Source organism: Juglans microcarpa x Juglans regia, chromosome 3S (assembly GCF_004785595.1).
Source record: "Juglans microcarpa x Juglans regia isolate MS1-56 chromosome 3S, Jm3101_v1.0, whole genome shotgun sequence".
NCBI lineage: Eukaryota > Viridiplantae > Streptophyta > Magnoliopsida > Fagales > Juglandaceae > Juglans > Juglans microcarpa x Juglans regia.
Genome location: NC_054599.1, coordinates 1,141,220 through 1,285,398, shown reverse-complemented (window position 1 = coordinate 1,285,398; position 144,179 = coordinate 1,141,220). Strand labels below are relative to the sequence as shown.

General features: G+C 36.6%; 9 protein-coding genes and 1 long non-coding RNA gene across 12 annotated transcripts in view; 4 read left to right on the top strand and 6 right to left on the bottom strand.

Moving 5' to 3' along the window:
• LOC121257827 (cyclic nucleotide-gated ion channel 1-like) overlaps positions 1-26,562 on the bottom strand; it is a 102,738-nt gene extending 76,176 nt beyond the window's left edge. Inside the window, exons 1-8 of the mRNA XM_041159077.1 lie at positions 26,215-26,562; positions 25,884-25,953; positions 24,660-24,946; positions 24,155-24,203; positions 5,897-5,949; positions 4,474-4,734; positions 4,083-4,376; positions 3,691-3,986 (exon numbers count right to left, since the gene is read on the bottom strand). Coding sequence (XP_041015011.1) covers positions 3,691-3,986; positions 4,083-4,376; positions 4,474-4,734; positions 5,897-5,949; positions 24,155-24,203; positions 24,660-24,946; positions 25,884-25,953; positions 26,215-26,562 — 1,658 coding nt within the window. The remainder of the gene's footprint in view (positions 1-3,690; positions 3,987-4,082; positions 4,377-4,473; positions 4,735-5,896; positions 5,950-24,154; positions 24,204-24,659; positions 24,947-25,883; positions 25,954-26,214) is intronic.
• Positions 26,563-40,519: 13,957 nt separating this feature from the next.
• Positions 40,520-50,187, bottom strand: LOC121257594 (cyclic nucleotide-gated ion channel 1-like). The gene is made up of 8 exons (XM_041158669.1): positions 49,915-50,187; positions 49,106-49,243; positions 47,786-48,353; positions 47,083-47,295; positions 45,645-45,925; positions 44,188-44,299; positions 43,305-43,541; positions 40,520-41,402 (listed from the first exon to the last, which is right to left on the bottom strand). Exons 2-8 carry the CDS (start codon positions 49,132-49,134, stop codon positions 40,704-40,706), a joined length of 2,139 nt encoding a protein of 712 aa, XP_041014603.1. The 5' UTR covers positions 49,135-49,243; positions 49,915-50,187; the 3' UTR covers positions 40,520-40,703.
• Positions 50,188-52,432: 2,245 nt separating this feature from the next.
• Positions 52,433-53,237, bottom strand: LOC121258475. The gene is made up of 3 exons (XR_005939412.1): positions 53,076-53,237; positions 52,815-52,985; positions 52,433-52,719 (listed from the first exon to the last, which is right to left on the bottom strand). It is a non-coding gene; the product is annotated as an uncharacterized LOC121258475 (long non-coding RNA).
• Positions 53,238-68,202: 14,965 nt separating this feature from the next.
• Positions 68,203-68,883, top strand: LOC121257825 (secreted RxLR effector protein 161-like). Its single transcript, XM_041159074.1, has one exon. It carries the CDS (start codon positions 68,203-68,205, stop codon positions 68,881-68,883), a length of 681 nt encoding a protein of 226 aa, XP_041015008.1.
• Positions 68,884-74,505: 5,622 nt separating this feature from the next.
• Positions 74,506-79,981, bottom strand: LOC121257718 (nucleolar GTP-binding protein 1-like). Its single transcript, XM_041158894.1, has 4 exons — positions 79,794-79,981; positions 78,009-78,092; positions 75,317-77,371; positions 74,506-74,880 (listed from the first exon to the last, which is right to left on the bottom strand). The coding sequence occupies exon 3, from the start codon at positions 77,349-77,351 to the stop codon at positions 75,327-75,329; it is 2,025 nt and encodes a 674-aa protein (XP_041014828.1). The 5' UTR covers positions 77,352-77,371; positions 78,009-78,092; positions 79,794-79,981; the 3' UTR covers positions 74,506-74,880; positions 75,317-75,326.
• A 12,834-nt stretch (positions 79,982-92,815) lies between these two features.
• LOC121258255 (bidirectional sugar transporter SWEET3-like) lies at positions 92,816-94,665 on the top strand. The gene is made up of 6 exons (XM_041159708.1): positions 92,816-92,953; positions 93,057-93,093; positions 93,225-93,447; positions 93,709-93,870; positions 94,092-94,211; positions 94,287-94,665. Exons 1-6 carry the CDS (start codon positions 92,917-92,919, stop codon positions 94,455-94,457), a joined length of 750 nt encoding a protein of 249 aa, XP_041015642.1. The 5' UTR covers positions 92,816-92,916; the 3' UTR covers positions 94,458-94,665.
• A 1,468-nt stretch (positions 94,666-96,133) lies between these two features.
• On the bottom strand, positions 96,134-98,381 carry LOC121258254 (pentatricopeptide repeat-containing protein At2g13600-like). The gene has a single exon (XM_041159707.1). The coding sequence runs from the start codon at positions 98,364-98,366 to the stop codon at positions 96,135-96,137; it is 2,232 nt and encodes a 743-aa protein (XP_041015641.1). The 5' UTR covers positions 98,367-98,381; the 3' UTR covers position 96,134.
• Positions 98,382-99,657: 1,276 nt separating this feature from the next.
• Positions 99,658-107,255, top strand: LOC121257826 (polypyrimidine tract-binding protein homolog 2-like). 2 transcript variants are annotated; one of them, XM_041159075.1, is made up of 11 exons: positions 99,658-99,813; positions 100,668-100,912; positions 101,488-101,697; positions 102,906-102,968; positions 103,055-103,128; positions 103,480-103,575; positions 103,902-103,959; positions 104,298-104,402; positions 104,715-104,796; positions 105,940-106,052; positions 106,695-107,255. In XM_041159075.1, the coding sequence occupies exons 2-11, from the start codon at positions 100,727-100,729 to the stop codon at positions 107,046-107,048; spliced, it is 1,341 nt and encodes a 446-aa protein (XP_041015009.1). In that variant the 5' UTR covers positions 99,658-99,813; positions 100,668-100,726; the 3' UTR covers positions 107,049-107,255. The 2 variants fall into 2 exon arrangements, with proteins under 2 accessions (XP_041015009.1, XP_041015010.1); XM_041159076.1 differs by lacking the exon at positions 99,658-99,813 and adding an exon at positions 101,327-101,384 and having other exon boundaries at positions 100,777-100,912.
• A 2,056-nt stretch (positions 107,256-109,311) lies between these two features.
• LOC121257152 (ATP-dependent zinc metalloprotease FTSH 11, chloroplastic/mitochondrial-like) lies at positions 109,312-134,616 on the top strand. The gene is made up of 18 exons (XM_041158055.1): positions 109,312-109,742; positions 109,773-110,227; positions 112,052-112,205; positions 120,327-120,419; positions 120,604-120,689; positions 120,836-120,959; positions 121,474-121,583; positions 122,017-122,089; positions 123,529-123,590; positions 124,517-124,574; positions 130,285-130,410; positions 130,483-130,563; positions 131,268-131,397; positions 131,531-131,679; positions 132,286-132,567; positions 132,865-132,954; positions 133,045-133,098; positions 134,075-134,616. The coding sequence occupies exons 1-18, from the start codon at positions 109,497-109,499 to the stop codon at positions 134,219-134,221; spliced, it is 2,520 nt and encodes an 839-aa protein (XP_041013989.1). The 5' UTR covers positions 109,312-109,496; the 3' UTR covers positions 134,222-134,616.
• Positions 134,617-135,591: 975 nt separating this feature from the next.
• Positions 135,592-138,409, bottom strand: LOC121257151 (abscisic acid receptor PYL3-like). Of its 2 annotated transcripts, XM_041158054.1 has the most exons (4): positions 138,163-138,399; positions 137,964-138,066; positions 136,651-136,866; positions 135,592-136,241 (listed from the first exon to the last, which is right to left on the bottom strand). In XM_041158054.1, the coding sequence occupies exons 1-4, from the start codon at positions 138,174-138,176 to the stop codon at positions 136,023-136,025; spliced, it is 552 nt and encodes a 183-aa protein (XP_041013988.1). In that variant the 5' UTR covers positions 138,177-138,399; the 3' UTR covers positions 135,592-136,022. The 2 variants fall into 2 exon arrangements, with proteins under 2 accessions (XP_041013988.1, XP_041013987.1); XM_041158053.1 differs by having other exon boundaries at positions 137,964-138,409.
• Between the last annotated feature and the right edge of the window lie 5,770 nt (positions 138,410-144,179).

The following is a 144,179-nucleotide window of genomic DNA, read 5'->3' as shown; positions in this document are numbered from 1 at the left end:
AGGGACAAGCTGAGAATGAGAGATCTCGGAGAGATAATTTATTTGTTCTTCTGTTTATAATTAAGTAGCTTACAAAAATAAAATTCATGAATTGTTGAGCCTTCTGGATTACATTGGTTGTTATGGCCCTTATGATCCGCCCGACCTGATCATTCGCACATTTGAGATGCGGCTGCTGATTTATTTGCTTCTATTCATTGAAGCTGTACTTAATTCTAATTAGGTTGCATGCAAAGAACTCAAAACATCGTATAAAAAATATAATAAGTGTATACCATTTCTCGAAATGATAAATATAACTTGCACCCTTAGACCATCAGAGATTTTGTGTTTTGAGCCAAAAATTAAAACTACCAAAACTAACATATCGATCGCACCATGATAATCAAGATCCGACCATCAACATTCATCATGTGCTATATAACTCTTTTTCATCTATGTTAACAATTATATTATAGTTGGATAATGGTTCAAAGTATAAAAATAAAACATCCACAACATAATACAAGCCCTCTTAAACAAACTATTGAAAACAAGCGACTAGCAATTTAATTAATGACTTAAAGAAAGTGACTGCATTAATATTAATCCACAACATAATACAAGCCCTCTTAAATAAACTATATGTTTTCTTTCGATAAATAACAAGAGCATCTGCTAAAACTAGATTAACTATTAAAAGATACTGTTATCTAAATTATTTGGGGAGATGCCGGCGGCAATACTGGCCTTAGCGAATTGCATAGCAGACTTGGTATCCTTATTCAAGTACCTTCTTGTTTAGGATGAATGGTGTGGTAGCGCCACGCTGCTTGGATGGATGAAGCTGCAAAATGTTTCAGCTGTTCCGAGTCAAACTGTGTGTTTTTAAACTTGCTAAATTTCCACCAGCATTGAGACATCATATCTTTGAGGTCTCCAGCCATAAGACAAAAGGCTTCAACTTTTGTATGACATTTGAGAGTCCTTGTTGATAAGGGAGGGTTGGATTGTCTGGGAGATTCCACCCATTCTACAAGTTGAACATGTTCTCTAAAGAGGTCACATATGATCTCAAGACACTTAGTTTGATCGCCATGATTACTTGTACACGTACACACAATTCCTTTGACTACGAAAATCATTGCATTTAGTGGTTTTCTCTCTCGAACAATGAAGCTATTCTGATTGTACTGCACTTGCTTGAGATACTTATAGGTGATCTCAGACAACAACTCATTACTTTCGTTTTCAAATATTGGCACCTGCATGTTCACAAACAATTGACAAGATTAATTAATGAGATAATGTATACCAACTTCTACGAGATGGACATCGGTGCATGCATAGTACTCTTTTCAAATGAATCAAATCAAACATGAGGTCAATGCTAAAATAGATTTCATGCAAAATTGAGCAACCCTACTTATCATGTGGTACGCTTAACTAGGGGATGTTTATAAGTAGTTTTCATCTAATTACATCTCATCTCATTTCCTTTTCAAACATCACTCAAATACAAATAATAATTTCAAACTAATCATTACAACTTTTTCAAACTTTCAAACAAAAAATAAAAAATAATATTGAACTTTTTCAAATCATAAAACAAAAATAATATTCTTATAATAATATTTTAACTTTATAATATTTTTTATTCAACTTTTTCTCTCTTATTTCCCAAAACATTAATCAAACTATCTCTATATTATTCACAAACTATCTTACTACTATTTAGAAAATCTTCATCTCATCTCACTCCCCAAACATCTCCTAAGTGTTTTATAGGTCAACTACTTCAAATGAAAAATCAATTAAAGTATTTCATAAAAATAGTTGGCCTCGTTTGGTTACACATATGAGATGAGAAATCTGTGAATGATAATAAGACAATTTGTGAATAGTAGTAAAATATGATTCAAGTTAAGATTTTTATGAGAGTTTGAGAAAGGAGAGAAAAAAAAGTTGAAAAAGAAAATTATAAAGTTAAAAGAGGGTTAGAATATAATTTTTTAATATAATTTTTGTTTTAGGATTTGAAAAAGTTGAATTAGTTTTTGTGTTTTGTTTGAAAATTTAAGAAATTTGTAATGATTAGGTAATGATTAGATGAAAAAATTGAAAATTTAAAATTTAAAATTAAAAAATATTTGTATTTAAATGGTGTTTGAATATTATGATGAGTTACAATAAAGTTGTAACTAATGAAACGGCCCCTACCTTTTTTACGAAAAAATAACTGAAATTCTCACTTGAATGATTTGTTTGGTCAAGCATAAAAAGACGGGGGGATCGAAACTTACTTTCCTTAGCAGGGGCAAGCAGAGATGGAGCTTAATCAATGTTCCAAGTGGTGTGGGAAGATGAGGGAGTGGATTCTCTGTATCAATATGTTTCTTTTGATCTTCCAGTATTGGTCTCACATGGCTCATGATTTCGTGTTTTAACTCGTCAGGGAGCCCAATTGTGCTTGCCCAACCCTCGATGCTACGTAATTTATTAGTCTGTATGATTTTCGACCACTTAGACGTGATCTCCTCCAACTCGTTAGATGCCTCCCACTGCATGTACACCTGTCACATCACATAAGTTAAGTTGATCAGTTTCTAATTTAAGTAAATTACATCTAAAGTTATAAAGTCCATCATAAAATATTCTTTTAATTAATAATAACCAAGGGTAGAGGTTTTATTGCTTGCTAAAATGATTATAAAATTCAAATCAAATCTAAAAGTTTAATTTTTATGTGACATTTTTTAAATGAGTTTCCAATCTAATTTGAAGGAAGATTCTATTTATTTAAGTACAAGATTTTCCTCAAATAAATTAGGTTGGAGAGAATCCCCCAACCTAAGTACTATATACACAGAAACAAATTATATAACAAATTAAAATATATATATATATATATATATCATATATAGAAACCATCCTGCATGCCCAACACGTACTTTGTCAAAAAACTAATTGTCCAAACAGGTACCTAAGAAGATATGATGATATATGGGAATCTAATCATTTAATTTAGACCTTCACATGATGTGAGCAGACTACTTTAATAAGTAGGGCTAAGATATAGATAAATATTATTCAATTAAATGAGAGTGATATTTGAAGTAAGGATTCACATTAAATATCAAGACCTCTAATCAGCTAGTAGTTAAATCACCACCGTCTCAAAAAAATGTTTGAGCTGATGATAACCTGATACCAATAGATAGGTGAAGATAATTAAAATTCTAACATATTCATATACACACATATATAGTAATGGAAATAATTAATAAACACCAACCTGCAGATTTCCGATGAAGTATAAAAACAGAAGCAAGCCAAAGATCGAAATAAGAACTGTAAAGCAGTTTTCCCAGTAATCAGGACTTGTTTGAAGGTTTTGACCAAGTGAACTGCAAGATTTGGACGTCCATGTTTGAGTAGTTAGTAATATCAAAACCATTGATATATATTATAATATATATGCTCAAAATAAACAAGGAAAATCTAAAGAAATCTAATAAATAATCTCTAAAAAATAAATTGATTTTCACGCGAGTTTTTTTTTTTTTTTTCTTTTGCATATACTTTCATCCAAATTAATAATAACTTTTTTTATCTTAGTACTGTTAATAATGAAAAATAATAGTTATGAAATTCTCAAAAAAAAAAAAAGAAAAGAAAAGAAAAAGAAAGAAAGAAACATGCAGTACGAACCTCAAATTTCGCAGTCCCCACCAGAAACAGAACATGGCCTTTTGCGGAAAATCCATGGACGCCAGTATACCAGATTGACGGGCTTCTTGGAATATTCCAAAATCAAAGCTGAGAGTTGTATTTGTATTTTTTTCTAAAGAGCAATAATCATTTAAAATCGTGTGATTTCCAAAACCAGCATGACAGTTGAAAGAAGTCTCGCTACATCCAATATCTGTCTGATGCCGTTCACAGGCCACGTGCCAGCACGTGGTCTCTCGTTCGATGGAGTAGAAGTACCAAAAAGCACCCAGCACCTGAAGATCAAAGATATATACCACTAATATTTCAGTAATTAATTATAAATTAGTAGAGATAATAATAAATGATGAAATATTATTAAACATACGTACATGACTGGCAACGAGATACAGAAAGAGATTGAATCCAGCTTTCATCACTATAAAACCTTTGGGTGGGATGACATGATACTTATTGCTTTCTGCATTCACGACGTTAACCCGAGTAGTTGCAGTTGGTGGGATACTTTTAGGTAGGATGATAGTCTGGTTGACTATTTTCCACAATCTGTAGATTCGGAAAATTCTTGGCACATATTGCAAAAGAACAACTGCATTTAGGAATTTCCTGCCGTGCCGGAATCTCAAACCTTTGATCATTTCAGAAAATATAATTGGCACTAGAACCTGTTGTTCATAAATATAATTGGAGGAGATCAATGGAATAATGTTTTTGTTACGATCCTGCATTCTTAAGAATATAATAATGTTTTTGTGATAATACCTGAGGGACTGGAAGAATGCTGAGAATGTTAATTACGTAGTCTGACCTCGAGTAACAGTCATCGACACTGCTCGCTATTGACCGAGCAACCAAATCCCCTAAAGCAACCAAATCCAGGAACGATCGCACACAAATAGCAATGATTTCCAAAGTCTTATCTATAGTAATGCATTTGGTAGACTCGTTGATGACAGGAAGATAAAAGAACAAAGGGTCCACTGCTACTGCAACTACACACACCACTAAAAACGCCACATCCCAATGTCAGTACTGGAACCTCAACCACCACGGCATTTCTGAAATAATTTTCATCAAACGTTGATTGACCTGCCCAACTGCCAATTTTATTATTTTCTTTTGTTCTGGACCAATACCATCATCATCCTTGGGACCTTGCCTCTCAACATCCTCGTCCCTGATCAGCACAACATACGTGTATATATATATATAGTGACCAAAAAACATTAGAGAAAGTCTATTTTGCCGCCTCAAGTTGACCGCTCAATTTGACCGTCGGTCAAATTTTTTTTTTTTTAACTTAGTGCTTTAAAAAAAAAAAATCACTGGACGGTATGCCCAGCAGTAAGAGTAGGGCGGTATAATAGCCCCACTCAAAACATTAATAGAGATAATAATTATATATATATATGAGAAATGCACTTTTGCCAGACGGAAACATGAAATTTGCGTTTGCTACTTGCATGGGCAGGGGAACTAATAACCAGGCAGAACTTTGGGCTCGGGTTTACGTATATGTCGTAAGTACTTGGGTTTCAATAACATTATTTTGAAGCTCGAAGTGTAGCTTATGGTATTTGGAGGAATTTTGGAAGGAAATTAGTGGCATTTTACCATGGCTGAATTTTCGGATTCAACACATTTCCTGGCTAGGATGGATAGTAGTAGCTACAATGAAGATTGGTTTCCACAAGAGGACATTCCATTTTTGCCTGAGGACATCCTTCGTACTGATCGTAGTGGCATGCCTTATTTACGCAAGTCCAAGAAATTTGGTTGAGCTTTTGGAGCAATGTCGACTATTGAGTGTGGTTTTTACACAGTTTTGTGTGCAATTTCTTTGGTTTATGTTGCACTGATTTTATTATTTCTACATTGTTTTTTTTTTTTTTTTTTTGCAGCTTCAGTCTTGTATAAGATATTTCTCCGTCACAAGTGTGAGCTTTCAATAAGATGGAGAGGGGGTCACTTTTGAACATGTGACCATCGACTCTTTTATTAAAAAAAAAAAAAAGTGTTATACATCATCATTTTAACTATTATTACATCATTTCCGATGTGTTACTAAATCATGAAAAGAAATTATTTACTAACTTTTGTTATTTTTCTTTTATTTAATATCACGTCAAAAGATAATAATAAGATAAATAACATTTTTAAGATTGAAGATGAAGAAGAAGCTCACCTTACTCGCCCGCTTCCTCGAGAATTCCAACGTCGAATCATAACTACTAAAGCCTACAAAAGTCCCAAATTATACAACAAGGTCTCCAAATTCTTTCAACTCCCCGAACTTCGATCACTAGTATCCAGAAATTTCGGATTTGGGGCACTTCTATATAGAAAATGGAAAACATATGAACGCTGTCATGTACGTATAGAGAAATCCATGGTAATAGCCAGACATGCATGCATAATTGTTTGGTAAATAATAAGAAAAAAAAAAAAATCAACATCCAACAATGCGGATTTATGGAGTAGAAAATGAACCTGCGCTTAAAGTTGGAGCGAGCGAGGAAACAAGCTAGACGAGGATTTAGATTAAAGCACGAATAAGTGACGGAAAGTAGTGCCTTAGATGCTGCATCTTAGGAGTGAGCTGCTAGCAAGTAGTGAACAATGGTCATATATATATATATATATATATATATATGTCGTTATCTTCTGAGAAATATATAGATAATATTGAGTGAAGCATTGGCATTAGTCTATCCGGCCCCGTACTCGAAGTCTTTCTTTAGCATATATATAAAGTTGTTCGTAACAACCCATAAAAACTAATTAATTACTCCCAAGTCCACTGAGCCAGCTAAACGTACTGTTAATTAATGTAACATAGGACAAATGAAAATGATTGAAAAATGCAATTTGCAAATTTATTAGGCCCCGTTTGGACGAGTTACTGTAAATGATATGCTAATTTACTAAACCTTCAAGAAAGAATATACAGATCATGATCAACCGAGTAAAATTTTTGCAAACTTGACCAATAAGTGAGATTCCATGTGACATAGGTTCAGCGCGATCAGTATGTAATTGTTTCTTTAAGATACGAATCTTTTTTAAGATAGGAATCTTTTTGAACAAATCATGTTTACGTACGTAATAGTGTGACCTACGAGTACGATTACGACTCTACGAGATCCGTTCGATCATGAGCTGAGTTCCATTCATGCGATGACCAAGTCGTCCACACAAAAAACATGTTAAATATTGAAACGTGTTTAACAAAATTATCTTTTTTTTTTTCTTAATATTTCTAAACTTATTGTTTTGCACGTAGGCTTCAAATCTCGGATTCGGAACGAGTAAAGGTCGATTCATGACAATTTTGAATCAGTTATTTCAATATTGATAAAAATTATTAAAAATTATATATAATATAATTCAAGTATTTAATATAATTGTTAGGGTGAACACAAAATACAGTGAAATATTTTCTACCCTACCTTTTCTTTTTCTCTTCTTTCTCTCCACACCACACACGAGGCACAACCTTCTTATAAGACAAAAACGTTATCATTCAAAAATTACTAAAATGTCACTCAAGAAGCCACATGGGTTTCCCTCACAAGAGGGATCCACCCAAGACATCTCTCCCTCCCAACTATGTGAGGGTTTCCATCATACCTGTTTCTCCTCTACATACTTCAAGTTTTAGCATAGGCTATATTTCTGTCATCCTATTTGACCCACTTTCATTAGTATGTATTTTCTCAATCTGTAATAACTTCATCTCTAATGCATCACGAATACAGTGATACCTCACATCAATATGTTTGGGTCTTGAATGAAAGGTTGAGCTCTTACTGAGATGGATAGCACTCTAACTATCACAAGTAAAGAATATAATTCTCTTGTTTCTGACCAAGTTCTTCTAAGCACTTCTTCATCCATAACAACTCCTTACTAGCTTCAATGATTGCAATATACTCAGCCTCTGTAGTAGACAAACCAACACATTTCTACAGTCAGGATTGCCATTACATAGCTCCCCCCGAATAAGTAATCAAGTACCCCGAAGTAGACATTTTGGAATCAATGTCACCAGCCATACCTGAATCTATAAACCCATCAAGCATAATCTTACTATTTCCAAAGCACAAACACACGTTGGTTCTCTCCCATATAAAAGCAAAATATACTCAACAGAAGAAAATCAAGAAGGCTGACGTCCTTTAGTAGATCTTCTTAAATAATTTTCCGTAGGCAGTTCTAAAAAAGTTTCTCTGCTTATTGCTCTGGTCTTATATCATGAATTTCAAGTTCACTACTTTCAATAGTATCAACTTGCTCCTCCAATACATCTCCCTCATATAAATCACACATCACAAAAGAAGGAAAAATTGAATCCATATCAACAAATTTTTCATTGAAAGTCTGACTTTTTACTCTGATTCACGCCTTCAATAGTTAGGTCTTCAAAGAAAATAATATCTCTCTACTTCTCTAAATCTTCTTCTTAATCAGATCCAACAATCTGTAATCAATTTCTTCATGCACATAACCCCAAAAGATGCACTTCTTGGATTTGCTATCAAGCTTGAACCTCTCATCTTCATGAACACGAACAAAATCTCTACAGGCGAAAATCCTCAAATGCTAAAGAGAAATATATTTCCTTGTCCAAACCCTTTAGGGAATCATCCAAAGGAACTAAAAGGGAAAGGTTGACCAAGTCAACTCCTGTCCTTATTGCCTCACCCCAAAAGAAATTAGACAATCTTGTATGAGATAGAATATATCTAATTCTTTCACAAATTGTTATCTTCATTCTCTCTGCTACACCATTATGGTGTGGGGTCTTATGAACTGTTTTCTCAAGCTTGACGACATGGCTTCTATAATACTCTTTAGATGGTCCTCTCTACTTATCATCGTTATCTAACCAAACGCATTGTAAATCTCTTCCAGTTTTCCTTTCAAATTTCACATGTAAGACCTTGAACACATTTAGCACTTGGTCTTTAGTAATTTTCAGTAAAAAAGCACACACTTTTCTGGAGTGATCATCAATCAAAGTAACATAATAAAGTACACTACCAAGACTTTTGGCATTGATTGTTTAAACATTTGTAACAAGTCAAGAATACCACCCTTTTTATATGGAGAAAAATTTTGGAAAGAAATTCTTCATTGCTTTTCCTTAAGACAATAAGTACAGGCCATTAGTTGCATACCTTTGATGATGGATGGAAACTACTTCTTTGCAAGAATTTGAAGTCCCTTCTCACTAATGTGACCAAGTCTCTTATGACATAGGTTAGCGGAGATTTCGTTCTTAGCAGCAATAACATCTCCATTGATCAACATTGCATCTGTCTTGTAGAGAGTGTTGATCTTCTTTCCCTTAGCTAGAATAAGAGAACCCTTACTAAGTTTCTACTTTCCTTTTTGAAGGTGATTACGGTAGCGTTTATCATCTAATTTTTCAATTGAAATCAAATTACAACGCATATTAGGAACATGTCTTTGAGAAGAAATTTGCACCCAATGCTGGTTTCCAATTGTACATCTGTTATGCCCACATTTGACACTTCGCATACTTTCCCATCCTAACCTAACCAAAGTTACCACTAGAATAGGAAAAGCATGAGGTATTATGAAAAGCAGTTATTACCCAATTACCCATAAAGAACATGAGCATATTAATCTCAGTGTCGGGTAATATGAAAAGAAGTTGAAATCTTAGGATGAGAATCATCGTAAACAATGAACACATCTGTATTAGATCCAACTGCTATAGTTTCATTTTCTTCTTTCCGCTTTTCATCTCTTTCTTTCAACTAATCATTTTAAACTTTTTGCACTTTCAACATATGTCCAAGCTTACCACAATAAAAATATTTTATCCATTTTCTTGAAGTGGACCTACCTCTTAACCTGTCACGATTGTTATCAGCATGGATTTTTCTTCTTTTACTCCCTCGTTTTTCTATAACAAGTACCTCTAAATTAGAAGAAATATCATGGTCATTTGTTCTTGCCCTTTGATTAAACATGTTGTCTTTCACCATACTCATAGTCATCACACTATAGGGAGCTGAATTATTGAGAGACACAACCAAAGTTTCCCAACTATATGGTAAGGAACTCAATAAAATTAAAGCTTGAACTTCATTATCCAAGAAAAGTTTCATGGTAGACAATTCATTCAACACTTCATAAAAATTATTCTGATGTTTTGCAACACTTTGTCCATCCATGTGCTTTAAATTCATTAGTCTTCTTATCATAAAGACTCTATTTTATGCAGTCTTTCGCTCATAAAAACTTTCTGATTTCATCCAAAAGCTATAAGCATTTATTTCTTTGCCTACATGATCAAAGACACTTTGAATAACCCATTGCCTGATATGACTAGCAACTTTCTTATTCAATTTCTTCCATTCATCCCAGGTAAATCATCCATTTAATCCATACAGATAATTAGCAAAATAATCAACCAAGCTCTAGTATCACTTTGTTAAGGTGAACATAGAAAACACTGTGGAATATTTTTTACCTTTTTTTTCTTTTTCTTTTCTCTCTCTTCCTCTTTCTCTCCACACCACACACATGGGACAACCTTCTTAAGACAAAAACCTAATAATTCAAAAATTACTAAAATACGATTCAAGTGGTTGCCAATTGGGTTTCCCCCACAAGGAGGAACCCACCCAATAAATATCATGTATAAAAGAGTATAAAGTATAAATTCATTAACTAGTTTCAATAAAAAATATTATATAAATCTAAATAGTTTTAATAAACATGTTATTTTGTATTTAACTTCAATTGTTGACATTATTTTGCCTCATGCAAAGAACATAAAGACCATTAAGTTATAAGCATGTGGGAAATGTAGTATTTTATGCATAACCACAAATGTAATGAAAAATACTAATTTATATTCGAACTTTTTTGTTCAACTAAAGAAAATAAAGAACTATATGTTTTATCTTTTAATTTTTCTGCAATTGTTATTGAATACAATAATAAAAAAGTTAATATATGTTTAGTTCTCTCATATTTATATATATATATAAATAAAACCTCAGTTGTTAAATAACTTAAAAATAAATACAGTTTTGAATCAGATGAATTGGCTCAAATCAATCTAAAATCGGTTAGAATCGATCTGGAACACCCTAAATCGGTCAGTTGAAGCAGTTCAATAAGTGATTCAAATAGTTTATTAAAATTGAGTCGGTTTTTATTCGATTCAATTTGTGTTGACCTGAATCAAATCGTTTATTTGAGTCTTGATTTTGTTCGTTGATTGGGCTTAACACTTTTTCAATCATGAAAATATTTTGACATATTCCGGTTAACAAATTTGACAAAAATGCCCATTTCCCTTTGCTTCCTTCATTTGGAATAAAGTCATACCTAAGAAAATCTCCATCTTTGCTTGGAAACTTTGGCATAATGGTATCGCTCTTGATCATTAGATGCAAAAGTGTGGGATTTTCGTCCATTCTAAATGCAATTATTGTTGTGGTGGCTCCACGGAAAATGCCAATTATCTTGTTTTCTGATTGTATGTGCTCTTAGTAATGCAATTTGGCTTTATTTCTCTTTTCTCTTCGTTCTCATTCCCACTACTTCTATTAGTTAGAAAAATTGAGCAAGTCATTCGTATTGGTACCTTTTTCGGGACTTTGACCAATTACATTTAATTGTTACGTTAATTCCAGCTCTTATTTTTTGGAAACTTTGGCTTGCTCGTTTCGAGGACATTCAGCCTAACTCCATTGCCATATTCATAAGATTAGAGTCTGGTTGAGAAATCTTGGGCTTGTTTGAGAAGTGAGATTATCTCATCTCATCTCATCTCATCTCATCATAAAAATTTTCATAATTTCCTTCTCAAATATCATTCTAACACAAATATTTTCAATCTTAAATCTTCAATTTTTTCATCTAATCATTACCTAATCATTACAGATTTTCCAAACTTCCAAACAAAACATAAAAAACAATGTCACTTTTTGAAATTTTGAAACAAAAATAATATTAATAAATTATATTCCAATAATATTTTATTTTTATAGAATTCCACAATCCAATATAACTCAAACCATACCACTTTTCCACAATATAACTCAAACAATACCACTTTTTCAATAAGCTCGGTAATCATCTTAGTGTTATTGAGCTTATTGTTGAATCTGACTCTCTCCTTACTGTTAATTGGCTTACTAATAATTCTCAATCACTTGATATTATTCTGAGATTTGGGTTAACTTTCTTCAATTTAAAATGTTTTGATCTCCTTTTAGTATTCACCATATTGACAAAGAAGGCCGTAATGCTTCGGCAAACATCTTTTTGGTTCTATGGGTAACACAGTTAGTTTTTCCTCCCTTTCTAAATTACTTCAAGACATGGTTCGTCTGTTTTCTATGGATCCTGTAGGTATTCCTTCCTTTTGGCATTAAACTTTTAGTTTCGTCTGATTATACTAGTTTTTTCTAGGTATATATATATATATATATATATATATATATATATATATGTATATATATGTATATATATTATATCTATTATAGGTGTCAGGTTTTGAGATTTTTGTAACGCCCTGCTCCTCTTTGTATACGGTATTTCTCACGAAGTGTTTTTAAATAAGTTTATGATTTTTTTATATCAATGGCCCTAGCATGACCCTTAATTAAAAGGTCTGATCGTCTAATGAGTTTTTAAAAAATCATTCGCTTCAATCTTCAAATGCAAACATCACGGGCAGAAAACACAGCACAAACCATTCTTCCTGGAGTTGGTAGCAAACATATATAATTAGGTGCCGTTTAGATAATGAATTGAGATGATAATTGAATATTAAATAAAATATTATTAAAATAATATTATTTTTAATATTATTATTATTTTAATATTTAAAAAACTTGAATTATTTATTATATTTTATGTGAAAATTTAAAAGAATAATAATAATAAGATGAGATTAAATAATTTCACTATCCAAACAGGCTGGCATCAAATACTAGCTAGTGGAAATAATGATTCATTTCATGTCTCACATTTTACACTTAATTGTTTTCGTTTATTTTAATGAGTATTACTTATATTGAGTTATTTGAAATTTACCGTTCAAATAGTTATCTTGATGTGACACCACTTTTGGTTTATTAAAAAGAAAACTAAAAATTATATTTGAGATAAAAAATCGTCCGAAAACATAAAAAGGATGAAAACTAAATTAGCTCTGAACTTCCCTCTCTATCACTTTTGTATTGTTGTTTTTTTATTTATTTTATTTTTTTAATAAATCATGTGACACTGTATGGTAATGTTACATCAAGAGAGTCATAAGTTGTAGCATGATTCTAATTTAAAATGACACGCAGCACCAAAGGGTCCTAAACATACATGGAGCACCGTGACTTTCAAATTTTGAGACAACCCAGCGAACCCCGATCATAGACCTTTACCCATTTTTACTCCCAAGTCAACTAACCCAGCTGAACGTGTTACTGTAACATAGGGAAGATATAACTTACCCACTTTCCCAGCAAATAAAAAATATTAAAAAATGCAATTTGCTAATTTACTAAACCTAGTAATAAAAGATTATACTAAAATATTAAATGTTAATTTCTTGACCAAGGAGTACAGGAGATTATAGCATTATCTATGAACTTTCGTTTTAAGCAAATAAATTATGAAGTTACACATAGGGGTGAATTAACTGTACATGATGATTAGAGTACATTTAGGGCGTTATGAGGGTCTTTTCAAATGTATAAGCATGGAAAACTCAATTTTTGTAGGACGCCCCTCTCTCTAGACCAAAACGCTATACCTTCTCTTTACACTTTCACTACAGATCCGGCTAGAGGGGGTGGTAGCTTCGGAGACCATTGACTAGCACACGCCCCTCCATTGTGTTGCCCAACCAGCATCTACAAGACCACCAAATGCAGCGCCAAACGAAGCGGCAAGTTGCTTGCTTGAGTGGTTTAAAGTTTTGGGAGACTTTCGGCAAGTGGTTCTCACGTGCCACCAGGAAGCCCTCTGCCGATGCCACGAGCGGCTCTTCTGGGGTTTGTGAGTCTGGGACTTCCAAGATCGACCGTTGATTTTTCTCCTAGAATGGCGCATGTACTGCACTCACCACAACAACCTCTTGGAGCACTATTTTTCTAGTTTTTGCAGTGGTTTCCCATTATATTTTATTTCATGTGTCTTTACTTTTTAGAAAAATAAAAATCCAAAACATTGTGCCTTCAGACCTTCATCCGAATGGAGTGGTCCCCCCTTCCGCTTAGGCGGTGCTTATGGTGGAGTTGGTACACCCTACTCCGCTTAGTCAGGGTATGGGATTTTGTCGCCCGATTACTATTAACTCTGTCATGGATAAAATTGTGCAAGACAAATCTTTTAGACTTAGGTCTTTAGAGATCTGTAGTCTGGACTAAACCATGTCAGTCATGGAAGTGTGTTGCGAAGCTATTAACGTTTGTAACTGACTTGTTTTTAAGTCAAATTTGTATGTCCTTTATTATGAATAGAATGTTGTCTGTTATTATAAAAAAATTATTATAAAAAAAAAGCATAGAAAACTCAGTGTGCTTGGAGATGATGAGATACGTCCTATCCACGGAGAATATATGAATCATTTTCACCAAATCATGTGCATGTAATAGTTTTACCTAGCTAGGAGACTACGATTACAAGGAACATTTTGATCTAAGTTCCAATATTCATCAGATGACAAAGTCATCGACATGAAAATTTTGTTAATTGTTAAATATTGAAACAATACTCCTTGGATTTAACTTTAGAAAAATCTTATTGTCAAGCCGGTACATAGAGTGCACCTATCAAATGTTTATATGTTACAATGTGTTGCACCCAGTAGCGTTAGATATGGCTATTTCACTCTGGAATCCTTTAAAAAGAATCTATATATTCGAAGTCCGTTGATTGTACTTCGTCAACCCAAGGGTTACCATTCCAATTTAAGCACTTCAGAGTGCAAAGAGGAGTTCCACCAAAATATTCCACATCCTAGCATTGGGGTTGTGACAAAACTATTTCTTTTTATGCACAATCCGAAATCATGTGACATGCAACCATGTAACTTTCATGCAACAATGTCATGTATTTATGCCATATACCAAGAGTGCATCATGTGTATAGCTTGAAAGAATTAGAACATGCTGAAACATATATTTGTATATCACGTATGAAAGCTCATGAACAAGCATATACCATTTCTCTAAACTCCAAACAAGTCATTTGAACCAATAATTTAAAAAGCAACATTTGAGCATAGCTTGCACATATACAATACGAATTGTTCACATCGTGTTTTGCACACTTTTGGGCCAAGCTCCGACAATTCAGGTATTCGAAAACAAGCCCTGCACAAAAAAAAATATATATATATATTGCGGCTTTGAGAGGGCAGCCTTGGGGCCAAGTAACCTTCGATGCCTAAGTTCGTAAATATTCTTGAAGTGTAGTAAATAAATAAGAGAGGCTAGGAATTAGAGAGAGTATTCTCATACTTGGGATTAGCTATTTATACTAAAAGTCTGAAGTGTAAATCATGCGTGTTTTCATGAAGTATGGGTTCTCTGTACTGTTTCTTTTGTCAGAGGCTTTAAATGCGACGTGGCTCTGTAACGGTGTCATTAATGTGGCGTGTTTGACCAGGTGGCGAAGCCACTAATGCGGCGTAGTTCTCCAACCTTTTCCTCTTAGTCTGTCTTGCTCCCGGTTCGTCCATGCCTTCTCTGTCAGAAGATCAATGGTTCTTCGTGTATCACGCCAGCTGTGTGGGCGGGCACTCGAGAATTAGACACTACCCGAGGGGTTCCAGATTGATGAGTCTCATCCCATGCAGCACCATCCCTCCTACACGCCATGCACAAAGGATTCACCTAGTCAGCCGAGTTTGTGGCTTTCTATCTTGGGCTGGGCTTGATAGGGCCCTTTGGGCCTTGAGGGAAAATCCCCTTACACAAATCATAGTATGTAACAAGTAGCAATTCTATAATCTAGTTTGAACAACCAAAATGTAGAGTTTACCCATAAACATAAATAAATTATCCAAGAATAAGTTAGGGACTAACTTACAAACCTTCAAAAGTATTTTCCGACAATCAAGCAAGTTGAAAGTGTATGTTTCAATCATTAGACTATTGAAAGCAACAATACTTCAAACCAAACATGCACTTCGTGTTTTAGGGTTTGGGCTTTCTAACCCTAATCGGTTCTAAGGTTTCTTTTATCACCTCGTGGCCCTTGCCTTGCCTTAAGCCTTATAGACTTATGCCTTGAGGAAACCGTAGGCCGAATGGTATTAGCATTCCCCTTATTTGGTAGAAACCATACTGGTTCGGCGATAGTTGGTCCTTGTAACCCTAATGGCCATTTGTGTACCTTGGTTGAAAAGAGCATACTTGTGTGTGTATAACAACCCGATGGTCGAAATTTTCTTGAAGATGTGTAAGGATTTCTAACTTATGGTTTACTAGAAGGAAAACCTTCATGGAAATCCTAGTGGTGGCCGAATGTGACCTAACTCTACATGGGTTCCTTCATTTCCATTTTGTCATTGATGATTCTGGTTCCTTGAGAAGAAAAACCCAAGACAACTCATACTCAATAAGATTAAGCATGGTTGCCTCATCATGGTCGAACCAAGTACTCCATTAATCCCATGAGACTCACAACAAAGCCATAGCACACATCCCTCAACTCTCTTAAGCAAATCTCTTCAACCCAAAAACCCTTGCAAGTGCATGTGTGTTCATGAGAAGAGAATGAGATAGAAGCTTGAAGATTCTCACTGTGCAAACCTCCCCAACGTGGTGTCTTCAATTTCCCTCCTATTCTTGTGCGAAGAGAGTGTTTGGATGAAAGGAAAATAGTGTTTGGTTTTCTTCTAGAGTGGACGAGATAGAGAGGAGAAGAGGGAATGAACTCTAAAAATTAAACAAATGACCTTTGATATTCCTTTAAAGTGTGAAAAGGGCGCCGACCATTAATGCCCTCTATTTATACTCTTTGTTCTACACTTATTCTCTCTCCCATCATTACCTATTTTTGGAAAAATGAAAGGTCTTCAAAAGTTCCTTGCATGGGCACCAAGTGGTCCTTTCTTCTTGCTCTAGCTGAAAACACTTTTCCCTTTCCCCTTCCCCTTCATCATAGTGCTTCTTGGGAACTTAAGGGACCCTCCTTGCATGGTACACATGTGGCGTGACCAATGGTGGACCTACGTTGTATTAAGGGGGGGCCAAAAGTTTTTGAAAACATAAAATGCCCCTACATTTTATACATAATTCTACAAATATAGAAAATGACCTCCCAAAACAAATTATAATCTCCATATGTTGTCTAATTTTTTTTTAAATTTTCAATATACCTATAAATATCTCTCTCCAATTTTTTTATAGTCCCAAAATTTTGTTTAATTTCTATATCTTATCTATTTTCAAGAATGTGGTTTTTCCAAAACTAAAATTAAAACTAATTTTAGGAAAAATAATAAACTTATTAATATCGATCCCAAAGTTTTTTGTTGTAGAATATTGGGTTTCTTAATATGGAATCCAAAGTGAAAATACAAGAAAAATTATTTAAGGTCGATGATCTATATAAAAAATAGTTTGCAGTTATGTTTTCATGATTTTTCAATCTCTTTTTAATTTACATAAGAGAAATGATGTTTGAAGTCTTAGAATATGTATGCTTCGCCCACTCCCTTCAAAAAAATTAGATAAATCTAGGACCCACATGAAAATAATTATTTTTTAATGGTGGACCCCATTTTTTTTTCAAAGAGAGTGCATATATAGAGCTTGCACACCCTAAGACTATATCTAGCATTACTCTTTACACAGTAGAAAAGTTGGCCCCCCTCGACACAATTGCTGGTTCCACCACTGGGGTGACCGAACTTCCAGACCTTCGCCCATCCATTTTTGTGACCCGACCCAATATTTCTAAATTTGAAATATTGATAATTTTTATTACGCCTAAATTATACTTAATAGGCCATATTGGATAAGCTCACAAGCTATAAATTATTGAGATTAATTAAGAGTTTTAATTCGGCTCTATAATTAGGTTAAATCCCATTAAATATTTATTGAACAAATTAGACTTCTTTTAGAATTTGAAGATCGGCCATTAGAAATTTATTTTAATTTAAAATCATCACTGATTGACATCCCTTACACAGTCTCAGCCACTACCAATTCTACATTAAATGAACTACTAGATCATATTTTTAAATTCAAAATCTCTTCTAGAATGATCGCGACTGAGTCCAACTCAAACTCGAACTCACCGGCACCCTCTCCCAAATCTCTCTATAAATATCTTCCCTTTTGTGTGTTATTTAGAAAAACCATAAACCTCCGTAAGTGCAGCGGTTGAACCCAAGATACCCAGTCCTGCATCTCACATGTCCCATGTTCACCACACCAATAGCCGACTGTCTCATTCCTCTAACAACATCCCTCATGTTTTTTCTCTCTTTCTAGTTCACGTGATCGATTTCATACCAAAAATATTGGATTAACGTTGTAAGGTAAGTAGTTTGATCATAAATTAGGATTAGCATAGGTTAGCTACTTATACATATCATTATTAAAACCAGTTCTTTGGAAGCCAATGTTTACGTACCACGCATGTCATGATATTTGCAAGCACGTCATTCATCATGTTTCATTTTGCAGATTATAGTTATGTATGTATTATGTATCTCACGTTGCATAAGACACGTAAGCTTTTATAAGATCAAGTGTAAGATAAGTTCAAAACAGTTAATCAGATGGTCATTTAGATGCATGGTACAAATGCGATTATGGGTGGATGTGCAACCCACAGAGTTAAACGTGGTCCACCATAGTATATATTTAGGGTGGGCAGCGGGACCCCACACCCCACTGCCCCACCCCCATTCACCCTGCCCCCACATGGTGGGGCAGGCATCCCTGCCCCGCATCTAGCCCTCTAGGGGGGCGAGAGGTGGGTAGGGCCCAACCCCGCCCTCATTTCCGCTACCCTGCACCTTTTTTTTAAAAGAAAAAATATAAATAGATAAATATTTATTATTTGTATTGTATAAATATAGTAATATGTATTAAGTAGGACTTTTACTTAATACTTTATGTAAGTTGTAGTTTAGTAGGGTGATGCTTTTATATATTGCCTTGACAATACAAGTAGTCTCACACTTAAGCAGCATGAGACTCTTGTATTACACTACAACTTACACAAGATATGTACAAGCAAATTTAAAAACTATATAATTTTTAAATTATAGTCATATTTACAAATTTAAATTTATAATTTGAGTCCCCAAATGTGCTTTTGATCATTGTTAGACCTATGAATATTTTTTGAACCTAGTGTAATGTAGTCTATTATTGAAGTGGGCATGGCGGATTGGGAGTCCATCCTGCACCCAGGCATGCGGGGCAGATGGTGGGAAGAGGGCTATCCCGCACCGTATGATGCAAGTAGCACCCCTAGTATATACTATTAGCGGCTCCCCTTATGGGTTCGGTGCATAACTTTGTACATAGAGTTAAGTGTTTGGACCAGTATGATAAGATAAGTCAAATAAGCCAAGATAAGTCATACATGTCATAAGCATATTTATGAATGATCATGATTTTAAGTTCTCAGCATGGAATATTTTATGAAAAACCTTATGGAGATAGAACTATAGGACAGGACTTGGTCAAGGGAGACGTGACAATGGCCTAAATAATGTACAGAGATTTAAGTTATGATTTTTATAGCTCGAATTTTGAGAAATTTTAATAAATGCTTCCGCACACTCTCTTTTATGATATCAATACTTTTAATAAAGAATAATTGTATTATAAGGAATCTTTGTACATGGAGTTTCCTTTAGAAGAAAAAATAAATATATTTTTAGCGCAGGTTCAATAGTAGCACTCTGGTCCCGAAAATTTTTAAAAATGACTTTATTTTTAACCATGGAGAGTGGGGTGTTACAATTTTGTATCTAGATACAATGAACCTAAGGGAAAGGCAACGCATGGTTGCCAAATGGCATGAGGTGGGCATGTGGCTCTTGCCATACCCAAAATCCCTGGTCTTCTATCAAAGATTCTTCTAGATGCCATCATGAGTGGCATGTAGCTCTTCCAAAACCGATCTTGTAACGCCCCGTGTCTAGATGGGCCAGAGAGTTACTACCTGTCGCCTAAAATCATCTTTCACAATACAAATAGGATATTCCAAAAGACTCCATAAACAAAACCTCATCTATTTTCAAAGACTCCATAAATATAAATTCATCTAATTTCACCAAATATACATATGTATGCCTTTATAAATCATCAAAATAATAATCTAACAAATAATTCGACAACTTCTTAAGACTTAATAACAGTGTCAACATCCTAATAAACCAAATCAATAGAACAAATCAATCGACTGAATAATAGTCTTTAGTAATCTCAGTACTTATTCCCTACACTCAACAATCTTGCCCCGCTTCCTATTCTCGATCCTCAGCTAAAACGTTCAATTCATCTGAAAAATATTGTGGAGATAAGAAAGTGAATTATCAACAATTTAGTAAGCAGAGAACATATACTAATATATAAACATAAGCATTTATAGAGTTTAGAATGCAGAACAAAAACATATTATCAAAATATCAGAGTAACTGTTCAAGCCTGTGGTTAACCATATTCAAATTCAAAAACAAAATCATTTGGCATAATATAACTGAGTATCATCATCATATCATATCAAAGCATCATCATCATATCATATCAAAGAATCATCATCATATCATATCATATCATATCAAAGCATCATCATTATATCATATCATATTAAAGCATTATCATCATATCATATCATATCAGAGCGTCATATCATAATAGAGGTCATGTGTTAACCCCCGTGTTAAGGTTGTGCATGTATGCGGTTAACCAAGCAAAACCTATCATTGTCCGTCACCCAAGGTGATATACTCAGAACAGATACCACTATTATATCTTGTGGCGGGGTCAGAGGCCACTAATATGGTTAACCACTATTATATCTTGTGGCAGGGCCTTCTGTCCAAGTGGCACCTTTTACTTATTCCCAAGCCCTAAATTCCTATTGGGCAAAAAATAACTAAGTGTTGGGCTTCTCCTTGGCTTGGGCGCCTATTGCACCAACCCAACGTAGTATAAGTCAATCTCACACTCTTATCCTTCTCAAACCATTGGGATTAAATCCATCTAGATCAAAAATGAAAAATAAAAATAAGGATCTAGCTTAGACCGAGTTGTCACATTTGCCTCTCACCACAACAACGAGTATGCCTCCCACCGTAGCAGAGCAATTGAGATCTGCCTCCCACCACAGCAGCATGATCGAGAATTGCCTCCCACCACAACAACGCAGTTGAGTACGCCTCCCGCCACAGTAAAACGGTCGAGATCTACCTCCTGCCACAATAGCGCAGTTGAGCAGCGCGGTCTAGTATGCCTGCTGCAAAACCAATGCATCGAGAACCTCTCTTACCGAGTCTAGTCCCACTCGAGCACACGGGTTGCCCCTCAATATAGTCGAGCATCTCCTACAGCAATGCCCAATGCTCTTGCACTCGCGCTTGGTGATCAACGGGTGATGACACTCCCTTGAGTACTCGCCCACAAATTCGGGTGACCTCAAACTTGTAATCTGCGATCAATTGATTATGACACTCCCTTGAGTGCATCACTACTCACCCACAAAGCCAAGTTCCCTCACACACGCACTTGCCGATCAACGATTGATGAAACCCCTTGAGTGCCTCACTCCTCGCCCACAAAGTTGGGTGCCCTCGTACTTGGTGATCAACGGTGATGCCGCTCCCTCGAGTGCATCACCCATTGCCCATAGCGCGGTCGAGCTCATTTCTCACCTAACTTAAAAGCTTTGTGCCCTTGCACTCGTGTTTGGAAGTCAAAGGATGATGATACTCCCTTGAGTGCATCACTCCTCACCCATTAGTATGGTTGAGCTCATCTACTGGCTAACTTAAAAGTCGAGTGCCCTCGCACTCACACTTGTCGATCAAAGGATGATCCCATTGAGCCACTCCCTTGAATACCTCACTCCTCGCCCATTAATACGATCAAGCTCATCTCCCGCGTCCCATAAAACTCGAGTTTTCTTACATTTGCACTTGGCCATCAACGCCAGCACGACCGAGCATCTTCTCTAATAAATGTTGAGTGTTGACACTCGTGTCACAACTATCTCATGTAGGTTGCCTTTGGAAATGAGTTGACGGGTTCAACAACTGTCTAAAATGGACCCAGAGAGACAATGGGCTCCCTAACCATCTAAGTGTAGGTTGTGATGAGCACACCCTAACTTCCAAACAACAAATTGCCACAATGGGCAAAAAATCCACTAGCATTGACAAATACAAAAAAGTTAATAAATAGGAAAATGCGTGCACTTTGTTCACGATAAACAGTCACTTGTGACCCTCTAAACACTCGATATCATGATAACATTCACGCAAGGCCTTCTTGTTGAATGAATCAACCTTAAGAATTGTTGGTATCTGTTGGGTATAAACTAAACAACCAAGAATCAAGCCATGTGATAAGGCCAAGTAGAGATAAGGCAATTAAGTTGATTCAATCACGTAAAAGGAAATGATTTCACAAGGCAAATATGTCTCAATTACTCCAAGGAAGGAAACCTCTATAAAGGGAGAGAATCTCCTCAGATTTAAGAAGACTACATTATGCACAGAGACTCAAAAAAAATATTCTCTCTTCAGGATGATAACATTTTCTTCAACATCCAAAATTTCTAAAATCCTCCAGTGTATTAGAGAAAGGTGAGGCAATAAGAGACTGTACAACCACTCAACATAATGGATTTTACCTTCAAACGATCCTTGGATGTAGGTTTTTATGTTGAACCACATAAATCTTTTTGTCTCTCTCTCTTTATTTATATTTTATGTATTTATTTACTGTTTATTCTTATGGATGAATGTTCGAGTGCTGGTTCGACATCCAAACCACCATCTAGGACTTTTAACTACATCATCGTCACCCAAATCACCTCTGTGGGCGGGTGATGACTCTTTTCTCATGTTCTAGCTTGTTTTGCAAATTTATGTTGTAACAGATTAGATAAAAATGTTGAATATTTGAAATTGAAAATTGTTTTGCTTTTGAGTGATGTTTGGGAATGAAATTATGAGAAATTTTGATATGAGACTCAACTCATTTTCCAAGCACGGTCAACTATTTTCGGCAAATAATATTTTTGTTAAATATTTTGGTCAACTATTTTTGGTGATATTACCGCGTAACAGGGATACTATTTCCAGCTAATATCTCATTATTTACGGCAAAACAAATCGTAAAAAATAATTTATTATTTGCGACTATTTTTTATTTTCGCTGCCAAATATATAGCATTTAAGACAGAACTAAAGCGATGACAAGAAAAAGTCGCAGAAAATATATATTTTGGCGAGTTTACCAAAAAAAATTAGTATTCTTGTAGTGCTATTGGTAATTGAGAGTGAGCATGCAGTGTTTTGAGGGTGCGAGTCTATGTTTACAACTGTGTATATATATATATATATATAATTAATTGGATAATGGTGCAAAGTATAAAAATGCATTTCCAATAATTTGAGGGTGCGAATCTACTTTTTCCTTTCTCAAATTCATGATAATGTGCAGCAATATAATTAGCGATTTTATTTATTATTATGCAAATATATATTTATGGTTTCCTACTCTTTTAACAACTCAATATTAAGATCAAGCGACTAGCAAGTTAATTAACTACTTAAAAGAATGAGTACAGTATTTAATCCACAATATAATACAAGCCGGCCTATTGAACAAACTATATATTGTATGTCTTTCAACAAAGAGCATTAATAGCATCTGATAACACTAGATTAATTGTTAAGTGGTATATATTGTTATCTAAACTTGGGGAGCTGTCGATGGTGGCGACATTAGCCAACTACATGGGCAGAATTGGTAATCTCATTCTAGTACTTAATGAGGATGCAGGATGGCATTGCGGCGCCGTGCTGCTTGGATGGATGAAGCTGCAAAATGTTTCAATTGTTCCGAGTTAGAATGGGTGATGTGGCTGAACTTACTAAATCTTCACCAGTATTGAGACATCATATCCTTAAGTTCGCCAACCATAAGACAAAAAGCTTCTACTTTTGTATGACATTTAAGAGTCGTTGTTGATAAGGGAAGGTCGGATAGTTCGGGGGTTTCCAACACCCACTCTACAAGATTTCTTCCGAATATGTCACCTTTCTTAAGACAATCAGTTTTACCGTCATGATTACTTGTATACGTCCACACAATTCATTTCACCACGAAGATCATCGCATCCCGTGGTTCTCCCTCTCAAACAATGTAGCTGTTTTGATTGTACTGCACTTGCTTGAGAAACTTACAAGTGATCTCATACAACAATTCTTCACTTTCATTTTCAAATATTGGCACCTGCATGTTCACAAACAATCGACAAGATTAATTAACAATAAGCATGATATATACCAACTTCTACGAGATGGACATTAGTGCATCATGTACCTTTTCGAAGCAAACAGGTCAATGCAAAAACAGACCATGCAAAATCTAGTAACCATACTTATCATCTTTGATTGATGTGACACATTTTTAAGTAGATTATTTAAATGAAAAACCATTTAAAATATGACAACAGTAATTGGTGTGATTGAGGATCATGAATAATGTCAAATAAATGTCGTTATAAAAATGGCATTTCTCTAAATGTAAGTCTTAACTAAATAACTAAACCACTATATCGATCTATCATCTTACTAATTACTATGCATTTGATTAATTTTGAAGATCTTTTTACGGGAAAATAATTGAGATTTTCACTTGAATGATTTTTTTGGTTAAGCATAAAATGGCGGAGGGATCGAAACTCACTGTCCTTAGCAGGGGCAAGCAGAGATGCTGCTTAATCAATCTTCCAAGTGGTGTGGGAAGATGAGGGAATGGATTCTCTGTATCAATATCTTTCTTTTGATCTTCGAGTATTAATGGTGTCACATAGCTCTTGATTATGTGTTTTAACTGGTAAGAGAGTCCGATTGTGCTTATCCAAGACTCGATGCCACGTAATTTAGTTCTAATGATCTTTGCCTTATCCTCCTCATCCATATCTGTCAAGCAGTAACGCTTATATGTCTCCAACTTGAGCTTAGAATTAGACACTACAAGAAATTTGATTTTTAGGGACGAAATTTGTTAGGGACGAAATTCATTTTTGGAAACATTTCATCTTCAAAAATGCCTGAGCTACTAAATTCATTCGAACTGAAAAATATCCATTCGAACAAGATATTTTGTGACGAACAAAATCGTCTCTAGAAAAGAAAATTGTTGGAACGGAACAAAATAGATTCAAACATGGAATTAATGTCCTTTCGAACAATATATAATCTGTTTGAATAATAATATTGGCTGGAAATTAATTTATTTTTCCCAGAAAAAGTTAATAACTGTTCGAACTTAAATTTTCTTGTTCGAACGGACATTTTTCAATTAATTTTTTTATTAGTATGGATTTATGCATATATTTTTTGTATTAAAGTAATAAATATTTTTTTCCATTATTTTGTTATAATTTTCAAACTATAAAAATGTGTATCTATTATATATTATGATTTGCGGTGAGTTAAAATATTTATAAATTCATAAATTAATTTTATGTAATTAACTTCAAAATTTTATAGTGATTTCTTTTATGTTAAATTTATATAAATATAACTTTAAAAATAGTATCATTTTTTATATTATCATGAACGGTAAGTAAAATAAAAAAAAATAAACAAAGTAGTAAACATGAAAAATAAAAACCATACATTAATTACATCTCAAATATATAATGTTCAATACAACATAAAAAAGTAAAATAATAACTAAAACGATCATTGGGTCCTTAGTAGATGAACATCTTCTTACAACATTTTAATAGATCATTCTAGATTTCTAAGCTTCTCCATGATGGGCTGAATGAACTCCACAAACAGAGCTCGTACCTGATCCAAAGTAGTCCCAAGAGGCTGTCTCTCAACCACGGTAGCACTACTAGAAGCTGGATCTGTGGGAGGATCACTAGGCTATTCTGGTACAGTCTTCCGCAAGTACCTCTTGCTCTTGTTGAATGTGATGTTGTTAAGGGGCCACATCTGTGGCGACCTCCGCTCAGTGGCCGACACTATAACCCCCAATTGGAGTAGGAGATTAGATATCAGCAGTACAAATGGTAGACTACCTTCACTGAAAAAGCGTGACTCCGATCGAATGCGGAGGAATAAATACAATGCCAGATCAATGGGATCCCCCCGTGCTATCCGCAGCAAAAATATGGCTCGATCAATCCCGACATCAGTCTTTTTTTTTTTTTTGGATCGATGTTACAGCCAACAATCAAATTAAGCATTCTGAAAAATGCTATACAATTGGCCTGTCGGATTACCTTGCTCCCATCATATGGAGGAGCCAATAGGTCTCGCACAAGCTGACGCATCTGACCGTCTGTGAGACCATCATCAGGTAGATTCTCATCCTCACTACCATCCGAACTAGTATCCGAGTCTACATTCGGGGCTAACGTGGAGGATGCGGCCGGTGAGTCGGAATCATATGGTGCAGCCGCTGATCCCCGTGTAGCCACTGCATGATATGCGTCGGCCACGCGCGGGATGTTAAGGAAGTTAGCAATAATGCTAGGAGAGAAATTAATACTCACTCCCCGGACCGATAGGGTGTAGGACAAAGCATCAGCGCTAAGTTCTCCCATGGCACAGTAGAACTCAACGACCATCTCTGGATATGCAATCCCCCACTGCTCACAAATCGGTATCCATCTTCGCTCGGTGAAGATGGACTGTATGCTCCGTCCCTCCCATGAAACATCAGAGAAGTCAGACAAAATGTAGCCACAAATCGGTATATATATTATGGCTGGCAGAGAGTGAATAATTATGTGAAAAGGTACATGAATCTTATTTAGTTGCAAAACCTCGATTTTTTACATGTAGCAGCCCATCATTCTATGATTGTTATGAAAGTGTGAATGGATAGAATCAGAGATTTGCTGTTTTAGCAACTAGTTTTCTTGTAAAGGCAGCAATAAACATAGAGAGATCATCATCTGATATGTGTCACATTGGAGATCATCATCAACCTTAAAACTTCATTTGCCTGCTAGCTAGCTACGAGATTCATATTAATTCTTATTTCCAGGTAGATAATCATGTGCATTATTATATTCTTTCCTACTCCAATAATTATAAGTCTTGATGCTGATCAGGCAGTACTGCTACTACTTTATATACTTTCACTTTGATTGCCTAGGAAACCGAGAAAGGATAGAGATTATATCAACTTTTCTAAAAATAATCTATATATCATGACGTTATTTAGTTTGGGATCAAACAATTTCCTAAAACTGATCTTTTTAATACCACTGGAATGCTCACCTTTATCATTTTCTGATCAATGTGAATTACTAGCTAGTTTGTTAGCGTAGGCCTGATCAATTGGCAGTTTGCAGGAAATAGCTAGACACAAATAAGTAATTTTCTGAAGAAGTGCCTCCAAGTTTCTTTGGGATCCATGCCATCTGAATTTTCTATTGGCCGTATCATATGATAAGCAGGTTCATAACCCAATTTTGGGCCTAATTCATATTCTAGAGTGTGTTCCTCAACTAATTAACATCTTAGATAGAAAGATGACAGTCTCTTGCACCACCGGTAGCCTATTTCAATGGCACTAATTATGCCTACTAAAGTAAGACCCAATGATTTAGTCAATTCTAGTTTCAATGGAAACCGAGGAAAAATTTTCGGAACACAGAATTGTGAGGAAATGTCTTAGATCCTTTCCTCAGTATTTCAAAAATAAAGATGAAATATAGAGACAAAGAAAAGCATAGACCTTGAGTACTGGAATTGATCATTTACCTAGAGTGAAATGACTGTAATGATCATTCCAGCTCATTTGATGATAATGTAAATCTCATCACCTTTACTTTCTCTATAGTGAATAAGTGTGAGGCTAATTATGATGATATGCCTGAAATAACAAAAATTTGTCACAAGATAATTAATTAAGAATCTTATATGATTTTTCTATGATTATTCAGGAATGTGAATATTCCGAGTGTAAAACTTTGACATGATCATAAAATTATGTTGATGTTCTAAAATTATGTTGATGTTCTTGAGAATTGCACAAGCCCTAGAAAGTGAAATTGAGAAATCCAGTTCACAACTGAGGTTTCCGCCGCCCCACCCCCCCCCCCCCCCCCCAACCCAAAAGTGGATTTGAAGATTTTGATCATATTTAAATGAAGGGACTTGGGTGTACTAAGGAAATCCTACTTGTCACAACATTTCAGCCTCACCCAACAACCATTTGTTTTCAATATCAGATTCTATGTACAATTCGATGGGGACGTGTCTAGACTAATAGCTTTCGGATTGCGCCCATATATTACAAGGAAGTATTTGTCGATATTTTGGTATAAATGCGAGATTGATTGTTTTTACCACCACCAATAAAGAGCTTTCATCCTTGCCTTAATTGTTTTTGCTGTGTTTGAATCACTATTTACCTCTTTCAATTGGTCGTGCTTATAACCCTATTTCATAGACGACTTTAACAGCGTCGCCCTCGTCATGAAGGTTAACAGTATTTTCGATCTGTTTTGTGACTAGATGGACAAAAGTTGGATGCACCTGATAGATAGAGTTACGTCAAAGGAGTACGCTGAAGGGGTTGAACAGTTCCTCATAGTAGCTCGAGCGCACGCAATAGGAACTGACCGCATCTGTTGTCCTTGTCGACGTGCTATAATAATATCTTCCTCCCTATATCGGAGGTGGAAACACACTTGTACCTAAATGGAATTAATCCAAATTACAACCCCTGGATATTTCATGGGGAAGACGAGATTCTGGATGTTAGTGATGACAATCAGCTAGCGTCACCTACTGATGATGACGAATATATTGATGACATGGAATAGATGTTAGATGACATTCGGGACGGCACGTTCATGGGTGAGTTGGACGATCTCGCCAAACCAAGAGTTCACCCGCCTATAGGTGAGGCAACCCCTTCCTCCTCATTTGACAAACTATTAGATGATGCACGGCGTCCACTTTACCAGGGGTGTAAACAGTATTCAAAGCTCTCATTCATTGTGAATTTGCTTCACATTAAAGCCATTGGGGGTTGGTCGATTAAGTCATTCGATCTTCTCCTGAACTAGTTGAGGTCTGGATTTCCTAACGCTGATTTCCCGCATTCTTACGAAGCGGCATAGTCACTGGAGCAGGGTTTAGGCTTCAAATATCACAAAATACATGCTTGTCCTAACGATTGCGTATTATTTTGGAAGGACAATGCAGACCTGAATGAGTGTCCAAAATGCAAGGCCCCTCGGTGGCTGCCAAATACACATAGAAACCGTTTAATCCCTCAGAAGGTGTTATGTCATTTTCCTTTGAAGCCAAGGTTGCAACAACTATATATGTCAGCTAAGATGTCAGCTAATATGAGATGGCATAAAGAGCATAGAAACAATGATGGTGGTATTATGAGGCATCTAGTCGATTCACAAGTTTGGACTACTTTTGACAATGATCATAGTTGGTTTGCAAGAGATGCTCGCAATATCAGGCTTAGTTTAGCGAGTGATGGTTTCAATCCTTTCAACAACCTTGCAAAACCGTATAGTATCTGGCCCGTAATCCTCGTGCCGTATAATTTGCCTCCGTGGTTATGCATGAAAAACTAATTCTTCATCACGTCTCTCATTATTCCTGGTCCAAAATCACCTGGAAATGAGATTAATGTATACTTGCAGCCCTTGGTAGATGAATTGAATGAGCTTTGGGAGAATGGGGTGCATACATATGATGCGTACAAGAAGGAAACTTTCAGATTGCATGCGTCTTTAATGTGGACAATAAACGACTTCCCCGCATATGGGAACCTCTTGGGTTGGTCAACTAAAGGGAAATTGGCTTGTCCTTCATGCATTGCTGATACAGATGCTATGTGATTGACCTATGGCCATAATCATTGCTACATGAGACATCGTCGATTCTTACCCTCAAACCACGTATGGCGGAAGAAAAAATCTTATTTCAACGGAAAGGATGATCACTGCATGCCGCCAATCCATTTATCTGGATCGGATATTGTCCTTCAACTCAGTCTTCTTGGGGACGTGGAATTTGGCAAAGGTCGGAAGAAGAGAAAACGTAGTCTTCAAGAGTTGAACTGGACCAAGAGAAGCATTTTCTACAACTTACCGTATTGGTCCTCACTTGAGCTTCGGCATAACCTGAACGTAATGCATATTGAAAAGAATATTTGTGACAACATACTCAGCACCCTAATGAACATTCTTGGAAAAATTAAAGATAATATTAACTCTCGTCTTGACCTTGCAAATTTGGGTATAAGAAAAGAACTTTATTTGATGCAACAAAGTGACCGGTGTGCAATGCCACATGCATGTTTTACACTAAATGGCGATGAGAGGAAAATATTTTGTGAGTGGCTGGCGGATGTGAAGTTCCCAGATGGGTTCGCTGCAAATATTTCAAGATGTGTTTCTGTTCGTGATTGCAAAATTTCTAGGATGAAAAGTCATGACTGTCATGTTTTCTTGCAGAGACTACTCCCTATTGCAGTCGGGGGGTGTTTGCGGAATGATGTTGCTTTGCCTCTGATAGAGCTTAGTCAGTTCTTCAAAGAGATTTGTGCACGAACTCTAAGTGGGGAGAGTTTGGCAAAGCTCGAAAGTGATATCGTCCTGATTTTATGCAAGTTGGAGATGATATTTTCCCTTAAATTCTTCGATGTGATGATCTACCTAGCTTTCCATTTGCCCCGTGAGGCGTTACTTGCTGGACCAGTTCAATATAGGTGGATGTACCCGTTTGAACGGTTTCTTGGAAGATTCAAGCGGTATGTTAAAAATAAAGCTCGCCCAGAGTGATCAATAGCGGAAGCATACATTCATGTTGAATGCTTAACATTTTACTCGATGTATCTCGACGATATTGAGATAAGATTCAATCGACCGGAACGCAACATTGATGGCTTGGAGGATGATAGGATAGATGGATTTGGCATTTTCACACAGAAGGTCCGTCCCCTAGGTGTGGCATCACCTATACAACATGATCCAAGACTATTTACAGAAGCCTGTTGGTATGTGCTTAACAGCTACACCAAGATTGCTGCCTACATAGAGTACGCATCTTTTACTAAATGAAATGACAGTGTTGCATTACTAAATGAAACATTGCGTTTCAACCATCACACAACCAACCCATCGCTTCCCCTCACCCCATCCTTCTCTCATAAAGCATACCCAGAGGACGCCATCCCCATCGTCGTCCCCTCGCCCCATCGCCCTGTTGTCGTCGCCCTCTCTTCAACCCATCGCCCCGTCGCCATCGTCCCCTTCCTTAGAAAAGAGTAAATCCCTTCCTCCCCCTCCCATCACCCCATCTCAGAACCAACCCATCGCATCCCCTTACCCCATCCTTCTCTCAGAAAGCATACCTAGAGGACGCCATCCCCATCGCCAACCCCTCACCACGTCGCATGCTACACCGTCGTCCCCTTCATCATAAAAGAGTAAATCCCTTCCTCCCCCTCCCCCTTGCCCCATCTTCATTGTCGTCCTCTTCCTCAAGAAACCAATTTGCCCTAGACATTTTTTCAGTTTTATTCGTATAACTGCAAGGTATAGCTGCAAGGTGGGACTGAAAGGTATATCCCTAAACATTTTTTTTCATATTTTTCATAGTTTCCTTCGGGGTTGGTTCTGGAAAATTTGTGTTTGGTAAATGTCAATTTGTGAGGATGTTTTCAATACTTACGGTTTGAGTTATCTGGTTTGAATACATTTGTTTGGTTTGATAAATCTTGTTTGAATACATTTAGCCAGTTTGATAAATCTGGGTTCGATATGGTAATTCAAGTGTATGTATTTGAATACATTTGTGAATTGCACCATTTGTGAACATCACTAGTTTTGGGTTGCTTCAAACCAAATTTGTGAATTGCACCATTTATTGACATCACTAGCTACTAAGAGTTTGCTATCAACATGATTTGTCTTATCCATATGGAACTCATTTGTGAATCAGTTATCAACATCATGTTATTATTGATGATTGTGTGCAATCTACTTGTTTGTAAAAACATGTGAATGGGTTCCATATGGTGCACTCTACGAATTGTTTCATATGGTTCCATTTGGTGCACTCTACGAATTGCAAATGGTGTCCATAATTTGATTATTGCTTCTATTGCAAGTGGCGTCCATAATCTGAAAACAATCACACACTCTACTTTATATATGGCATTAGAAGCATCCCAACAGTCATAATCTTCAAGAATGGTGAGAAATCCCAACAGTCATAATCTTCAAGAATGGTGAGAAAAAAGATGCAGTTATAGGTGCTGTTCCCAAATCCACATTGACTCTTAGCTTCCAACAGTCATAATCTGCCTTGTAGTATTTATTTCTTTGCTTCTTAGCTTCTAATCTCTCAAATATGCTTGTTTGAAATGGCTATTTTAGAGTTCTTTATGTACAAGTCACTGTTGACTCGTGTTTGCTTATGTACAAGTCATTGCATGCATTACTTCAATATTATCCGATGTAGGTATGACACAGTTCAAGCATAACACAATGCTAAAAATTGTTGCTGGTTTTGATATGCAATGTCTTCATCTTTTTGGTTGATCGTTCTTCGAATCAACCTCCAAAATGTTTATGCAGAGAGATGGCACGTCTAAAATTCTCGAACACCCCAAGAAATCCAAGGCGACCATTTTATTCCTGTCCATTTTAGAATAGAGAGGTAAACAATAATTAGTCTTGTTTGTGCAACCTTTTTTCAGACATTGAACTTGGCATTGTAATTTCTCCAAATGATTTATACAAGTTGTTTGTGCAGGGAAGGCCATATTGTGAGTACTTTTTATGGGCAGATATTGAAGTAGAAAATGAAAGAGAAGTTGTCTGCGAAAGAGAACATCGCCTCCAAAAGAAAAAGGAAGAACTCCAAAAGTGAGAGGAAGAACTCCAAAAGTGGGAAGAAGAACTCCAAAAATCAGAGGATGGCGTCCAAAATGATCGGGATGAGCTTCTAACGAAAGATATTAACCATGCACGCATGCAACCCTGCGTGTATTGGGGACTTGCAATTCTAATATTTTGTTGTTGGATAGGATCAAGAACTGTGGAAATGTGTATCAAACTGTGTAATGTTATTAAGTAGGTTGTAATAGATTGGTTTGCCACCTTTATCAATATTGTACAAGGGACAAACCCAGCAGTTGCATATGAAACTCTTAGAATCTATGATATCCTTCGTTATATTGTAACTGTTTGCTGTTATGCTTTCAAACAATTTGGATTGCTATATTTTTAATACTAAAATTATCAATGATAGCAAACTCAATATGATGAAAATTATAATGACCAATCTAATCTTGACCAATCTCATTACAAAACAGAGTTACACAGCTAATAAGAGTTTGAAGTTGTGAACATAGTCAACAAAAGTTGTGAACATAGTCAACAGAAGTTTGAAGTTACACATCTACAACATCTTTAAATCTCATTAAATAGTCAAAATGCAACAGTCTACAATGTCTTCTGCAGCAGTCTACAATGTCGTCCATCAATCATCAACAAGGCCATGATATTCAAAGTTCACCTACAAGTAGTTTGAAATATTTTGTTCAAAATCACGAAACTATTTGGCATTACTTGTTCAAAAGAATATAAACAGATAGATGCAAAATGGAATATTATTTAATATAGACTTGACAGACAACGCTTTGTTGTGTACCAAGCAGTGGCGATACAATGCTTTGTGGTGTACTTTGCAACATTACTGAATTTGTGGGATTTAATACATCTTTCGTACATGATGTATCCTACACATAAAAAATAACTTTAGGCATAAATTCATTAACATTATATCAAAATCACATTATTTAAATCTTCTCACATTTTTTCTTTGTAGCTTGCCACCACCCTTTTTGTTTTTGGTTTGTAGCTTCTCTATTGTAGGTTGTCTCCTCTTTGATGGGGGCCTCCCTTTGCCTCTGACAACACAAGGACTCAGCACCTTCTTCGAACTTCCAGTTTCAGCATCTATGGAAGTATGAGTGCTTGCAATTGTAGCCTACGACTTTGATTTAGTGTAAATCGAATTCATTGCCTTGAGCTTATGTGTCATGTCTAGGGAATTATCTTCGCTTTCACATGCTTTTGTAGCTACTTCGTAACATAATTTTATCAAACTAGAGTACCGACTAGCAGCTGGTTTACCACTCAAGTCATCGTAACTGCTTCGAATGAGAGCATATCAACGTGTAATGTCCTTCATCCACCTCTCCATAATGTACTTTTCCGGCAACACTCGGACATTCCTTGCGGCAAAAATGGAAAGAATGTGCCTACACATAATTTCTCTTATCTCAAATAGTCCACACATGCACTTCGCCTCACACTCATCTTCACTGAAGTACTTATACAAAGTTGACTTTTTGATGCCATCTTCAACTTCCCTTCTGTTTTTATGATGACACAGTAGGAGTATATAATCTCCATTACTTCTGACTGCACTTCCTTAAATTTAGATATCGTGTACACTTTTTGAAATTTTTTCTCCACGGGTAAATGAGATATACAAGGGACTATGCAATTGAATGAGTGGAAATCTGCTGCCATCTCATTCTCTACTTTCTTCCTCAGTGCATTGTTGAATTGATCGATGAATTCTTTCAACGTAGTCCTTGAATGTACATATCCATCAAAAAAGGCATCATGCTCTCACTCCTCTGAGTTGTGCTCATCCTAGCCCAAAATGTATCTTTCAGGTATACAAGAACCTAGAACATTCGCTCACTATAGAGACTCTGAAGCAATGCATTTTCATGCAAATTGTAAGTGTCAATAAACACCTCCCAAGACTTCTCAAACTCGTCAGAAGTCTGAGAATCATAAATACATCTCTACAATGCAGTTTTCAAACCACACTTAAATTCAGCATGTGAGCCCAACTTCGCTGGCAATTTTCTCATTATGTGTCACAAACAGTATATATGCCAAGTGTTTGGAAAGACTATTTCAATAGCATTTTTCATTGCCCTGTCTTGATCAGTGATTATAGCTTTTGGTGAGCTCCCATCCATACATTTCAACCAAGTGTCAAATAACCAAACAAATGTTTCAGTATTTTCACTTGATATCAAGCCTGCTCCCAAAAGTATTGATTGTCCATGGTGGTTAACACCAACAAACGGAGCAAATGGCATGCCATATCCATTTGTTAGGTATGTTGTATCGAATGTCACAACATCCCCCAAATACCCATATGCCGCTCTGCTGCGTGCATCGGCCCAAAAGACATTTTTTAATCAACCATCGTCATCCAAATCTATCGATGAGTAAAACCCATCATTCTTATACAGCATCCTTTAAAAATAACCACGAAGTGCATCAGCACCACCTTTGCCAAGTCTAAAGTGTCGAGCCTTGTCAATATAATTCCTTGCATCTTTCTCAATAAATGGAAGTTTCTCAAAGTCACCAGCCTCGACAACCAATGAGTTAAAACTTTTAGCCATACATATGCCTGCCTTGTCATTTATATCTAATTGCCTCTTCACGGAATCATCAATTGCGCGATTACATCTAAAAAATCTTGCATTTTGTGGACTTAACCCATGGTTGTGTGCATTATAGACAGTAGTTATGCGTAAGACGCCATCAACTAAAATTGCATTAATCTTCGCCTTACAATCAGTTTTCGTTGTCGAGCGGGGTTTAGAAAGATTGGTAATACGTTTCCTTGCCTTACCACCACGAGCACAATCAAGTAGTTACATATCTAACACTGCCATCATCTTCCCTTTTACTTGTTTGGGTCATTATGCCGAATTCAGTCCGTCTCCCATATTGTTTGTAGTAGTAAATTAGTTCTTGCTCAGTTTTAAAAAACATCCCTGGCATTGGCTCTAACACCCCATCATCATCATTTTCCGGCGTTGGCTCTGAAACCCTATTATCATCATTTCCCAGTATTGGCTCTAAAACCACATCATCATCATTCCTCAACACTACGCCATGATCATCAGTCACTTCCTCATCATCTCTAACATTTAGGATACTACTTTCTAAAAAAAAACAGCGGTCACCTAGTAGTAGATGTGCTTTCTTTCCCTTAGTCCATCAAGAACAATCTTAATATATTTAAGCACGACATGAAAGTTAAAAATAAATAAATAAATACTCAGAATATATTTATGTAAACCAATTTACAAATTAAAAGATAAAAAATTGTACCAAGTGCCTTTTTTTTCTTATGACACAGTTAGTTTTCTCACTAACCATACAGGATATAATCTCACTAACCAAAATATTTTAGCACAGAGCACAACATTTGAAAATACTTTTAAGCAAAACACGATTTTACTCCTACCCACTAGTTTTGTCTACTGAAATAACTATTATTTATAGATAAGACAAACTCTAATATTTAATATACTGAAATTCATGTGTTAATATATTGAAATTCAAGTGTTAATAGACTTTTAAGCAGAACACGATTCTACCAACCACCAAAGAAAGAAAAGAGTTGATGCAAAAAGAAGACGTTGTCATCTTTATACTATTCCTTCAGATATTGTGCCAGAGCTAGGGGCGATTACCAGACAAATACAAACAACCAAAAATGGGAAAGAAAACAAACCTTGAGTAGTTGGGTTGTTCCGTCGATGGTGGAGGTGGTTTTTCTATCGATGTTAGAGGAGATTGGGTTGTGGTGGTCGATGGTGGTGGAGATTTGGTCGGAGGCATGACAGAGGCGTATTGCAGAAATCCATTCAAATGTTTTCGCTTGTTTTTCTTTAAGTTGAAATGGGGATAATCTAGTCATTTTACAACTTGGGACTGCAATACAATCCTCTAACGAGGACTGTATATAGCACCACCCGTTTCCAGACATACAATTCGTTGCTCCAAGTCCCGGATATGCACATCCGTCTTCCCAAAGACATTTTTATTCCAGTCCCTCAAATTACCTTTGATGCTTTTTAACTTCTGTGCTAACTAAAAAAAACCCATATCTCCCACTTCCTCCTCCCAAACCTTCTATATACGATTCATGTTCTACCCACATTTGTTGGAACTTGAATAAAGGAAAACCATAAAGCTGAGATTTAACTAACTTTATCACCATAGGAGCATGATCAAAAGTAGTTCTTGGCAAATATTTCAAATGAACATCTGACCAGGTAACCAATGCTTGAGAATTAACCAAAGAAAAATCCAGCCTCACCCAACTTCGTGCCTAACCCCCTTGACCATTACACCACGTACTACCTGAAAATGGCAAATCTAAAAAAACCATAGGAATCAATACAAGTGTTAAACTCTTGCATAGTTGTCGCAGATCTTGGATGACCACCTCTACGCTCATTATTCGTTCTAATAATATTAAAGTCCCCCGCCATAGCCCAAATTGCTTGATTCAGAACCACATTATTCAACTCCTCCCATAAACTTCTACGTTCCCCTTGTGTACAACGTGCATTCACAAAAGAAATAAAAATATCCATGCCATTCACCAATAAGCAAACCGTGATTTGTTGAGATCCTTTTGACACCATCCTAACATGCCATCCATGATCCCAAACCACCCATAATTTCCCTCCTTGGTCCTCATTAGTCACACCATCAGCCAAGTGCAAACTATTTATCAGAAAAATCATGTTTTGTTGTGATTGAAATGGCTCAGCTATCCTTAAACTACAAGGCTTAAATTCTTTAACTAAATTTCTCAACCTTTTTTTTTAAAGTTCCCAACCCCCTAATATTCCAAAACATCAAAGACTGCATCATATATTCATTCAAGTAGGCTTGCTTGGAGCCCTGGTGGAGCTTCTCAACTTGATACCCAAATCTTTTTCCTTTTGCTTCTTTTTCTTTTCTTCATTTTCAAAATCATAAACCTTCTCTTTGTTAATATTTTCCATAACCTCTGCCACCTCCCCATTTGAAAAATTTCCCACATCAATAGCAACCACATATTTAACTCCCTCGTGTCTCCTTTGGTTATCACTGATCTTCTCTGCCTAAATACCATTATCCATTTTCTTAGACATACCATTTTTCACAAATTCTACAACTTCACGTACCACTTCATTTTCTAGTAGTTATTACGGAGAAGCTGTAATAAATTCATTTTCTTTATCTTCTACCAATCCCACGTCAACTCGATCCTCGTCAATAGCAGCATCTTTTTCCTCTGTCAACACATCATTTACTATTATCTCAACATGATCCTTCACCGTACCATCCACGAAAACAGGAGGATCTATATGCTGGAAACTAGACTCAAGTACCTTTTCCTCCATTCCCATCGTAACCATATCAGACGACACCAACGCACCCTCCAATATCTCTCCTTCTATTGGTTCATCAACGGGATTTATATTATCAACAATTGTAGGATCCTCCCCTTGTTTGTTTAAATTGCCATCACCATTATTTTTACGCGCCCATGTTTTCTCCAGCCTACCAGCATTTTTACTATGTTCTTCATCCATCATTTTTTTTCCTCTCACCCTTGCATATTTTTATATTATGCCCTTACACCTTACATCGCTTACAATAAGCCGGAACAGTTACATACACAACTTATTGAAACCAACTATTTTGATTCTAAGGGATCCCAATCCAGAAACCAAGGATCGGATCTGTAAATGCATCCATTTCAACACAAACTCTGGCGCTTTCGGTTCTAGTAGCACACCTGGTACTATTATCCCGACGTAAAAACTTTCCCAATGGGCTAACAATATTATGAAGAAACGCCTCATGATAATAATTCGGCAGCAATCCAAGAAGGAATACCCAGACCGGCACAAGGGATGGTTCATTGTCTTCACAGAAATCAATCATCCAATGGAAGACCTTATAAGGAACACCATCAACATCATAAGACTCACGAGCAAAGGCCTTCATGAAATCCTCTTCATTAGCAAATCAGCAAATCGAACAAAAGCATTCTTAGGTTTCCGCATTGAAGAAACAACAGGCATATTGGCAAGACCCCAACGGTTTCTAATGAAAGATCTGATGACATTAAGAGAAGGTCTTTGCTGAAGGAACTTCATCACCAAAGAAAACTTAAATGGTTGAGCCGATAACATAATCTCTTCCTTAGAAAAAACCACACACAAATCACCATCTACCACCTTCGAAACACGCCAGAGAATCACCACCTCCGGCAAAGGCTGTGGTGATTGCGCGACCATGTCCACGAACGTTCGACCATGAACCACCAATGCCATAGACCCACCCAGGGCCCCGACGGTGACCATGCAAACCCTAGGGCCTAATAACAACCCTAATCACCAAAAAACCAATTCTACTATGCGAGTACCTATATTTTTCAATTTCAAATATTTAACTTTTTTATCTAATCATTACTTAATCATTACAATTTTCTCAACCTTTCAAACAAAACACAAAAAACAATACAACTTTTTCAAATTTTTAAACAAAAATAATATTCAAACAATTTTTTTACTTTATAACATTTTTACTCAACTTTTTGTCTTTCATTTCCCAAAATCCAATAAAATATCTTAACTCAAACTATTTCACTATTACTCACAATATTCTGATATATTCTAAGTGTCTAAACGAGCCCTAAGAGAAATTTGATCCGAGATACTTACAGGGCTATCAAGTAACATATCTGATTTTGGAGCTAGAAGGGATCCCTCAGAATCCGTAGGAATCAAATTTCCATCGGTCTCCTTAGCGGCCGGAATTCCCTCCTGCATTAAAGCAACAACATCTGGTCTTGGCTCACTTTCCTTTAAAGGATCGTGATCTTATTGAGGAATCACAATATGGAATGAAGATTGTAACGGCAATTCTTTCGTTGTAAGTGAATTATTAGTCTGCTCCGCTGAGGTCCCAGGATTGTTTGAAAATTCAAAATTCTCCTTAAGTACCGGGCTTTCCTCATAATGCTCCATTGATGGTTCCTAGAATGCCTCGTTGCCTTTCCCATCTCCACTTTGATTCTACTCGCCGGAGTTCCTCTGCCCCAATCATACTATGGGGTCTGTACCTCTCCACCATATTGTGATCTGGACTCATTTCCATTAGAATTTTTGGCACGATCATTTATTTTACACCTGGTGACTAGCATAGACCTCTTAGACTGCGTTTGGATGTTAAGTTGAGCTCAGTTCTTTATAAATAGTAGTGAGTTGAGTAAGAGAGAGTTATGTAGAGCTTATCTAAACTAAGTTTAAAGTGTGTTTGGATGTTAAGATAAATTTAATACTTTTTATGGGAAGTTGAAAAAGGTTAGTCCCACATATAAAGATGTGTTAAGTTGAAAAAGATTGTGAGTGCTTCGTCTAAGGAGGTCTTGAGTTAAGATAAGTTTAGTAATTTGAGAGTTGGGTGTTTAGATATTAGACTCAGCTTAAAATTAGACTAAGTTCAACTTAGTTCAACTAAGTCTTAAACCAAACGCAACCTTACCTTTTCTTTTAGTAATTATTCGTAAATTTGGTTACATTCGCTAAAAAGGTTTTGTCAAAGGCTCAATATCTTTGCTAGTCATATTTTACGTACTTCAAAACTTGAGAATCTATGTGCTTTAACAACTTTCAGAATGGCAGGAAAAAACAGGAAGTAAAAATTCAATATATAACTTAGAAATATACATTATACACAGGCCTCATAGCCAATGAATTATGAATGTTTTTTCTACCATAATGTGATTCCACTACTCTCTCTGTAGAAAAAAGAACAAATTATCTCATTTTCACACTTAATACAACAAAACAAAGCATATAAATTCGCCAGGGATAGTGTACCTATTGTTCTTCAGAAGCAAAATCAGGCTCCGTTGGTTTCTGAAGTAAAATAGGTGGAATTCTATCTGCCACCCTTGCCTTGCGTGTACCATCTCGCCGTAACAAACGAAGTGCATTAGCAGCAAACCGCGAGGCATAAATGGTGGCACCTAAACTTGGCGAGCTCCCTCCAGCCTTGGCCAATGCATCTTGTAATCTATCCTCCTCTGCCTGAAGAGACTCTTCAAGCTTCTTCTTATTATAGCGGCGCCAGGCTGCCTGGATGAAACAAGCGGCCCAAGTCCTCCATTGCTGAGAATAAAGCCTGAAAGTATGGCGAAGTTGCTTGCTATGGAGCCGCCGGAACTGAGAGGCTACAAACTTCAAATCATCAGCTTTTAGAGCAAAGGCTTCGACTTCTGTAAGGGCCTGGACAGTTCTTGTTGAGATGGGTAGGTTGGATGAAGAGTGAGGATCCAGAGCCCAAGTAAGAAGTTCTTCTCCACAGAAGTCACCGGCCTTAAGATATTCAGAGTTGAAGAAGCCAGTTCTTCCACCATTGGTAGTCATTGTCAATAGCTTGCCTCGCATGATGAAGAGCATCTCATCAACTGGGTCTCCCTCCCGGACAATGTAGCTTTTCTTTGTGTACAAAACTGGCTTAAGACGGTCACACATTGCATCCAACAGCTGTTCATCCATCTTTTCAAACATTGGTACCTGAAATACATTCCAAAAATAAAAAATAAGAATAATCAATCGTAAATCTAGTAATTACTGAGGGTACTGTAGAGGAATTCAACTTTAAAAAGATGTACACAACTACTTATGAAAAAAAAAAAAAAGGTGCAGACAACTTTTTTTTTTCTTTTTTTTTTTTTTTATAGGAAATAGACATCATTTCATTTCATACGGAAGTTAAATCTGTGACTCAAGTTACAAGCCAAACTCACTCCTATTGTAAGCTTCCCCGTACACAAATATCTTTGCGATGGGCATTGTCTGAATTTTAAAAAACTCTCAAAAAAGAGTGTCAATCTCTGTATAAAACAGGGGTAAAACCAACTCGCATCCACACTCCATCCTCCAATGGAGGAAAAGTAAACACCACACCCATCCTCCAAACCAGAGGAAGGAGGAACCAACACTGCTATGGACATAAGTCCAATAGCCTATTTCACTTTATTTTTCCTACAAACAAAAAACCAACGAACAAACACCAACAAAAAACACACCGACATAAAGTTGGAAATACAGAAAATGGAAACAACAATCAAACACCAAACAACATTAAAGGGAAAACACTGGTGGCGCATGAATGACAAGTGCCACTCAGGGAAGGAGCCAATTGGTCGGTCAAGACGGTGCCAGAGTCACTGGGCCCAGAGCTGCTGCACATGGCATCAACAGAAAGTGATTCGCAGTGGCTCGAGTGCGCTACACGTTCGCTTTAAACCGCGCGTCGGTGCAACGTGCCACTCTGAATAGCACCCAACGACAATGAAAAGGATTGGACTTATGCTCACCTCCTTGACGACAAGTGTGCGGTTGCAATTAGATTTAACTAGTTGTGTGTACCCATGCGATGCGTGGCTGATTATAGAGTAACTACTAATTTTAATAAATTAAATATAAAGGAAAGAAGACAGATTTATATAGGAAAAGTGAAATTTTCTAAGAACCTTAAAATTGCAAATTGAATAAATTTATTGCCATGACCTTTCAAATTTCTTTAAACAGAAAGTACCAAATTTATGGATATTCAATAATAAAATTATGGAAAATTATAAAAAAAATAAAATTAATTATAAATGTTGAGGTGACTCAGTAAAAGCAAGTCTTTAGGAGACTAGCTTTACACGGGCTGCAGACTTGTTTTGAAAATTATACAGGCAATAGATATTGTCCATGATGTAATATCTACACAAATGACACACATCAAAATTAATCTAATGATATCTATAAGCATTGTAAACTATCGATGCATTTAGTCAGTCAATCTACTTCCTAACTCAGGATAAAGCTTATAAACAGGGAACTCAAGTATTGAACCAATTCACACCAATGGAAATAACAGTAAAGACTATTTCCAAGCAGACTAGCCATGAATGCAACCAAGAAAAAAAAAACACGTTTTATATGTCTAAAATAATAAAGAGTCTGTTTTGAATTGCTTCAGAAATATCTTTGATACAGACTGCAGACGATCTCACTTCTTGGTAAGGAATATTAATCATATTTGACGCTTCAATTTGGGTATAAATCATGATGGATTGCCTTTCTTCCTATCCAATATCGATAGACACAACCCTACTTTTAGGAAGTACCCATTTAAAAGCAGAAAGTACATCCAATAATGTTTCTAATTTTTCGCTTACTATTGTCTTGAAAAAAAAACTCCGAAAGTTAACATATAACAAGCAAAACAAAAACTCCAAAAACTATCAATATAAGATTCAACTCTTAGGATGCATTCATTGCAGCTAGATGCTCATGCCAGCTTTCGTGCGAATTAGATAAGAATAAAGAGGAATGGAAATATAGTTAAAATAAACAACAATACCATTCTTACTACCAGTGACATGATATACAAAAAAGTAATAGAGAGGTAAAGAAACTTACTCTCATGAGCAGTGCCAAGCAGAGATGGCGCTTTATGTCCCTTCTAAGGTCTTTCGGAAGATTACTCAGCAAATTCTCTTCATTAACACCTCTAGTTTCTTGCCATTTGTATTGTTCATACCTCCTAATCCGTTCTCTCAGCCCCTCAGGGAGCAAACGGTGTGACATCCACTGTTCTGCATCTCGCCTCTTGACTCTCATCTCCTCCAATCTCGTAGTCGTGGATTGCAAGTATGTCTATTTCAAAAAAGTTGATTCATCATAACCTAGAATATATGGGCCACATACAAGTGAACCTCTGAGTTTCCATAACATGTAATTTAGCTCAAACAACCTAAACACGCATTTGGTCTCATGTTAAACAAGTCCATAAATGAGCTCTCATTGGACTTTTGTTTCATGGTGTCATCTAATGAATCCAAAGGGCTCCCTTCGAATTAATTAAAAGCATAACAATGAGTAGGACTGTATCAATAACGACGAGGATGAATAGTATTCATCAACCATCATAATGCCAGCAACGGCAAAAAGGAATTCTGAGCCTCTCTTTTATTTCTGTTTAATTTTTTAGGGGGCAGAGGGAGGGGGATAGAATCTGCAAAGTACAAAACACCAATCATGGGAAAATTCAAAAGCATTTCTAGGATCGGCCTGAATCACACCATATGCAGCTTGTATAGAAGCTGTACATTCTGGCATATCAAAAATGTATTAACTGCAGAAAATACAAGCATTGAACTTTGAGGCAGAAGTCCTTCAGAAGTATACAGATGACGAGTGGTCCATGCATTGAGCATTCAACTTAAATTTCTGTAGCTGATCATTACCCTCACAAACATAAATGCATGACCAAGAGCTGTTAAATAAAATTTTTAGTACCAACCTGCATATTCCCGATCAGAAATGAAAACAATACCAAGCCTGAAATAGAAATGAAAACTGCAAAGAAGATTTCCCAGACATTGGTACTTGTTGAAAGATTTTGACCAAGAGAACTGCAAAACAAGAAGGAAGCATAAATTGCCAGACAAAAAATTCATAAAGTCAGTGCTCAACATGGAACACACTAAGGATATGCATATCATAATGAATTATGAGAGGATAAAGCCCACACGGAATATAATAAAATGCACCTGCCACAATCCAAATGTGGTTTTATCACTTTGACTGGTACATTTATTAAATTTCATTCAACCAAAACATTGTACAGTTCTACTGATATAAAGCTTAACATGGGGCTTAACATGGGACTGGTACATGGGGCTGAACATGCAAGAAAGAGGAAAGAAAATTCAACAGGCCTCATTAACACCTGAACCTAACGATTATAAGAGAAGCATAAAGCACATAAATTATCAAACAAGGGAACAAAGAGAAAAAAAAATAAAAAAATAGAAAGTATTTAACCATTAGACAATAATTTCAAATGTGAATTAACTGCAAGTAAAAGAAGCAAGGATAATCATCAAACAATAATTTTACAAGTGAACTGCAAGTGCACAACATAGAACACCTTAAAAAATACACATACTGTAACACAGTCCACATGAAATGCAATAAATGCACCAGCCAACATGATCAGATGAGCGGCTGAAATTCAAGAAAGGGGAACCAAGATTCAACAGGCTACATTTACACCTAAAAACCTAATAAGCATAACAGTAATGTTCACACCACAAACAAGGTTCAATATTTCATCATCAATTATCATCCCAATCAGATCCCATATCCTCATCCTCCCCTTCTCTTACAAAGACACATTCAACCCACCCTTCCTTTACCCATATAAATGATAGTCAACCCAAATACACCTTAATCCCATCTGAGTGTTCGGTCATTTATCCTAACAAATTAGGTTCACTCATTTTTTCCACTCAATACTATCTAAGACCATATATGATACTAACCATATAATTTATTCTTCTGCCCACATTAATTTTTGGCCCCCTCTTTCGGGGAGGGGGGGTAGATGACCACCAAGAAGTCCCTTCCCATCCAATCAATTAGATAAAATGTGATCAAATAAACCAGTTAAGTGATCAACAATATATGTCATTCAGAGTAAAAGAACAAGAAAGGACTACAAAAAGGGTTATCACAATCCAAGCAAGTATACAAGAACTTAATGGGCAATGTAGCAGAGGTCATGGCAATTTATTGTCACAGTCAATTTACTTGATGCTCTCTGCATACATATAACAAATGGCAAAATGAAAACTCTGTTCCATTAGCATAGAAAAGCATGCGATGTCATGGAAACATACGCGCACACAAACAACGTCATACCATTATTGCCAACTAGATAGCATAAAAGAAATAATGATCTCCATTTAAGCACACCTCAGATTTCGTAGGCCCCACCAAAAACAGTAAAACAACTTCTGTGGAAAATCAGTCGACTCGACGACACCAGATTGAAGAGCATCAAGGAATATTCCAAAATTAAAGAGTGTTGTATTTGGTGTCCGTACTGGACAAGAATTATTAAGAAAAATGTCCATGTATGACCTATCATCACAAAGCAAGGAGCTATTGAAGCATGTAATATTTTTCCCACAGGCTTGCTGCCAGCATGTAGCTTCTCTTTCTATGGAGAACAAGTACCAAAAGGCTCCAAACACCTAAAACAAGAGCAAACACTTATATCAGAAATATATGCAGAAGAGAGTAATTGCACTTCAATTTACAATATAATTTTAGCATGAAGAATGCCAAAAAAATGGTCTGTTCTTATACTGTATTTTGCAAGCTCAATGGTGGTGAGATCTTGAAAGGAAAAAGCCACAGATTGAGTTTCTCATACTGGCATATGCAGTCAGTATATGAACTTAAAAGAGTCCAAATTGAAGCTTTTTCAAGCAGCATTATTATTTAACCTTCTCTAAATGCTACATAGGCCACTATTCCCTAAAACAACACCCATTTCCAATCCACCATTGCAACAGTTGGAAAAGGTATTCACCATGATTTAAGTCATGACTATTCATAAACAATATTAAATAATACCTTTTATAAGTTCCTTTATTCTTAATTCACTTTCTTTGGTAGACATGCTTACATGCATATAAATAAGGTTCAGTATAAAAAAGGCTCACAAACCAATTGTACTTGGGCTATGCCTTTTATTTTTATCACTAAAATTTCCACTTACCTAAACAAAACACTTGAAAGAAACCACTTATTTATGTCTCTTAAAAACATAAAGGTTCATACATGTTATCAACTTCAAGCCAGCAGGAATTGAAGATTCACGTACAAAATAGGATGACAAACAACTCAATCTTTTATAGCTTGATGAATGTATCACCACTCTTAGATAAAACCCAATATAGGACTGCTTATAGAAAAAGAAGTATTTAATGAAAACCCAATATATTTACACGTTCCTTCTGATAACAAATGTAATCTCACCTGAATGCATTTGACACTCCACTCCTTAATATATTGTTTCATTTAATTCCAACATAACATTTGTACAATTTAAAAGGTATACACTTGATAAAAGTAGGCACCATAACTCTCAAAGGTCCAAAGCCAAACACCATATCTCTGTCTAAAGAAATTATTTGAGTACAGCTACATGTGAAGTTCCATAAGCAATATTAAGAGGCAAAAGGAGCAAACATGGATATAGGACAGGTTCACAAAGATGGTAAGCCTATAGAGTATATAACCAAGGTCAAGTGAATTTTTACAAAGCACATATATTTTTAAAAATTAAAATGTATATTTATCCTAAATACTAATAAAAAATCTGAAACCATTTAACCAATCTTACATGGCTGGCAAGCATGTAAAGAAAGAGATTGAATACAGCTCCAGCCCAAGCAGTTTGTGTGAGTATGCCAGAAGTCCTTGTAACTTCTTTGTACAATGGATAGATTCGAAGAAACCTTGGCAGATATTGGAAAAAAACAACAAATTTTAACAAATTCTTTGTGTTCAACGATCTTGAGCCAGCCATTTTCGGGATGATAACTAAAATGACCACCTGAGCATATTAAAGCAAGTTAGAAGTCATCAGGTAATATCAGAGAACTTTTAAAAATAACTCGTCACAGGATTAACCACATGATATATCTAATTTGGGAAGTTATAGGAAACCTTCAACTTGCTACTACGCATGCTCAAACTCAAATGCAGGAGGTCAACATGCACAAGGCACTAATTGTTACAAAGATTTCGTCTAACAAAAAGTGCACGTGGGAGGACAACAAGAAAATTTAGAAATGGTCAGCAAGTGAAGTGAAACTGCAATAAATATCCAAAGAGGACCAGGCTAGAGGACACAATGACCCAACTTTCCGTAGCAGGGTAAATATTTATACTTTTGCACACAGCGATACTAGCTCCTCATCCTACATTACTAATTAAGGAATCTACGACAGAATAAAGGTGTAGTCTAGAATATCATCCCCAAGCCAGTCAACCTCATAAATACCCCAAAAAGGATATTTTTGGCTGTAAAGACTTCCCCTTACCTGTGGGAGTGGAAGGACTGCAAGAATGTCGATTAGAAAGTACGATGACAGATACCTCGTTGCTATTGCCCAAGCGTCTTCAACTAAAACACCTCTCCCAAACACACGAGAAGAGGGAGCAATAAAACCGGTACGGAATTGAAAAATAATGTGAATCACATAAAATATATCTGTGAAAGAACGTAAAACAATAGCTATAGTCTCCATCTTATCGTCCAAATCAAGGCACTTCTTGTGATCATTAATCACAGGGACATAAAAGAATAAGGGATCCATTGAAACTGCAATCACACATAAGAGTACAAATATCTTATTCCACTTCTGAAGGAATAGACCCTGAGGATCAAGAATGTTCTTCTTTAAACCAGACCCTTTAGCTACAGCATTACTAAATGAATAGGATTTTGATGATTTTATAATCCCGTTTATCCTCTCCAAACTAAATTCAAAACCTCTTTGAATTTTTTCTGAAACCAAGTTAACTGCCATTCTGATTCTTCCTGGATGCATTCCATACTTTTCAGGATAGTCCCCCTCGGTACTTTTCTGTGACTTCCAATCCTGAAACCTGAACCAAACATAGTAAACAACATAAAAACCACTTTTATGAGTCTAAGTCCAATTTGAGTGGAACATGAAAAGAGAACGAAAGAAACGAATATCAAAGTTGACAATGACGATACAAAAGAATGGTAATTTTTTTGAATTGTCAAAGAATTGTTAAGATGTGCTTTTTTGGCTTTTGGGGGGGGGGGGGGGGGGGGGTGTGTTGTGAAAACATGTACGTAGAATGAGAATTCCATTTAATAAAAAGTTTTTCAGACGTGATTTGTATAGGGGTTTGTAAAATTGGGCAGGTACAATTGAAAAGTTGTTTGAACGAAATTATCGTGAGAAATTATTTTTGGGTTTTAGTGAAAGTTCTTCAGGTTCTTGTGTTGTTCTTCTTTCACAAGAGCTTATTGATATGATATGATTAGGAAAAAAAAAAGTTGCTGATAAATAAAAATAAAATGGTGTTTAAAGATGATTGGATTGAAGTTGAATTTTTTTTAAAACATTCTGAGAACTTTTAGAAACAAAACATACCCAAAGCATCATCTCATAAAAAGCAAGATGCCAACTGTAAGATCAATAACTTTATAGTGGTGATGGAGCGTGTTGTATTGTGGCAGTGGTAGCATTGATTGTGGCAGTTTTCAAGTAGCACTGCCAGATTTTAATTTATTTGCATCTAAAATCATAGAAGTACGTACTTGCAAAAACTGAAGCGTCTGATTACCAATCATTGGAAATTAGAATATGCACCGTTAAACTAACCTCAAATACTTCTCATGTTGGTAGTTCATGATTATAACTTATTAACAACACGATTTTCCAGATGAAGAGTTGAGCCCAGAAAAGTTGATCAGCCCAAGGAACTTCTTCATGCACCACGAAAACTCGCAATGCCAAAACCTGATAGGTACAAGTTTCAAATTAGAAAATTTGCATTTCATCGACTTTATGCACATCCTCCCCAAGTTGTGCCGTATAAGAATTGATAGTTCAAGGCACCAAATGTTCGCAAAATTACTTAAGCACCGTAATTTACAATAAATAATCAAAAAGTCGAAGGATGATAAGAACAAAATTGGTGGTCAGAGTGACAGCCCGGTGCACCACCAAAGATTCCAAATTTGCAGTTATTTCCACTAATAACCATACCAAAAATACAATAAAAAAGCAATACACCACTACTCTAATGTCCAGACCAATTACCATAAATCTATTAACTTGACGATTATCTATACATAATGAGGAATATGGTACTTGAAACAGCGAACTTTTTAATTCAACTTTTGGAAACAAAAATTAGCCAAAAAAATCGAATCCTACATTTACGGAGTTTAAAACTTTAAATTTCAAACCGTTTTAACGAAATTCAAGAGATTACCTCCAAATATACAAAAAGACTAAACACAAAGAGAACGAAAGTAGAACAGAGACGCAAAAACCAAACTGGAACCGAACGGCATGAAAATAGAATCGAATAGTGATAAAGTTGAAGGACAAACACTTGGGAGGTTCTGGACTGGCAAAAGAAAACGATGAAACCGAAATAATAAAACAAGACAAAATAAACGCACCGAACAAGGAGACTAAAGAGCGACTAGACAACCAGTACGGTACAGGCTAGAGAACTCCATGGGCGATCAGTGCAAGAAGGAAGATTTTTCTACTTCGTCAAAGAGAGAGAGAAGGTTCGCGGAAATTGGCGAGTCAGAAACGGGGGCTTATATGCCTGTTAGCGAATAAATTAGATTGATCAAAATTTCAGAACTCTGGTGACATGGTCCATGGAGAGAGAGAGAGAGAGAGAGAGAGGTGTCAAAATGTCAAAATCTTTCGAACGAATAATGCAACTTCTCCCCGATGATGGTCGGATATGGATCCCGACAAATTTTTATTATTATTATTTAATAATTAAAAAATTATTTTTAACAATATTATAAATTTTATTTAAAAAAATAATATTTAAGAATATAAAAATATGTATGAAATAAATAAAAGACATGTAAAGGCTTCGTTTGTTTTCAAAATAATATCATCTCATTTAATCTAATCTAATTATTACAATTTTCTCAATTTTTAATATAAAATAAAATAAACAATTCAATTTTTTAAATCTCAAAATAAAAATAATATTAAAAAATATATTCTAACAATACTTTATTTAACTTTTTAACTTTAATCTCAACTTACCTCATTTTAACAATTTATCGATTACACCCTCAATTCGTATAGCACGGCTCTTTCAAAGGAATAATGCTACTTCTCTTGATGATAGGTCTAACGAAAAAAGATTATTTATTTAATAATTAAAGAAGTATTTTTTTATAATATTTTGAAAAAGAAATATTCAAGAATATACAAAAAAAAATAAAAAATACTTAACCTTCTCGGGACAATTTGTCGAGCTACACCAAGACTCATTTCAAATTTCACCAACACGTTAATCTAAATTTGAATTTTTCTTTCTATTTAGAAAAAGAAATTGTACCTTGGTCAAATAACACGTTAATGAGCTGAGAATCAATCTTTTATATGAGTTTTTTTTTTTATCGTTATAATGATTTGGAAGATTTTTAAAAAATAATAATGATATGGACAGAATTATTTTGTAATTTTTTTTTATTGTTGTAATGATTGAAAGATGGAAGATTTTCAAAAATAATAATGATGTGGATAGAATTATTTTGTAATTTGTTTTACAACCCACTATTTAAGATAGTGATATTAGGTTTCTGAAAAAAAAAAAAAAAAAAAAAAAAAAAAACACTTGCAGAACAGTAGAAGCATCAAAACACACCCATTTGAAAACTATTTGATTAAATCAATGAAAATTATTTGTTTTCTCTCAGATTTTAGGTTTTTTTAAGAAACAGTAAAATTTATATATTATTTAATTCGGTCAAGTTTAATTATCGATTATCATTTGTTTTTTACTCCGTGATTTTCCGTACGTGATTTCTAGGAAAGATAGTCAATCGTTTGTACTGTAGTGCAGAGTATCAAAAGTGCTCCTTGACTTCTATTTGTGGCATGGGTGTACTTCCTCATTCTTTCCAAACATAACAGTATATTGGGTATGTTAAAAAAATTAGTACAACACTTACCGAAAAAATATTCCGAATTCACTTTCTGAACAGCATATTTTCTATTTTTTTATTTTTTTTATATATTTTTTTAATCATCATAAATATTTTTAAAAAAATAAAAAAATCTATAATATTATTAAAAAATACTTCCTTAATCACTAAAAAAAACTCTTATTCGGGACACTTTTTATGTCCCAAATTTGGAAGGTTTAACATTTCTCTAAAAAAAAATAATGTCATAAATAGATATTTTTCTATATATTTAATTAGAATATTATCCTATCCTAAACAAGAATCGTGCCCATTAATTCAGAACACAAGTGAAGCCACCAAACCTGATCTCTTTTTTTTTCTATTTTTGAAAGGGACAGAAATGGGTTCCTCACACTTTCTGTTCACTGCCTACCTACTACCACGTGAGAAAATTGATGAATGGTAGATGAATTTGAAGGTGACGTCTGTATATATATATATATATATTAAGTAAAAATAACGTACAATGCACGTTTACTTAATTTATATTTAATTATTTTTTGTTAAAAATTAATTTTTCTTTGATAAGAATGTAATGTTTTTGGTTAATTAAATAACGATGTAATATTTATATAATTTATAAATAATTACACACTGTGATAAATTATAAAAGAAGAACATTAGTAGAATGTATAACATGATTTTATAAAAAAACAATATCGCTCATAGTTTTATGAAAGTTGTTTAGGATAATTTTAATTCTAAGATGACGATTCAGCATTTTTCTCATCTTGCATTACCTCACATCAGTAAGCTTTCTCTTTTCTCTCTCTCTAACATTCACATCTCTCCCTCTCTAAATCACCGGAAATAAGATTTTGCTGCATTTAGAGATCGCCGCAAATGCTCCGGATTTAAGAAATTATTTCCAGCGAATACAATTCGCTGGAAAAGGTCCCTTAAAAAATAAAAAAAAAATAAAAATACAGTAAACAGGATATTTGAAAAATCTAATACTTGTATATGTATAAAATCAACAACATGCCTCAAGATATAAAGAATAAAATATTTTTTTAGTTGTGCAGAATACACTAAATAAAGTAATAAATATTATTAATCTAAAATAAATACTTTATATGATTCCATCACCTTCCAAATAGATTAATTCTAAATCAACTTGAGCACAAGCTTTATTATCATGTCTCATCTCCGATCCCTCTCTATGTATATGTCACTAAGAATATAAATCAACTTTAGCACAAGCTTTATTATTACTTGAAACCAATCCATGCGATTAGCTTTAGCATTTTCTGGAAAGAACTGCAAGCATATTATCAATATTAGAAGGCAATATAATAACCACACTGTAAGCATGAGAATTAAGCCAAGGAAACTATGGTGGCAACAAAAATTACATTATGTTGTAAGCATGAGAAACTAAGGCAGAATGATGAAGTCCAAGAGGGAGTGCCAACGAGATCCTTGGATTGAATAAAATATGTGGACTGTGGCCTAGCAGCGTTGATTGGATCAAAATAAATGTTTTTGAGAAGGGATGGAAGACTGAAAATCTGAGTTTGATATATCTGGCACATCATGAGTTTGGAAGACTCAAAATAAGTAACTCTCTTTAGATTCAAAGTCAAATAGTTTACTTTCCTCTCAGTTTCATTTACCTGGGTTTCCAAGGTTGCATTTTCCTTATTTTGCATTCACCATCACATGCATAAGCCTTGCCAACCTACTCCACATCTAAAGTCCCTTCTTTTCTGAAATTATAGAGACCTACCATATGAAAGTCCCTTAAATTTACAACGTGGCTTCATTATGCATAAGATGTAAGAGTTCTATTTGAACTCTATGTCTCACTCACTCATATCTGATAGAGTTTTAAATAATTATTAGAGTTATAATGGGATTTAAACTCCTAAGAGATAAGATTAACTTTTATCTCTAATTATAGTCTGACTCAAAAACTTAGATTTCATGATGGCCAGAAATCTATAAATAGGACTGAGGGGTTAAAGGGTTCTCACCTACAACATTAGAGTGCCTCTAGCCATCGAGAGACACTAGTGAGGCCAAGTTGCTAGGGTGATCCTTCTCTCATAGCCAGATTCATTTCTTCATCAAACAGATGGAGAAAGGTACGTCTTTCACTATTATTGTTTATTATTGTGGATCATACAAAATCCAAGATCCATTTATTAATGTTCATGTTAAAATATCTAACATGTGGTATCAGAGCTTTAGGTTGATAGATTTTTTATGATCTCAATAAAATATATAGTGAATATGTGTTTTCGTATATTATGTTTTATCATATTGCGAAAAATTAAAAATATTAGTTTTACGATCTGGAAGAGAAGTTTTATGATGATGTTGATTCCATGTTATACGAAATTACGATGCACTAATAACCATTAATGTATTTTGGTTTTGGTGTGCCATAATTTGTATATGTCTTTGTTGAGTGTATTTCATCTATTGTATACGTTGCTGCGTTTGAGGAACCACCGTATATGGTGGAACCACTGCGAGTGGTGGCCGTGTCACTACACGCTGCTGTGCAAGGAGCTAGACGGGACGGCACAATGGGACTGTGAAGTCTCGAATGGGTGCCGTTCCTGCTTAAAAAAAAAAAAAAAAAAAAAAAAAAAAAAAAAAAAAAAAAAAAAAAAAAAAAAACCAACCCCCGAGGGAGGATGGCGCCGCGAGGAGGCTGAGAACCTCCTCGCCGGCATCTCTATAACGGCGGCAGAGGGCTCTCAAGCACATTGCCCGCGGTGGTTTTGTGGAGAGATTCAGTAAACAAAAAAAAAAAGGAAACTGTAAGTGGAGGTGGACCTCGACGGTGGGAGGATGTGGCGAAGCCATGATGTCTCTTTCTCGCCGGCGACGTCCACCGTTACGGGATTGTAACACCCCGTATTTTAGTGTATTTTTATTGAAGTAATATTTTTATTTTATTCAAAAATTATTCTCTTGTTTTAAAATTATTGGATTTTAATTGGATTATTTTTAGGATTTTTTAATTGGTGAAAATTAATTTTTTATGTTCTTTCTTAATATTTATTTATTGTTGTGCATTTAAATTGTTTTTCATATTTAATTAATTACTGTGGGATTTAATTATTTCAATTTGAATTTACCATTACGTTTAAATTATTTTATTTAACTTGTGGTTTTAAAATTATCTCCGTTGGATCATTTTTGTGACTCAAGTTATGAGGATTGGACCTCATTTCTTTTCCCTCCATTTTTCTTCCTCTCCTTTTCTTTTCTTTTCTTTCTTTTCTTTTTTTCCTCTTCCTTATTTCTCCCCTCCCCCGTGCGCGCGGACCCAGCTCCCTCTCTCTCCCTCTCTCTCCCCGTGCGTCCGTCACCTTCACCCAGACCGCCGCCGTCGCGCCGCCGTGCACAACACCGCCCGGCCGACCAGCTCCCCCTCCCTCCGGCGACCTCACCCCCCAAATCTCAGCCCCTACCTCGCCGCCGGTAGCCCGCACGCACCCCACAAAGCTGCGGGCCACTTTCACGCCAGCGCCGCCGTGAGCCAGCGGTGGCCTTCACCGCCCACCCCATTGTGTTCCCTTGTCGCCGGCGACCTCACCCCACCAACCTCACCTCCATACGCGCTGCCGTTAACCACCAGTAGCCCTTCAAAGCCGCGGCCACCATTCGTTCCAGCACCGCCGTCGCACCACCATTGGCCACTATCTTCCTACCACATCATCCTCGACCTCTTAGCAACCCATTGGACCCAACCCCAGCTCCGATCCGCCACCGGTGAAGCTCCACCATCTACATTTCCGATTTGGGCATTTTGATCTTCTACCGCCCATTTCGCCGCCACCCACGGCAAACCACCACCACCACTAGCTTCACCGACCTCCCTAGGCCCTATCCTATCAATCTTGGGTCTTCGTTTGCCTCCGTTTGAAAGTTGGTATTGTGACCCATGGCCACAGTGTATTTTACACTGTCGTGTTACTTAAACGTCGCATTTTTCAACTTCCTGATCCTCGGAAAATTATTATATAGCATTGTAAGTATTTCTCCAAAGAACTTTCGTAATTTAAATGTATTTTTGCACTAACTCATTTCACTGTATTTTTTGGCATGCCGGACTGAGTCCGAGGAGTTCGGGGGTCGGATGGATTTGTGATTGGAGTTGTTTGGTTGGATTTGATTGGATTGGTAATTGTTGGTTTGGATATTGTGTTGGTACATGTGCATTTCATTATTTCATGCATGATCATGTTTGTAAAAGAAAACTGGGTTTTCGTGTATTGCATTCATGTTCATGTGTTTATGAAAACTGGGTTTTCATGTGAGAATGGATTTTTGGTGCGTGTGTATCACGACCCCAAGCCGAGATGGGGCATTAACTCGGTGGAGCTCCTCTGGTTACTCGGGAGCGGAATATACTGAGTAACGTCCCCTGGATTGTCACTGGGCGATAATGGGATCGGACGAGATGGTCTCGTGCCGACTCCGTGGTCCTTCTGCTAGCGGGGACTAGAGGATGTCTGGCCACGTACGCGCTGGGCGCGGAACTGGGCATCGCTCATTGCGTAGTGTGGGTGCTTGGCCATGTACGCGCTGGGCGCGGAACTGAGCACCGCTACGAAGCCAGGACGTGCTGATGGTCCATAGGGGAGACCATGGTGCATATGGAAATAATGCATGGTGCATTTGGAATTAATGCACTATTTTCTGGGAAAATAGTGCGAGTTGGTTTTTGGATAAATCATTTTCTGGGAAAATGTTTTATGGATATTTTGGGCCAAAATGGGATTTTGGCGTGTGTTGGAAAATTATCATTTTCGGAGAAAATGATGTTTTGTGGAAAAATGCATATTTTTCATGTGCATGCATGTTAGTTACATTTAATGCATTTATATTACGTTGTTGTTTTGGGTTATACTTACCTGCGATACCATTTTGTGGTAACGCAGATTTTGATGCAGATGAGGAGGAGGAGGGTGAGCCTGAGGAGACGGCTTCGCCTGAGGAGTGATCTGAGATCACTCATTTGTTTATCTGGAACTATTGTAAATTATTTTATGGATGACTGTATAACTGCTATTTAAATCTTTACTAATGTTTTATTGTAAATAAATTCTGGTACTTAGTTTACTATCTGCTGCGTTATTTTATTTGTACACTGTTGCATGTACACACACACTGGCACTTCGTTGGGATGTGTGACCGTGTTGTCACCATCCTGGTGTCTCAATCCCTGTGTATTTATATAAGGGGGATTGGGGGCGCCACAGGTGGTATCAGAGCAGTTCGGCTCTGGGTAAAATCACATGTCCCTTAGGATAGTACCAGAAAATTATTTTTATTATTATTTTAAAATAATAATTTTTTTTTTTTGTTTAAGTGGTGTAAGTTAAGTTATTTATTTTATATTATGAGTTTATTGCTATGTCATTTTATGTTAATTGATGTTATTTGAATTATTTTATTTATCGCTTTAATTATTGTTTATTTTTGGTTGAGTATAATTTATCTGGATTTAAGCGGGGTTGGAGAATGTTCTATGACAGGATTATGGTGAGACCAAGAAGGCAAGCTGAGGTGCCTGAAGATGAGTTACCTAGAGGTGATGGAAATTATGCTATGGCAAGAGCATTAAATAGAATGACAGAATTTCTTCAACAGAATTTCCGACCGCCGCAGGGAGATTCAAGTAGAGGAGTCCAAGTGGGGTGTCCCTATGAGCGCTTCCTAACGCATAGGACCCCTGCCTTCACTGGGGAGGAGGATCCAATGCGAGCTAGGAGGTGAATTCAAGATTTGGAAAGAACATTTGAAGTTTGTGGATGCACGGAGGCTCAGATGGTATTATATGAAAGTTATATGCTGCAAGGTGAAGCGGCAAATTGGTGGGAGACCAAGCGGACATTATTAGAAATGGAGTTGGGTTCCTTGGCTGCTGTGTCTTGGCAGCGTTTCAAGAAAGCGTTTGATGACCGGTTCTTTCCTGCTTCAGTGAGAAGGCAAAAGGCTCGGAGTTCAATAATTTGGTCCAAGGTGGCATGACTGTTGAGCAATATGCAAGAAAATTTATGGAGCTTGGACGGTTCGCTCCTCACCTCATTACTACGGAGGAGTTGCGGGTCGAGCACTTCCAGGAGGGTTTGCGCCATGAGGTACGTAAACAAGTGGCCTGCCTTCGGATTAAGGACTTTCAAGAGTTAGTGGATTTAGCCAGCATTGCAGAACGGGAAAATAGTTTTGGAGCAAGTTCCCCTCCAGGTCAGAAGAGGCGGAGTTACGTTGGTGAAGGGAGTAGTTCTGGGTCGCCTCATAAGTTCGTGCAAAGGACTAGTGCCCATCCGCAGACGACCACCGGTGTTCGTGCTGGAGGTCGAGCTCCAGTTTGTAACAGGTGCAATAGAGCCCATGAGGGTAACTGCGGCCAGAGAGGAATTCAGTGTTTCAGATGTGGCCAGCCGGGTCACTTTGCTCGGGAGTGTCCTGGTCAAGTTCAAGGAGGGCAAGGAGCGCGAGGAGGTCGACGAGGTGGAAGGGGCAACCAGAGACAGTTGGTACAAGCTCCGGTTTATGCAGTGACCCCTGGTGATGTGGATTATGGAGGTCAGAGACCCACGATGCTGGGGTTATTACTGGTATGCATTTAATTATTTTAATTTGATTTAATGTTTGATATGGTTGGATTATTTGGAATTGTCTAGTGGATGTGTTTGCTTCAGGTAGAGTTCGCCTATATGATTTCTATGCATGTACTTTGTTTGATTCCGGGGCGTCTCGATCTTTTGTGTCTGCCACTTTTGCACGGATGTGTAATCTGGTCACGGAGCCTTTATCGCAATCTCTAGTAGTGGCACTTCCAAATGGTGAGATGGTGTGGTGCTCTAAAGTTGCTTTAGGCTATCCTTTGAATTTTGGAAGGAGGACACTGGATGCAGATTTGATTGTATTCAAGTTGCTGGGATTTGATATAATTTTGGGAATGGATTGGCTATATCGATATTCAGCAAATATTGATTGTAGAAGTCGGGTAATTGGTTTTCAACTTTCGGATGATGATTATTTGGAATTCGCGGGAAGTAAGTTGAAGGCAAAACCAACAATTATATCAGCAATTCAAGCTAGGAGAGATATAGCTTGTGGAGCAGATGCTTTTTTTGTCCAAGTCGTGTCTACGCCATCTGAGAAGAAGTCGTTAGTAGATATTCCAGTTGTGGGCGAGTTTCCTGATGTGTTTGTAGATGATTTGCCCGGATTGCCTCCCGTTCGCGATATGGAATTTGTTATTGATTTGGAACCTGGTGCGGCTCCTGTGCATAAAGCACCTTATCGCATGGCACCGGCTGAATTAAAAGAGTTGAAGACTCAATTGCAAGAACTAGTCGACAAGGGATTTATTCAGCCTAGTACTTCACCGTGGGGAGCGCCCGTGTTGTTTGTCAAGAAGAAAGATGGTACTCTCAGAATGTGTATAGATTATCGGGAGCTTAACAAAGTGACTATTAAGAACAAATATCCTCTACCGAGAATTGATGATTTGTTTGACCAACTTCAGGGAGCGGCTATCTTTTCGAAGATTGACTTGAGGTCAGGGTACTATCAGTTGAGAATAAGAGATAAGGACGTGCCCAAGACTGCTTTCAGGACGAGGTATGGGCATTATGAATTTAAGGAGATGTCTTTTGGGTTAGCTAATGCCCCTGCTGCTTTTATGGATTTGATGAATAGGGTGTTTCGGCCTTTCTTGGATTCTTTTGTGGTGGTGTTTCTCGACGACATTTTGATTTATTCTCGAGATTTGGAAGAGCATGCTTGTCACCTTCGTCTGGCACTTGGGAAATTAAGAGAGCATCAATTGTACGCTAAGTTGAGCAAGTGTGAATTCTGGTTAGAAGAAGTTAAGTTTCTTGGACATGTGATTTCTCAAGAAGGGGTGGCTGTAGATCCTAGTAAAGTAGAAGCTGTTTTGTCGTGGCCTCGCCCTTCGACAGTTCGTGAGATACGAAGTTTCTTAGGACTTGCCGGTTACTATCGAAGATTTGTGGAAGGTTTTTCTCGACTATCAGGACCTCCCACTGCCTTGACTAGGAAGAATACTGAGTTTGTATGGTCTGACAAATGTGAGAGAAGTTTTCAAGAGTTGAAGAGAAGATTGACAACGGCACCTATTTTGGCACTTCCGGAGCCACACAAGCCATTTGTGATTTTTAGTGATGCATCCAAATTCGGGTTGGGATGCGTTCTTATGCAAGAGGGACGGGTTGTTGCTTATGCATCTCGTCAGCTGAAGATTCATGAAAGGAATTATCCCACGCATGATTTGGAATTGGCGGCAATAGTTTTTGCGCTTAAGATTTGGCGGCATTATCTGTATGGCGAAGCCTGTGAAGTTTATACGGATCACAAGAGCTTGAAGCATCTATTTACTCAAAAGAATCTAAACATGAGGCAGAGACGGTGGTTAGAGCTAATTAGCGACTATCAGTGTGAAATCAAGTATCATCCAGGAAAGGCAAATTTAGTCGCTGATGCCTTGAGTAGGAAGTCACAACAAGTGGATGAAGTGGAATCATCAGATGTGGACTCTCTCCTTTGTGGAATGAGGAGACTTCTTATCGAGAGTTCACAGCAAGAAGAATTATTATCTTTAGTCTTGGATGTCCGAGTAGTGGATTTTGAAGAATTAAAGACTCTTTAAAGAAGGGACCCTAATTTGTTGGCTATCAGGAAAAGAGTCAGAAAGTCTAGAGGACCCTTGCATTACAGCTTGGATAAGGATGGCATTCTTCGGTTTCGGGATCGTAGAGTGATTCCCCGAGATTCTGAATTTAAAGAGCGGATTTTAGCAGAAGCTCATGCAGCTCCTTATTCGGTTCATCCAGGAAGCACGAAGATGTATAGAGATTTAAAGAAGAATTTCTGGTGGGAAGGGATGAAGTTGGACATCGCTTTGTTTATTGAGAAATGTGACACATGCCGACAGGTGAAGGCTGAGCATCAGAGACCTGCTGGTAGACTCCAACCTCTCCCTATTCCGGAGTGGAAGTGGGATGATATTTCTATGGATTTTGTGGTAGGGTTGCCGAGGACTCCTAGTGGGAAGAACTCCATTTGGGTGATTGTGGATCGGTTGACCAAGAGTGCCCATTTCTTGCCTGTTAATAATACTGACTCGTTGGGTAAGTTGACTCGGTTATATGTCAAGGAGATAGTGCGTTTGCATGGAATACCCAAGAGTATCGTGTCAGATCGGGACTCGCGATTCACGTCCCATTTCTGGAAGAGTTTGCAGGCAGCATTAGGCACTAAATTGAAGTTTAGTTCGGCGTATCACCCCCAAACGGACGGCCAATCAGAGCATACTATTCAGACTCTGGAGGATATGTTGCGGTCTTGTGTCCTGGAATTCCAAGGAAGTTGGGAGAATCACTTACCGCTTATTGAGTTCTCTTATAATAACAGTTTTCATTCCTCCATTCAGATGGCCCCGTATGAAGCTTTATATAGACGGAAGTGCAGATCGCCTTTATGTTGGGATGAAGTTGGCAAGAACAAATTGCTTGGGCCTGAGATAATTCAAGAAATGAAGGATCAAGTTCAGTTTATCAAGAAGAAGATGGCTGAAGCGCAAAGTCGCCAGAAAAGTTACGCAGATACAAGAAGAAGAGACTTATCCTTTGAAGAAGGAGATTGGGTTTATCTTAAAGTCTCTCCTACGAAAAGCGTTAAGTGTTTTGGTAAGAAAGGAAAGCTTAGTCCAAGAAATGTTGGCCCTTTTCAGATCGTAGAGAAGGTTGGGCTTGTTGCTTATAGAGTTGCCTTGCCAGATTATTTTGGGGATGTTTATGATGTGTTTCATGTGTCCTCATTGAAGAAGAGTTTTGGACAGCAAGAGCCACGTTTTGTGGATCCCGAACACATTCAACTGCGGCCCAACCTTACTTATGAAGTTGCCCCAACACAGATCGTGGATTGGAAAGAGCAAGAGTTAAGGTCCAAGGTAATACCTATGGTGAAAGTGTCATGGGGTGATCCGTTGGCTCAAGATTTCTCTTGGGAGAGAGAAGCCGACATGAGGGAGCAATATCCGTACTTGTTTGATTGATTTTGGCGATATGTTCTAAGCATTCTCTTGGTTGAATCTTGATCCTGTCTTGGTTTAATATTTGACCTTGCCAATTTCGTGGACGAAATTTTTTTTAAGGGGGAGGATGTAACACCCCGTATTTTAGTATATTTTTATTGAAGTAATATTTTTATTTTATTCAAAAATTATTCTCTTGTTTTAAAATTATTGGATTTTAATTGGATTATTTTTAGGATTTTTTAATTGGTGAAAATTAATTTTTTATGTGCTTTCTTAATATTTATTTATTGTTGTGCATTTAAATTGTTTTTCATATTTAATTAATTACTGTGGGATTTAATTATTTCAATTTGAATTTACCATTACGTTTAAATTATTTTATTTAACTTGTGGTTTTAAAATCATCCCCGTTGGATCATTTTTGTGACCCAAGTTATGAGTATTAGACCTCATTTCTTTTCCCTCCATTTTTCTTCCTCTCCTTTTCTTTTCTTTTCTTTCTTTTCTTTTTTTCTTCTTCCTTATTTCTCCCTCCCCCGTGTGCGCGGACCTAGCTCCCACTCTCTCCCTCTCTCTCCCCCTGCGTCCGTCACCTTCACCCAGACCGCCGCCGTCGCACCGCCGTACGCGACAGCGCCCGGCCGACCAGCTCCCCCTCCCTCCGGCAACCTCACCCCCCAAATCTCAGCCCCTACCTCGCCGCCGGTAGCCCGCACGCACCCCACGAAGCCGCGGGCCACTTTCACGCCAGCGCCGCCGTGAGCCAGCGGTGGCCTTCACCGCCCACCCCATTGTGTTCCCCTGCCGCCGACGACCTCACCCCACCAACCTCACCTCCATCCGCGCCGCCGTTAACCACCAGTAGCCCTTCAAAGCCGCGGCCACCATTCGTTCCAGCGCCGCCGTCACACCACCATTGGCCACCATCTTCCTACCACATCATCCTCGACCTCTTAGCAACCCATTGGACCCAACCCCAGCTCCGATCCGCCACCGGTGAAACTCCACCATCTACATTTTCGATTTAGGCATTTTGGTCTTCTACCGCCCATTTCGCCGCCACCCACGGCAAACCACCACCACCACTAGCTTCACCGACCTCCCTAGGCCCTACCCTATCAATCTTGGGTCTTCGTTTGCCTCCGTTTGAAAGTTGGTATTGTGACCCATGGCCACAGTGTATTTTACACTGTGGTGTTGCTCAAACGTCGCATTTTTCAACTTCGTGATCCTCAGAAAATTATTCTATAGCATTGTAAGTATTTCTCCAAAGAACTTTCGTAATTTAAATGTATTTTTGCACTAACTCATTTCACTGTATTTTTTGGCATGCCGGACTGAGTCCGAAGAGTTCGGGAGTCGGATGGATTTGTGATTGGAGTTGTTTGGTTGGATTTGATTGGATTGGTAATTGTTGGTTTGGATATTGTGTTGGTACATGTGCATTTCATTATTTCATGCATGATCATGTTTGTAAAAGAAAACTGGGTTTTCGTGTATTGCATTCATGTTCATGTGTTTATGAAAACTGGGTTTTCATGTGAGAATGGATTTTTGGTGCTTGTGTATCACGACCGCAAGCCGAGATGGGGCATTAACTCGGTGGAGCTCCTCTGGTTACTCGGGAGGGGAATATACTGAGTAACGTCCCCTAAATTGTCGCCGGGCGACAATGGGATCGGACGAGATGGTCTCGTGCCGACTCCGTGGTCCTTCTGCTGGCGGGGACTAGAGGATGTCTGGCCACGTACGCGCTGGGCGGGAACTGGGCATCGCTCGTTGCGTAGTGTGAGTGCTTGGCCATGTACGCGCTGGGCGCGGAACTGAGCACCGCTACGAAGCCAGGACGTGCGGATGGTCCATAGGGGAGGTCATGGTGCATATGAAAATAATGCATGGTGCATTTGGAATTAATGCACTATTTTCTGGGAAAATAGTGCGAGTTGGTTTTTGGGTAAATCATTTTCTGGGAAAATGTTTTACGGATATTTTGGGCCAAAATGGAATTTTGGCGTGTGTTGCAAAATTATCATTTTCGGGGAAAATGATGTTTTGTGAAAAAATGCATATTTTTCATGTGCATGCATGTTAGTTGCATTTAATGCATTTTATATTACGTTGTTGTTTTGGGTTATACTTACATGCGATACCATTTTGGGGTAACGCAGATTTTGATGCAGATGAGGAGGAGGAGGGCGAGCTTGAGGAGACGGCTCCACCTGAGGAGTGATCTGGGATCACTCGTTTGTTTATCTAGAACTATTGTAAATTATTTTATGGATGACTGTATAACTGCTATTTAAATCTTTACTGATGTTTGATTGTAAATAAATTCTGGTACTTAGTTGACTATCCGCTGCGTTATTTTATTTGTACACTGTTGCATGTACACACACACTGGCACTTCGTTGGGATGTGTGACCGTGTTGTCACCATCCTGGTGTCTCAATCCCTGTGTATTTATATAAGGGGGATTGGGGGCGCCACAGGTAGGGATGAAGCTGGTCTGTGTGTGCTGCGGCGCCATCACAGAAGAAAGGAAAAGTCATGGCACTGTGGGCGGGAGAGAAGAAGAACCCGTAGGGTTTCTTCTTAATGTGATACAGGTCTGGGCCGTGGGCCTTGGCCCAGCCCGAGAGTTTTTCTTATGTTTTTGTAAAGGGCCTTGGCCCAACCCGAGAGAAAGGCCCGTCTTAAAAAAAAAAAAAAAAAAAAAAAAAAAAAAAAAAAAAAAAAAAAAAAAAAAAATTCTAGAATTTATTTTCTGTTATTTTATACATGTTATTATTGTTAAAGACATGTATTAATATTTATTAACATGTTATTATTATATACATGTATTAATTAGATTTTATGCATATTATTAAATACATGTATGAATTGTTTATTTTGGCTATTATTATGCCATGCATATTTTATCCAATATAGGACAAATGATTTACTTCAAAAATTAAGAAAATATTGGTTGCCCAAAGGTATAAGATTTTCTTAATTTTTATGATAAATCATTAAACCTATAGTAAGGTGGATATGTTGGAGTGAACAATTTGTGTATCAAGATCTACTCCCAAAGGAGGGTCTTGATGACACTTCTAGTTCATCCATCAAAAGTAAAGATTGGAGGGAACACTTTGTATATCAGAGTTTACTCCCAAAGGAGAATTCTGATGATACAACTAGTTCATCCACAGAATTTAATACTGGTGAGAACACTTTGTGTATTAAGATCTACTCCCAAAGGAGGGTCTTGATGATACTATTAGTTTATCCATAATTGTTTAAATTCTGATTATTATTTATAAGTGTCTAACTCAAAGCATTATGTGATAAAAATTTCTTGCAGTAAGCGTATCTACATCACTACACTCACAAACTTCATTTGTTCCTGTTTTGACTGGCTCTAATTTTTCTGAATGGGTTGAGCGAGTTAGGTTCACCTTGGGAGTCCTTGACTTGGACTCATCACTTACGAGTCCAAAACCACCACCCATCACTGAGAATAGTGATAGAGATCAGAGAGAGTCATATAAACAATGGGAGAGATCAAATAGGCTGAGTTTGATGTTCATGAAAATGACCATAGTTGAAAATATAAAAAAAATTCACTCCCTAGTGCTGAGGAAGCCCAAATTTTTTTGAAAAATGCTGAGAAGAGATTTAGGTCCGCAGATAAATCTTTAGCCGGAACACTTATGGCTAGACTTACCACCATGAAATATGATGGTGCTAAAGGAATGCGAGAGCATATCCTTGAAATGACCAATATTGCCGCTAGATTACAAACCCTTGGAATGAAAGTTGAGGAGTCCTTCATTGTTCAGTTTATTCTGAACTCATTGCCACCTCAGTATGGTCCATTCCAGATGCATTATAATTCTATTAAAGACAAATGGAATGTGAATGAGTTGGCAAGTATGGTAGTTCAGGAAGAAGCGAGACTGAAACAACAAGATCATTACTCTGTTAATTTCGTGACCAAAGAAGCCGGAAAGAAAAAGCACCAGTATGGAAAGATGAAACGAATTGGACCATCGAAAGGAAAGCAGCCTGAGAAAGTTAATCAGGTTCAACATAACAGTAGCAAATGCTACTTTTGTGGGAAGCATGGACACATGAAAGCTGAGTGTCCGAAACGTAAGGCTTGGTTTGAAAAGAAAGGTAAGTCACTTGCCTTTGTATGTTTTGAATCAAACCTTGTAAATGTTCTCACTAACTCTTGGTGGTTAGATTCAGGTGCTAATGTTCATGTTTCTATAACCATGCAGGGATACCTTACAAGCCAAACACCAAGCCCCAGTGAACGATTTATCTTTATGGGAAACGATAATAAGGCTGAAGTTTTAGCCATAGGAACTTTTCGTTTGGTTTTAAGTACCGGTCAATATTTAGACCTTCATAACACAGTATATGTGCCTTCTGTGAGGCGTAATTTGATTTCCTTATCCAGACTAGATACTGATGGTTATTCTTTTTCGTTCCATAATGGTAGTTTCAATTTATTTCGAAATGATTTATCTATTGGTTCTGGGTTTCTTTCCGATGGTCTTTATCGACTTTGCCTCGATAATACATTTATTAAAAATACCTATACTCAGTACCATGAAACATGTATTGGAACTAAAAGAAACATTATGAATGAAAATTCTTATGACTTGTGGCATAAAAGATTGGGGCATATCTCCAAAGAACGGTTACAAAGATTAGTAAAAGAAGGGATACTTCCGCATCTTGATTTTACTAATCTTGAAGTGTGTGTGGATTGCATTAAAGGAAAGCAAACCAAACATACTAAGAAAGGTGCCACAAGAAGTAAAGGGCTTCTTGAAATAATTCACACTGATATATGTGGACCATTCTCCACTGAATGTTTTGGTGGAGAAAAATATTTTATCACCTTTATTGATGATTTTTCACGGTTTGGATATATCTACCTACTACATGAGAAATCTCAAGCTGTTTCAGTACTTGAGGGATTTCTCATGGAGGTGGAAAGGCAGTTAGATAAAAAAGTGAAAATCATCAGGTCGGATCGAGGTGGAGAATATTATGGAAAGTATGATGAATCGGACCGTAACCCTGGCCCATTTGCCAAACTTCTTGAACAGCGTGGCATTGTTGCACAATATACGATGCCCGGGACGCCACAGCAGAACGGTGTTGCTGAAAGGCGTAATCGGACCTTATTAGATATGGTCAGAAGTATGGTAAGCAATACTACCTTACCCAAATCACTATGGGGTGAAGCTATTAAGACGGCAATGTATATCTTAAACCGAGTTCCTAGTAAGTCAGTTCCAAAAACTCCTTTCGAGCTATGGACTGGTAGGACACCAAGTTTAAGGCACATGCATGTTTGGGGTTGCCCAGCCGAAGCGAGACTTTACAATCCACATGAAAGGAAATTGGATCCTAGAACTGTAAGCGGGTACTTTATTGGGTACCCAAAGAGATCCAAAAGGTATAGGTTTTACTGTCCTAATCACAGTCCGAGAATAGTGGAAATAGGAAATGCTAAATTCATTGAATTTGGTGAGATCAGTGGGAGAATTGAACCCAGAGATGTGATAATTGAGGAAGTACGGATAGATGTCCCTATACCTACATCCTCAAAAAGGATAATAGTTCCTCTAATTGATCATCACGATGATACATTGGAACATGTAAATGATTATCCATCTCAGAATGATAATATCACTGACAAACCAAGTTCAGAGTCACTAGAACAGGTTGTCTTACGCAGGTCTCAGAGAGATCGAAGACCTGCTATTTCAACAAACTATGTAGTGTATCTCCAGGAATCTGAATTTGACATTGGGACAAGTAAAGATCCACTAACATTTTCACAAGCTATACACGGAAATGATTCTAGTAAATGGGTTGATGCCATGAAAGAAGAATTGAAATCCATTGATCAAAATCAAGTCTGGGATCTCGTTAAATTGCCTGAATGGAGTAAAAGAGTCGGGTGTAAATGGGTCTTTAAGACCAAACGTGACTCAAAAGGCAATATTGAACGATATAAGGCCAGACTTGTTGCCAAGGGTTTCACTCAGAAAGAAGGCATTGATTACAAAGAGACCTTTTCTCCAGTATCTAAAAAGGACTCTTTCAGGATCATTATGGCATTGGTGGCTCATTATGATTTAGAGTTACACCAGATGGATGTGAAAATAGTATTTTTAAATGGAAGTTTGGATGAAGAGGTCTACATGGAGCAGCCAGAAGGCTACTCAGAAAAGGGCAAAAATCACCTAGTATGTAAGCTTAAGAAATCAATATACGGGCTTAAGCAAGCTTCCTGACAATGGTACTTAAAGTTCAATGATACCATTACTGCCTTTGGATTTAAAGAAAACATTGTTGATCGATGTATATACCTAAAGGTCAGTGGGAGTAAGTTCATAATTTTGATTCTGTATGTTGATGATATCTTGTTAGCTAGCAGTGATCTTGGCTTACTTTATGAAACCAAGGGTTTTCTCTCTAAGAACTTTGAAATGAAAAATATGGGTGAGGCATCTTTTGTGATCGGAATCGAAATTTTTTGAAATCGAAAACAAGGACTGTTGGGATTGTCTCAGAAAAGTTACATAGAAAGAGTTCTTGAGAGATTTGGCATGGAAAGTTGTTCATCACTGGACACTCCAATATCAAAAGGTGATAAGTTTAGCCTATCTTAGTGTCCTAAAAATGAGTGGGAGCGCAAAGAGATGGCAAAAATCCCCTATGCATCAGTCGTGGGGAGCTTGATATATGCACAGATTTGCACGAGGCCAGATATTAGTTTTGCAGTTGGCATGCTTGGGCGCTACCAAAGTAACCCAGGGATGTCTCATTGGAAAGCAGCAAAGAGGGTATTGCGATATTTGCAAGGAACTAAGGACTACCAGCTTACCTTCAGAAGAACTGACATTTTAGAGGTAACTGGATACTCAAACTCTGATTTTGCTGGTTGCTCTGATAGCAGGAAATCCACTTCAGGTTATGTTTTCCTGCTGGCTGGTGGAGCGATCTCATGGAGAAGTATGAAGCAAACCATCACTGCTTCATCTACAATGGAGGTTGAGTTTGTGGCATGCTTTGAGGCCACAGTACATGGTTTATGGCTGAGGAACTTTATTTTAGGGCTTGGAGTTATCGACTCTATAGCCAGGCCGCTGAGAATTTATTGTGATAATTCCTCTGCAGTATTTTTTTCCAAGAACGATAGGTATTCTAAAGGTGCCAAGCACATGGAGCTCAAATACCTAAGCGTTAAGGAGGAAGTACAGAAACAAACAGTGTCCATAGAACATATTAGTACTATGCTTATGATAGCAGACCCATTAACAAAGGGTCTAGTAGCAAAGCTATTTAAGGAACATGTTGATAGAATGGGTCTTATGATATGAACATGTTAACGAGCTTGTAAATGTTTTGAATTCTATTTTGACACTTAACGATATCTGTTATGGTTATTTTGTTTCTGTTTTCTTGTCTTTCCACTTCATATGTACATTAAATGATGTGGATGGATGATGACAAGATAATGTCAACAATAGACATGAATTGAAACCCAAGGCATTATAGCATTAGCCTTAATTATCCCAATCAAAGATCATGTTAAATTAAGTTACTGATGTTGTGGTACATGGAAGGGAATTTGTTGATTATATAACAGAGGACCGCCATGACTCGCATTAGTATCTAGTTTGACATTGATATTACGGAACTCTTGAAATGTAAATTAAGCTATGAAAAATTTCAGGAAATGAATTTGCGCAATATGGTTAATTTCCTATAATAAACTCATGAATGGAAAATATCATTTATGGGCGTATGGGCCAAGTGGGAGAATGTAAGAGTTCTATTTGAACTCTATGTCCCACTCACTCATATCTGATAGAGTTTTAAATAATTGTTAGAGTTATAATGGGATTTAAACTCCTAAGAGATAAGATTAACTCTTATCTCTAATTATAGTCTGACTCAAAAACTTAGATTTCATGATAGCCAGAAATCTATAAATAGGACTGAGGGGTTAAAGGGTTCTCACCTACAACATTAGAGTGCCTCTAGCCATCGAGAGACACTAGTGAGGCCAAGTTGCTAGGGTGATCCTTCTCTCATAGCCAGATTCATTTCTTCATCAAACAGATGGAGAAAGGTACGTCTTTCACTATTATTGTTTATTATTGTGGGTCATACAAAATCCAAGACCCATTTATTAATGTTCATGTTAAAATATCTAACATAAGAATGATGATTTCCAAAACTGTAGTCAACAATGCGTTCGTATGTAGTGACAAATAAATGGCATCCACACATGGATCGTACTACTTCATGTCTACATTTGGACGACAAAAAAAAAAAAACTTTCAATATAGAAAACAAAGAATTTATATGATCTAGATGAGTCTTTCATAAATTCAACGGGCCTAGAGAAACAAGACTAATTTATGACACGCCAAAGGTGCTGAAATAAAATTCAACAACGACCTAAATCACCAATTTAAGAATTCCCAAACTATAGTTCTGTTAACAGCCAGATAATTTCAGCACCTCTTGTAGAAAATTCGCAAAACTAAGAAGAAGTGCCCAATATGACTCTTCTAAAGCCCTGCAGATAAGCAATCAGATGAATAAATCAACTTAAATAAGTTTCGAACGCGCCAAACCTTGAAACTGTAAAAAAGGCAAATAAAGAGAAACAATTCTGTCAAAACCTTAAACACAGAGTACAACAAGAGCATATATTTTTTTCAATGACCAAAAACACAGGGAAAAACAAAAGAAATACTCATATATGAAAATTCTCATTTTGTTTCCCAAGAAAAAAAAGGCCCGAAAGAGGCTAAAATTGAACATGTTACTTTTTTTTTTTTTTTTTTTTTTGCCTCTTAGAAACAAGCTACCAAACTCCATTGGGTCAAACAGTTGCAATAGGCTCCTTTGCACGAGGAACATTATCTTTAATGGTCCCAAACCTTAAGATTCCAATCTCTCCAAACTTCCATTTCTTAAAAGTGCGCACACTTGGTCGGTGATCAAAGAGAGTGTAAGAAACAGAGTCCCTGAATAAACATCGAATGAAAAAAGGCTCTAAAAAATGGTATGCAAATGAGTGAAGAGAGTGACCTCCGAATGATGTAGATAGTGTCTGAAAATGGAAGCGTTCCAAAAAAGCCTCGCCATAGACTGTTCAGACACCCAAAACAATTAACTTCTTCGAAATCCACAGAACGGACGAAATGAAAGAGACATAAACTGAAATCACTACACTCCGTCGAACAGGGGCAAAAATTGGCGCCCCTGAAAACCAAAATATCAGTAAATCCTAGATTCAGATGTCAAAAAAATAAAGTAAATAAAGCTTTAAATGATTAAAAAAATCAAAGAAATTAAACCCAAAACTTCTAAAATGCAAAACCATCTAGACAAACCCAAATGCACGAAACACAGGTCCAGTAGAAACTACGAAAATCCAAACCCAAAACACGATCAAATCCCGCTTAATATTCACCGTGAGCTTCTTCAAACGTAGTGCAGTGCCGACCGCCTTTGATTTATTAGCATCCACGACAGCTCCACCTAAATCCACCACCAACCCCAAAACAAAAAATAAAAGAGAAGATGAGGGATTGCAGATACGATTCACGAAGACGAAGAGAAAAAGAGAAGATGAAGAGACAAAGAAGGAAAGGATTTTGGTTTTTGGAGAGTTGTTTGTGTCGGTTTGTATTTCATTACTGATTTATTCATGTACACTGTTTTCGATTTAAAGTTGTTGTAACGAAGGCTTAACAAATTATTGCAAACGGAGGCTTAACGGAAAGTTAATGCAAATAAGGAAATTCCGTTAAAACAACAAAATTTCGTTAAAATAAGAAAATTCTGTTTCTCTTTATATATATATAAAGAGACTATATATATACACACGCAACATTTCTTTTTGTCCATGCAGTTCAAGGTAAATGCATTGCATTCATTAGTTTTGCTTGATATGTCAGATGCAGATATCAGTAGCTATAGGATCAATTAAAACGAAGATATCCATCACTGGCAACTTGTATTGCATGGTTCCTTGAGAGGTACTAGCATTTATTATTGATGGCAAATTATAAAACATCCCTTATGCAAAAGTTTTGTCTAGAGATGAATTCGGTCCGATCTGGTCGGCCCATAAAGTGTTTTTAGAACTGGATCGAAAGTTTCGGTCCATCACTTCCCCACCTAAGACCAAATTCATCCCTAGACACATGTGCCCAAAGAAGCCAATAAAATATCACATGAGCTTGCTAAGATTGTATTAGATAGAGACTTGATATTTTAGATACCGAGGAATTAGATCCCTGAATGTATTCATTCCCTTCTCTAAGGGTTATTACTCAATAAAGCAACCTTCCCTTTAAAAAAAGTGTAAGTAATAGAATATATTTAAAGAAATGTATTAGATATCTACATATATCTTATGATTTATGATATATTATTAATTAATATTATATATTATTTAACATTTTATATAGTCAATGATAATAAATTATATGAAAATTATATAACTAACTTATACAACTACTATATAAAATAATATATTATATATATAAAAAAATCAATCTCTCTCAATTGACATGAAGCAAGAACAATATATTGTTGAATGTACAAATAATTGGGAAAGAAAGCAATCTCTTAAATAATATTCCTAATTTTCAATTAGGTTTCATCATCAATCTTAGTTGAAAACTTAACTAGACATGTTTATGAAAATAAATTCTAAAATCTAAATGTAAATAAATTTCAATGCAATATTAAAAAGAAACTAAAAAGAAATAAAAATTACAGTGTTCTCAAAACATAACATATGTTCCGCTTGTTCCAGCTATGTTTATTTGTTTCCTTTGCACTTTAGCCTTTCATCCAGCCTTTCCTTTCACTTTTTCTTCTCTTTTTTTTCTTTTTCTTTTTTGCCCCCATCTTACGTCAATGATTGTTTTTTTTCATTTATGTAAGAAAAATAAATATTTCAAAACTAATAAAAATATAAGAATTAACGTTACATAATTATGATAATACTTCGTTTAAAATAGTAAAGAGTATTAGCAGTGATCTAGCTGAAGTTTGGCCAAATTTTGATTACGAAATTCACTTTTATAAATTTAGCTAGCCACTTGTCAACAACACAAAATAATAAACTCTCCAAATCTATCATTATTAGATTAAAATATTAATTTTTCCATTTTGATATTTTCGGAGAATGTGGGAAGACAAAAACCAAATAACATCTACGGGGTTGTGTACAAGAAGGTTGTTAAAATGCAGGCCTTTTGGGATGGGATTATTTATTAATTATTCAAATAAAACACAAGGAAGGTATCGGGCATCTTGGGTGCTACAGAGATCAGGTTTTCATAAGCTAAGCAAAAGCATTGCTTCAGCAAGATCGTCCTCCATCTGTGCAAGCATAAACAAGTGAAATTAAAGTAACAAAGTTATCAATATGTAAAAACACCACACACACACACACACAAAATGAAAAATTTCAAGTTGCATGGTGCTTGCATAAACACAATCATCACCAAAGTAAAGAACATAAATAGGTATGCTAGAATACACGTGTATTTTATATGAGAGATATGCCAACCCAAAATGACATACCCACACAAATTCCATATGTAATCGGTTAGTTCCAAAGTAGATATTTGAGTAAAATAAAATGACCAAAAAACACATAAAAGGTCTAAAACTGGTAGAATTAATGAAAAATCAAAACATGTTTCCAATAAGACGTTTCATCAAATACAAAGAATGCCGAATATGAAATCAAACATAAAAAGGGTGAATATTTACTACAAAGATCGATATTCCACAACAAATCAATAATACCCAATCAATAACTTAAGAAAAGTCGACAATTTTTTATAAACGGAAATTGAAAGAGATGATTTTTTTCAAAGAGAAGGAATGAAAGGGTTGAGAGAGAGCCGAAGGCAGAAAAGTAGAGAGAGGTTACCGGAAGGCGTTTGGCGGCGACGGTGGGATTCCTAAACAATGGTTGCATCCACTGATGGCTGCTCTGGATTGTATGGGAGATGTCGAAGAGGTTGGTGTCTCTTCCATTTCTCTTTCTAGAATTTTCATGTGCTTTGTCGCACGATGAATACAATTGAGAAGGAATATTTTATGGCTAATATATGATTTTGCCAACAACTTGGGCTAACCAGATTTAGCCAGTGAGTTTAATATTGCTTAAAAATGTTGTACATTTATTGAGTCTGTAGAAGGTTTTTAAGCAACTTAGGTATAGTTTAGCCAAAATTTGACTTTGACAAGGCCACTACTTATGCTCTAATCTGCCATTATTAGTTACATTGCCATGATTTGTCATGACATGCACACATTGAGATCGTCAATTGTGCTACATTGTTGGACTCGTCCGAATAATATAATGATATAACCTTCTTTGGCTTGATCATATCTGCATGCAGATATTCAAGGTTGTTTAATCAAGAGTTACGAAGCAACCAAGAATAATCAGAAGCAACCAATAATGTTTACGAATGGCATCCTAATAAAGCATTACGTCGCAAGGTTGATATGTACAAGAGCTGAGATCTTGGACATGGCAGAGGTTTCCATTGGAGAGGTGCCAAGGAAGCAATTAAAGAAGTCCACTTTGGGAGCTTTGACTTGCCAGGTTCCTTGTTGGTGGTCAATCAAACTATATGGAGAAAAAACAAGCACAATACCTCTACATTTTTGGGATATGCTAAAATGTAGCAAACGCTGCATATGTATATTAAAAAAAGCATATGACATGACATAATCTCTCTCACCACATATCTTTCTTATGTATGGTGGGCCATTTTCATCATCGCTTTATATTGTTTCACTTTCTGGTTGTAATAATCTTTTTACAATCTGGGATGCATTGCAGGTGTTAAGACACATCAAATATCCCTATTAAATGGGATCACTGATTTGTTTCGCAGAAGTCCCAGAAAGGTAATAAATGAAAATGTAATGCGAATTGGATCGAATAGTAAAAAAATAAAAAATCATTTAAGCAAACTTTCTCATTGAAAATTGAATTCGCATGATATAACAATCACTGAAACAACCCATTTCAAGTCGGGGACTACGTTATAACTTAAAACCTCTCTCAAACTCAAAATTCCCTTAACAAGCATTCCACAAAAACAATGAAATTAAGAAGACTGGTCATAGACAATAGAGTTATGACTTCAAACAGCAATCAAGCTCAAAATTCCCTTGGCACACGTTCTAACAATGAAAAGAACACTACTCCCATGGTGCAATCTACAGCCAAGCACCAGATTGATAGAACAAAAGCTCTCTTTCAACAGCAAGCCAAGATTCAGAACAATCTCTCCACAAAGCATAAACTGTGTTCCCTGCGAGAAAATGCATATTGTTCACTGAAGAATTACATTGTGAAGATAAACCAACCTAAAAGCAATATAGACCAGAAACAGCAGAAGATTCAAAAAGTAGATTCTCAAACATGCAATAATTAAGCATCAAGTCAACTTTTAGATAACTAACTTACCTGGAAATCTCTCTCTCTCTCTCTCTCTCATACACACACACAAATCGGACCTAAGACATAGTTGGAGACTAATAGCAATTTCATCCATTCCATATAGATACAGGCATCCACGAAAACCATGAGCATTCAACATACAGAGCATATTTTAATTATAAAATAAAGAAAATAGATTAGATCAATAAAAGATGCAACATTAAAATCTAGATATGAGCAATAAAATAAAAACATTTTAAAAAAATATATAAATTAAAAACAAAAGGGCAATGCATGTGGTATATTACCTCAAGTAAATCAGCGTCGTTGGGTTTTTCCAATAGAGCGCTTTCCTGAAAACAAATGTTTTGGTTTCAAAGTAGGGATTACTCTGTCTGCCTCACCACGACGAGCATCCTTGTTCCTCTTCTTGGCAGATTTCTTGGCAAGTTTTACTGCCTTAACCTTTTGAGAAGAGTCCTTGAAGCCCTCTCCAGGAACAATTTCACCGGGTGGCCGTGATTTCGACCTAGACCGGGATAGAGACCTAAGCCGCTGCTTTTTGTTAGGTGTGTCAACATCCATATCCATAATATCACCACCATCATTAGCTCCTCTTTCAGCTGGCCTCTCCCTCTTCCGACCCCTTGACCTACTACGGGCTCGGTTAATGGCCAAAGCTGGATCCAGCCCCAAGGCAGATAGCTGCCTTCCCATTCTCCCTGTTGTGAACTGCCTGTCCTTGTCAAATTTTCTTGGTACAATTGGCCGGCTCTCTGCAGTGCTCTTCTTGACCCTATGCTGTTGAATGAGTAGGCTTTTCTTTTTCCGGATCTCAGCCAATGCTTGTTGCTCTTCTGGAGTTAATTCCTTGCCATCCATCTCAAAATCATCATCAGCCTCCTCAGCCTGCCGAAGCCCTTCTTCTTGTTCCAGCTCTTCTAGCCTTTGTAATATATCCGGATCAATGAAGTCATATACATTGTGCCCATCAATAATTTCAGGCATTACATCTTCTTTCCATTCATCGTTGGCTAACATATAATTCTTCTTCAAACTAGCAGAGTATACACCTGCACCACCATTCTCATCCTCCAAATCCCTTTCAGTTTTCCTCTTTTCCTTCTCAGCTGCTTGCTTAGCTTTAGCTTCCAACACTGCTTGCGGAATACAATGTGGCCTTTCCTTCTGGTCCCGCGGCTTTGGTATTGCAACATGAAAACGATTTAAGCATTCATTTATCTTTTTGGATTTCATCTTCAATTCCACCCTCTGATCCAATAACCTTTCACAAGCAGCATTTTTTACAGATATTACCCCATCTTCGGTCAAAGTGCTCATGGTCAAAAGCACCCCCTGGTCACTAGTAGCCTCACCTCCCTGACCAATCAGAGTCTTCATAGCTTCAGCTTTCATCTCCATGACCAACTTCATGTCTTCCTCAGATATCCCTTCCAGTGGTTGCAAGTCGGTCTTGTTGCAGACAATAATCAACGGTTTGTTCATAAATAGAGACTTAATGCTGTGGAAAAGAGCAGCCTGTTGCGCAATGCTATACCCACAAGACCCTGAGATATCTAAGAAGAACAACACAGCAGCACGCAGATGCGCCAGAGCCGTGATGCTGCACATCTCAATAATGTTGCGATCTTCGAAAGGACGGTCCAAAATTCCTGGTGTATCAATGACTTGGTACCGTAGGTATTTGTAGTCTGTATGACCGACAAAGAGCGACTTAGTTGTGAATGCATAGGGCTGGACATCTACATCAGCCCTAGTGATCTTGTTAATGAATGAACTCTTGCCAACATTGGGGTACCCACAAATCAAGACCGTTCGAGTATTCGGGTCGATTGAAGGTAGCCTCGCCATGTGTTGTCTAATCTGTTCCAAGTACGCCAAACTAGGAGCAATCCTCTTTATCACAGTACACATGCGGCCAAGAGCAGCAACCTTCAGACACTTGCATCGGTACAGTGAGTCACCATACTTCAACAATTTTACGTAGTCTTTAGCAATCTTACCAATAAGGTTCCTTGCAGTATTGATTTGACCCAGGGCAAGCTTGTAGTGATCTTTGTTGTAGAGAACGTGAAGAAGGTCCCCATAAAAGGGGTGGATATCATCCAGTCGAGGAAACTCATCAATGATTGCAGAGAGCTTCTCATGAAAGTTCTGTTGGGTATACTTTACTTTGCGCATGTAAAACTGACGGAGACGGGAAATAGCATACCCCTTGTGGACAACAGTAGGTGTTTGTCTTTGGGTGCGAGACAGAATAATGTCAATAAAGTCCTTTCCATTTGGTACTACAGTAATCTTCTTAAAGTTATACTGCACCATCTTGGAAGTTCAATTTCAACCTGTAACAGAAGTGGTAAAGTTAATTAAAGGTCACTTAAATCAATACAAAACTGCTTCACCACACCCTTTATTTTAATACAGAAAAAAAAAAGATGTTCTCTCTTCTATGTCAATAAAATAAGCCACTGTATTCTTTACCAAAACAAACCATATAAAAAGGGGGGTCACTAGCTTATCACAGCTATAAAGCTATATTATTGGACTGCCTTTATGATGTATGAGCCTTGCATCAGTAGGCTCTTTCTGAAAGCTTGTCTCAAGTGACACATGAAGATTATAAAATGTTCAAGTTGTTATGCGATCTCATAAGTCATGCCTGAACATGCGCACAAAAAAAAAAAGGAACGAGCATGCTTTCAGTTTTCAGTGTCAAGGGAAACCCTGCAAAAATTTCATACCACCAGGGCACCCTTCACCGCCATTCTAACCTACAAGTTATATGTATTTTAACGATTCTGAAGGTAGCTTGCTCCCAAAAGTTGGTATCACTTAAATTTTACAAGCATCCAGATATTGGAAACGTAAAACCTAATTTTTTTCTTCTATCCCTAAAAGAACCTAGGCTACACCCTAATGGATGGAAATTGTAATTATCATATCCAAAGAAGCTGCAGAAAACTGGGTTACGGTAATTACACCTTAAGTGCAACGTCAGAGAAATCTGAATGCTCTTTGCTTTCAAGCCACTGGGAGAAGTGTTGATAGAATTACTTTGAGGTCCTGCAAGCCATCACAAAAGTAAACCAGCGCCAAATGAATTATATTTGTCCAATATTTTCAAATATAGGATATCAACAATTTCAGTACCATAAAAGAAATTGTAACATATATTATAATAAGAGCTTATGAAGACACCAAAAAATAAACCAAGTATATGTAAATACAACATTTTCTAAATTCTCACAATGATTAGCTGTTAGCCGAAAGAAAAATGAGATCCAAATTTTCCCTGCTGAGCTAAAGAATTCAATATCATCTCAACATTTGCTATGCTGTTAACCGTCTGCATAAAACGTGACATGGCATAAATTTGATGATAATACACCTAATATGATGATAATACAACACTAATAGCAGCAACTACAAGAAATTATAAAGGATTACACAATATATGAATTTATTATCAATTAAAGAGAAAATAAAGCATCAGTCCACCAATACAGCTTCAGTCCTTTACCCCCTGTTTGGTTACCAAGAAAACTAAGCAATAATAAATAAAGGCTCCTCTTAACCATAGCCACTTCACTTATGCTATGGTTAAGCTTGGTATCTTATTCTTACATTGTGCATGTCACTGCACAACTCACCAACTTCTACATCTTCAAGGTCACTTACAGTACTATTCCTTCCCCCCCCCCCCCCCCCAACACACACACACACACTTCATCGATCATCTCATGCTTCTAAGGATACCATTGCAGGTCAATTAAAAAAAACAAAAATAACTGGAAGATATATGGCGCGAAATATATAACACAAAAGATATACTTGAAGGCTTCATTTAAAGAAACAGAGCAGGTTTATCAACGGCTATTGAAAAAAAAATACATGACACACTACAACCCAATAAGTTGAAAATAGCAAAGTAAAGTGGAAAGGAATGAGAAAAAATTCATGTTCAAGGCCCATCTATTTTAAGTCTGGGTTTGCTAATGCTAACAATGCTGTGTGAATACAAACTTCCATACCCACCTCGAATACACCTAGTAGAATTGCCTCACAACATCTGCTAATATATTCCTTGGAACCTATATATTATGGCAATCAATTTTTCGTTTCCAAACAATGCATATTATGGCAATCACACATCATTATAATACACGACCTACTTATAAAAAATATACATATATAATAAACGACCTGACCACCATTGTTAAGTTCTCCTAGAAATGAAGTAAAACTTAATAACGACTATGTTTCTCAGAATTATATCACTCAACATATTTATCATATAAATTTTATGCACACTTTTAAGGATAAATTCAATATTCCTAGCAAAAAGGCAATGAACATTATGTTGGTCCATTGCCTTTTGCTGTAAGTTTTCTATAATAATATGCCTTTTGCTGTAAGCTTGGCCCTTTTAAAAAAGTGTTCAATCTACCCTATCTCTCTCGCCCTTTCTCTGTATCTGAGGATCTTTTTTCTTAGTTGTCCCACAGCTTGAAAGCTCTCGTCCATCACAAAAAGCATCTACCTTTGATTTGATTGGCTAAAGGTTGCGTTTGCTTACCTCCAATCATCTTCTAATTTTTAACCACCAAAAATTTCAAACACGAAATCTCAACCATATGTAAAATCAAACTCCAAATCTCAACCCGCCACAAGAAAGACGAAATCTCAACCCATATGTAAACCATTAAAGACGAAATCGAGAGAGGGAGAGTGAGAGAAATGGACGGAGAGAGGGATAGAGCTTACCAGACAGCGGCGGCGCTACGGTGGGGCAGAGACTCAGCGGCTAGACAAAGTGAGCGGGACGAGTATGAGGCGGCGACGGACAGAGAGAGTGAGCAGGACGAGGGTGAGGGAGAGACAGAGGCGGGAGAAGAGGCGGCAGCAAACTCCCAGAGCGAGAGAGTATCGGGTAGGGGAAGATAGAAGGGGGTGAAGAAAAAAGGGAGTGAAGAGTATATCACTTTGCCGTTTGGATACAAGTGTTTTATCCGCTCCTTGTAATTTTTCTAAATTTTTATAGGTAATCAGCCCCACCCCAAAAATATTGGATTAAAGCTACGAGGTAAGTGATCATATCCTTACACATATATATGATAAACGACATATCTTTTATAAAAGTATTATGTATGTATGCCTCCATTAAAAGTCTCTTTTATATACCCAAATCATAATTAATTTATAAATGCCATGATTTATGCATAAGTTTCACGTTAGTTGCATAATACATGCATCAAGATATTTTATGAAAAGTCATGTATGATTTTATGTGAAGATAAATACATTGAAATATTTATAAGAAATCATGATTTTATGTGAAGAAATATGTATCACGTCATTTTATGAAAGAATGTAATTTCATTTAAAATCTATGATATGAAAATTGTATAAGTATGATTATGATAAAATATGAATGATAACATATGTAATAGCCTATGTTATGATATGAAGATGGTACCATATGTTATGTGTACATTGACAAGTTGTACATGTTGGTAGTGCACCTAGTGTGTCTTCCTTATGTATGGATTCCACAACCCGCGGCTATGGGGGGAATCAAAATCTAATTAGATTCACTAACCCTAATAGTGGGTACCGACCTATGACAAGCGAAAGACAAGTTAATGCATTTCATGTATAGATCGCCATGTTTATGTTATTTACCTATGTATCTATGAGTATGCATTTTTTCAAAAAACCTTATGTTTGTTATGTTTAATGTATGATTTGTTGCTTATTGAGCATTCAACTCATTTTTGTATGCTTTTATATCTTAAGCACCCCAGGTGATGATCTTTATGAGGAGAATGGGACTGCACGACTAGACTTGACCCAGGAAGTCGTGGCAGAGGCCTAGATAGTTTATGTCATGCTCAATTTTACGATTTTTAGTTTAATAAGTTATTTTGATAAGCACATGAGACTTTATTGATTTTAAATAAGTGTCGCCACATACTCTCTTTTGAATTTTAAGTATTTAATGAAGATTGTCTTATTTATTTATAGAATCTTTTGTACCTAGCGCTTCGTTAAGAAGAAAAATTATTAAGTCAAGTTTAGTAGCACACCAATTCCCTAAGATTTCTAAAATAATGACTTTATTGAGAACATGGTATTACAGTTGATATCAAAGCCAAGTCAAAAGATTTTGTAGACTTTTCAAAATAAAAGAGATCGAGTGGAAGGGATCAAGTGGTGGAATAGCATGAGACAGGACGACGTGAGAGTTATAGAGAGAGATGGAGATAGAGAGAGAGAGAGTGTGTGTGTGTGTGACAGAGAGAGATGGAGGAGAGAGTCATTGTCGTCTCCTTCACTAGGTCTCCATTGTAGTAAGATTTTTCTCTCTCACTTTTCTCTCTTTTAGTCTGTTTCTCCGCTCTCGATTTCGCCCTATTCTCTCTCTCTCTCTCAATTTCATCATAGTATATGGGGGATCTTGACCCGAGTGTGGCAGAGAGCAATCTCTTGATTAGGGTTCGTCACCTTTCCCAATAACACCGCATCAATCTCTACTAGAAAGCTCGGCGCAAACCTCTAGGATTGGGAGATACAACCCCGCCAACACGTCCCACTCTATCTTGCTAAACTGAGTAAGGGTGTTGCTAGGCCTCATCACCACCACCACAAGCACAAGGGGTTTGAGGTTTACCAACACTTGGTTGACCGTCTTGATATCCCCCTTAGAGCACTGACATTGGTCTAGTGAAAGCCAAGTCTAAAATTTGGCTAAAAATTAAGGTTTTGGCTAAAGTCAAAGCCATTGAAGAAACTAGTCCACATTGGATTAGCTATCCCAAAGTCAAAATAATAATATAATATTATATATTTTAATATTAATTTTTTTTATTCCCTAATATTTATTGTATTTTACAGTGCAAAAGAGAAACATAATTCCTCACAAATTCACAACACAACAGATACATAATTCTTAATTTTTATTGTTGATTATTTGGGAATAAAATACTGGTTGATGGATGAACAGTGTCTTTCCAAATTTAGAGAAGACTTAAGAATTACTGTAACTCAAAACTTAAGCTAGATGTTTTTTATGAGCCCAATGCAGGTCATTTTGACAAAAGTTATCTATATTTTGGACTTCACTGGCATTTGGCTAATCCAATACCAGTGCTCTTACTTGGTACAATAGCCTTACTATACATTTATCATTTTCTAGTTGTTGAATATCAATGTGCTTTTTCTCTTTGAAGTTTTGCTAGTTTTTTGGGATTTTTATTTTTGGTTGGTTTTTTGGGAGGGGAACTTACCTAGTTATCCTGTGTTCTTGATTTCTTTTATTTTATGTTTTTCTTTTTTTTCTTTTGTTCCGGGTGATATTTTTGTTAGTGGGTTCATTCAGAAATGATTTCCCAACCCAAATAATTATTCTTGGTTTGAGTTAAAGAGAAATATGTATGTTTAAGTTAAAGAGATCAGAACCGCTTATAAGCAGTCGAGCTGTGAATCACCCAAGAGCAACCCTGTATTCACCTGTTGCCACGTAAGGAAATACACAATAATTTCAATAGGCTCCATCATAGAGAATCAAGAGGCGTATTTGATTTTGTAGAGCCTTCATCTCTTCTGTCCTCCTCTTCCTCGCTGCCCCTCTTCATCTCTTCAATCCAACGCCGATGCAATCATCTCAATCCGATGCCGACGCGACAGAGTCTTCATCTCTTCTGTCTTTCTCTTCCTCACTGTCTCTCTTCATTTCTTCAATCCAACTTCGGCTACAGCAATTACATGGCTGATTCTTCAAACACTGCTCCTTTATTTTCTCCACTAAGCAAGCATTTATTCACAGCCACTCACACCCACCGGCCTAAACCCCCAAAGGCAGAAATGGTGACATTCTTCATTTGCTACGTAAACCCTCCCTTTCATTTGAGGATCAAAGAAGGTGAATTGATGTGGAAACAAAAATTGTAAGCAAGAGAGTAGAAGAAGGCCTATGTAAGGGTAAGCTAACAACAATATTTACGAGAGCTGCAAAACACGCACTTGGTTTCTTCTTAATGGTGGTTCTATGCAATGTCACGCATTTCCTTCTAATGCCCGTCTCACAACCTCGAATCACTTCTGATACCTAAAGAGATTTATGTATGTTTTGCACCTAAATACTTTTTATTTAAATACCACATTCCTTGCAGGTATATTTACCACCACCTGTTGGGACATAAAGTTGAAGTTCATATGGTTTGCAATATGCTACCCAAACACTTTGGTGCACCTAGTCTTACAGAGTTCAATGCCTCTCAAGTATGTTTTTAATTTCTTTAGCATTCTTTTTTGAAAAATTATGTTTCAAGAGTGTGTGTATGTGTTTTTCAATAACCTGTTTATCTGACCTCTAGGCAAATGGCAATAACCTGTCTTACAAATGCAATATTCATCCATTGTCACTACTTTTCCTTGGCTAAGAGCTACAAGCCCAACTATCTACAAGTCTACAATAATTCCAACACTAATGTAATAATACTTCTTCACTTTTTTTGTGATCAACTTTGTCTTTTTTAATATATTCTCAAATATATTCTTCACAATCTGTTTAAAATTGTTCAATCTGTACGTTCAAGGGGACCTAAATCTGTCCATAATATGCATAAATTTTTTTAAAGCTGGACCTTACTGATATTATTCCATCCTTCCTCCCCCCTTTTTCAGGCCATTGTTGCACTTGTGACCAGAAACAATACAATGTTGTCCTGATAAATCATTTAGCACACGAGGTTTATGCCAGATTCTTTTGAAGTTTTGAAATTTCTAATTTACATTCTTATCGCGTAAAGATATTTGCTGATATTATTTCAGACCTGAATAAATGATTTTGAGCTAGGATTGGCAAGATATATAAAATTATACATACACATCTTGTAAAAGAACCAAAGGTTAAAATAATCCTTTATAAAGCTTTTTCAGTTATAACCCATCCCGACCCCATCATCTTTTATTTAGGAGTTCAGTCCATCAATAATTAAATAATGAGAATAGAAGACATAAAGACAAGCCAAAAGGCAACACCTTGAAACCAAGTAATCAACTCACAAGACTCAAAATGTTAATACAACAAAAGTCTCTCCACTAAGGAAAACGAATTGTTACTGCATTTTGACTTTGTAGGAAGAGGAGAATCTCTTCTATAAAAGATAGCAAATTTATCATGAATCTCAACTGATTAAAAAATGGTTATTACCCAGTGTTGATGTCTGCTAAATGGGGTTCTGGGAAAGATGATGTGTACCATACTCAACAATTTTTTTTTATTCATTTGTTTTTTTTTTTTTTGGATGTAGATGAAAGCTTTTTGCTTGCAATAACATAACACATTGTTTTGATACCTTTTTTGTTAATGCAAAGGATATTTTCATAAAATCTAAACAGGTTTAGCCCTCATTTGTTTCAGGCTATATAGAAACAATGCTCGGATTTTTATCTCTGGTTCAAGTATGTTCAGTAATCGATATTTTCCAGTTGCTAGTTGAACAAGGTTTTCTCGTTGTCTACCGCCTGCTGATAATTGTTGGCTTTCCATTTTATTTTTTTCAATTGGGTGATTCAATTTTGCTATCATTTTGGTTAACGTTTTTGCAAAGCAATAAAATGCGCACTGTTTTTGGGGTTGTTTGGGTTATGATGTTTGTAGAAACTCAAAACAAGTAGAAACTGGGAGAAAACTTCTTGATCATTATTCAGGAAAAATAATATTTCACAAAATGAAATTCAATCTGTATAATTACAATGAGGCTCTTGCTTATATACAAACTAAATCAGGAGCCAACTAAACTAAGCTAACTGTAAAACAAAACTGTAACTAAGTTTGTTTTGCCAGCTAGGCTGGTTAGCTCTAATACTCCCCCTCAAGGTGGAGCATAAGATTATGAATGCCTAACTTAGATAGAAGAAACTGGAACTGAGCTTTCTCGAGGGCCTTGGTGAAAATGTCTGCCAATTGGTGAGCTGGAATAACATAAAAGGTCTTGATAACACCTTTTGCTTGCTGTTCCTGTATAAAATGACAATCAATTTCAACAAGCTTTGTGCGAGCATGATGAATTGGGTTTGCAGGCAATAAAGCAGATTTACTATCACAATATAGAGAGAGGCAGGTGAAGAATGAGAAATTTGTAAGTCATGAAGAAGTTATAATAACTAGATGACTTCACAGCTGGTTGATACTAAGGCACGGTACCCTTTCAGCAAAGCTTCTGGACACTGTAGTTTGTTTCTTAGACTCCTAAGAAACCAATGAATCACTAAGGAAAAGGCAAAACCTTGTAATGGATCTTCTACTATCAACACAGGCAGCCCAATCAGAGTCAGAAAAATCTCTGATTTGAGTAGAAGATGATGCTGGAAAATACAATCCTTGTGCAGGAGTTCCTTTTACATATCGAAGAACTCGGTAGACAGCATCTAAATGGGATTTGCAAGGCTTGTCCATAAACTGTGCTAGGAAATGAATCGAATATGACAGGTCTGGCCGAGTTATTGTGAGATATAGTAATCGACCAATGAGTCTTCGACACTAAGAAGGATCTTCTAAAACATCAACATCAGCTTTTGTCAACTTAAGCTTGGAATCCATAGGGAACTGGACAGGTTTGCAACCAAGATAACCATTGTCCTCTAAGACATCAAGAGCATATTTGCGTTGAGATACAGAAATTCCAGCAGTAGTACGTGTTATTTCTAAACCCAAGAAATGCTTAAGTCGATCCAAGTCCTTGATTTTGAATTGATCGTGAAGATAAGACTTCACTTGAGCAACATATGACATATCATTGGAAGAATTAGAACATCATCAACATAAACCAAAGTATTGTAAAAGAAGAACCTTGCATCTTTGTAAACAAGCTATAATAAGCTTTAGATTGCTTATAATCGAGGGACAAAAGGGCAGTAGTCAATTTCTTAAACCATTGGCGGTTGGCCTGCTTCAATCCATACAAAGATTTCAATAAACAACATACTTTGTGCTCCCTTTCTTTTGCAAAACTTGTTGGTATCACCATATAAACTTCCTCTTCTAAATCCCCATGCAAAAAATCATTTTTCACATCAAGTTGTTCTAAAAACCAATTTTGACTAGCAGCCAAAGCCAAAAAACAACAGACTGTTGACATTTTAGCAACAGGAGAGAATGTTTCAGCATAGTCAATTCCCTCCTTTTGTGTAAAACCTTTTGCTACAAGACGTGCTTTATATCTTTCAACACTGCCATCTGCCTTGTACTTCACCCTATACACCCACTTGCAACCAATTGCTTTCTTACCAAGAGGCAAATCAGTAACTGTCCAGGTTTTATTATTTTCAAGAGCTAAAATTTATGCATTCATAACTTCTTGCCATTTAGGGTCTTTGGCAGCTTGTTTGTATGTCTTGGGTTCAGGATGAGTTGAAATAGAAATGCTAAAGGTTTTATGAGCAAGAGAAAAATGAGTGTAAGAGAGATACTTTTAGAGATCAAATGCTAGACCAGGATGCTGCTGTGTAGAATCCGAAGGCAATGAAGTTTGATCAAAAGTATGAACCATTTTGTAATGATAATCCTGCAAATAAGATGGAGGATGTTTGGTACGAGAAGATCTTCTAGGAGGAACATCAACCAGATCGTAATGTTCTGGACTGATGTTACTAGAAGTTGGTAGGGAAGAAAGTACATCAACTGATAGAGAATGATCAATGTCATTGACACAAGTAGGAAGAACAAAGTCCGAGTGAGAAATAGAATTAGGAGAGAGATTTTGAAAAGTAAATGAATTCTCATGAAAAACAACATCACGAGAGACAAAGATAGATTGGGTGTCTAGATCTAAGAGTTTATAACCCTTGGTACCATATGGATGACCAAGAAATACACATTTCTTAGCACGAGTATCAAACTTGGCTTTGTGAGTAGATATATTGGCAGCAAAACATAAACATCTGAATACCTTCAAGTGCGAATATGAAGATTTCTTGGAAAACAAAAGCTCATAAGGAGACTTATTGTTCAGTAAAGGAGAGGGAGACCTATTGATTAAGTATGTAGCTGTTATGATACAATCACCCCAATAAGATAAAGGAATGTTGGATTGAATTCTCAGCGCCCTAGCAACATTCAATAGATGCTGGTGTTTTCTTTTGGGTACTCCATTTTGTTGTGGAGTATATGGACAGCTATGTTGATGTATGATTCCCTTAGAAGAAAAGAGATTGGAAAAATTAAATTATGTGCCATTATCAGAACGAATGATCTTAACTTTGGATGCAAATTGTGTTTCAACCATAGCCAAGAAGGACTCAAGTGTATTGGCAGTTTGGGACTTGAATTTTAGTAAATAAAGCCAAGTACAACGAGTGAAATCATCAACTATTGTTAAAAAATAGTGTTGACCATTATTAGTAGGAACATCAAATGGACCCCAAAGATCACAATGAATAAGCGCAAAAGGAATGGTAGATTTAATAGAACTAATGGGAAAAGAAGGTCTATGCTACTTAGCTAATGGACAGATCTGAAATTGATCATTATTATGATGAAAACTGACATCAGGAAGTACATCATGTAACATATGCATTCTGGACAAAGACGTGTCCTAATCTGCTATGCCACAAGGCAAGTTTGTTTGTAGAAATTGAAGAAGAAACAGAGTTGAAAGAAAGTAAAGATGAAGGCTGAAATACAGAACATGAAAGAGAGTTAGAATTTAGCAAATATAGTCCATTCTTTTGATCAGCCACTCCAATTGTTTTCCAAGCAAGCAGGTCCTGAAGCAAACATTTATCAGTCAAGAATATCATGGAAATATTTGAATCTGAGGTAAGTTTATGCACAGAAATCAGATTGAAAGTGAATGAAGGGACATACAAAACATGATGTAAGGTTAATGTTGCCGATAGCATGACTGATCCTATATGAGATACAGGAGCAAATTTACCATTTGGTAAATTAACAGTAGCATTAACAGGAGTAGGAGGTGAAGAAAATAGAGAAAGAGAACAGACCATATGGTCTGTAGCTCCACTCAACAATCCAAGTTTTCAAGGAATGAAGGCGTGTAAAAGAAATGGAATTAAGACAATGAGCTATTGCAGAACTAACAAAACAAAGAGAAGATGAACTACTTATCATATTGGCATAGCTGGTAGGTTGTGGTGGATTGAATTGAGAAGAAATACCTAGAGGTGAATCTGGTTTAAGCTGAGTTTGCATAGCATTGAGAAGCTGTTGAAGTTGCTCTTGAGAAAAAACTTGACCAGAACTAGGAACTGAATTTGCCTCTAGGGAAGTAGACATTTGATTAATAGAGGATTGGCGAAATCCAGATTTAGAATCAACATAATTTTTCTTCTTTGACACCCAGCTCGGGGGATAACCATGAAGCTCGAAACACTTGTCCCGAGTATGACCCTTTTGGTTACAATGTGTGCAGTGAGGAGATTCTCTCTGACTAGTAGAATGAAAATTCTTCCTCAGTACAACAGCAACAACCGATTCAGAAAGTGAATGTGCTTGAGAAGCTAGCATCGCAATGTTCTCTTGATTCAATGAAGAGGTACGAGAGAATCCACATTGACGCTCTTCTTGAATAATCAAATAATAGATTTCATCCAACGAAGGAAATGGTTTCATAAGGAGAATATTACCTCGAGTAGTGAGATAATTCTCATTCAATCCCATGAAAAAAAACATGGTAAGGTTTTTCTCTTCACGAGCAACAATGAGTTCGAGAACTTTACAGGTACATGTAGCACATTTTCCACACGTACAAACAGGAATAGGCGAGAACTGATGCCACTCATTCCACAGAGATTCAAGGCGAGTGAAATAATCACTCACAGATGATTGATTCTGAGTGATATTATTAAGAGCTTGTTGAATTTCAAAGATCCGAGCTTCGTTGCTCTGCTGAAAACGATGTTTAAGCAATTTCCATATCTTCTCAGCAATTTCTATATACAAGATTACTTGGGCAATTTCTGGAATCACCGAAGTACAGATCCAAGAAGAGACCATTAGATAACAATGAAACCAAGCGTTGTAACCAGGATCATCAGTAGAACTTGGAGGTTGGATACTACCGTCACTAAATCTGATCTTGTTTCGAGAGCCAATCACCATAAGCATTGCATGGTTCCAAGAATAATAATTATTGTCGTTGAGCTTTGGAGAGACAATTGCAGTATTGGAAACATCTGCCGAAGTGATCATATATTGATTGTCAAGATTAGTCGACAAAGAAACTGTAGGCGATGAAGGATTTGTAGTCGACATACTGTGAAATCAAAGAAAAGTAGAGAAAAACAGAGTGCAAAAACTAGTGAAAGATGAATTTTCTTTTGATACAATCTAGAAACTCATAACAAGTAGAAACTGGGAGAAAACTTCCTAATCATTATTCAAGAAAAGTAATATTTCACAAAATGAAATTCAATCTGTATAATTACAATGAGGCTCTTGCTTATATACAAACTAAATCAAGAGCCAACTAAACTAAGCTAACTGTAAAATTGTAAAATAAAACTATAACTAAGTTTGTTTTGCCTGCTAGGCTGGTTAGCTCTAATAATGTTTGATTTTTTCACATGGGGTTGGTCTTGTTATAGATTTTGTATTGAAGTTATCTATCTTATAGTTTGCTTTTATGGTTTTTGAAATTGAGTTTGTAATTGTTTAGGTAATGGGAACAATGAAATATATATCAGCTAGTAAAATTTGTTGACCCTTATCATCCTTTCACTTGTCATATTCATGGTAAGATTTTTGCCAGATTCATAGATTTTTGCCATTTGTATAGTTGATTTGTTTAACGTTGCTTACTTCTTCATTAGGATAAGCTCATTTGTTCAACGTTAAGACATGACCAATCAATAGCGGAATATATATATACACCACAAGATTACAGGCAACTTTGGATTTTTAGAAGATCATTCTCCTATCATGTTCTTCAATATATTAATTAATGTGTTATTTAGGTTTTTTATTTGCTATTATTGTGATTATGTTTGAGTAGATGAACATGTTAACACAATTTTACACGTTTCTTTGATATTGTTATATGAGTGTAAACTTTGATCTCCAAGGTTCATATATATATTTTTAGCTTATATTTGACGATTTCTTTTGAATATGTTTTGCTCAGTCTAATTTTCTTGCTTTTACAAATTTTTTTGTTAAATCTTTTAGTATTTGCCGCGAATATTACTTGCGGCAAATACTTTGTTTTGCTAGAAGTGATTATTTCCCGTGATAAGAGTTCTTTTCAAATAGACATTTCCAACAAAGTGTTTTGTGGGCAATATCATTCCCCACGAACTCTTGTCGAAAATAATTTTTTCCAAGATTAACAACCAAATGCTATCATATTTTTCATGGTGAAAAAAAAAAATTCCCCACAACTACTCGTTAGAAAAAGTACTTATTTTTTAAGAGTTGGCCAACTCGTGGGATAAAACACTTTATTTCACCGATTATATTCCATGAGCCCCACGAGTGAAATCGGTCGGAAAATATTTTTTCCACAAATTTCATGGTTTTTTGCACCAAAAGCCATCGCAGGAAAAATCGGTATTTGTTGTTTAAATTTAGCCTCTAGTTAAAACTCTAGTTCTAAGGAAGCATCATGAATGTAGTTGTATTGACGTGCTAGAAAATTTTAAGTAATGTTTCCATTCTCAAGCTTTGGAAACAGGCTATGAATAGAAAGAACTAAAGTATTGATAAACTAGGAAAATATCTTAAAGTGCATATTATCCCAATTCTCAAGACGTGAAGCAAAATCATCTTCTGTCTCTCCATCTTTAGGCATAGGTGGAGAGATTTTGCCAGATACATAACCCCACAATCGACATCCTCATAGGAAAACCTTCATATGTTAAGCTCACATATTGTAGTTGGGTTCATTCAAAATAAAATCAATCGAATGAACAGTATTGTCTAAATTATAAGAACTTTGAGGCATTGAGAGAAGTTCAATGCAAAAACAAACAGAAAATATGAAGCTAGTGCAAAATATTGAGTAGAGACCACCTAGTCAAAGTCAACAGTCAACAACTAACGTGGCACGTTGGGATGGTGAGACACGTGTCTTGCATCTTAGTCTTGCACATGGAGAAGTTTGACTTCCAGCGCATGGACGGTGGCCAAATTCTTTGACTAGAGCGTGCGAGATCCTCTAGTGTAGATTTTGGTCTTGTTGAACTCGCCAACAGCTTTTCTATCAGGATATGTCATTAAAAATGTGAAGAGGAAAATACTTGTGGTTGATCATGGTGTTGAGGGCCGAACGTTGTCGTGGGCCATTGCAGCGCGTGTGACGACGGATGGGATTGGGTCTTTCATAAATCAGATGATTTGTACCTTGCAAGGAAAAAAAATGCCGAAAAAATTACGCAAATAGTCTACAGGGAACATGTGGCTCTGAGGCCATGATGAAAATAAGTAAAAATAGAACTTGAAATACACTTTTATATTTTTGAATGAATGTTATGTACAGTAAGATGGCCTATTTATGGGGAAAGAGGCCAAGTGAAATAAGAAAGTAAATAAATACATGATCTCCTAATCAAGATAGTATTCTATATATACATATATACACATATCGTGCATGTGAATTTTCTTACCTCGTATATATCCATCCATGTATATATTGACCATATTTGCTGCATATATTGACGTGACATTTTAATGCATTATATGAAAGCCATATCAGTTTGTAAATTTATTTTTATAAAATCTATTTGTGACTGTATTACTAGTCGGTAGGCATAATATCCTACCCCACTTATATCACAATATAAGGCTCATCGACATATGCCCCAACATCCATCCACTCGAAGAGCAAACATTGGCATTATTCATAATGCTAACTAGACTTTTCATGAAAATTTGTTGTACCAGATGAACAACTTTTGAGCTTTTAAAAAGAAGAGAATCCAGATATTGAGATTGCCTGTTTTAGGGTTGATGTGACCAATCATCAAAAGGAATGTTCTGATACTCATTAAACCATGTTGGGAGCTATATATTAATGTTACAAATTAACATTCACATCAAAGTTATTTATTCTATGCTTTACAACAACAGAATGCACTTGGTATGTTTCTTTAGCTGGGAACATATATATTCTTTATGCTCACATATCATTCAGCTTGAAAACACCAAGAATATTACATTTATAATCACCAATCAATTTCTAGGTAACAGAATTTCACACACTTGGCCTAACTAACAATGTGCAATCTGAGCAGTACGTAATGAATTGTCCATATCAACAAGCGGGAATTGACTCCACCGACCAAATTTTTACTGGGCGACAAATCAGGATCGAAACATCATTCATCACAAATGTACTCATTTTTCTCTCAAAATCCTCTTAAATTACAATGCCATGCCATAGTAATGGTAGTATTTTGTACAGAGTCACAAATTTAATACAAAAGACTCGCTTCTCTCAAATATCTTTTCTCTTCAACCAAATAAAGTAAATAATTCCATATCCTATCATTCTTATCGAACATAAGGATGTGCAAAGACACTTGCAAATGCACATATGAATGTGCCAACATCAAGAAGATTAAACAAACCAATGAGGCATTCATAAAAATATGTGGCAGCCTTTTTTTCCATTATATATATCAGCTTATGTTGATCATAAACCAAGATTTGATGGTGATCATAAACTAAGGAGGCATTTCATATGAATGTGCAAAGACACTTGCAAATGCACATATTCTCTTTTTATCTGTCTCACCATTATATATATATATATATATATATGAAGAGTGCTAAAGTCAACAAAGCAGTCTTCATGAGTTATTGTTCAGAGTCTGGTTGCTGGGACCAGTTCTCATCTCAGGAACATCTTTCCTGGCCAGGCCAAATATGGGAGAGAGGTTACGCTTGGCAGTAGGAGTCATGGGTATTTTCCTCTTTGTTTATTTTCTCAGCTCCCAAGCACTATTGATGAACAAATATCACAAAAACTTCACTTAATATTCCTATTTACATGGTGTTTACTGCAGGGAATGCTGCTTCTTTGTTACTCTATACGGCTCCCATGTAATGTCAACATTCTAATTTACTGCCTAGCAGACTTCATCTTATTCAAGTCCAGTGAGCAATACTGGACAGATTGAATCATTTGACCATTTTAATCAACTTTTTTTACTATGATTTTCTTTATATTTCAGATTAACTTTTTCAAGAGTCATAAGGAAGAAAAGCACGGAGGGGTATTCTTGTGTTCCTTATGTTATTGCATTATTAAACTGCCTTCTCTATACTTGGTATGGATTGCCAGTTGTAAGCAATAGGTGGGAAAACTTTCCTGTAATTTCCATCAATGGCCTAGGGATCCTTCTCGAACTCTCCTTCATAGTCATATACTTATGGTTCACTTCAGCTAGAGGAAAGGCAAGTTTCACATTTCACATTTAATAGCATAGTTTTGCTTGCATACATGATATATTACAGTTTACCATGCTAACACAGGATATATAATTCTGCTCTGAATGTATGCATGGGCCGAGTGCCTTATTTATATGTTCCAGCATACTGATTTTTATTTTTATTTTTAAAACATGGGTTTTCTCAGTTGCTACATTAAGATACAGCAGACATGCATGCACAATTACATGAGGAGAATATTGATGTATAAATATCATGAGGGTGCAGATGAAGGTAGCTGTGACAGTGACACCTGTTATCGTAGTCTTCTGCACCACTTCAATCATCTCAGCTTGTTCTTTCCATGGCCACCATCATCGAAAGCTATTTGTTGGGAGTGTAGGACTAGTAGCCTCTGTAGCAATGTACGGTTCTCCACTGGTGGTAGTGGTGAGTCATTGTTTCTCATAATTTCATGAAAATGTTCTCTGGAGCAACCTAAATAGCAACAGAAAATGTAGAAACTTTTTTTATTTGTTTCAAATCCATTCAAGACGTCGCATGTATACATGCCACTTCATTCTAAGTTCATATCTCCTGTTAAGGTTTCTATTCTTGGACATAGCATTTTGTTGTCACTGTCAGCATATAACTTTAGTTTTTAATTGCAGAAGCAAGTCATACTTACAAGGAGTGTGGAGTTCATGCCGTTCTACTTATCTTTTTTCTCATTCCTTGCTAGTTCACTTTGGATGGCTTATGGACTACTGAGTCATGATCTGTTTCTCGCGGTTTGTATCATAATTGAGCTCTAGGTCTGTTGTGATGTATATATTTCATAACTTCCATATTTCTGAAATCTGCAGGCCCCAAATCTGGTTGGTAGTCCTTTAGGTATCCTTCAACTCATGCTCTACTGCAAGTACAGGAAACGAGGAATTATGGAAGAACCTAACAAATTGGATTTGGAAAAGAATGATGAGAGATCCAAACAGCTTCAGCTTACAATTGATGGGAGTTTGAATGGAAAAATTTAGAAAAATCAACTGTGATCTTATTAGGTTCAAAAAAATGCATCAATGCATGCATGCATATGTATCTAAAGGCATGCACATATATATTTTGCCATTTCAGCAATGTTTTGTGTCATTCCAAGGGGTTGGTTTGTGATTGGCAGTACTTAATTTCACAAAGCAATAAATTTCAATGAGCCTAGAAAGAGGAGAAACAGCCTCAGCTCTAGAAGGGAATCTTTGTTGTAATGCAATTCTTACGAGACATGAAGCATGCTAATTGAGCAATGTCATTAAAATTACCAAAAAAAAAAAAAAAAGAACGAGGGAAGAAAAAGAAACAGCATCTTGCACTGAGTGGCTCTGCTCAATCTTAAGTGTAAAACATAAAATAATGGCATTACATAAATTCTTGAAATTAAACTACACGTGCAACAAAAACATTCAATTTATTGTTTCGGTAACAAATAAGCAAAAAGGGGAAAAAAATGCACTACTTGGAAAATAAAACTCTATAAATTCCACGTCCATCTTCTGTCTGTTCAAATGCCTCTTTACCAACTCAATCTAATCACTTGTTTCTCCAACGAAACAAAACAAATTGGAAAAAGATAATGTTTTTTCCGGTTTATGTATCTACTCAGCCACCTAAGCTCAGTAGAACCCCCCTTTATTACCTAGCGGTATCACTGTCCATGAAAAAACCAGCCTTTGTCAATAAAGGAACCAAAAAGAATCTCTTTAATGATTCATTAGAGCATTTATATAAGCTCTGGAAGGATAACTTCCTTTCTCTTCCTCAAACTAAACTTTTGGAGTTCCACTATTCACCTAGGGAAAGGTGAAAAGTGGCAAAGAATCCTTTCTTCCATTTTTTTTTGGGGGGGGGGGGGGGGATTCTATGAAATAGTTTCTCTAAGCAGATTTTTGTTTGCCAAAAACACAAAACCAATAGCTAACTTGCATTGTCATTAGCATCATTATTAATTTTTATTAGGTATGAGAAAAATAAAAGAAATGCTCTTTGGCTTTACATAGAACCTAATTTTGAGAAGAATATATCCTTGTAGTCCATTCAGCATCAACCAAATGTCAGGCGGCTGTCATCCCAACATGCATGATGATTGACCGCCATGCAATTGAAAAGTGAAAAAAAAAAGACATATTGAAGGTTCCATTTGGAATATTCTGTCACCACGGTGTATGGGCCCGCATTGAAGATTATGTAACACAAGTTGAGCCCATTCACAAACATGTTCATAATGCTCAACTGAGGGAAAAAGAATATGACCATATTTGCAAACACAATCAGAACCATTTTAAACAGATCAAAGCCTATGCCTACCCAAGTCACTACATGCAGAGATTTGCTACAGTGAGCTTAACCCTAAACAAAACAATGTTTTTGGCAATGAACAAAAACACAGGATATTTTCCAGAACTGCATCTACCTATAGTATAGATGCAAAGAGATAATACTGTCATGATACACTGTAGTAAATATCTGACTCATACATATGGAGGAAGATAACCTAAACCGATAATTTCAGATCAATTATTTTTTAACAACTCCATTTAATTTGTTAGCATACCAAAATCTGGACATAAAACCAAAGCCAAGAGGGTGTATGGAGAGCAAAAAAAATTAACAAGAAAGAAAAATGAAACAACTGAAGTGAGATCTTTAACGAGTATGTTGCTTTAAAGTAAACAGCCTCCACTATTGGATTTTAGATGCTGCAAAGTTGTATAAATATCATGACAATGAGGATGGGTTCTATCTTCTACAAAGAACACATGAACTCTGCTGTCCATCTCAATCCAACTACAACCAGGAGCCTTTTTTATGCCTAAGCCCCTTAATCTCTTCCTCACACTTGACTTCTCCCCCCATTTCCCCAAAATAGAATATATGTTAGACAGAATAACATAAGCAGATATTGGCTTAGGATCCAAACTGAACACTTTCTCAGCCACTCTCCCACCCAACTCTATGTCCATCCACAACCAACAGGCACTCAGCAAAGCTCCCCAGACAACCCCATCTGGTTCAATAGGCATCTTTTTTATAAACTCCTGAGCTTCTTGCAGATGGCCTGAACGACCAAGAAGATCCACCATACATGCGTAGTGTTCTAAATCAGGGGTTACTCCGTAAAATTTTTGCATTGAATGGAAAATTCGCATCCCTTCATCAACTAGACCAGCACGACCACACGCAGACAAAATCCCCACAAAGGTAGCTCCATTAGGAACAACTCCTTGCTTTAACATATCCTCAACTAGTAAAATTGCTTTGCAGCCAATTCCATGATGTGCAAACCCATTAATAAGAGCTGTCCAAGCTGCCACATTGGGTGAAGAGATGCCACTAAATGATTTTTGAGCATCGGGGATGCTCCCACATCTAGAGTACATATCTATAAGAGATGTTCCAACATAAGCATTTGATTCAAATGGTGTTTTGATCAGGTGGGCATGAAGTAATTGTCCTAGTTGAAGAGATCCAAGGCATGTACAAGCATGAAATAGAGTAGAGAATGTCGATCTAGTAGAGTTTATGGATAATCTGTGCAGGGTCACATATAGTTTGAAAGCCTCTTCATGGTGATGATTTTGAATATAACCCGACATCATTGAATTCCATGTCACTGGATTTCTTTCCCCTTTGATTTCTTCAAACAGCCTCAAAGCTTTATCAAGTTCACCCTTCCTGGAATACACAGAAATCATAGTATTCAAAGAACTTATAGTTTTTTGGGTCATTCTATTAAAAATCCTCTCTGATTCCTTGACTTGACCGCTCATTGCATAACCTTTAATCATCAAATTACATGAGATTGGATTCATTTCAAGCAGTCCATTAAAAATCAGTTCAGCATCTTTAATCCTACCCATCAATATAAATCCCCCAATAAGTGAATTGGAAGCATTTAAACAAGGATTTCCCATTCTATCATACACCATCTTGGCATCCTCAATAGCCTCACAATCACAATACAATTCAATCAATGCACCATCAATCGAGTGATCAAACTCAAATCCATATTTTATCAAAAGTCCGTGGACAGTCCTCCCTCCGCTTAGGCTACCCAATCTCCCACAAGCCCTTAAAACGCAATCCAAAGTAAACTCATTTGGCATTGCCTCAAAACTCCTTCTCATCCTCCTAAACAACTCCAAAGCCCTTTCACACCCATCCTCACTCCTCACAAATCCGGAAATCAATGTAGTCCATGCCACAACATCTCGGGATGGCATATTTTTAAAAACTTCCATAGCTTCACTCATTAAGTTACATTGCACATACCCTACAAGCATCAAACTCCACAGCAGGTCATTTTCAGCACGAAACTCGTCAAACACCCTCTTAGCTCCTTCAATCTCAGTACAGCTCGCGTAGAAGTACAACAATGAGCTACCCACAAACTCAAATCTTTCAGACCTAGATTTCAAAACCAAACAGTGAAGCTCTTTTCCCTCGTACACCAAACTCGAACGCGCGCACACACTTAGTATAGAGGAAAAAGTAGTCTCATTTAGCTTTATAGTGCCGTGGTGCATAATTGAAGTTAGTCTTAGGGCTTCATCGTATTTTCCCCATTTGGAGTAACCAGATATCATGGTGTTCCACGACACAACAGTTCGTTCGGGCATCTCATCAAACATTTTGCGTGCAATGTCAAGTTGGCCAATCTTGCAGAGCTGAGCTATAGAAATGTTAGTGGACACTATGAGATTACGGGTGGCTAGCAGAGGTTGATAAAGGGTTGTGAAGGGCTGGAAGATTTTCTTCCATTGACTGTGCTTCCAGGTTCCTAGAAAAGCTCGTCTCCGCAACATTCTGTGTTCCCGGAACCTGTTGGGCCGTTGGCTCGTGTCCGACCGTCCCCGAGAGAGAGGAATAAAACTTAAACGCACCGTTTCCCCCATTAAATATCAATGTTTTGTGCCATACAACGCGAGCGGCCAAGAGCCAAATTTCATTTATTTATTAGAGCACGGCTATCCAACAGCCACACTCTCCACATCTTTGGTTTTTTTTTTTTTTTTTTTTTATTTCCTCAATAATGTGCAGCTACAGCAGCTGATATAAATAATTTTTCTATTTCTTAACATCAACTCATCTAAAACCTAACCCAATATCTAAATACACAATTTATAAATTATTAGATATTACTCAATTCAAAATCTTTTTATATTTAAAACTTATGAATCTTTTTCAATTTAATATTTTTTTTGCATGCGAGACTTATGATTTTTTATTTTATTTTATATAAATATGTTTATTCATCTTAACATCTAAATACATCTTAAATAAATCTCACATTTCATAATTTTAACTCATCATTATTCATAAAAAATTTAATTTATTTTAACTCAGATCAACGTATCTTTTCAATGTAAAAAGACTAATTAAGCATATATGCCCAAAAAAAGGCATATATATATTGTGACTCTCAAATATGTCTATTAAATATATATTTATTTATATATTTTTAGTAAAAAATAAATTATTAGTAAATTTATATTTTTTAATATTTAAAAATATTTTAAAAAAATAAAAAATTCATTTATATTTATATGCATATTTTGGTGGGACTATTATGCGGTCCAACTTTTATCGTTGGTGTGTCGTTTAGGTTTTTTTATTTTTATTTTTATTTTTTAATATTTTAAATATTTTTAAAAAATAAAAATATATATATTAATATATTTAAAATCATTTCTTTAATCATTAATTTTAAAAAAATAAAATAAAATAAAATTATCAACAGTCATCGAGGACGGTCTAACTAGGTGGACAAAGAATCTTTTCCCACTTTGGTTTGGTGTATACCAAGCATCGTCCCATTAAAACTCAAATCAAATCAAATCAAATCAAATTCAGCAACCACAAACCGCCTCGAATCCACCATTAATCAATGAATTGAGAGGTTTTTTTTTCTTTTTGTGATAATTAATGAATAGAGAGATCTCACCTCTGCTTAGCTCTCAGAACAGATTTGGAAGATAAAATGAGATAAAAAGTTTTATTTCATTTGATCTTATTATTATATTTTTTTTAAATTTCTATATAAAATATAATAAATAATTCAATTTTTTCAAATCTTAATTTATATTTTTTAAATTTTAATATAATAATAATATTGAAACATAACATTTTAAACTTTCAAGTAAAATATAAAATTCTCATCTCATCCTCCAAACCTGTCACCAAGTTCTGTTTCCAGTTTCCTCGTTTCTTTCTAAAACCCTAACCAAAATAAATAGATAAAAGCTCAAAGCTATTATGCTCAGCCATTTCCTCTGCTACTTCCAATTCCATTTCCTTTCTCTCCGCTTTCGCCTAATTTTTTACCCTTAATTGCGTTTCTGTGTACGTTTATGCTCAATTCTTTCATTTCTTTCTCACTTTGTACATAAACATACATGTAGAAATAAAGATTTAATGCAGATTTCTTTTTTCTTTTTTACTTTTGCAATTTGAATATGCGTTGGTTAATGCATTGATTTTATATTTTCTCACTATAGGTTTTATCGTTTAAGGATGTAAAGAAGTTGATTTTTTAAGGATATAAAGGTCCTTTATTTCAATGATATGTAGTTACATAATCAATTTCTTTATAGGGGTTCGGGTTCTTGAGGAATCGATTGGAATTTCGGTATTCAATTTACGTTGTCGGCGTTATCTATATTTCTAATTTCTGTTTGATTTGGGTATGTGTGCTTTTACCGATCAAAAAGAAAATTGTGTTTGATTTGGATATGTGCGGAATATAGTGTTACCCATGGTTAGTTTTCCGCGCAATATAGTTTCTGCTTGCGGTGGCTTGTGTTTTGGATTGTTTGCTTCCACCTTGAAACATGTATTTTAGGCCTTTGAAAAAATGAGCTTGAAAATAGCTTTTTTGCCTCAATTTGGAAAATTTGATTCAAGATTTTTTTTTCCCCTGACCAAGAAAGGCCCGGTTTTGAAAATCCTATGAAGCCCTTGTTTGACAGAAAAGATGATTTATTGTTCAAATCAAATGTTTATAATATTGAAAATGCGTTCTTGATACTGAAAACATGATGGGTTGTAGGACAAGCAATGTGTGTGCGACTGTAATACGCAAGACATGCATGCCTGGATTGTGAAATCAGAAGTATATTGTAGACGTGGACAGGAAAGAGGTTTTAGTCCATGATTCTATTGCGTGTAACCTGACTATGAAATGGGTTTCTTTGTAGGGGTGGTAGTGAGGACACATTTTTGCGGTGTTCCAGAATAGGGTGGGGTTATTGTTCAAATGGCTTCTGTGTCGAGTCAGCCACAGTTTCGTTACACCCAACCTCCATCGAAGGTGCTTCATTTGCGAAACTTACCATGGGAGTGCACAGAGGAGGAACTGATTGAACTTGGAAAGCCATTTGGTAAAGTTGTGAACACAAAGTGCAATGTTGGAGCTAACAGAAATCAGGCTTTTATTGAATTCGTAAGTGCACTTTTATCATAGTTCAACTGTGTAGTATCCTAGATTTATAATGATTTCAAATTCAAGAGACTCTATTACTGTTATCGTGACAATTACTAGTATAAGTCTAAGGCCTCCTTTAATAGTGAGATGAGATGATCTGTGAATAGTAGTGAAATAGTTTGTGAATAATAGTGAAATGATTTGAATTAATATGTTTTATGGGGTTTTGGGAAATGAGAGAAAAAAAGTTGAATAAAAATATTATAAAGTTAAAATATTATTAGAATATAATTTTTGTTTTGAGATTTGAAAAACTAGAATTGTTTTTTATATTTTGTTTGAAAGTTTGGGAAAGTTGTAATGATTAGGTAACGATTAGATGAAAAAGTTGAAGATTTGAAATTGAAAAATGTTTGTATTTGTGGTGTTTAGATATTGAGATGAGATGGGATGAGTTGGGAGCACTTTGCTGTTCAAACCAGGCCTAAGTGTATTTCCTTGGGTCCTTACAAACTTGTATTGGTTTTTAAATCTTTCCTCCTGCTGTTTATGTTATATGACATCCTTCATTTTCTACATCTTGGTTTCTTCAGGCTGATTTAAATCAAGCTATTGCAATGATATCATATTATGCATCATCCTCTGAGCCTGCTCAAGTGCGTGGCAAAACTGTCTATCTACAGTACTCAAATAGGCAAGAAATAGTAAATAACAAAACTACTGCAGATGTTGCTGGGAATGTACTGTTAGTTACAATAGAGGGTGCAGATGCACGCCTTGTCAGCATTGATGTGTTACATTTGGTAAGCAAATTGCATGCTTTCCTTTACCGTTTAAAAGGTAAACTTGTGACTATAAGGATGCGTCCACTGAGTTATTGTAATAGGTTGTGTCATGTTTTGGAAAGCTTTTCTTTGACATAAATGTAAATGGATCAGCAGGCCCATGTCAAGGCAATAACTTCGATGGCAGCTTAGTGCATCGTGAGAAAGAGCACATGTGTGTTTGTTTCTTTCTCCTTTCCTTAACACTGCCTCTTTCTTCCCTACTCTTCCTCCTCAACTTCCTATACCTACCATAGTTTTGGCCTTAATCAATTTATTTTCTCTTGTGCATTCCTCTTACTCTATTTTTTGCATGCTCTGTGCTGCGATTTTTGCTAGTAGCATAGCTACATCCAGTATAGTTCTTATGGAATTTTGTGTTACTCAGTTATTAATCTTTGTGATTCTCTCGTAGTCATAGTTTTAGTTGGTTTTGATAATTTAGGTTTGTGCAGCAAAATCCACACAAGCTTTATGATGCTGATCTTCCTCTACTGGGAGAATATAAAATTTCATGGGAAAAGATTGTTCTCCTACCCTTCTCATTACTGAGCTAATGATTTTCTGTGAATTATATGAGGGATTATAGCCTTAGACACTAGTTTGTAGGTGAATAAATTTTTAACCTTGCAAATATTTGATACCGATGGACATGCCTAGCAGCATGATCCTGTTAGCATTTTTCAATGTGAATATGGAAGGACTTCCGGAAGTTGTTAGTTAGCCACTTTTTTCCTTTATTCACATATAATCATTGGGTTATCTGTGGGAATTATTTATTTCGTAAACACTTAGTTTAGCTGAAGTTCGAGCTTGAAGATTTTTCGTAGAATTTCTTTGGCAATAATGTGGATGCTTAGCTATATCTTTTTCAACTTTTTTTTTATGCCCTACAATTCTTTGTTATTTTTTCCAAATACATAAAATGCTAATTCCTATTCCTAGTGGCATGTATAATTGATAAAATCTGTCAGTTGTCCTTGTTTGCTTAAGGTTTTGAAATTTTGAATTTATAAGACGTTCCTGTTTTCTGCTCTCGATTATGGAATGAGTTAATAGATGCTATTGGTTCTTGAGTTCACAGGATTTTTGTTTTTGTTTATCTTTCTGAAAGTTATTTAGTGGTGCAGGTATTTTTTTTTTTTTTTTCTGCTCTTTTTACCAATCAAAAAAATTTGGTGATGCAGGTTTTTTCAGCTTTTGGGTTTGTGCATAAGATTACTACCTTTGAGAAGACAGCTGGATTCCAGGTTTCTTAAACTTTCTATTTCCTTCACTTTGTTCTCCCAGCATTTGAATACATGCTCATTTTGAATATATTCCTTTTTCTTTCCAGGCGTTGGTACAATTTTCAGATACAGAAACTGCCTCTTCTGCAAAGAATGCCTTGGATGGAAGAAGCATTCCTAGGTGACAGTTGTATTGTTTGTTTGACATGGTATTTAGTCCAATTTCCATGAAACATATGGCTGGTTATGTGGTTCATGCATTGAGTCAAGTAGCCCATTGGACGTTGGACACCAGTTGTGCTATAACTGATCTGTCAGACTCCAATTGGACTTTTAAACATCTCTTGCTCTACCTGTTTCTATATATTTTATAATTGAATACACGGAAAATATTGGTATGCTGTGTTGTGCCAACAGGTCCTTGATCCTGGCATTTTCATGTGCTCCATGGACAAGCTATGCACTTTATATACATTTTCTGTTAGCTGTTCCTTCATTGTGATGTACTGATATTTTTCGACCCTGGCTTCAGGTATCTTCTTCCTGAGCATGTTGGACCCTGCAACCTTAGGATCACGTATTCTGCACACACAGATTTGAGTGTGAAATTCCAGAGCCATCGGAGCAGGTAATTCTTTCCTTCATCTGAGCATCAATTATTTTCAATTTTGTTTTTCAATTTTCTGGAAAGTAGTTTCCGGGCCAACAGCTTTATAGATTTCATGGAATTGTGTTCTTTTTCTTCATCCCTATGGTTTGGTGTTTCCTATACTTGTTCTGTATTTGGGTTGCATCCCTTTGCGATTTGAATTAAAGTTAATATGACTTATCCAAAAAGACAGTATCCTATATTTCTGTATTTCTACTTGTTTTGTACTTAAGATGTATCTTTCCCTTATTGATTGTAGACAAGTCATGCACGCAAGTTTCTTATCCCTTTTTCTGTTGATTCAGGGACTATACTAATCCTTACCTTCCTGTTGCTCCTTCAGCGATAGATGGAAGTGGTCAGGTAAGGCTATGGGAATTGACACTTCCTGTAACTATGCAGACATCTAGGTGGTGGCACTCAAATAATCTATTTGGCATTCTTAGTTGTGGGCATCAAAGGTGTTGCATAGGCTATTGATTACTGATTTTGAGATAAGAGGGCTCTACTGGTAGAGGCTATCACACACACAATCATACACAATCTGATGATTTTTTTTTTGGTATCATTAGGTCACTACTGCAAAACATTGTCATGCATGTCATACTTAATAAACTTCAATTTTTGTTTATGAGAGATCTTTAAACTGTTAGATATTTCTTGTGGTTTGATTAAATGGATTTTTTCCCTTGTCATTGCAGTTAACTGTGGGTTTGGATGGGAAAAAACTAGAACCAGAGAGTAATGTGCTTCTTGCGTCTATTGAAAACATGCAGTATGCCGTCACCTTGGATGCTTTACATATGGTACCTATCATAATACATAGCAATTGTTAAATTGGCTCTCTTGTATTCACATTTCACCCTATTTACTTGGGTTGCGCCCCACTGCTCTTCTAATATAATTGAATTATCAAAAAAAAAAAAAATTTATGGCTGACTTTGCTATTGTTACTTCTCGTTTTATTTATTTGAAGTCATGTTCGACACTTCTTTTTCATTACATTTTATTCATACACTTTCCTTTGGGTAAGTCGTACACTTTTTTCTATTTTTTTGTTTTGGTGCAAATCAGTCATACCCAATTCTGATATTTCGCATGCTTGCTTTCATGGCTAGGTGTTTTCTGCTTTTGGGCCGGTCCAAAAGATTGCCATGTTTGATAAGAATGGGGGCGTACAGGCATTGATTCAATACCCTGGTAGGCTTTAAACCTGATTTTTTTCTTTGGTTGAAATGCTGTACTTACAAAGCGGGAGAGAAAAATTTTGAAATAATTTAAAAAGGATAATATGAAGATGTGCTTTGTCAGCTAGTGTTCATCATTTTCTTGTATCCATATGTAGCTCCTAACTTGCAACTAGGCCTCGTTTGGTTACATAAGATGAGAAATCTATGAATAGTAGTGAGATAATTTGTTAATAGTAGTGAAATGATTTAAGTTAAGATTTTTATGGATTTTGGGAGAGGAGAGAGAAAAAGTTGAATAAAAAAATTATAAAGTTTAGGTTAGAATATAATTTTTTAATATTATTTTAATTTTAGAATTTGAAAAAGTTGAATTGTTTTTTGTGTTTTATTTGGAAATTTGGAAAATTTGTAATGATTAGATAAAAAATTTGAAAATTTGAAATTGAAAAATGTTTGTGTTTGAATGGTGTTTGGATATTGAGATGAGATAAGATGAGATAAGATAGTTTCAAAGGTTTGTGAAACCAAACCAGACTAAGTGTACTCATTGTATATATTTTCTGTGTACTTGGGCTTAACCTACTTGATTCAATAAAATTTTATTTTACCTATAAAAAAGTTAAAGATGTGCTCTGTCGGCTAAGTGCTTACCTGCTAGCCTATGGACTTGTATAATTGCCCAAAGTGAATGCCAATATTTATTTTCTGCGGCATGGTTGCTTGAAAATCTGTTTCTAATTGTCTAATCAAGTGGCTATTGGATTGTGGTTGTGTGTTTGTGGTGTGTATGCTTACCCTAATTTCTCGCGTCTGTTCATTTACATTGAAGAAAACTTCCAACAGGCAACAAGTTATGCTGTTACGAAAATGCCTTATTTATGTAAGCAAATCAACTTCAAAGAATGACAGGATGATTGCCTTGTGGAAGATAAATATCATGTTAATCTACCCAACACCTATGCCTTTTGAGTTTATTGTTCGTTTCATATACATGTGCGTTTTAGATATGTTTGTATGTCTGTCTACTGTAGCACTCTCATGTTCTCATTATTGCTTTATGGGTATTGTCTACATCCTTAGTAAGAAAAGATTGCAGCCTTCCATATATAGTAACAAGGATATGTAACTGGTACTGATGGTGCCATACTTACAGATGTTCAAACTGCCGTTGTTGCCAAGGAAGCTTTGGAAGGACACTGCATCTATGATGGAGGATTTTGCAAGCTTCACATCTCATATTCACGCCATACTGATCTCAGCATTAAGGTAATCAGACTATATCCTTTGAGAAGAATCTTGTCTTATGTTTTATGGTAGTCATTTACATTAATTTGGAGAAAGGGTAAGGTGGTTTCTGGGTACTACTTCTGATACTTTGTGATATGTGCAAAATTATACAAAATTATACATTGATCTTCAAAAATGAGATGCACCATTTGGTTCTTTTTATGGAAAGAAACGCAATCCTTGGTAAGGAGAAGGCAGGGATTTTTTATATTTTATTATATGAATTTACTGCTGTTCTGTTGATAACTTTATGTTGTTGCCCTACTGCCCTGCGTCCCTGGGCTTTCAGCAGAAGTAATACTTATCTTTTTGCCTTTTTCTTCTTTCTTTCCCTTTTTCTTTTGTTTGGGGATGGTGTGTGAAGGGGAAAGATTATTGACTTGCCGCAGGATTGGAAAATTAGCTCTACAACCCCAGTACATCACTTAATTTTATATTTTGTTGATTATAGTATACTTGCAACCGTGATGCATGTTTTGGACCTTGATGTCTTTGGTTTACTGAGCCGGGGAGGAAGGGAGGGATGTTATGAACAATCATGGGATGTTCCTTATCACGTTTCATTGATTTAAACTTGAAATGAATAAACGTCACATTTGGTGTTTGGTGTGTTGATTACAGGTCAATAATGATCGGAGCAGAGACTATACAATCCCAAACAACCCTGTAGTGAACCCCCAGCCCTTGGTTCTTGGGAACCAGTCAGTTTCGGTAATGGGTCCTACTGTTCAGTACAACAGGACTCCATTCACTCCCACTCCAGAGCACCCTGTGATGCCTCAGTCTTCAGCTGGGTGGGGCACTGGTGTTCCACCAATGCCGCAGTCCATGCCAATGCAGATGCATAATAATCCTTACATGCCACCTGGGACAATGCCGTTTCAAGTTTCCCCAGGAATGATGCAGTCATCGATCCAGAGTGGCATACCACAGTCATCAATGTTGCCCCGTTATGGATCTGGCCAGATGCAATAGTCGTAAATATAGGCAGGTGGGGATGTGAGTGCGCTTTCTTGAAGGATCTGCCTTAGTCTTTTGCTGTTTGGTATGGCTTGCTATTCATGCCCCTTTCTTTGGTTCTAATTCCTCGCTCAAAATACACGCAATATGCATTTTCTTTTGTGTTTAAACTAATGTTTTAGCCTCTTGGTTCTTATATATCATCATTGACGGTTACTTTTCGATGCAAGTGTTATGCTAGTTTACTGCTTATATTTGGTGGACCACTTTTATATGTGCTCCACTGTGCATACCTTCGACCTCTGGGCTACCCATAGTTCACAGGAACCACTCCATTGAACTTATTTTTAAGAAGACACCATAACTGTCAGTCATCGCATTAGTGTGGGGCTCACACTTTGACGAAGTCGCGTGTGTTCCACGTGCCTCCAAGGCCTAGACACATCGTACCAATATCTTCACATTTACACCCCACTCCACCACCCTCAACTCATCTCATTGGCTCATGCAGCCTTCGTGTTGACACTGTATGCATTCATTGAGTGTTGCTAAAGATTAGAACTTTCTGATGTATCCCCATGGTGTAAACCCCGTTGACTTGTTGGGAAAATGGAGGAAAATCACTTTGATCTCTTGGTTTGGAGAAATAAGGTGGCTCATGAGGAATGGAAAGAAAAATATTCTATTTGATCTCAAGGTCCTCATACAACACTTCTATCTAATCCATGTTCCACACGGCAAGAAAGGATCGTTTTTTAGTCTCATTATAACTTGGTTGTCCGGAAGAGATTCCTTCTCGGTCAGAATGATCCATCCTTGCTAGCTAGAAGTACCTCGACTTCGATTCATTGGTTGACAAGTTGTTACATTTGCTTTCTCGAAACAAGGACGAAAAAATAGTAGAAGTGGGAAACTCTAGCTTAAGCATCAAAATAATTGCTCTCGGTACTCCTTTGCTGGTTTTGGCTTTCGACCTTAACCTTTTATAGTCTACAAATTGAAGTTTGAACTATAACTAATTGCCTCTTTATGGCAGTCCTTTTTTACGCAAAACAAGGTTCATACAATTGGTGCAAATTGTAAAGTTATCATTTTCATTTATTTTGGCATAACTTTGATTAGGAGAAAGAAAGAAAATGAAAACAATTATATTAATTATTCATGCTTGCGATTAGATTCACAATATTCGACCCTAAAAGATTTGTCTAGTAAAGAAATACGTAGTAATAAATATATATATATATATATATATATATATATATATATATATATCAGATTACGAACCAACTATCATATCAAATTAGAATTGGATAACCTTACCCACAATTTGCCTTTAATCTCTTGAGATAGATGAGCTTAGCTATTCAGATCAGACATAAAATAATTCCTCACTTAAAATAAAAGTTCTCTTCATCAACATATTTCTAGATTGCTAAAAACAAAGAATAATAAAATGAAAGTATCTCCCACGAAGCCACTTATTTTAGCACTTGTTGGGTCTTCTTTCTTTTTCTTTTTTTTTAAAAAAAAAAGAAAGAAAAGACAGCTTGTAGCAATAATAAAAATATCCTTTAATATAACAGTTCTGCTATATACAATCGGGGATGCGTAACCGCCGGGTAATGTGGTAACTATCATGTTATCATCTGATATGATTAAAAGAAGAAGATGCAGAAGATGAATTAAACTATAGAAAATATAAAAATTGCAAAAGATTAATTAAACTGTAGAAAATGTAGAAGAAGATATCTGAGTGGGAGAAGAGAGATTTGAGAAGAGACAAACCCATTTGGAAACCATATGACCAGCATTTCGATTGGAACTGCAGCATTCGGCTAGAGCATTTAGTCTTTATTTTATTTTTTCCATTTCCTTAATTTTGCATCCATGCAAGAATAGAGTTCTAATTTTTTTCATTTTGGGTTTTATTTTTTTCCTTTTGCAAAAATTACATCGTATTGAACAATTGAAAAGATTGAGTTGTGTTTTATCATTAACCTCAAGGTTCAATTCATCACGTACAAAAAAATTGATCTGAGAAGGAGAATGAAAGAGTAGATGAAAGAGAAGGGAGAGCTGAGAAGGGGACACACGAAGGGGAGATGTGTTTTGATTCTTTTATATGATGCGCACCGTTTTATTAATTTGAGTGGCGGTTACCCGCGGGCTCCCTCAGCCGGTTGCCTTCAGCATTTTTTTTAATATAAATTATTACTCAAAATATTTTTTTCCCAAGTAGTACGTAATACTCGACTGTAATACCATTGGCGGTTGAGTTTAACCTACAACAGTCGGCTCCCACGAGTCACCCCACCAAAGCAGGTGCCAAATTCAATCTCAAAGATAAGGCGCTCTCTCTATCCGACCCAAAATTCTCTGTAGCTCTCTCTCTCCCTCCGTCCCTCGTTTGGTGAGGGAGAGTGCAGCTGGAACACAAAGCGAATGTGATAAACCCAAGCAGCAATGACCACTTCTCTGCAACCGTGTCTTCTCTGTAAACCCCCGCCGTCTTTGTCGTCTTCGAAGCGTTTTCATCTTCCTCGCCATGCAGCTTCTTCTTCTTGCCTCTCTTTCAATCTGATTTCTCTCTCTACTTTTACTTCCTCAAATTTTCCTAAATCCCGACTTTTTCCCCGGACTCTCTCGGTTCCTTGCACGTTACGCCCCGAAAGTGGGGGCTTAGATTCCGAAAGATTGACATTTTCGGATGCGGATTGGGTTTCCGATTCTAAAGATTCGAATTTCAAGAATTTTTACGGCGATAGCTCGAGTTTCAATGTGAATAGTTCGTTTTCCGAATTTGGAATTTCGAAAAATGACGAATTTGGCGGTGGAAATTCTGAAATTCGGTTAAAGAGTGAGTTTGGGGAGGTGGGTTTGGAAAATGGGGAAGCGGGTAGTGAAAAACTGGAGCAAAGTGAGGGAAAGGATCAGAATTTGGCCGCCACTGAGGGAAAGAGTGGGACTTTGAGTGATACTGAGATAAAGAGTAGGTTACCGTTGGTAATGTTCTTGATAGGGACGTGGGTAAGGCTGAAAAAAGGTTTTGAGAAAGTATTGGGTTGGGATTGGTCGAGTTGGTGGCCCTTTTGGCGGCGGGAGAAGCGGTTGGAGAGGTTGATTGCGGAGGCAGATGCAAACCCGAAGGACGTGGCGAAGCAAAATGCTCTGCTGGCCGAGCTCAATAAGCATAGGTTAGGTGATTCAGTTTTCTGTTCTTTTATTTTGTTTTCATCTAATTGGCTGCGGGAAGATAATTTCAAGGGAATGAAGTTGGGGTCCGTGAAGTTCATTTTCTTCTCGTTTTGTTTCTGGAGAATGCAATAGTTAATTCCAGAACAGAGTTGCTTAGTAAGTGTTAGTCTGTTGGGCAATATGACAGCTAGTGGGAGTCAAAATATTAACGTATAAGATTCCCTTTCCATGTTTCTGTTATTCGTGGTTGCTAAGAATATGGAGGAAAAGAGAAGAAAATAAAGACTAACGCCTTTAATACACACCTGGTTTAATTCTCTTTTAATGTCAACCATTTATGACTTCTCCTTGGACCAATATTTCTATGACACCGACAATATTATTATTATTATTTTTTTAACAAAAAATGAGGTTTAAGCCTCTTATTATAAAAACCCTCACCGAGGCGAAGGAACAACCATGAATACAAGGTTACCAAAAATAAACTTTACATCAAGTTTGAATATAAGGAAACCTCAATTTATCCAAGCGAACTAAACCCCGAAGTTTTCCTTGCACATGATCTTCTCCCAGAAAATCTATAATCCTTCCTTTCATTCCTTCTTTTGCCAGAAAATCCGCAACCATATTGGCTTTTCTAAAAATATGTCGAACCCGAACCTTAAGTAAATGAACAAGCATCTTATTTCCTCCCAGAAGTCCCATAGAAACCAATATTTAAAAGTACCTGATTTTAGCCATCCAACGACGACACTAGAATCTATGACACTGACATACCATAAGAAATACAAATATCTAGAACGTTGTTCTAATTCATCATTGTTTTTTCATTACTATTTTAGAAATATACTAAACCAATGAGTTTTAGATTGGATGATAAGTGACTTTGTATTAACACAAAACTTGGCATGCACAGTAACATATGGAGTACATGTAATCTAAAGGTAGACTTGACAAAATTTTAACCTAATATTTTTTTTTTGATAAGTAAACAAATTATATTACTCCAATAATAGGCCTAGCCCAGTATATACAAAGACAACCCTGCCTAAGAGGGTGCAAGAGATATAAGGAAATCATGAAGAGCCATGCCATTGAAATCAACAACATAGGACCAAGTACATAACGTGCTATAAAAGAAAACTATAAGTTCCTCTATCGATCTCTTCTTGTCCTCAAATGTCCGCGCATTACGTTCCTGCCATAGACACCACATGATGCACATTGGAATCATCTTCCATACTGCTGAAATCTGATGTACCCCTCCAATATTTGGCCAGCTGGCCAAAGCTGCTACTACGGTCTCTGGCATAACCCAACCCAACTCTACTCTACTCTCCCCAGCACCCCATCCCAAAATACCCATGCTATGTCATAGTGTAGCAAGAGGTGGCCTACCGACTCACCCCCTCCCCGGCACAAACAAAATTTTAACCTAATAAGAATTATTTAGTGATATAATATGGCCATATAATACATAAATATCCACAAATATATATATATATATTTTTTTTTATAAGTAAAAAGAGATTTTATTAATGCAAGTAGTTAGGCATAACCCAAGTATACATGAAGTATACACAGGAAGTAGTTAGGCATCCACAAATAAATACAATACAAATATAGACCCATACAACTATTGATGTATATGTGCGTATAATATTATTGAATCAACTCAAATCTCTTCATTGGGGTGTGAGATAAGGTCAAAATCAGTGGATGTTTAAAGATAGTTCCAAGCAGGAATAAAAATATATTCTTCCTTTTCTTTTCCTGTTATTAACTAAAATTTGGTTGCAACTTTGTTCCTTCTCATTTTGCAGTCCAGAATCTGTCATCAATCGATTTGAAGGAAGAGATCATGCAGTAGACAGTAGAGGAGTTGCAGAATATCTTCGAGCTCTTGTAGTCACGAATGCTATATCTGACTATCTTCCAGACGAGGAGACTGGGAAGCCCTCTAGTCTTCCTACATTGGTAATCAAGCATGGACTAATGCTCCAATTGTTGTCTTTTGTTGTTTTTATCTTGTGTTATGTTCTTCTAAGAGTCCTTATCGGTGGTACAACTTGAAATCGATCTATACAGAGAAATACATGGTAAAACTGCATTTGGACCAATATGGAAATGTGAGAGAGAGAGTAGAATGGATTTTTAATGTGTTTTGCATACTCTAATAGAATCTAGAGGTTAGAATAAAAAAGAAAGAAAGAAAAGAAGTGGAGGTTGAACATACCTTACAATTCTCCGTGTCCAACAATACTATAGAATTAGAAACATTTTATGCTTCTTATAAAAAAGTCACCTCTATATCTCACTGTTAATTACCTTCTCATCTTACCAAAGTGCAACTTCAACATGGGTAGTTCCTTTAAAAATATATAAGAACTTGCAACTTTGTTGTAACACCTGCTTCCCAATGATGTTAGGATTTCAGGTGTGACACTTCATTCAGTCGTTTTATGTGTTAACTATGTGTTGGTGGTGTAATAGGACTTGTTTGTCACCTATGGCTTGATAGTGTGTTATTTTTTTGTAAGTACACCTTTATTGATAATTAGAAAAATTGGTATCTAGATACACAAAGTGCATGCAAGATTTACATCTTATCCGAAAAGAAGTAATAGAAAATTTGGGAAGCTAGACATTCGAAAAGAAGATTGAGCAGCCAACCAATGGAAAAGGCTTCTAAAGAAATTTCTTTTAGTTCTTCCATCATCTTCTCTCGATCCTCAAAATTCAGATTATTTCTTTCCTCCACACATACCGCATTCCACAAGACTCAGCTTCCATAAAGTATCCCTCTAAGGGCTAGAAAACTTGCATTTCTGACATGCCAATATGCCTACCACCCTGTACAACATGACCCAATGAAGCTTAGATAGTCCAAATATAGTGCTCATAAAATATTGGCTACTAATAAAACGAACATACAGAATATACTTCTTCCTTTGAGTTGTGGTGCAAACAAATAAAGCCACTCTCAATGGAGCCTTATTCCTCCAAATTTGCTTCTAAGGGGAGAGGGAACTACCCTCAGGAGATTACCCATTGTAGAACAATCTAACTTCAAACTCTCATCGCATAGATAGAACCCAACAAAACCTTCCCTCCCCGCCCCTTCTCAACCACATGGATTATGGTACATCCTAGAAAAAAAGTGATGATTTCCAACTCCCAATCATGTGCTGCTTGAATAAATTCAACATCCCATTAGTAAGTGCCATTGGACAAAAGTAGAAGATTTGCTACTGAAGTTTCCTTGTGACGAGCAATTAAAAAGGCTCTGAATAAAGTACCTTAAGAACCTTATCAGCACTCCACATATTAGACCAGAACCTTATCTAGAGGTATTTCCCACCTCAAATCTTGTAAAGCAGGATTAACTCCCCCCGATCCCTTCCAATTTTTTGTTTTTTTTTGTTTTTTCCCAATGACTGACTCCATATGAACCATTAACTTCAAGGAAACACCACCCACTCACTAACAACCATGTTTTGCATCCACCACCAATTTCTCTCTCTTTCATAAGCATACGCCATAACCACTTTCCACATTAAGGCTCAGTTAAACTAAGGTTTCTGACCCACACAAAGTTTTTGATAAGTTTTTTTTTACTTGTACCTCCCCACAAAAAGTCCCTCTGTAACTTTCCAAGCAATTGGAAATGCTCACTAGAAGAGGAAAAAGTGACATGAAGTCTGTGGGTAAATTCACATGAAGTCTGTGGGTAAATTCGACAAAGTGCTCTCAATCTAAATGATCCTTCCATTAAAAAAATTAAAAATATAGAACAGTTCCATACTGACCATTCACGCAAGCCTAGCATGATGGAAGCCTGTTTTGCACACTGCCGGGGTTGATCCTCCTTGTTTTCCTTTTTTCCCTTTCAGAGGTTTGGAAGGAGGATAGGTTTAGCAACTTCAGATATATCTTTGTATAACGGTATTGAAGGCTTTGCAGTTTCTTGTGCACTTTAGGCCATTGATAAGAGTATTAGTCCCAGAGTTTCTGATAATTATTATTATATGTCTGTTATAAGATGCCTTGTCATGTATTTGAGGCTACTCAATAGGAAATTGCTCATATTTTATCCGTGTCTGGCTTGATAGACATATATCCTCATCCACTACTCTTAACTATACTCGTCCACTACTCTTAACTCTGAGGCTTGGTTTGTATAGTGAGTTGAGATAAGATGAGTTAAAATAATTTGTGAATAGTAGTGAGATGGTTTGTGAATAATAGTGAAATGGTTTGAGTTAAAATGTTTTATGGGGTTCTGGGAAAGGAGAGAAAAAGTTGAATAAAAATATTATAAAGTTAAAATATTGTTAGAATATAATTTTTTAATATTATTTTTGATTTTTTTTTTGATACGTAAGAGATAAATTTTATTAATGAAAAAGGCCTAAGCCATGTACACAAGAAGTATACCACATAACACCTAAATACATTCTAAGAGCGATGAACTAAAGACAAGAAGTCATGAATATTGTCCCCAACTAAAACAATAGCAGAAAACCAAAGCAATAAAGTATTTAAAAAGAAATTCTTCAGCTCCACCATTGTACGTTCCTTGTCTTCAAAACAGCGTGCATTCCTTTCCATCCAAGTGCACCACATAATACACAACGGAATCATCTTCCATACTACTGCCACTTGACGACAGCCCTGCAAATTCCTCCAACAGCCCATCAAATCCACCACCCTCAAAGGCATTACCCATGCGACACCAACCCTCCAAAAGATCTCATCCCACAACACCCTTGTTACCTCACAATATAGTAAGAGATGATCCACCGATTCTCCATTCTTTTTGCACATGTAACACCAATCTATCACAACACATCCTTTCTTCCTCAAATTGTCGGTGGTCAAGATCTTCCCAAGGGCGGCGTTCCAAACAAAGAAAGCAACTTTGGAAGGCACGAGATCTCCAGATGTTCTTCCAAGGGAATGGAGTATAGTCCTGTGTTATCAAAAGGTTATAATACATCTTGACAGTACATAACTTATGATCCTTAGACCTCCACTTCAAACTATCATGTTGAGCCCTAGTAGTTCCCGAGGAATGTAATAGGCTGAAAAATTCAGTAACCATATCTAGTTCCCAATCGTGAAAATCCCTATTAAATAGAATATTCCACTGATGCGAACCATGAGAAAATAACCGCACATCAACCACTGAAACCTCCCTATTAGCTACAATACGATATAAAGCCGGAAAAACCCTTTCCAAAGTCTGATCTCCACACCACACATGCTGCCAAAAATGGATTCGGTTACCCTCACCGGCTTCAAAGCGAATATGATTTTTAAAACATATCCACCCCTTTCTTATATACTTCCATAACCCCACTCCATACCCCCCCTCACTTCGTTAGAACACCATCCGCCCCATGCAACACCATATCTTGCTTCTACAGTTTGCTTCCACAATGCTCCCCCCTCCCGATGATATCTCCAAAGTCATTTCCCCAATAGTGCTTTATTAAAGGTTCTCAAGTTGCAAACACCCAACCCACCATTCACAATTGGGGCACATACCGTCTTCCAGCTAACTAGGTGGGATTTCTCCTCCCCTAAGCCTCCCCATAAGAATGGCCTAAATATTTTCTCAATCTTATTCGCCACCCCTGCAGGCATAGGAAAAAGAGATAAGAAATATGTGGGTAGGTTAGTGAGTGTGCTCCTAATAAGAGTAAGACGCCCCCCTTTTGATAAATACACCATTTTCCATCCCGCCAGCCTTTTCTCTATCTTCTCCACCACCCCATCCCAAATAGCTCTATTCTTGAAAGATGCTCCTAACGGAAGGCCCAAATGTTTCATAGGAAAAGAGGACACCCTGCAATCCAAAAGACTTGCAAGACTGCGAATATTATGAACCTCACCCACCGGTACCATCTCAGATTTGCTAAGGTTCACCTTAAGCCTTGACACTGCTTCGAAGCAAAGTAACAATGCTCTTAGAGTTTGGACTTGACTACTATCCGCTTCACAAAATACCAGAGTGTCATCTGCAAAAAGAAGATGTGAGATGATAAAAGGGCCACCAGAGCCATTTCCCACCTTAAAACCGGATAAAAAAACCCCCATCAATAGTAGCTTGCACCATCCTACTCAATGCCTCCATAACGATGACAAATAGGAGAGGAGATAACGGATCTCCCTGTCGCAAACCCCTCGAGCTATCAAAAAAACCAGCAGGAGTGCCATTAACTAAAACTGAGAATCGGGCAGTTGAAATACAATGCCTCATCCAAGAAATCCACCTATTTCCAAAGCACCACCTCTCAAGCAGGTACAAAAGAAATTCCCAATTCACATGATCATAAGCCTTCTCCATGTCCAACTTGCATAGAATACCTGGACTTCCATCCCGCAATCTAGCATCTAGGCTCTCATTTGCTATAAGCACCAAATCAAGAATATGTCTCCCACGAATAAAAGCATTTTGTGGCTTGGATATAATATTTTCCAACATTGGACTAAGCCGGTTAGCAAGAACTTTCGAAGAAATAATCTTGTAAACACTGCTAACCAAACTTATTGGACGAAAATCCTCAATAATTGAAGCTCGGTGTTTCTTGGGGATGAGGGCAATAAAGTCGCATTAAGGGATTTTTCAAACTTCTGAAAAGTATGGAATTCACTGAACACCTGCAGAACATCCCCTTTCACAACATCCCAACAAGGTTGGAAGAAACCCATTGAGAAACCATTCGGGCCTGGCGCTTTATGCTTAGCCATACCAGTGATGACCTTGAAAATCTCTTTTTCATCAAACGGTCTCTCCATAATACTCACATATTGCGGATTAATTGCTTCAAAAGACAAAGCATCAAGCTTCGGCCTCCAATTTGCCGATTCGGTGAGAAGATTCTCATAATAATGTACAATATGATTTTCTAATTCTGGAGGAGAGGATAACACCTGAGTACCAGAATGAAGCGACCCAATAGTATTGTTTCGACAATGTGAATTAGCCACTTTGTACACTTATCTCATTCTTTCAACTAAAGAGCCCTGGATTTTTGACGCCATGATATCTCCTTTGACAACAAAACCCTCTCCAACTCTGCCACCACCGTGCCCTTCCTCACTAATACCTCCTCCGAGGCATCTTCCAATAATTCTCTACCCTCTAACTCATGCAATTCCTCCAACAAAGAAGACTTTAGATTGTCTGTGTGACCAAAAACTTCCAAGTTCTATTTTTTCAGATCTTGTTTTAGAGCCTTAAGCTTGGTTGCTAAAATGAAGCTTGGCGTGCCACTAAACTAATACGATGCCCACCAGGCACGCACCGTGTCTACAAACCCATTCGCTGTTAGCCACATGTTCTCAAACTTGAAGTACCAGCGGCCCCTATGAATGCCCCCACAATCTAGGAGAATGGGAAAATGATCTGAACTGACTCGAGCTAATCTTTTTTGACTTCTGGATAGTGAGCTTCCCATGACGGAAAGACAATGAATCTATCCAACTTCGACCAAGCCCAGCCGTTAGACCATTTGTATTCACCCCCCACCAACCTTTTCTCTCCGTACAAGCTTTCCGTTTTTTTCTGTCTTCTTTTTTCTTTTGGTTTTTCCTGATGTTGGTGGTGATTTGTTAATGGCTTCTGCTATTTGCAAAGATTAACGTATCATTGTAGCTTTGGGTTTTCGTTGTGGGTTGAAATAGATGGGGCATTGCAATGAGGTTTTCATTGACCAGAAGCTTTTCGAGTTCAGGAAGGAAAATGATAGGTGGTGGAAAATCATAGAAAGTAGTCACCGTGTTGTGAAATACATAGCTTTAGATAATGAAGCTATGGGGTGGCTGGGTTCTATGGTGAGGGAATGTGCAGTGTCTAGGGGTGCTCATGAGTTTTTGAGAACTCGTAGAAAAAGAGACACGGTGCTAATGGTGCGGAAGGGACATAATCACAATGGCAGTTTCATTTCTATTTCAGAGTTTGGTCGTGATAAGAGGAGATGTTTGATTGTTGTGCCGGAAGGGAGGAAGGGGGAGGGGTGGAAAAATTTCGGTGATACTTTAATGGAACTCCATGCATCATCTGTTTCGGGTAAGAGAACCAGAGCATTTCCTGTTGTTCAAGCAGGTAACTTGAGGATGAACAGAGGAGATGGTGGTGTTGCTCCATCGTCGAAGGCAGGAGGTGAAAGATCGTATAGTGAGGTGCTGAAGGCAGTGCCTTGAGCCGTTAGTGCTGGGGTGTCAGACGTGTCCATCTCAGAGGTTGTACAGAGACATGAGGGAGATGGCAGTGGGCTGTTGGGATTGAACGGGGAAACTATTCTGAAGATGCTGGTTGGCTTAGAGGAAAAAGTGGGTGATTATTTGAAACGCTGCGTTAAAGGTAAGGCAGAGATGAAGTCTGATTTGGGTCGGGTAACGGGCCATAAGAATGGGCCATATAACTCGAGTTCGTGGGGCCCAAGTTTGGGCCGGGGCGCTGGTCAAACCAAGGCATGAAGGGTCTTAACTCGGGCTCCTACCGAAATACCGGGCCAGGAACTGAAACAAGCTTCTGAGGAGCCAATACATAGTCTGTCGGCACCACCACCGGCACAGAAAATTACGCCGGCCTCCGTCGACCACCTTGGTGTGCTGGTTGAGCTATTCTGATGGGAGGGGCTAGAGGATGGAGAGATTGCGATGGAGCTAGACGCGGTGGAGACTTTGAGTGAGGTTGAACCGTTGCCGTCTCTTGAAGTGGGGCTGGGGAGTGGCCTGATTGAGCCGTGTGTGGAGGTCGTAGCCCAAGATGCCATGCCGGTGCAGGCTGTTTTGCCAGTTTTTGGATCTTCGAGTCTGGAGGATCCGGTAGTTGTGGGGAGCTCGGAACTGGAAATGGATGTGTCTCATGGGCATAAATCAAGGGAAGATTTTTTCTCTGGAAATGTGGTTACTAGAAATGAACCAAGTTATGTGGGGGGCTCAGAACTGTCTTTGCTTCCCAAGGATAGTGTAGGCGAGGAGGGGGCAGCTACTCCTCTTTGTACACTTCCTCCTAGTTCTAACCATGGGAGTTGCTCGTCTAATTGGATTTTTAAGAAGGTAGAGGAGCTTCAAGATATTTTTGGGGTTTCTTTTGGAGGCTATGAAGAGCAATTTATGGCGCTGGTAGTGGCTATTGAAGCTAGCCGATCGAAATCCACCACAAAACAGGATAGGGAACTTAAATGTTTAACGTGTTCCATCAATTATGACGTTAAGGAAGGGAGTAGTGGAAGGGATAGACCGAAAGGGAGGGGCAAGTTAAGCTTTTTATGAAGCCCAAGATTTTATCTTGGAACATACGGGGACTCAATGATAGTAATAAATGTCTTCGTATCAAAACCTTATTGAGGATGTGGAAGGGTGATGTGGTATGTCTAAAAGAAACAAAGTTGAGTCTAATAGATAGAAATATTGTGCGTAGCTTATGAGGATGTTCGCATGTGGGCTGGTCTTATTTGGCCTCATTGGGAGCTTTAGGTGGTGTTTTATTAATGTGGAATAGAAGAGTGGTTAGGTGATCGAGGAGTGTGTTGGCGAATTCTCTGTTTCGATTTTATTCAAAAATGTGTGTGATGGATGGGAATGGGCTTTTGTAGGGTGTTATGGTCCAAACAAGGACTTAGATAGGCGAAGGTTGTGGGAGGAATTGGCGGGTATATACTCATTATGGGATGTGCTGTGGTGTATGGGAGGTGATTTCAACATTACCCGCTTTCCTAGTGAACATTTAGGGCATCATCGGCATTCTAGGGCCATGGAGGGGATTTGAAAAGGTTGAATTGTTTTTTGTGTTTTGTTTGGAAGTTTGGAAAAGTTGTAATAATTAGGTAATGATTAGAGGAAAAAGTTTAAGATTTGAAATTGAAAAATATTTGTGTTTGTGGTGTTTGGATATTGAGATGAGATGGGATGAGATGGAAGCATCTCTCCATCCAAACTAGGCCTTTATACTTCAATTATGCAAGAGCATAGTTTCTGATCAAACAGCTTGCAGTCCTTTCAAGTTATTCATCTTTAGTAATTTCTGTTTCATATATCTACATAGATATGTTACTAAGCTAATAATTAATTTTATATATGTAGTTGCAAGAGCTGAAACAGCAAGCATCAGGTAACACGGATGAGGCCTTTCTGAACCCTGGCATACCTGTGAAGCAGCCATTACATGTTGTGATGGTAAGTTTTAATAGAAAAGGTTTGCTCCAATATTGGCAGAGGATATCATCAAAGTTTTCTACTTTTGGCATAAAGATTGATTATATGAAAGAATTAACTTTTTCTTTTACTTTCTCTGTGGATTCTTATTTTCCTGTTTTTTTGTTTTTTAAATCAACATAATAAGAGTTGGTTTTTCTATTAGGTTAAGCCTAAAGTTTCAAACAAATCACGTTTTGTGCAAGAGCTTATCTCCACCATCTTGTTTACTGTAGCTGTTGGATTAGTGGGGTACGGACTTTCTCTTCCCCCAGTCTCTCCACCCCCTCTCCCCACACACACACTACTTAGTGCTTGCCTGCATTCCTGAGTCTTAATCCATGGAAACATTACTTTGATTTTGAATTTTGATTTTGATTTTGATTTATTTTTATCAGGTTAATGGGTGCCGCTGCATTTCAAAAGTATGTAGGGAACTTGGGTGGGATAGGAGCATCGGGTGTTGGATCAAGTTCTTCCTATGCCCCAAAGGAGTTAAATAGAGATGTTATTCCAGAGAAGGTAGGTATGTGGTAGTCTATACTCTCCATATTGCTGACCTTTTAAGAAGTTGTCACAGTTCCATGAAATGGCTGTTTTGTTTTCTCTTGGAGGTTGGGTCCCACCCCTGTTTGCCAAGGGGGGTTAGACTGTGTCTCCCCATTAGCCTGTGGATAGGTAGAAGAAAATCCAAAAAAAAAAAAGTTTGAATCACTAGAGGAGCGAATGCCGGAAAGTTGGACAAGTACCAAGATTTTTGTTTGGAACCTTTTACTAAAACATATCAATTTCCAATGGGAGACTTTCTTCTTTATGTCTAGTTCTGGCTTCCATGTTCAGCCGAAAGTTACGGTAGGGAGTGATATTATTATTACCTAATAATTTCTAGTGTTAGCTTAGTTAAATGGTTTTTTATTGGTTGCTTAAATTTTTTATGGGACTGATTTTCTAGAAGGTTTGAGTGTTAATCTCTTGCATGCATCGCACTTGCATTGAAGAGTACCTTAATCATGCTGAGTAATTTGTTGTCTTGCAGAATATTAAAACATTTAAGGATGTCAAAGGTTGCGATGATGCAAAGCAGGAGCTTGAGGAAGTGGTGGAATATCTGAAAAACCCATCTAAATTTACTCGGCTTGGTGGAAGGTACCAAAGGTTTTATCAAGATTATTTTTATTTAAATTACAACTATTCTTTGGAATTCCTTTTGTGCATATATTGTGCTTCAGGTGTTCCTCGCTGCATATGAAGTGTAGTATGTTGGTTCTATGTACTTATGACTTATGTGGATCATGTGGTTTGCAAGTATATAATAGTTCATAGTTTTACTACTTAAGAATGAAATTGTATATGTGCTAGAGTATGGCATGCTTCTGACATTAAATGAGTTCAAAGTTCTATGTTAGTTTTGTAGTCAATGTCATCTAGATTGGTTGTTCCCATATTGAAAGATATTTCTTTGTCATGGATTTTTCTGTTCAATTTTTTTTAATGGTATGCATATGAGTGGAAATGTCTTTCTGATTTTATCTATTTGTAACTTTCTTTTTCTGTGCTTTATAGCTTCTATACTATAGAGCCTGACACATGCTTATTTGCAGGGAATTCTTTTGACTGGAGCACCAGGAACAGGAAAAACTCTGCTTGCCAAGGTTAGGTGTTTGTATATTTCTGCAAATGCTATTTATTCGTAATGGAATGTCTTTTTTTCGATCCATATATGGACTTAACCCTACTGCTGCTAGGGGTCAGCATGATCCTTGGAATCTTGTCTGAAAGTTTCGTACAGGCTGCCCGTGGTGGCCAGGCTGGTGGCTGCTGTGTTTAGGGGTGGGTGGTGGGGCACCGCCACCCCGCATCCACTGCCCCGGCCCCGCCCGCAGGCAGAAAACCCAGAGGGGTCGGGGGGCGGTCTGGGCCCAGGCTTGCACCCCAGGCCTAGGCTTAAGCCCAACCCAATATATATATATATATATATATATACACACACACACACATATAAAAATAATAATTTCAATACCAAACAACGTCGTTTTGGGAATCCCCCCCCCCCCTCTCTTTCCTCGCTCTCTCATTTTGGTTCAACTTCTTCTCTCAGAGCCTCTCTCCCTCACAGCAGACGCGTCTTCTCCTCCTCTTCTCATCCTCCTCTTGGGCACCTCCTCCTCTTCTTCTCTTAGACCGTCTCTCCCTCTCTCCCTCTCTTTCTTTTTGAATTTTTGTTTGCGAAGGATTTTTTTAGTAGTTTAGGATTTTTTTGTTGTGGAATGTGGAGTTGTATTTTGAGTGGATTTTGTTGTGTTTTTTCCGGTTGTGTCACAGCCATGGGTGGCGGTGGATGGTTGGTTTTGGGGGTGGTGGGGGGGGGGGGGGGGTGGACCAGTGGTCCGCCCACGCCCTGGCACTAGAACAGGGGGCCCCGCTCCCGGTGTGTGGGGGCGGATTCCGGGGGGCAAACCCCACCCTCTTCCCATGCGGAGGCGGGGTGAGGGAAGGGGCCAACAGGTAGCACCCCTAGCTGCGTTTCTTTTTTTTCTTTCTTTCTTTTATTTTTTTTATTACTATCATATTATTCAAAATAGTTTTTTTTTTTTTCAATAATTCATCAAACCTAACAAAACCTCATCTTGAAATGATTTTATCTCTATTCACCAAAATGCAGACCAAATTTTCTATTCATGATCTCATATTACATCCACTATTCACAAACATCCAGGGTGAATTAAAGCACAATATTTTAAATTAAAGCACAAACATCCCTAGTTGTAATTGTATCTGCAGCAGCCTTATATAAATGGGTTTATACGCGATGGCAGATTGTTAGTTGCTAGTTGATGGGTGCAAAGGAAGGATCATGGATTCTGCATTGTTGTGATTGTGATGTTGAGTTTTCAATCATCTATGTCAGACCTACGTATGTGTATGTTTTGCATAACACCTTCCACTTGTGTGTTGGTTTCTTTACGATGCAAGAAGATGTTCATATTTTATGATATTAACGTGTTTGATGTGATGTTAATATGTTTGATGCAGTCTAGTTATTGTTTGTAATGTTTCCTGATATATTTTTTCTTTCTCTGGGAACTTGAAGGCTATTGCTGGCGAAGCTGGGGTACCTTTTTTCTATAGAGCAGGATCTGAATTTGAGGAAATGTAAGCTGTCTTACTGTACAGAAATGGGCCAACTTCAGATATACAACTCAGTTTTACAAATTATGATGCTGGTTTTTCTATGGGGATATGCAGCCAATAGTTGAATATGCTATTTACTGATATGGAGACTAATCACTATTGGCAATGTTTCCAGTTTTGCGTTTTTTGTTTTTGTAAAATAAAGTTAATGCCTTTTTTCTTGGGGAGTTGATATATCAGTCTTTCACTTTCCTACCATTTAAGAAATAAATTTTTTTTAGGTATTTGCAGTGCCGAGACCTGCTGTTGATTTACAGCATAATTTGATTTGAGCAAATGAGAAAGACATATAGTTTGATTTGATTCGAGAACTATTGTTTCGCATGATCCCTTTCAAAGATAGTCTCATTATGGCTAGACCATTTAATGGATACATGTATTAACTCTGTGCCAATGCTCATACCATCTACTAATGATATAAAACTCTGTGATAGTCAATAATAGGAAGACCTTGATATGTTACGGATCATTCAGAGCATGAACTGGATCCGCAGAGAGATTCATGGGATTATTTTTTTGATGGAGTATACTGGTTTCTTTATTATATTAAAAAAATGACCTTATAGAACACATTTTATGCTTTAATTTGTAGCTAATGGAATGATGCATTCAGTGTTTGTAGCTCCCTGTAATTTGATTGATTTTGATGATAATTGATGTCTGTGGCTCTCCATTGATGGGTTAATTGATTTCCCATTTTCTTCTTTTGTAATTTCCTTGTCTTCTTGGATAGTTTGGCCTTCTCTTGGAGGAATCCTAATGCTCTTTGCTGTGGAAATGCCCTCTTTTTTTATTAATCCATCATTTATCGTTCTCAGACCTTGGAATTCCTCGAGTAATGGTCCAGGTGTCGGGATACTAACTTCTTGTTATTTTCTGTATGGCAGGTTTGTTGGTGTTGGTGCTCGGCGTGTAAGATCCTTATTCCAAGCTGCAAAAAAAAAGGTTTGTTCTTTTGGAGGTGTCCCTTGTGATGTGCAAGCATGTTTTCGGTTTTGGGTTTGGGGGGGGGGGGGGGGGGGGGGGGGGGGGGGGGGGGGGGGGGGGGGGGGGGGGGGGGGGGGGGGGGGGGGGGGGGGGGGGGGGGGGTGGTTGATTTTATAAACATACTAGAAGTCCTGATATATAAATGGAGATGGATAATTTTTTTATCATTTCAAAGGTAGTCGATGACCTTGTGCCATTAAAACGTAGAGAACAGTGCGAAATGCCTCTGACTCTAAGACTTCTGTAAATAATACTGGGACATTTAACGTACTAAATGTTACCGTATACAATTTTAGGAATTTATACAATTTAGGACTCTATTAAAATTAGATGTACAGATTATCTTACCATGTATAGATGCTGAATATTAGGAATCAGTTAGACTCCTTGTATAGCATATACTTCCGTGTATAGATGGAATTTACGATACAATGAAAAGGGGCCAAAACTCACGGGCAAGTTTTTCCAGAAACTAAGTTAGTTCTCGGTTTCTCTTGGATTTTCTGAGTATTTTGACATGGTATCAAGACCAGGTTCATAGTTTATTGTCGTCTACGATTTTTTTTCTTTGGTTCTTCATTCTCGGCACTGTCTAAGTTCGTGGTTGGCCTTTCGTGTGATTTTCGGTGCCATCTGAGTCGAAGTTTGGGGTTCCTGGTGAATTTTGGCACCGTCTAAGTACTGCTTGTGAATTTCGGCACTGTCTGAGTCGACGTTTGGGGGTCCCGGTGACTATCGGCACTATCTGAGTGATTCTTGGTTGATTTCGGCACTGTCTGTTGGTTCTAGGGTTGATTTTGGCGCCTTCTGTGGGTTTTTTTGGTTCCATTCTTCCCATCGGCGCCTTCAGTTGGGTGCTTTAGGTTTGATGCTTGATTTCGGCACCTTCTATTGCATCTCTCTGGTTTGGTTCTTCTTTTGGTGCAATCTTCTGGTTCATTTTTCTTTCGGGCCTTTTTGTTCGTGGTTTGAGTACAATTTTGGCACTCTCTGTTGTGCTTTTCTGGTGTGGTAATATTTTTTTTTTTGCCAACTGTTGATTTCTGATCTGGGTTTTCTCGACACCTTTTTTTGTGCTTGTCATAGCACTCTTCTGGTGGGTTAATTTATTTGATTTCATCATGTCATCAGATAAATTAAACTCATTCCATATTCGTTTTACTGGCAAAAATTACTCTACTTGAAAATTTCAATTTCAATTATTTGTCAAAGGGAAAGAATTGTGGGGTCATATTGATGGGAGTGATCACGCACCTAGTGATGTCACGGCTTTGTCTAAATGGGAAATCAAGGATGCTCGGGTTATGACTTGGGTCTTTAGCTCAATTGAGTCTCACTTTGTTCTCAATCTGAGGCCTTATAAAATTGCCGCTGCCATGTGGAATTATCTAAATAAAGTTTACCATCAAGACAACACAGCTCGACGTTTTCAATTGGAGTATGAGATAGCTAATTTTACACAAGGAAGTCTCTCCATTGAGGAATATTTTTCTGGTTTTCAAAATCTTTGGGCTGATGATTCAGATATTGTTTATGCTAATGTTCTCGCTGTAGCTCTCTCTATTGTTCAAGCAGTGCATGAAACAAGCAAGGGAGATCAATTCTTGATGAAGCTCCGTTTTGATTTCGAAACTGCACGTTCTAATCTGATGAATCGTCATCCTGTACCATCTCTAAATGATTGTTTGAGTGAACTTCTTCGTGAGGAGCAGCGTATCATAACTCAGGCTGCCATGGAACATCAGGCTAATGTTAGTGCACCTATTTCTGTGGTTTATGCAGTATAGGGGAGGAATAAGGGTAGAGACATGCGTGTTGTCCAGTATTTTAGTTGTAAACCTTTCGGTCACATTGCTCGGGATTGCCCCAAGAAGTTCTGTAACTACTGCAAGAAACAAGGTCATATCATCTTTGCTTGTCCCATTTGACCTGAAAGGAAGCAGGGTATTGCTTATCATGCCTCCATTGGTGCCTCTAGTTCTGCTATATTGTCTGCTGCCTCGCCGGTTGTTTCTATTCCTACTCCTACAACCTTAGCAAACCCGAACACACTTACTCTTGAAATGGTACAACAGATGATCATTTCTGCTTTTTTTACTTTTGGACTCTTAGGTAATCATAAAGTTTCTTCTAAGCCATGGTATTTTGACTCTGGAGCCTCTAATCATATGACCAATACTGTTGTTCCTCTTTCCAATGTCAGAAATTATGATGGAAATCTGAAAATTAACATCGTTGATGGCAGTTCTCTGCCTATCAGTGCTGTTGGTGATCTTTCATCTTCCTTAACTGATTTTTTGTGTCTCTTGACCTTTCTACAAATCTTATTTCTGTTGGTGAATTAGTTGATAATAATTATAATGTCCATTTCTCCCGTTTTGATTGTATTGTGCAGGATCAAGTGTTAGGGAAAATGATCGCTAAGGGGTCTAAAGTGGGACGACTCTTTCCTCTTCACGTTTCTCCTTCCACTATTATTCCTTGTTTTCCTTTACTTTCCTTTGCATGTAATGTTGTTGGTTCTAGAAATAAGATGTGGCATAGATGTCTAGGCCACCCAAACTCTGATGTACTTCGTACTTTGTTTAATTATGGATTATTGGGAAATAAAACATGTTCTTCTCTTGATCTTTCTTTTGATTGTACATCATGCAAACTTGGCAAAAGTAAAGTTCTACCTTTTCCTCATCATGCATCTCGTGCTCACAATGTTTTGATATTATTCATAGTGATGTTTTGGGGATTGCACCTGTTGTTTTTCATGCGCATTACAAATACTTTGTTACTTTCATTGATGACTTTAGTCGCTATACTTGGGTTTACTTCCTCCAGGCTAAGGCCGAAGTTATTTCAGTCTTTAAGCGCTTTCTTGCACTCCTTGAGACTCAATTGTCTGCCAGTATCAAGGTCTTGCGCTTTGATTCTGGCGGCGAATATATGTCTAATGAGTTTCAGGACTTTCTTCAAAGTAAAGGGATCATCTTTCAGTGTTCTTGTCTTTCGACACCACAACAAAATGGTGTTGTTGAGAGGAAAAATCGTCACCTTCTTGATGTGGTAAGAACTCTTTTATTTGAATCATCTGTTCCTCCTCGTTTTTGGTGTGAAGCACTTTCTATTTCGGTTCATTTGATCAATCGCTTACCCTCTCCTACATTACATCATGTTTCTCCTTTCTTTAAGTAGTTTGGGCATTCTCCTTCATATTCTGATCTTCGGGCATTTCGTTGTGTTTGTTTTGTGCATCTACCTCCTCATGAACAACATAAACTTACTGCTCAATCTGTTAAGTGTGTTTTTCTTGGTTATGCTATATCTCGAAAGGGTTATGTTTGTTATGATCATCATGCTCGTCGTATACGAGTTTCTAGGAATGTGGTTTTCTTTGAAAATCAATATTTCTTTCCATCTCATGTTGAGTTGCCATCTGCATCTTTATCTCTTCTACCTAGCTTTTATGATTCCCCAACAATTGTGGAAAGGTTTAAACTTGGTTTTGTGTATGAAAGAAGTAGTCGACCAGAGTCTAGTTCCACTTCCTTTGTGCCCTCTCACGATCTTGACTCAACGCCTGATCTTGCTCCTGCTTCCACCAATCTTCACTGGTCTACTCGTCCTTCTCAACCCCCTAATCGGTATGGTTTCTCCTCCCCTGTCTCTCTTGTGGCTACTTTATCCTCTATTTCCATTCCCTTTTGCTACCAACAGGCCATGGAACATGAGTGTTGGAAAAATGCAATGCAAATAGAACTTCAAGCACTTGAGAAGAATCACACTTGGGATATTGTTCCTTGTCCCCTTACAGTCAAGCCTATTGGGAGTAAATGAGTTTTCTCTATAAAGCTTCGTTTTGATGGCTCTTTGGACCAGTACAAAGCTTGCCAAGTAGCTCTGGGTAACAAACAGGAATATGGGGTTGATTATGAGGAGACATTTACTCCTGTTGCCAAAATGACCACGGTTTGAACCATCTTAACTATTGCCGCTTTACAATCGTGGCATCTGCATCATATGGATGTGAATAATGCATTTCTTCATGGTGATCTTCAAGAAGAAATCTACATGAAGCTTCCCTCTGGTATGACTACTTCTTCTTCTCATGATGTCTGTAAGCTAAGGCACTCTCTATATGGGCTCAAGCAGGCTCCCTGGGCTTGGTTTGAAAAGTTTCGCAGTACACTTCTTACCTTCAGTTTTACACAGAGTCAGTATGATTCTTCTCTCTTCTTCCACAAGTCTGCATCAGGTATATTCCTTCTCTTGATTTATGTGGATGATATTATTATTACTGGCACTGACTGTGGTTTGATTACTAAGCTTCAGTAGCTATTGCATGCAACTTTCCATATGAAAGATCACATAATTCTTAGGAATGGAAGTCCATCATCGGGGCAATGGTATTTTCTTGAACTAGTATAAGTATATTCAAGATCTTATTACTTTGGCTGGTTTGGAGAACAGTTCTTCCATTGATACTCCTATGGAGGAAAATGTCAAATACAGAAAAGATGAAGGGGGACCTTATGCATGATCCTACTCTCTATCGGCGCCTGGTTGGGAGTCTTATCTACTTGACCACTACTCGCCTCGATATCTCCTAAGACGTTCATCAGGTCAGTCAGTTTATGTCTTCTCCTCGGCATTTCCATCTTGCTACAGTTTGACGCATCATCCACTATCTTCAAGGTTCGCCTACTCATGGGTAATTATTTCCTACAGGCTCATCTCTTCAACTTGTTGCCTATAGTGATGCTGATTGGGCTAGGTGTCCAAATATGCGCCGTTCTACTACGGGTTGGTGTATGTTTTTAGGTGATGCCTTAATTTCTTGGAGATGTAAGAAACAAGATCGTGTTTCTAAATCCTCTACTAAGGCAGAGTATCGTGTCATATCTACTGCTTGTTCTGAAATTGTATGGCTACGCGGTCTTCTTGAGGAGCTTGGGTTTCCTTAAATTACTTCTACCCCTCTTCATGCTGATAACACTAGTGCTATTCAGATTGTCACCAATTCCATCTTCTATGAACACACCAAGCACATTGAGGTTGATTGTCATTCTATTCGAAACACCTTGGGAAGTCGGGTGATATCTCTTCCTCGCATCTCTTCTGATCTCCATGTGGCTGATGTCTTCACCAAAACTATGACTCGACAGCGGCATCAATTTCTTGTTGGCAAATTGTTGCTGGTTGATTTACCAGCATTAATTTGAGGGGGATGTTACCGTATACAATTTTAGGAATTTATACAATTTAGGACTATTAATATTAGATGTACAGATTATCTTACCATGTATAGATGCTGAATATTAGGAATCAGTTAGACTCTGTGTATAGCATATACTTCCGTTTATAGATGGAATTTACGATATAATGAAAAGTGGCCAAACTCACGAGCAAGTTTTTCCAGAAACTAAGTTCTCGGTTTCTCTTGGATTTTCTGAGTATTTTGACACTAAAAACTAAAATTACAACAGCAAACTGAAACTTAAATTGAGGGAGTAAACCTCTGTAGGCAGGGTACAATGCCTACATATTATAGTTTCTAGCTGTCAGATGTCGTAGGCATTAATATTACGTTGATAAAGTTGTTGCATTGAATGGCAAATATATGTTGCTTTGGTATATGTTTCTGATCATGTCATTCACACTGTTCCATATTTCTTAGGCTCCTTGTATAATTTTCATCGATGAAATAGATGCTGTTGGGTCCACAAGAAAACAATGGGAAGGCCATACCAAAAAAACATTGCATCAATTGCTCGTTGAAATGGATGGCTTTGAACAGAATGAGGTACATCTAGACATGTTACAGTTTTTAGAGTTGCTTTCTACGTTTCTAAAGATGAATGACATTTTTCTGTAGGGTATAATATTAATGGCTGCAACAAACTTGCCTGATATTCTTGATCCAGCTTTAACAAGGCCTGGTAGATTTGATAGGCATGTAAGTTCTTTCATCTATGGACTACCATGTAACATTTTGACATTATCTTGACTTTGCAAATTTAGGCCATTTTTTGGCAGTTGTTACTGCCTAAGGACTCTTATTGTCTTATGGAAATGTTTTTCTACTTCAGACAAAATCTTTCTGCATTAGAAATTTGGTCTGCATTTTTGGTTTTTGTGGCCTTATCAATCTCTAAATCTTGAGAACAAAAAATATCAGTTGTCAAGTCTAGCTACAGTATCTAGCTCAAATACTTTCTTGAGTATTATTTTCTGAGCTTTGCTACTCATCATCCCACACACTACACACCACATTTGTTTTTATTTATTTATTTATTTTGGTTTTATTTCTGCTAAATTAATTGAGTTCTTGTACTCATCATCCCTACACTAAATACTTGCAAAGGGGGAAAAAACAAAAAAATTATATGTGGGGTGTGGTGTAGGGATGAATCATGATGAGTAGAATTTTTCTTATTTTCTTCACTAATCCTCTTGACCTTTTAGACCTGCCGCTAGTTAACTCTAGTCTTTTGACTAAAATAAACTCTTGTTGTAGGGTTGTTCAAGTTTGTCCACTTCAGTCTATAGTTTCATCAAATAGTGTCTCATTAGATATATCTGGATTTTTCTATCAATTTATTTTTGCTAAAGTTCTCTATACTTTCAAAGTGAAATCACTAACAAAGATTCTTGTTTTAGATTGTTGTTCCAAATCCAGATGTACGAGGTCGTCAAGAGATATTGGAGTACTATCTACAGAATAAACCATTGGCTGACGAGATAGATGTAAAGGCAATTGCTCGTGGTACTCCGGGATTCAATGGGGCAGGTGAGTTTCCCATATTGCACGAAACGACAGTTGATTTCCTTCAATTCATGAAACTAATATTTTGTTTCATGTCCTCATGAAATATTCCAAGCGTCCTGCCAACTTGAGTTTTTCCCACTTTTTTCTCTCTCAGATCTTGCAAACTTGGTTAATATTGCTGCCATTAAAGCTGCTGTTGAAGGTGCAGAAAAGTTAACAGCTTCTCAGCTGGAATTTGCAAAAGACAGGATCGTGATGGGTACAGAGCGGAAAACAATGTTCATGTCAGAAGAGTCAAAGAAGGTGCGGGTGTCTCCTTATGAGCCAGTCCAGGGTAACCTGTGGCTCATATTGCTGAAGTATGATTTTATATACCCATAGAATCACTTGTACAATGTGTTGGGTTGCGTCTATTTTTTTTTTATATACCCATAGAATCACTTGTACAATGTGTTGGGTTGAGTCTGTTTACAACCGATGGTTTTGAAAAATTAGAGCCTCGGTATATCATTTGATTTTGCCATCTCAAATTTCTATATGATCTTTGATCAAGTGGATCAAAATGCTGGCATACAAACAACTTTAAAGCACGAGGCACAGGAATAGAAATATCTTCAGAACATCTTATATCGTAGGTAGGTCATGCAGATGATATCAAACATCTTATTGCTTGATGGAAAAAGTGCAGTTTAGTGCACAAAGAAGTGAATAGATAGGTGGGTGGGGTTTTGGCGATGTTTAAATTTTGACCATGGGTTTTTTTCTTAAGCCCACGATGACTGCATGCAGCATGCAAACTATAGAATTGTATCTGCATGACAATAAACTCTTACAGTATCCTGGGAATCATCTATTTAGAATCCCCAAATGCACAGGCATCCTTCCTGACATTTCTTAAGCTTCTCTCAGCTCACTGCATACCATGAGAGTGGTCATGCGATTGTTGCCTTCAATACAGAGGGCACACATCCGATACACAAGGCAACAATCATGCCACGTGGATCTGCTTTGGGAATGGTCGCTCAGCTTCCTTCAAGTGATGAGACATCAATTAGCAAAAAGCAGTTATTAGCCCGTCTCGATGTTTGTATGGGAGGTAGAGTTGCAGAAGAGCTCATCTTTGGTCAGGACCAGGTCACAACAGGAGCTAGTAGTGACCTTCACACAGCTACAGAGCTAGCCCACTATATGGTATTTTCCATTTTAATGCCTTGAACAATTTATGTTCGCCTGAAACTCGGGATCATTTCCAATATTCTTGGAACCTATAAAATTTTCCATATGGTTATAATTATAATTAAAGTAGGTTCATGCTCCATGGTAATGGTATTTACACTATAGTTTATTGTCTTCTCAATTCCTGCAACCTACTCGTTTGGCTATGAAAATCAGCATATAAAAAAAATTGTGACTTGAACCACTCTGTGTGCTTTAAACAGAAGAATTTCCTATTTCAATTGCTTCTTGAGTGCATCTTTCCTATTTAAGGTATCAAAGTGTGGGATGAGTGACACGATCGGGCCAGTTCACATCAATGAGCAGTCAAGTTCAGAAATGCAATCACGTATTGATGCTGAAGTATGTTTATGGAATCTGGGGTTCTTGTCATTTATTAATAATGGTAGACATACGTTTAGTTTATTTAAATTTCTTGCATTGGTTGTGCAGGTGGTGAAACTCTTAAGAGAAGCATATGACCGTGTAAAAGCCTTGCTAAAGAAGGTTTGTCCCATAGTTCTCATCTGTTTGTTTGTTGTATTTTCTTTCTTTTGAAAAATGAAAGCTGCAATATAAGAAAAAATATATTCGGTTATCCTTATGGTCCAGAGGAGAATTGGCCATTCAATCTTGTAAACTAATCGTGACCGAAATTGGGAAAAGTGATACGAACGGAGAGGAATTACCAATTGATTTGTTTCTCTAATTCTTAAGTCCAAGTGAATTCCAACTGATCCAAGTGATGGAGTTATATTTTTATGGAGTTGAAAATCCCTGAGATGTGATACCATGAAATTAGATTCCTAGATTAATTATATATCCAAGCCAAATGCAACATCAGTGCACTGTGAAGGTTAGACTAGAGTGGGAAGAGACTCCACACATAACACCTCATTCTCCCTTTATAAGGCCTTCTCTTAAAATATTCTGGAGATGAAATATGGTTTATTTCAAAGGCTTGGGAAAGGTGATTTATCCATAAAAGTAAAGTTGCATTAGCAGTTTAAAAGGTATGGTTTAATTCAGGTCATGTTAAGCACTTGTTGAACCTTGTAGACTTGGGAAACTGATATTGAGTCACCAAATAACATGATCTGTGTCATTGTGCATGATCTTGAGATCTGTCCTAAAGTTGCACTTCATTGTAGCTTGCTTACTTCCCCTCCCTTTAGTTTTGCATCTCAACATATATGAAGGCCACTCCAATTGAGTGTGTATACATTTTAAGAAAACCTAGAACCAGCTATATATGTGAATGGTATGAGTCTAGGTCCCCCAAGTTTAGCCTCTGTCATTGGCATTGCTCAGAAGGATCTGGGTTCCCAAGTACATCTATCGTGCTGCGTGCATGTCTCTGGAATTTTTCATTTTGGTGCTTAATATTGTCGACCCTGATCCTTCCTTGGCTATGATGGACATTGATGGTTGGAATTAGCAAATTTTAGTATGGGCTAACTTTTGTTTCTACACTTTTATTCAGCATGAGAAGGCATTACATTCACTGGCGAATGCACTTCTAGACTATGAGACACTAAGCGCCAAAGAAATAAAGCGCATTCTTCTTCCGTACCGTGAAGGAAGGCTGCCAGAGCAACAAGAACAAGAAGGGAACTTTGTATTGGTTTAGAATTTGGCTTCTTTTCTTTTTCAGAAATCTGCAACTCCAGGGGAGCTCTGTACAGTTTATTGAAAGCACCATAGATGGTTATTTGTACCACTACCAATCCCCCTTTTATCTTTCTGCTGCAAGATACACCAATGGAAGTCTATTCATACACGCTCCCAGAGTATCTCTGAAGCAACGTTCTGGCCTCTTGTCTGACATACAGCCAATGTGATGGATAATGTATTTAGTTGGAGAAATCCTGTATTGTTTAAACTATTACCCCATTTTGGGTGAAATTTTGAAGGTAAGGACAGATTTGAGATTACAGGAACTCTTGTATTGTACTCTTTTTTTTTTTTCTTGGACAAAATAGAACCTTTTATTAATAAATCAACCATTACATGCTTTGTCATTAATGACAACTTCAACTATATCACTCTGATAGCCCTCCATCCATATGAGCTCTGCCTCCAGAGCCAGAGCCTTTTTCGCCAGCCTATGTGCAGCCTCATCTGCTTGTCTTCTTAGATACTGTATTGACTACTTCATCTCCCCATCGAACAGCTTCCACAACCTGTAGAGAATCCCCCTCCAGGACCAAGTTAAAGCTTGCTATCATCTTGCAGAAATCCAGAGTCCTTCTGCCACCGTGGGGTCTATGATGTTTTTGATTGGAACACTCATTGCAGCTAAGACCTCTCCTTCTAAATCTCTTACTAGGGAACCTATACCCATCTTTTATTGTACTCGTGAGAATGATCTTTTAAGCATGGTGCATTCTTAATAGACTCACCACCTTTTTAGTATAGCATCGACATCAGGGTGGAATGGTTGAAAAGCTCTCCTCAGAATCAGCCTTTCCAACACCTTAATTTTTAAGCATGGTGCATTCTTAATAGACTCACCACCTTTTTAGTATAGCATCGACATCAGGGTGGAATGGTTGAGAAGCTCTCCTCAGAATCAGCCTTTCCAACACCTTAATTTGATGTTCCGAATCATTTGAACTGCCCATTAACCATTCCTTTGTTTCTTGTAGCCACTGTTGAGAATCCCGAACCGATGACTGATGCAAGAGGTATGAAATATTTAGTTTTAAGCCTTGAACTTCGACAGAACAAATCTCCATTCCCGACTGGATAACCAGACTTGCATAACAATGTCGAAAGCTGCAAACCTCATATCAACACCTTTACCTACAAAACATATTTCCTGCTGTTTTACCATTTCAAGATCAGATGCCTTACTCTCCCAACCATTTTTTTCTAACATGAAAAACAGGAACTTAGATACAGATAAATAGCAATTACAGGCTCAGAAAAAAATATATTATTATATAAATAGAAATTACAAGAAACTCTACTTTGAGTCACTCCTAGTTTTCGCCAGAATTTCATTAAATGCAATTTGAAACTACAATTAGTACAGCTTATAGCCAAATATACAAAAATCACCTCTTTCTGGCACATATGTACAACCACAAAAGCATACAACCACTGAACACGACCTGGGAAAACAGTGAGAAAGAAAACACTAGCTTTTTTCCTCAATTTGTTTACTTTTATAGCCTTTTCCATTCATGAACAGTTTTAGAAACCGTTAAAAATGCTGTGGATCTTGACCTAGTAAAGATGAGAAATCCAGAATATAATTCTGGAAGCAATTCAAATAACATAACAAAGACGAGGAAAATGTGCACGTATGTATTTGAAGTTGGAACTAGTACTATTGCCAGTCTGTCTCCAAAGCTTCCAAGAAATGAAAGCCATGGAATCTTCATCCATGGCAGTCCAAGCTTCTACCACATCCTCAACCCCAACTCTCAGATCCGATCAATGGGTTCAGTTTGATCCTGCACTGCAAGCCGCTCTGACACATCAGCAAGTGATTTCAGATTGCACTTGATCAAGGCCTGCACAAAGTAGCATGTCTCGTCCTTTGTGTTCCCTTCAGGCACATCCACAACAAACGACTCAATCACAAGAGTCCCTGGTCTTCCATCAATGATCTCCGGATGGAGGGAAATAATGGACGAGTAGTTCTGAAATAGCCAAAGAATAAAAAAGAAACAGGTTGGGGCTCTTTTAGGCTTATGCATGATAACATAACTAAAATATCAAGCTAGACAGCAAACTGGATCTAACTTATCCTACTAAGATCCTAGGTCATAATAGCCCTCCATGAAGAATCCTCAAACTTAGCCCGTGGAGCTGTGATTGATTCATATCAGCAGAACTCTATTGAAATTTGTATAATTACAACTTTTTCCAACCGCTCACTTTTTAAAACTAATCAATTGATTTAAAATTTTCTCAACTCATCATTTAAACTTATAAGCAACATACGAGCACCAGAGCTTGATTTGTATGATATGAGTCCATATTTGCTCTAGAGCCTTCTTTTTGGCAAGTGAATAAAGAGTTAAATAAGAAAATTAAGAGATTTAATACCCTAAGTCTGTGATCCCCTCCAATTATCTTGATGCTGAGTATATGCTCATCATCATCAAGAAGTTCCAGTCTTTCTGTACTTGTAGTTGCAGGAAGCCCAGACTTAACATCCACTTCTCTGAGACTCCCAATCTCAAGGTTCCCCTTCACAATGCACCTACTGATAAATGGCTTGTATTTCTGTGGTTGATCGAATCTCCTCACCAAAGACCAAACCTGGTGGAATATATCAAACATCAAAAATTAAAAGGCGCGCTCAAATACAACATTCCAACAATCACGTTTCCAAAAAAGATAGTATTCAAGCTCTAAACTTCTCAATGAACAAAACTCCATTCTCCTTCCAAAAAACCTATCGTTATCAATATCCCCTTTGATGTATACTCATCTTAAGCAGTCAGGGTAAGGCGAATTTATTTATATCCCCTTTAATGCGTTTTTTTTTTTATAAGTAAATCAAACGCACGTTAACCCAGTATTCAGTTGGAGAGAAAGCATAAGATATTTTAAGACTAAAAAATAGAGCGTCATGCAAACATTTCTTAACGTTAAATGCAGAATCTAACTTAGTCAAATATCTTTCCTTGGCAACCAAAAGAACCTTCCGCAAAAACTACCATAGATACCATTGCAGCAAATCAGAACCAAAGGATGTTCAAGTTACAAAACCCAGAAAACCAAGATATTACAAAGATACCAATTACTGGCACGTCTAGGTATAGGAAACAATTTCAAGAAATGAAATTCAGATTTTCGAAAAGTCGAAGTTTCACTTTGTAGAACCCAAGAAAACCAAAAACTTGAATTAAAGCAATGTAGCCATAGTAATTAGTTTCGAAATTCAGCAGAGCTAAAAAAATTACACCTTTACGAAGATTTCTAGTTCCTAAGTTTTAAAGTTCGCAATCTCTCAGAAACTTGAAAACGCTCCCCTCAATTTTCTCAGCAACCAAACATACACAGAAGGAGAGAGTATAAATTGAAAAAAGAAAAGAGTATAAATGATCGTCAAATTCAGGTATAAATATCAAGAAGCGCAAACGATATATATCGCAGATCAAGAACAACCACTATAAAAACTTTCGGTCAAACATTAGACGAATTACCAAGAAAACCCCCAAGGAATACCAACAATAACATATTCAAACACCGATCCCCCAAATTCTTCACGGAACTGACCCTCCAATGCCTCCGCCAACCTAAACAGACACATACTCATAGATGTGCACCTAGACGGCTATACGTGTATATCGATGTAAGACATAGACATGCATATATACACGTCGAGAGATACAGAGACAGAGAGAGTTTACGAGGTGAACTGGGGCTTTGATGCGCTTCACAAGTGCGGAGCTACACTGATTCTCGCCGGGCTGGTGGCGATGGAACCTCCGTATGAATTCGCACTCCACGCCGCTGAATTCGCCATTTCCAATCCCGTTAAATTTCCCATTCATCTTGATTGATTTACACAAATATTTAACCAAACCAAACGCTCTTAGCTTTTCTCACTTAAAAATCAACATCTCACAAAGATTGACTCGTCTGGCCGGGAAACAGAGCTCCGATAGCCGGCATAAGAGGGTCTCCAATAAGAGCTCCTGAGAGAAATATCTAGAAAAGAAGAAGAAGAGGAAGATGAGGGGGGAGGAGGAGGAGGAGGAGGAGGAAGAGCGTTAATGAGAATCACACCGCCATTGCAGACCTGCGGGCTCAAGCCTTCCTATTATCAATCAAGGGGAGCGTAAAGTAATGTTATATAATAAATTTATTAATTTATCTAGTAGTTTTATATTGTAAATATTTAGAAATGGGCTTGCAATGGCTTAGATTTACGATCATGCCATAGTTTTTTTGACTGCATGGCCTCATATTTATTAGTTTTATTGTATGTTTGGCTCTTTTGCCATAGAAATGTCGGCTATTTATTATGAGTCGGGGTACTCTGCGTCCGAGAGTACCGCTCAATTAACCGCTAGTTATTTTTATAATTTTTTTTATTTTTATTTTTTAATATATTTAAATATTTTAAAAAATAAAAAAATATATCAATATATTTAAAAAAAATTTAATCATTAAATAAAATTTTTTTTTCTCAAACATTCAAATAAAGCGGTAAGAATTGATAGGTCAAGTAGTTTTTTCCATTTATTATTCCAAACCGCGTAACAAATTATTATTGTTATTATTAGCAGTATTATTTTCTGAACCTAGAATAATTATCAGATAGCTTTTAAATAAAAATAGGTAGGATGAAGTCAAGATTCTTGTTTTGTGAAACAAAGTACATATAAGAGGATCAATTATTAAATTAACGTCAAAGTCTATATAAAATTATATAGATGTAATTTAAAAGTATAAAAAAAATAAATTAAAGATGGTATCACTTATTCTAATTGACTTTCTTTTATATGTACTTTATTTTTTAGTGTTACATCGAGTTTTAAGATTTAGTAGGTAAGAGATAGATATATAAAATAAGTCATACAACATTTATTTGAACGATTATAAGTATCGGAAAATTCACATCATATGTCTATAACTATCTCAGTATAAGGCCCGATGGTGATTTGAATCTCTTTCATCTAATAGCAGTTAACGAGCAAAACATCAAGACCTAATTTATGAACAAATTTCTCTAATTTTATGTTGGATGTCGATTCTGTTTAGTTTTAATGCATAAAAAAAATAAAAAAATAAAAAACATTATTGTCATATCTGAAACTTTATTTTAGTGTTTTTAACCAACACTTGTCATCATTCATCTTATTGCTTTGAGCTCCCTCCAAGAAAGTGTTATAGTGTAGTCCCTCTTTTTGAAGGATCATTCAATGACTTACAATGGATATTGCTAGCAAATCAAAGACGGGGAAGACGGCAGGCATATATAATGAGTGGTGCAATTATTCCCTTCGATATCCAAATATCAATTATGTAAAGTTTATTTCTCTCGTAGGCTGCCTGCATTTCGGACTTTATTGGTAATCAGCGGTGGATGCTTCCTACAGCAAATAATTATTTTATGGGATATATATGCATGGCAAGAGATTAGGGCATTGAAATTTGATCCTACACATTCCTTATAAAGAGGGTGCCATCTTAAATGATATTTTTTATAGTTCATTGTGTGAACTTTATTGTCACTATTGGAGGCCATGGTTGTTGGCGGTGCACTGCAATTTGTTGACATGAGATTTTCACAAAAGAAACTGATATCCCCAACCTCAAAATCTTTGATTAGGAAAAGTTAAAACATCGTAGGATGATCAAGATCGAGTGGCCCAGACCACCGACAATAGTGAGATGGGGTAGGTCAGATCTGATAGATTTTGGAGTGATGAAACTACTAGTATGACAAATGTAGCCATCAAATGTGTTTCGACGTAGCGGTGAGTGGTGGCTATGCGCGGGACAATCCGCGCGTGAGGATCACACATCGATAATTTTGTCGTTGTTTCATACTGTACAAGTAGATTGTCAACTTAGAAGTAGTATGATGGGGTGCATGTAGACAATCGGTCATCGAAAAGCGACAGACCAAGCTGGTGGAGAGAAAAACTTAAAAATAAATAAAATAAACGAAAAATATATAAACAAGACAGTGCTAGAAAAAGAATTGAGGCAAGGCCTCATCCTTCTCTCCGATGGAACAACTGAATAAGAAGAGGAGGGACTTTCTTTTTCTAGAGAAAGAGAAGTGTGGCCTAGTAAATTTGCTTGTTTGTTATGTTGCTAAATACTTTCAAAGTATTTGTTTTTTACAACCTCCATTGAGATAAAATTAGATGGAATAAAATGAGATAAAATAAGATAGAATGAGATAAAAATTATTTCTAAACATTTCCTTACTCTAAGGGGATGCTTAGGAAATGAGATGAGATGAAAATTTTGTGAATAATAGTAAGATAGTTTGTGAATAATAATGAGATAGTTTGAGTTAAGTATTTTTTAAGTTCTGGGAAATAAGAAAGAAAATGTTAAATAAAAAATATTATAAAATTAAAATATTATTAGAATATAATTTTTTTAATATAATTTTTGTTTAAAATTTTGAAAAAGTTGTAATAATTAATTTAAAGGTATTTATATTTAAATAATATCTTAGAAGAAAAAAAAGATAGAATAAAATTATATGCGAATTATTTTCAAAGATTCTCTTAATCAGAAAAGAACCATGAAACAAAATTAAAAAAAGAAACAAAAAAGGAATGAAACTCGTTCGAAAGACAGGTCAAGTTCAACCTGTCTTATTATTATTATTATTATTATTTTCCTAATCAATTCGAACTAGTCTTCGATTTGTTAGAACTTTCTCGAAACTTTCCCTGTCTTACGTGGGTTCCACACAGTCATTCAAAACTCATACCCCAAGAAGTGCTGTCAAGGAACGTGTACAACACTCTCAAATCCTCATTAATCTACCTAAAAAAAATGATTAAATTAAAAGATAGTATTTGTGATTTGTTTTTGAATAAATAATCTTTATGTTCTAATTTTAAATTCTTTACTCTACATGTTTTCAACTTTTAATTTATATATTTAGAATTTGTTGGGATATTTAAAATATCTCAAAATAGATGTGAATAATAGTGAAATGGTTTATAAATAATATTGAAATAATTTAAGTTAAGAAATTTTATTGAATTTTGAGGAATGAGAAATAAAATTTAAATAAAGAATTAAAAATATTATAAATTAAAAAAATATTTTAATATTATTTTTTGTATTAAAATTAAGAAAAGTTGTATTACTTTTTATGTTCTGTGTTTGGATAATGATTAAATAAATATTAGATGAAAAAATTGAGAATTTAAAATTGAAATATATTTTTGTATTTGAATAATGTTTGAGAATGAAATATGAAAATACATTAGTCTCCAAACTAGTCTAATATTTTTGTGATTTTTACTTAAATAATTCTACAGATAGTCACTGTAGATAGTGGCCGATGAAAAAAATTCTTTTTTTTTTACTTATCATTTAATCACAGTTTGAAAATATATATGTATATATATACATATTTATAAGTTGACTTATTGACACATAAAATATATTTAATGTGGGAACTTGCTACATCACTTAGTATAAAATTATTTACCTTTTGATTTTTTTTTAAATTATAATAGGCTTAAAGTAAATAGTATATTGGTACATTGACTAGTGAGTAATATAACGATCAAAATAATCTATTTTTAGAAACAAAATGATCAAATAATACTTTACTCTTATATTACAAATGAATTTGAGAGATTTTATTCCGTCTAAGAAAAATAAAAAGAACCGTATATTTCTCACAAAATAAAAGAATGGAGAGTACAGCACACTCTCGGTAAAAGAGAGTGTGTACTGTGTAGTGCGCTTTTTTCCAAAGTTAAGACGATGTACCGTGCGTACTAGGTCAGATGCACGTGATAGGTAGCAGCCTCTAAAGGGTCAACTCTTATGTGGCGGGTTTTTCGTCGGTAAAAAATCACACTTTTCTTTCCTTTTATATATATATATATATATATATATATATATATATATATATATATATATATACATTTTCATTTTCATTTGAAGATTAAAAAAAGTAATATTTTAATTAAGATATTGATACCTTTCTATTTTTTTATTATTATTTTATTATTCAGTTAATTTTTTTTTATTTTACTCTTTAAGTCTGGATTAGAAATCTCAGAATATGACATTTTGCATAATCTAAAAATAAATAAATTTAATCAGCTATGTAATTTAATTAAAAATAAATCTAATTTTATAAAAATTGATCTTCTTTTAAGTATTTTTATAAAATTAAATTTATTTTTAATTAAATTAGATTCGGTTAATTGAGTTTATTTATTTTTAAATTATATAAAAGTATCATGTTTTAAATTTTTTAATTTAAATTTAAATAGTAAAAAAATGATTAAATAATAAAATAATAGTAAATAAGGTAACAGTTTTTTTTATTACGCCACAATGGTTGTCTTGATGTGTTTTGTCGTCTTGCACAGTTTTCCCGCATATTCCTATTTTGGAGGATAAACTTGAGAAATCTCATATATTAAATGCACAAAAGTATGAAAAATATTTTGAGAAACAAAAAACAAATTATTATAAACTCAAAAAAGTATGTAAACTTGTTGGTTAGATTAGAAAATTATTGAGATTTTTTTTAAAAAAAAATTTGAATATATATTTTTATTGAATTTGTGAGATTTTTTAGAACTTCTTGAATAAGAATTTGTTAATTCTTTTTTAGATGTATTTTGTTTGGAGATAAAAATTAGTTTTGAGATATCATTTTTTATTTTTTTTATTTTTTGTAAATTTTTTTTTATGTTTTTTTATTTTTTTTAATGAAATCTAGTCAAATTATTGTATAAGAGTTTTTCTAGGAAAATAAATTTCTTTCGTTAGATCTAAAAATGTTTGTATTAAAACTTCTGTTAAAAAGCTTTGGAAATTCTTCAAACCTTTTCAATTCCCAAAGATGCACCTAATCATGAACCTTTTAGTTTTAGTGCACTTTATTAAGGTAGCTACACATTGTTTTCTAAAATTATCTCTTGTCTTAAGAGATTTAATGCCACTCACTAACATAAGCTTACAACCGGTAGATAAAAATAAGTATATATAAATAGTTGCATCTCTTGATGATACTATATAAGTGTTACAAAACCTAGATGAATTATGTTAACACTATTATATATAAAAATAATAATAATAACTCCCTAAGTCAACATATTTTTTAAGCATGTACACTTTATTTGTGAGGACTAACAAGGATGATGAATAGGCTGAAAGTAAGAACCATCTCATCTCATCTCATCTTAACTCAACTCATTATCCAAACGAGTTCGTCTAATTCTCTGCTTAAATTAGATAATCTATTTATCTGTATTACCCTACAATATTTCATATTATGCATGTAGGGAGTTTTGGATAATGAGATGAGATAAGCTAATTTTAAATGAGTTGAATAAAATATTGTTAGAATATTATTTTTAATATTATTATTATTTTGAAATTTAAAAAACTTGAATTATTTATGGCACTATATAGCTCATTAATTAATTAATTGAGCGGGGAATCTACGAATAATGTGGCATACACTATCCAGCACTTACACAACATCCAATTTCTGCTACATACATCTCCAATCTAATTCTTCCGAGTTTTCTTTTTTGTTCTGAATGCTTCTCATCATCTCATGATGTGTTATTAAATGATAAATTTATAAGTAAAATATAATAAGTAATCTCTAATCATCTAATGCCATGTCATAAAATAATGAAAAGATGATGAGAAACAATCAATATATATTAAATATTGTTGCAGCATTTAATATATCTCAGTATGCATGATTCTTGTGAGAAACAATCAATATATATTACAAACATGATTCTTGATCTTATTTGCTAGCTTTTAGCCATCATGTGCAGTAGAGTCTGTCTCTGATCCGTTCGTTCATTCGTCTTTTTGAAAAAGTGAAGTACTTGTGGCATCAGAATATTAGATGAGTAATTACGTACTCACAGAAACCA

Bases quoted from the DNA above. Each gene is read 5' to 3' on its own strand.
- LOC121257594 (XM_041158669.1), bottom strand. From the start codon at position 49,134: ATGAACTACCAACATGAGAAGTATTTGAG. The intron at 45,926-47,082 runs GTAAGATTGGTT...CTCTTGTTTTAG, and splicing joins TTTACATGCTTGCCAGCCAT to GTGTTTGGAGCCTTTTGGTA. The intron at 44,300-45,644 runs GTGTGCTTAAAT...CTTGTTTTGCAG, and splicing joins TGGGGCCTACGAAATCTGAG to TTCTCTTGGTCAAAATCTTT.
- LOC121257825 (XM_041159074.1), top strand. From the start codon at position 68,203: ATGGCAAAAATCCCCTATGCATCAGTCGTGGGGAGCTTGATATATGCA.
- LOC121257718 (XM_041158894.1), bottom strand. From the start codon at position 77,351: ATGGTGCAGTATAACTTTAAGAAGATTACTGTAGTACCAAATGGAAAG.
- LOC121258255 (XM_041159708.1), top strand. From the start codon at position 92,917: ATGGGAGAGAGGTTACGCTTGGCAGTAGGAGTCATGG. The intron at 93,448-93,708 runs GCAAGTTTCACA...ATGAGGGTGCAG, and splicing joins TCACTTCAGCTAGAGGAAAG to ATGAAGGTAGCTGTGACAGT. The intron at 94,212-94,286 runs GTTTGTATCATA...TGAAATCTGCAG, and splicing joins GTCATGATCTGTTTCTCGCG to GCCCCAAATCTGGTTGGTAG.
- LOC121258254 (XM_041159707.1), bottom strand. From the start codon at position 98,366: ATGGGGGAAACGGTGCGTTTAAGTTTTATTCCTCTCTCTCGGGGACGG.
- LOC121257826 (XM_041159075.1), top strand. From the start codon at position 100,727: ATGGCTTCTGTGTCGAGTCAGCCACAGTTTCGTTACACCCAACCTCCA. The intron at 102,969-103,054 runs GTTTCTTAAACT...TTTTCTTTCCAG, and splicing joins AGAAGACAGCTGGATTCCAG to GCGTTGGTACAATTTTCAGA. The intron at 104,797-105,939 runs GTAGGCTTTAAA...CCATACTTACAG, and splicing joins GGCATTGATTCAATACCCTG to ATGTTCAAACTGCCGTTGTT.
- LOC121257152 (XM_041158055.1), top strand. From the start codon at position 109,497: ATGACCACTTCTCTGCAACCGTGTCTTCTCTGTAAACCCCCGCCGTCT. The intron at 130,411-130,482 runs GTACATCTAGAC...ATTTTTCTGTAG, and splicing joins ATGGCTTTGAACAGAATGAG to GGTATAATATTAATGGCTGC. The intron at 130,564-131,267 runs GTAAGTTCTTTC...TTCTTGTTTTAG, and splicing joins CTGGTAGATTTGATAGGCAT to ATTGTTGTTCCAAATCCAGA.
- LOC121257151 (XM_041158053.1), bottom strand. From the start codon at position 138,107: ATGAATGGGAAATTTAACGGGATTGGAAATGGCGAATTCAGCGGCGTG. The intron at 136,867-137,963 runs GTAAACTCTCTC...ATATTCCACCAG, and splicing joins TCAAAGCCCCAGTTCACCTC to GTTTGGTCTTTGGTGAGGAG. The intron at 136,242-136,650 runs GTATTAAATCTC...TGGCTATTTCAG, and splicing joins GAGGGGATCACAGACTTAGG to AACTACTCGTCCATTATTTC.